At 32.9% G+C, this 144,179-nt stretch overlaps 4 protein-coding genes across 8 annotated transcripts; 2 read left to right on the top strand and 2 right to left on the bottom strand.

The window, feature by feature from the left end:
- Positions 1-25,853: 25,853 nt before the first annotated feature.
- Positions 25,854-36,054, top strand: LOC123258760 (UPF0047 protein YjbQ). Of its 2 annotated transcripts, none has more exons than XM_044718966.1 (3): positions 25,854-26,677; positions 26,754-26,890; positions 28,612-29,842. In XM_044718966.1, the coding sequence occupies exons 1-3, from the start codon at positions 26,518-26,520 to the stop codon at positions 28,759-28,761; spliced, it is 447 nt and encodes a 148-aa protein (XP_044574901.1). In that variant the 5' UTR covers positions 25,854-26,517; the 3' UTR covers positions 28,762-29,842. The 2 variants fall into 2 exon arrangements, with proteins under 2 accessions (XP_044574901.1, XP_044574900.1); XM_044718965.1 differs by lacking the exon at positions 28,612-29,842 and adding an exon at positions 35,001-36,054 and having other exon boundaries at positions 25,917-26,677.
- A 13,840-nt stretch (positions 36,055-49,894) lies between these two features.
- Positions 49,895-120,559, bottom strand: LOC123259782 (bromodomain and WD repeat-containing protein 3). 2 transcript variants are annotated; one of them, XM_044720468.1, is made up of 23 exons: positions 120,116-120,559; positions 119,987-120,045; positions 119,877-119,906; positions 114,992-115,051; positions 87,607-87,757; positions 85,470-85,568; positions 85,046-85,383; positions 83,089-83,243; positions 79,178-79,495; positions 78,673-79,090; positions 78,162-78,387; positions 77,770-78,094; positions 77,089-77,281; positions 75,894-76,142; positions 75,213-75,434; positions 74,755-75,133; positions 54,567-54,966; positions 54,247-54,480; positions 53,981-54,161; positions 52,926-53,085; positions 52,270-52,347; positions 51,943-52,209; positions 49,895-50,882 (listed from the first exon to the last, which is right to left on the bottom strand). In XM_044720468.1, exons 1-23 carry the CDS (start codon positions 120,153-120,155, stop codon positions 49,996-49,998), a joined length of 5,469 nt encoding a protein of 1,822 aa, XP_044576403.1. In that variant the 5' UTR covers positions 120,156-120,559; the 3' UTR covers positions 49,895-49,995. The 2 variants fall into 2 exon arrangements, with proteins under 2 accessions (XP_044576403.1, XP_044576404.1); XM_044720469.1 differs by having other exon boundaries at positions 51,943-52,182; positions 52,273-52,347.
- Positions 120,560-123,859: 3,300 nt separating this feature from the next.
- LOC123259783 (ribonucleoside-diphosphate reductase large subunit-like) lies at positions 123,860-126,754 on the top strand. Its single transcript, XM_044720470.1, has 2 exons — positions 123,860-124,048; positions 124,175-126,754. The coding sequence occupies exons 1-2, from the start codon at positions 124,006-124,008 to the stop codon at positions 126,538-126,540; spliced, it is 2,409 nt and encodes an 802-aa protein (XP_044576405.1). The 5' UTR covers positions 123,860-124,005; the 3' UTR covers positions 126,541-126,754.
- Positions 126,604-143,185, bottom strand: LOC123259784 (protein EFR3 homolog cmp44E). Of its 3 annotated transcripts, XM_044720471.1 has the most exons (10): positions 142,939-143,183; positions 132,711-132,787; positions 132,344-132,622; positions 131,913-132,172; positions 129,550-129,772; positions 129,073-129,480; positions 128,370-128,903; positions 127,829-128,128; positions 127,604-127,759; positions 126,604-127,537 (listed from the first exon to the last, which is right to left on the bottom strand). In XM_044720471.1, the coding sequence occupies exons 1-10, from the start codon at positions 142,943-142,945 to the stop codon at positions 127,385-127,387; spliced, it is 2,397 nt and encodes a 798-aa protein (XP_044576406.1). In that variant the 5' UTR covers positions 142,946-143,183; the 3' UTR covers positions 126,604-127,384. The 3 variants fall into 3 exon arrangements, with proteins under 3 accessions (XP_044576406.1, XP_044576408.1, XP_044576407.1); XM_044720472.1 differs by lacking the exon at positions 126,604-127,537 and having other exon boundaries at positions 127,672-127,759; positions 127,825-128,128; positions 142,939-143,185; XM_044720473.1 differs by lacking the exons at positions 132,711-132,787; positions 142,939-143,183 and having other exon boundaries at positions 131,913-132,198; positions 132,344-132,475.
- Between the last annotated feature and the right edge of the window lie 994 nt (positions 143,186-144,179).

Here is a 144,179-nt window from a genome sequence, read left to right as displayed (position 1 = left end):
CAGGAGTTTTTGTTCTTATTAATTTTCAGTAAACACCGAAAAATGAATTTTAAACGTCAAATTTGTGATGAATTACAACAAATTCATAGCAAATATAAAATTTTTAATTTTATGCTACTAAATACTCCTACAACATCCCCAGACGTGCTAACAGAGCACTAGGGAGGGGTAAGGTAAGATAGGCCGAGAAGCACCGCTGTCCATCTTACAGCAACAAAGAAAGTTTATTTCTATTGTATATATAACTCAAGAATTTTTCAAAATCAAATTTCTGTCAAATAATTTAAAAAACGCCCTTTATGGGGCCGTTACTCGATGTCCATGGGGTTGATTTATCGATTATGGGTCTGTAAATCTTCTGTATAGTCTACTCTATGAGTTTCATGAGTTTCCTTTGTTAATCTCTATTGGACACCAAGAATTGAATTTTTCAAAGTCAAATTTTTATGAATTTAGTCAAAAAACGCCGTTAATGGGACTGTTACTCGGTGTCCATGGGGTTGATTTATCGATTATGGGTCTGAAAGTCTTCTGTATAGTCTACTCTATAATTTCCATGAGTTTCCTTCCTCAATCTCTAGTGGACACCGAGGATTGAATTTTCCAAATTCATATTTCGGTCAATTTAGTCAAAAAACACCTTTTTTGGGGCTGTTACTCGGTGTCCATGGGGTTGAGTTATTGATTACGGGTCTGGTAATCTTTTGTATAGTCTACTCTATGATTTCCATGAGTTTCCTTTCTTAATCTCGAGTGGACGCCGAGAATTGAATTTTTTAAGGTCAAATTTCTGTCAATTTTGTCAAAAAACGCCTTCTATGGGGCTGTTACTCGGTGTCCATGGGGTTGATGTATTTATTATGGGTCTGGAAATCTTCTATATAGTGAACTCTATGATTTCCATGAGATTTCTTTCTAAATCTCCAGTGGACACCGAGAATTGAATTTGTCAAAGTCAAATTTCTATCAATTTAGTCAAAAAACGCCCTTTATGGGGCCGTTACTCGGTGTCCATGGGGTTGATTTATCGATTATGGGTCTGGAAATCTTCTGTATAGTCTACTCTATGATTTCCATGAGTTTCGTTCCTCAATCTCTAGTGGACACCGAGGATTGAATTTTTCAAATTCATATTTCGGTCAATTTAGTAAAAAAACGCCTTTTATGGGGCTGTTACTCGTTGTCCATGGGGTTGAGTTATTGATTACGGGTCTGGTAATCTTTTGTATAGTGTACCCTATGATTTCCATGAGTTTCTTTTCTTAATCTCGAGTGGACACCTAGAATTGAATTTTTTAAAGTGAAATTTTTGTAAATTTAGTCAAAAAACGCCTTTTATGGGGCTGTTACTCGGTGTCCATGGGGTTGATCGATTAATTATAGTTCTAGAATTCTTCGGTAGAGTCTACTCTATGATTTTCATGAGTTTTCTTCCTTAATCTCCAGTGGACACCGAGAATGGAATTTTTTAAAGTCAAATTTCTGTCAAATTGTAATTAATATTCCTCACTTAGAATAATTATTCTTTTGCTTATTGTTCATGCGATAGATACTAGATTTTAAAAATACATCTATTGAATTTTTATTATTATAAAAAAAATAATTTCTGGCATTAAATAAAAATCTATTTGTAACTCAGCTTTTGGCCTCTAACATTTCCACATTGCATTACATTTAACTGTTTGTTGATTACGGTCTAAATATATGTTATTTATACTACGAATATATGTACATATTTTCTTTGCATGTAAAAAAATTTTTTACGTAGGACATTGAAAACAAGAATTTTAATTTAATTTTTTTGACTCAATTAAGGTAAAAGACCCAGTTATTGACACTGGTCTAGTTGATTGACACTTGCAATTTTATTCTAATCAAACAAATAAAATATTCATGAAAATCAATTATCTAAAAATTTATAAGTCAATAATTATATTTATTAATTTATTAGAGTCAATTTGTTTTATTTAATTAAAATAAAATCGCAAGTGTCAATAACTAGTTCAGTGTCAATAACTGGGTCTTTTACCTTATGAAATAGATATTAAAAGAGTGTGATTTATTCTTAATCTATGAAATAAAACCGCAAATGTTGGCGTCATACTTATTAATTAATTAATAAATTAATTAATTTATTGTTAATATAAATTACAAGTAATGTTTAAAGGATCGATAAACGCAGGTCTCCTTGTCTAGACGCTTTGGAAATATTGTGAATAGGTATTTAAATACGTTTGATGTCGTTTTTATTGTTTATTTTGTTTTAAGATTTTTATTTATTAAAAAAAAAAAAAATTTCAACTCTTGATTGATTTTATATTAATTTTCTGAATGTGAAATTTCAAAATTTGTATTGAAATAAATAAACATCTGACAATAATAATTTTTTTTAAACTGATTGAAAATAATATAAATAATATTGAAAGAAAGTTAAAATAATTTTGATGTAATGAAAGTGCCACGCACATAAATCACGCACACAAAATTGTTAGAATTAAATTCACCAACTCAAATGCCAAAGAAACAGTAATGTCCACCAAAGCAAGAGTCTTAAAAAATGATCTTATGTCAATTAATCATGATGTAACGGGTAAAATGAGGGGAAAAGGGGTTTGGCTCCTTTTATTACGTAATAGCTTAAATTAAACCCGAATCCAGTTTCTAGGATCCGAAAATCCTTGAGTGGACCACTACTAAACAATATCAATAAATCCCCGGCTCGAATTTAGAGCTCGCCGATGTCCAGGGTTGGAAAGGGGATTGTCTAAGTAAACGTCAAAAATAGAAGACACAAAGAAATTGTTTATTTTAATAGTAATCATTTACACATCGAGGCGTAGTACCAACTTTTATCACCTTTACAAAATGGCAGACACACTCATTCGTCCTCTCCGTGTTTTTTTTAGAAAATTTTCAGGAAGCTGTTTTATCGGTTTTTATTGCGATCAATTTCTACTTTATATGCTGTTGAAAAGTAGCAATCTATTTTACCATCACTCAATGCGGATAATTTCTGCTTTGCCGGTCGTTCGGTATTTCCAAAAATCGCCCCTGATAGCACCGCAATTAAGTTAGCGTGAAAATTCAATAAAATTTGCTTGATTTCCCATACTAAATCTCGCTTGGGACTTATAAAATCTTCGCTTACCTAAATTATTTCTTACAAAATAATAATCGTCATTTCTTTCATTATCCATCCATTCGTTTTGTCAAATTGACAATTCTTTATTATTTTAATCGCAATTTTTTTCATTATATATCCATTCGTTGATTTTCCATACTAAATTGTCCTCGGGACTTAGAAAATTTTTCACCGAGTAATAATTGTTATTCTTTTAATTTCTTTTACAATTCATTTCTTTTGCTCGCTAAATTCATTCCATACTAATTTTATAAAAAGACTTAGAAAATATTCGCTCGTATAAATACTTTTAGGATTAATATTTATTTCAACGTAGTTGATTTAATTAAATTATAAACATAAGCTTTAAACGAATAAATAAAAATAGAAAACGGTTCTCAATTTTAAGAACAAGAATAAATACAAGATTTAACAAAAATCAATCCTAGTTTTAATTATGAACTAACACTAATAAACACAATAATTTCTAATTATTGTTTGAGACTTTGATAAATACATATTAATAAACAAAACGTCAAAATGATTAAATAATACCAATATCTTAGAAATTATTGTTATATTCAATAATAATAATCAATATAAATAAACAAAAGATAATAAATTATATTTCTTTGGAGATAATACTCAAATAAATTATTAAACACTCACAAAATTAATTAATACTCGGGTTAAACCAATGTTAATAACAATAATGATAATAACAACAATAGTAGTAGTAATACTGAACACGTTAGGAACAATTTAAGTAAAAAAAGAATTATAAAAAAATTGCCTCAGTCCCTTTTCCCACTAGCTGGGTCATAATGACCTCACCAAACGAGCTTTATACTGCACCAAAAAAATTAAAGAAGCAGCAAAGGATATACGTGATTCAGGAAAGATTGCCAAAGTTAGAGGAAGTCGTCTGTATCCGGGAAAAAATGATCAGATCTGATCAGATATGAACAGGCATGAGTCTTCAGGTCTGATCAGATATGAAAAATGACCGGGTCTGATCAGAACTGGCCAGGCATGTTCATATCTGATCAGATCTGTTCATGTCTGACTCGATCAGGTCCATAAAAGAAAAAAAAAAAGATTGGTGCCGACGGGGATTCGAACCATGTACGTTGCGCTCTTCAGACTGATACTTTACCTGTTGACCCAATGACTTATCTTAACCCTAATGTACCTTTCAAACTACTTTAAGTAATTTAAATTTTATACATGACTTATCCTTATAGTTAACGGAGTTCTATACTTAATTTATCAATTATTAATAATTAATTATACACAGTAAAAAATTTCGCGTCATTGCGTCAAAAAGTTTTGTGTTAAATATTTAACATTTTTATGTGTAAATTTAACATTTATTCTGTTAAATCAACACAAAAATGTGTTAAATATTTAACATAAAAATTTTTAACACTAAGGTTTTTGACGCAATGACGCAAAATTTTTTACTGTGTATATGAGAGTGATTTATTTGGGACGGCTATGTATTTTTTTCGCTCCATTAACATATGGTTCTATGTAAAGTAAAAAAAAATTTTCTTCAAGGTTTATTCCGTAATTATAATTTTATTGTTTTCTTTTAAAATTGAAGTTTTTTTTAATTAAAACTTATAGAAAATGAAGAATTATTTGTGTGTTTTACAATTTAGCAGCCTTTGACACTACTGCAATGGACCAAGGCGTATAGCTTAAGATAATAACAGACACCTTGAAAGGACTTATCGCCTATCGATATCAACTGATATATTTTGGTATTTTCACGCTATCAAACTCAAAATTTTACTAAATAATCTTATTTTTCGCGTATTCAATGGAACACAGTAAAAAATTTTATGTCATTGCGTCAAAATTCATCGTTAAAAATCATCGTTTTGGCATGGAAAAATAAAAAGTACATGCTTATATAAGCCGAAATTTTTGATGAAAGTTGTACATTTAAAATTTATAAGGGGATAGAAACTGATACGTCATACGGAACAAATTAATTTTAAAAATAGAACTGCAGCCTATAGTTCGATAAAATTTTTCTTCCAGACTTAAAATATCATTTAAGAGGGCAAATCATGCATGAACAGTTCTTGTCAGCTGATATATGGAATTTTAATCCTTATCTATTTTACACTGATAGAAGGATTTCTTAACATTTAAGAAGATTTCTTTGTATTTAAGAAATCATTTCTTAAACATAATTTCTTAGTATTTAAAAAATATTTCTTTGTATTTAAGAAATATTTCTTAAATACTAAGAAATATATATATTTTTTGAACACTACGAAATATTTCTTAAATATTAAGAAATATTTTTTCAATACTAAAAAATGATGTTTAAGAAATGATTTCTTAAATACAAAGAAATCTTCTTAAATACTAAGAAATCCTTCTATCAGTGTAGGCTAGATCAGACATGGACAGGTCTGATCAGGTTTGAGCGTATTTAATGCTTCAGATCTGAATAGGCTTGATCAGGTCTGAGCGTATTTAATGCTTCAGACATGAACAGACATGAACAGGCTTGATCAGGTCTAAGCGTATTTAACACTTCAGACATGAACAGGCATGGACAGGTCTGAGCGTATTCAACGGTTCAGACATGAATAAGCTTGATCAGGTCTGAGCGTATTTAATACTTCAGACATGAACAGGCATGAACAGGCTTGATCAGGTCTGAGCGTATTTAACACTTCAGACATGAACAGGCATGGACAGGTCTGATCAGGTCTGAGCGTATTTAACAGTTCAGACATGAACAGGCATGGACAGGTCTGATCAGGCCTGATCATATATGAACAGGCCTAATCAGGTCGGATTTCAGGCCTGATCAGATATGAACAGGTCTGATCAGTCCTGATCATTTTTTTCCGGGTATACTGAAAATAAATGCTATACTTGGGACCTAGGAAAGGATTAATTGAGACTGATGGACAACGTTACCAATAATGCTTCGAGGCTCCAGCCGCAAAGATCTATTAGATCCCAAAAAACTAAACATCTTGTCTTGGAATGTTAGAGGCTTACAAAACTTGTTCAATAATTATTGCCATAAAAAAATCGACATTTTTTGCATCTGCGAAACCTGGGCGACCAATGATATCCTCCTTCCACCAGAATGGAATGAATACACCGTCTTCTCATCTCCAGCAATTAGAGAAAAAAGCATGGGGCGGGCAAGTGATGGAATTGCAATTATTGCCAGACACAATTTGAATTTAAAGGTAATTAACTCCTCTGACAGTTGGCTATTTGTCCAGGTTTCTGCTGGTGTGTTTTCTTTTATTCTAGCCTGTATTTATATAAGACCATCACGTAACATGGGAGTTTCACTTGATCTTTTCCAACAAACTACCGAGGAAATTAATGATACTTTTGGCCATTTACCTCTTATCTTCACCGGGGATTTCAACGCCCATGTCGGGAACCTAGACAGCATGCCAGAAGATCTCGTCCTCGTCACTAACCTCTCAAAACTGAGGAGTTCAGGTGATCAGAAAGTCGATGCCAGGGGGCAAAAACTGCTCGCCTTTTTACAAGACAATTCAATGCATTTTATCAATGGTAGAACTCCAAGTGACACTCCAGGTAAAATTACATTTATCGGCAAAAGTAACAGCATCATTGACTTTGTAATTGCTAATATCCAATCCTTGAAGCTGATTGTTGACTTAGAAGTACTGCACTACGAAAACAATTCAGACCACTTTCCGCTCTTTTTACAAATCTACTCGCCATTTATAGATGACATCGCTACAATACCTAATAATAGTGAATCACAGGGTAAAACAATTTTTACATGGTCTCTCGATCAAAAGGATGCCTACAAAGATCTTATACGCAACTCTACCAGAACCTGCGTCGATTTCGAGTATCAATCTGTTACAGAACTCAGTCAAAATCTTCAAAAAGCTATTAAACACGCTGCTACTCTTTTAAGGCTCTCTAGAGAAGTAAAACCCGCAAGATTTGTGAAGAAATCACTGCCCTGGTATGACGATACTTGTAAAACTGCCAAAAGCGACCTCAAACGCCTCTTCAATCAACTCAGAAACGACAACTTTCAGGGTAACTCCAAAAAACAATATTTCCACGCAAAGAAAAATTATAAACCTCTTGTCAAGTCTAAGAAGCGTCGGTTCAATGACGTAACCTTGGATAGCTTAGCCAATATAAAAAATTCCGCCGAATTCTGGGGTGCTGCGAGACGCTTCAGGAAAAAAGCCACACCACATGCTAATCCAATCGACATTAATACATGGGAGAACTTCTATGCCAAACACACGCCACCGAAAGTCTGGGAATATGAGACGTTCTTCGGTGTATTTGATCCACTGCTGGATATAGAATTCACCATGAAAGAGCTCGACGTGGTTATCAATCAGTGCAAATTAAAAAAATCACCTGGTCCAGATAGTATTCAGAACGAATTTTACAAACCAATACCCCAAAACTGGAAACTGTACACTCTCTGTCTTTTTAATAAAGTGCTCAAGACTGAAAAAATACCCGAAGGCTGGTTTACATCGACAATCTCGATGATCCATAAGAAAGGTAGCAAGTCAGACCCTTCTAATTACCGTGGAATCGCGCTTATAAACGATCTGACCAAATTATTCACCTCTATGCTCAACAAAAGATTGGTGAACTGGGCTAAAATGACTAACATCATACCGGAATCACAAGCAGGCTTTCAAAAGAAAAATAGTTGCATGGATAATCTCTTTAGTCTTTTAGCAGCTACCCAATGTCGACTGCGTCAAAATAAAGCCCGGTTCTTTGTCTTATTCGTGGACTTTAAAAGAGCATTTGACTCGCTGAATCACAAACTGCTGTGGTTGAAGCTACTCAAGCTGGGAGTTAGCGCTAAAGCCATAAGGATTCTCAGAAATATTTACAATACGGCCATTTTCTCTGTTAAAAGTAATAACGAACTCACGCGTAAGTTTCAGTCATCAAAAGGTGTGCTACAAGGAGAAATTCTAAGCCCTTTGCTCTTTGTAATTTTTATTGCAGACCTGGAAGACTTTCTAAGAGAAAATGGCTGCGTGGGAATAAACATCGATGGTTCAACTGATTTACTTCTAATGTCATATGCAGATGACCTCGCTATACTAAGCAGCTCCAAAAAAGATTTAAATAAAAAACTGGACCTTCTTCATCGATACTGTCTAGCCAATAATCTAATAGTAAACGTGCCCAAAACCAAAATTGTATGCCGTAAAGCCGGTCGACTGCCAAGAAACCAAAGCTTCATCTTCATGGACCAAGTGGTTGACATCGTAGATACCTACGACTATTTAGGCCTCACCTTCTCTTCCTCCGGATTTAGTCGGCCTTCAGCTCTAAATGCCATTAAAAAAGCCCAGGCAGCTCTAAGAATGGTAACCTCACTTATTTTTGCAGCCAAGGTAGACTCGGTTGATGGTATTTTCAAGCTCTTTGACAGCATTGTCTCTGCAACTCTCTTGTATGCAGCACCTATTTGGGCGTTATCCTATCGTGAGCTCATTGAAAAGGTACAATGTGACTTCATCAAGCAAATCTTTGGCCTGACTAGAACTACATCAGGCGCTTTATTCAGGGCAGAATTTAACAGGCCTTACCTCGCATATTATATAGTTAAGGATACCTGCAACTGGCTGAAAAAATTCCTCCAGATAATCTCAGAAGTCTCGCCCGAAATCGCACATAGCCTGACAGATCTGAATCTTTATGCGTGGTGCTAAAAAAAAGAGGAGTTCCTGAGTATATACAAAAAATCTATGTGCCAACAAGACCTCAGAATTGCCAGCAACTCCCATTATCTCCAATCAGGTTACGTTCTGGTAAAGGAAGACGACAGTTATCTGCGGAACAGAACAAATTTTCATGCTTTGAGAGTTTTTGTCCAACTCAGGTTAGCCAGCAGCTTTTATTGCTCAATAAAGGTTAGCAGCTGTAAATATGCATTTGTCTGCTTAAAAAAATGCCCAATTTGCAATCGAGATAAGAAAGATACTATCGAACACTTTCTGCTGAGGTATCCAATTCTCAAAGAACCCCGAGAGCACTATATTATTCCCAATTTTCGTACAGCCTCGACCATCCAAGATATCCTCAACCCTAAGTGCAAATACCTGAAGTCAATATATCGTTTGTCCGTAATGCCTGTCTAATCAGAGCATTTATTTTATTCAAATAAATTCAAGCCTCTAAATTTTAAATATGTTAATTTGTTAATGATAATGCTTCTGTTGTTAATTTATATTGTCAATCGAATTTTTTAAACATTGATTGTATGTGATATTTGACTTTACTTATTATAATATTATTAATTATGTTGATATTTGTGATTATCCCCTTGCTATGGGAATGTATACTCCTAAGAAGCAATAAACTAATAATAATAATAAGGTAAAAGCCCCAATATATGATCATGTACCAGTATATGATCACTCCATGTATTTGTATACCTATATTTGTGAGTATAGATATACAAATATATGGAGTGATCATATACTGGTACATGATCATATATTGGGGCTTTTACCTTATATTAAAAAAAAAAAAAAAATTTCAACTCTTGATTGATTTTATATTAATTTTCTGAATGTGAAATTTCAAAATTTGTATTGAAATAAATAAACATCTGATAATTATGATTTTTTTTAAACTGTTTAAAAATAATATAAATAATATTGAAAGAAAGTTAAAATAATTTTAATGTAATGTATTTAATAAATTGCATTTGATAAAAAAAAAAAATTGGTTGTCTGTAAGGTAAAAGCCCCAATATATGATCATGTACCAGTATATGATCACTCCATGTATTTATATACCTATATTTGTGAATATAGATATACAAATACATGAAGTGATCATATACTGGTACATGATCATATATTGGGGCTTTTACCTTAAAGTTGGTTTACGGACGATAGTTTTACGTGATGACGTCATAAAGAAACATTGATGAAAAATTGCATACTTTTATGAATTGAATTGAATTAATATCACTGAATTATCATTATTTTGTATTTAAAAATTTAAAAATTTTGAATTTTTAAAAATTATTTTAACAAAAAAAAGGACTTATTGATACATTGTTAATCAAAAATTGATACAATAATTTGATAATTGATATGATTATTATTATTTTTAATTAATATTAATTATTTTATTAATTTATTATTTTTTATTATTAATTATTTTATTAATTTATCGTTTATAATTATTATTAATTTATTTATTTATAATTGATATTATTTATTAACAATTATTAATATTATCAACAATAATAACCTGATATAATTGATATAATTTGTTTAAATACAATCACGAACAATTAGTTATAAAACAATATTCTGACTGCTAGCTCTGACGTTACGCGAAAAGAGAGATATATGTGTCACAAGCCAACGCTTGGGCCTTTCTATCGTTTGTTTGATCGTGCCTCTCTATTGCTTGTTGCGCGCTCTCGCTTGCACACACATGCTCAGGCGGAACGCTCAGGCGGAACGCGACATTATTTCGTGAGCGCTGTCGGTATTTATCAATTTATAAGACGTTATCACGTCAAAAAAACACCTTATTAAGTCGAATATTAAAAAATTTATAGCTATTAAAAAAAAAATTAAAGTTTTTCTTTGATTTAATAAGAAAAATTTTTAAAAAGTCTTTTATAGGGCAGGAAAGAATAAAAAAAAACTCCTAGCGAATTCGAAAGGGGACGACGAAGTCACAAGTGGTCAAAATAATTAAATAAAGTTGATTATTTATTACAATAATATTTATCAGGTACTAGTGAATACAAATATTAAATAAAATAATATATAAATTAAATAAACTGATCTCTCCTTACTCTTTATCATCAGATCCGCCGTTACTACAGACGTCGTTTATAAAATCCCGGATGGTTAACTAAGTGGGGGCAAAATTGAGGAAGTGGGGGAAAAAACCCGAAAGTACCCGGCGGCGACTTACTGGACATCATAATGATTAATTATCAAAAACAATCTATTTGCAAAACTTACTCGAATTCCCTGGGATGATCTAGAAATGCTGTTAAAAAGTACACTAAAAATAATAGTTATAGTAATCAAAGTTGTCAATTTCGCAGTTTACATTTTAATATTAAGGAATTAATTTTATTTATGTATCTTCATCATGAATCGAAATTTTCTTATTGTATCTCTGACTGTATTCAAAAATTCCATTTATTCATTAATCTCTCCCTCTCTCTTTCTAGCAAAACCAATAAAAAGTTCACTAATGGGGTCCCTGCCACTAATGAAGAGAGGGAGAGAGAGAGAGAGAAAGACAGTTTACAAAGATTTCTTTGTTATTTCTTGAAAATGTCCGAAGTTAAAAATTGATGGACATTTTGATTTATTTTTTAATATTCTGAGACAAAGAGAAAAAAATTAGGAAAACGGTTGACCCTGAAGGCCATCCCTGCAACTTCCCGCTAATTCCATACTTAGGCGCATAAAATTGCACCAATGACGTTTTTGAGCTCTTCGAGCTCAAAAATACAATTTATGGGTTATTTTGAGCTCTCCAAGCTCAAAGAGATTGTTTTCCTATGCTTGTGAGCTCTTCGAGCTCAAAAGTCTGACAGGGATTTGATGACACTATTTTTTGAATTTTTAAACCGCAATAACTTTTGAATGAATAAACCGATTTTCACGCGGTTGGCAGCATTCGACGCAGTTTTTCAAGCCTCATAAAGAATCTTAAATTTTGAATTGATTGCGCTAGAAATTTCGGAGTTATTCCGAAAAAACACTTTTTTCGGTTTTCTTTCGTTCACGATATCTCTCGAACGAATCAACCGATTTTGACCGGACTGGTGGCGATCAACGTGGTTTTTTGAGGTTAAGAGCTGATTAGTTTTTGGAATTGAACCATCAAGCCGTTGAAAAGTTATTCCAAAAAAACCACATTTGAAAAAAATTTTTTTTTTTCAGTTTTTTGAAGATTTCTCAAAATCTATTGATCTGAATCGGTCCAAATAGTTTTCAAAATCTAAATTTGGTCAAGCCCTTTCGAATGGCACCAACCGCGATGAAATCGGTCAAGCCGTTCAAAAGTTATAAGCGGTTCACATACTTTCACACACACACAAGCACACATACATACACTCGGGGCAGAAGAGATACTGCTACCGGGCGCGTCTCCCCGAGCGGATGGGAGAACGCTCGCTGTCCTTGGATGACACTTAATCTCTTAGTTGATGAGGTACAGCGGGTAGGAGCCAAGCAAAATAACCAAACAAAATACGCTCCCGTGGACAAAACTCCCCTTTAATGGGTTGGTCACACTAACTGACCTAACAAGACGATCGTTCTCTGCTGTGACCCACTGGGAGTGACCGGAACCTGTATCGTAGTTTCCGACGATGCAGGCCACGGCTGATGTGAGCTTGCTCTACCGAGGTGTAAGTTGCAGCAGTGGATCAGGAGCCAGCCACTTCGGGCATTGATCAGGAAGTACGCAGTGAGTGTTAGAGATCGGAATCTTCACCGCTCCGAGCGAGTCTAGTCCGTCCGTGTATTCCGGGACTAGCTAAGTATCGGCTAGGCCTCAGGGAACTGGGGTAGGAGTACTATCTCCGAGGGTACACCCGTTCCTAGTTATGGCAACCCGCTCCACTCCGTACGATGCGCTGGTAAATTAAAAAGTATGAGTAATGCACAGGAAACAAACAAAAGTGAAAACGGGCCTCATGCCCAGCAAGACGCTGGCACATCTGGAGAAGCTCGTCAGTGGACTGCAGGACTTTCTCCAAACCAAGCAAAATGTCCACAAGGAGATCAAGTCGAAGTCGACGAACATCTGCAGTGCCCTGAGAAGGTTCAAAAAACTGGACCAAGAATGGCAGGAGATCCAACAACAACACGGTAATATCGTGATGAAGACGAGTGTGACAGCGGTTTCACCAGCAGAAGCCGACACGTTTGTCGAGGAGATGGACACAGGTGGCGAGGGTGACGTCGAGTCAGTTATTGAAGACGGAGAGGAAACTGGAACTGATATCAGGCCCGGGAAAAGGAAAGAACGAAATTCCCCAGACTCAATGACCAGCCGTACAAAGAAGAAGAAGGACCTTAAACCAAGTCCCCCGAAAAACGCAGTTACACAGAACGGCGGAAAAAAGGAGGTGAATGAATGGCAAAAAGTCCAGTCAAGGAAGTCCAAGAGAGAGCAAGCAGTAGAAAAGCTCCAGAAGCAACCGCCGAAGGAGTCCAGGCCAGAGCCTAATCGGAAAGAACCACGCAAACGGATCAGGCCGGACGCACTGATCATCCACCCCGCAGAGACAGCAAAGTATGCTGAAATTCTGAAGCGAATAAAGCAGGACGTCCCTGACGAACAGGTCCGTACTACAGTGGATAAGATCCAAAGAACTAGGACCGGGACCTTGCTGATTACGCTTTCGAGGAAGAGCGCTGACCGAGGCCAAGCCTTACAGAAGACCATCGCGGACATCCTCCAAGAAGACGCAAAGGTAATCTGCAAAGGGCCACAGGAAGACGTCGAAATCCGAGATCTTGACGGTACCACAACCAAGGAGGATATTCAGGCTGCCTTGCAAACGCAAATCGGAGAAACCTGCGAGATACCACTAGGGACAATTAAGATTCATAAGGCCTACAGAGGTACTCAGACAGCTGTTGTGACACTACCAGCAGCTGCAGCGCGGAAGATATTGACAGGAAGCGGTAAAGTCCGGATCGGCTGGGCCAACTGCCGAATCAGAGCTACGAGGAGACCAATCCAATGTTTCAAGTGCTGGCACTTTGGACATCTTGGATCCCAGTGCAAGAGCAATGTGGATCGGTCTAAGCTATGTATTAGGTGCGGACAAGAGGGACACAAGATTGCTGAATACAAGAACCCAGCGAAATGTGTATTATGCGCGGATCAAAGTGCGGAGAACTCGGCTCATCATGCCGGCGCATCCAGGTGCCTAGTATTTAAAGAGGCACTCCAGAAGATAACAAACAAACAGACATGAAGATATTGCAGCTAAACCTAAACCATTGCGAAGCTGCACATGATCTGCTTATGCAAACAGCAAGAGAACTAGAATTAGACTTAGTAATGATAGCAGAGCCATACAGATACCTGAATACCCAGCCTTAGGAATCTGACAGCACCACCAAGGCTGTCATCTGGTCTTGTGATAAGCATCCCTTCCAGAGTGTAGTTAACAATGATAATGCCGGCTTTGTAGCAGCAACAGTTAACGGCATCCGTTTTTACAGCTGTTATGCACCACCTAGCCTATCCATTGTTGAATTCACTGAATTCTTGGACAAACTGACCGAGGATGCCAAGCAGCATTATCCGGTCGCGATTGCCGGTGACTTCAACTCCTGGGCAGTAGACTGGGGCAGCAAGCAGACAAATGCGCGAGGAAAAGCACTCCTAGAAGCTTTCTCTACACTAGATGTAGTCCAGCTCAACAGTGGTGATACGCCAACCTATACTAAAGGAGAAGCAAGCTCTATCGTAGATCTCACTTTCGTCAGCAGCAGCCTCATCAGTGGGAAATACGACTGGAAGGTGATGGATATCTACACAGCCAGTGACCACAAGGCATTTCTCTGGGAAATATCACATGACCGGAATACAAGAAGACCAATCAAGTCATTCAATACCATTGGATGGAAAGTGAAGCCTTTTGACACAAGCACATTGGTAATAGCCCTTAATAGTGAACCGATTACTACTGGATCCGCAGAAGAAATGACCAAGGACCTGATGAAAAGAGTTGTCCAGGCCTGTGACGCCAGTATGGTCCGGAAACACAGCATAAGCCAACGCCCGGCAGTGCACTGGTGGAACGACCACATCAGTGTTCTTCGGAAAGAGTGTCTAAAGAAAAGAAGAATATCCCAGCGTGGCTATCGACGACCTAACTCTGCGGAGCTGGTCGCAGAATAAAAAAAAGCCCGTCGATCATTGAAAAAAGCCATCAAGGATAGTAAGAGACAATGCTGGAAAGAGCTCATCAACGAGGTGGATAAAGACGTGTGGGGTAGGCCTTATAAGGTGGTTATGACCCACCTAAAAAAACAACAAATGCCATCACCTACGTGTCCTTAACTACTCCAGAAAATCGTCACTGCACTATTCCCACAGCAACGCAACTTCGATTACCAGTTGGCGCCAGGCGAACTGGATGACACTCCACCTGTCACTGAAGAAGAACTGCTGGAGGCCTGTAACCGTGTAGGGAATAATAAAGCGCCGGGATTGGACGAAATCCCTAATATAGCCTTGAAAACCATCATAAAGGCAGCTCCAACATTATTTCTAGACGTTTATAATTCATGCCTTAAGGAGGGGACTTTCCCGCATAAGTGGAAACAGCAACGATTGGTATTGTTACCTAAAGGGAAGAAACCACCGGATGAACCGTCATCTTACCGCCCACTTTGCATACTAGATACAGCGGGTAAGATATTTGAACGCATAATTCACCAGAGAATTGAAGCAGTAGTCGACCCACTCCTGGCAGACAATCAGTATGGATTCCGGAAAAGACGATCAACCCTGGACGCAATCAAACTGGTTGTTGATACGGCCAAGGAAGCAATCGCAGGAACCAGATGGAAGGGTGGAACGAAAGAGTATTGCCTGGTGGCGACCCTAGACATCAGAAACGCATTCAACTCGGCCAATTGGGAATGCATCATGCAGGCCCTCCAAGAGAAGAATGTACCAGAATACCTTCTTAAGATCGTAACAAGCTACTTTGAAAATAGGGTCCAAAATAGGAAAGTATGACACGAAGAACGGTCCGAGGGAGTATGATATTACTGGAGGTGTACCACAAGGTTCAGTCCTAGGCCCGCTCCTGTGGAATATTATGTATGACGGTCTATTAAGACTAACTCTGCCAAGAAACGTCAAACTCGTAGCATATGCAGAAGACGTAGCCGTAGTGATTGTTGCCAAACACCTTGACGAGATAAACCATATGTTCGATCTCACTTTTGAGCGCGTTAACCGGTGGATGGACGCAGTGAACCTGCAACTGGCGCAACACAAGACTGAGGCAGTGCTTATTACCAGCAGAAAAGTGGTAGAGACCATTAAGCTAAAAATCGGCGAACAAGAAATCACATCACAACCTTATATCCGATATTTGGGAGTGATGCTTGATGCCCGACTCAACTTCAAGCAGCAAGTGGAGCATATCAGTTCCAAAGCGTCAGTAGTGCGGGCCAGTCTCGCACGACTGATGCCGAACGTCGGAGGCCCAAAGCAGAGCAGGAGGCTATTACTGTCATCAGTAGTCACATCGGTGCTCACTTACGGAATATCCATTTGGGCCGACGCATTAAAAACGCAAGAATCATTGAGAAAGGTTGGACCAGTATATCGACTGAGTGCCCTACGAGTAGCTAGCGCTTTTCGCACAATATCAGAGGAAGCAGTGTGTGTTATTTCCGGTACTCTGCCTCTCAGAGTCCTAGCTGAGGAAAGACGGAACCTATATCAACGAAAAAGGTCGACCACACTGAGCCCTGAAGAACTTAGAAGCGAAGAACGGCAACACAGCATCGCAAGATGGCAACAAGAGTGGAATGCTTCAGATAAGGGTCGGTGGACGTACCGTCTCATACCTCGGGTTGATGTGTGGTTCAACCGGAGTCACGGTGAGATCAACTATTATTTAACGCAGATGTTATCAGGACACAGATGTTACCGGAAGTATCTCCACCGCTTTAAGCACGATGATACCCCAGAGTGCCCCGTCCTGTCCAGGGGTCAATGAAGATGCGGAGCATGTCTTCTTTGTGTGTCCACGTTTCAACCAACAGCGCAATGAGTTAGAGAAGATTCTGAAGAAGAGAACCCAACCAGAGTCAATAGTAGAGGCAATGTTGTCGTCAGAAGCTGCCTGGAACGCCACAAGCATTTTTGCTACAAAAGTGCTTACCGAGTTGCGATCCATTGAGAGGAAAAGAGCGAAAGACCGAATCTAGAATGAAGAAATAACATCTTAGCCACCAGAAGAAGAGCGGCAGCTTATTCCTCCCCCCGCGAAGAAATGCCTTACGGCGGTACCATGGGGGATCAGAGGATAGAAGAGAAAGGGGTTTAGGGTTTAGTGGGTAGGGGCGTCAGCGTCGAGTTTTAGTATGACGCTGCGTCGAGTCGCCACATATCCAGGCCAACAGCTATGCCTAGAATCCGTAAAAAAGATTCCCCCCCCCCAAAAAAAAAAAAAAACACACACACACACACACACACATACATACAGACACCGTGACAACCTCGCGGGGATAGTCAGTTAAGCTTCCTGTGACCTTCAAACGTCGAGATCTGATGAAAACTCGGTTTTTGCAAAACGGGGTGAAAATAATAACTTCCCGATTTTTGAAAATCTTTGATTTTCATAGCGGGAAGTTAAAAAATGACCATCAAGTTAGCCGACATTTAAAAATTTTTTAAATTTCTAATTTTCTGCTAAGAAAATTGAAAATTTTCAAATATCGGGAAGTTATTGGTTTTACCCCGTTTTTCGAAAATTGAGTTCTCATCAGATCTTGACGTTTTGAGGCCATAGGAAGCTTCCCTGAATGTTTTCGCGATGATGTCAGTATGTCTGTGTTTTTTTTTTTTTTTTTTTTTTTTTTTTATAGAGGAGGTAAAATACGTTTACGTATGCCAGGACTTGGTGTTGTTGCCAGGACTAGGTGTTGGTGCCTGGGTATATCGGACTCAGAAGACAATATTATTTTGCAACAATACCGACTAAACATCCTCCTCTCTCGTTTCCCTATAGATGTTACAGGGAAGACTGGATCAGGACCGCGTTAGCATTACTTCAATCCAGTCCATGTTGTGCCTCACGACACCTACTTCTTGTTATTACTGGTTTCTAATCCCTTTCTGCGATTTTTTCTTTCAAGAGACGCTGCGCGTAGGCTACTACAGCTGTCCAGTTTTCTTCTTTTTTGATCATGCAGGTTACCAAGCTCTCAGGGGAGAGCGCGGTGCCCATTGTTTCTTCGGTGCAGATTCTATCGTCCTTCCATCGATCACACTCGAAAAACGTGTGCTCGGCGTTGTCAATTTTGTCTGGACAGTATTTGCACGTTGGTGTGCTGTGCAAACCCATCTTGAATAGATAGGCATTGAACTGCCCATGTCCCGTCAATAGCTGGGTCAGGAAGAAGTCCGTATCCCCGTGCTTCCGAGAGAGCCAGACGTTGATGTTTGGGATCAGGCGCGCCGTCCATCTGCCCGTCTCTCCCGATGTCCATCGGTCCTGCCACTCTGGCTGCGTTTCCGCCTTTATCCTTGTTCTTGCGTCCTTCATGTTATCATCACTGTCTTTAGCGTCATAGAGTTTTGCTCTTTCGAACGCTAATAGGTCGATGGGCGCGGCTCCTGCAATGACCAATACAGCCGCTTCGGAAACTGTGCGGTAGGGGCAGGCAACCCTGAGAGCGCCTCGCCGCTGTACTGCTGCGATCTTTCGCCGGTAGATCTTCTGCTTTAATATGTCTGCCCATATCTCCGCTCCATAAAGCAGTACCGAGTGGACTGCTTCTAGAAGAACTCTTCTCTTTTTTGTTCTTGGTCCCATGGTGTTGGTCATAATTCGTGCTAGGCTAGACACAGTCTTGCTGGCTTTCTTGCATGCACTGTCGAGGTGTTCACGGAAAGATAGTTTCTCGTCTATCATTACCCCTAGATACCGCAGGGCCCTTGTTGACGTCAGCGTTGTTCCTCCCATGTCCATAGCGAATGGTTTTGGAAACCATTTTTGACGGGTCAAAACGACCATCTCGGTTTTCTGTTCGGCGAGTTTCAGGTGATGCTTATCGAGCCAAGTCTCGACGGTGTCGATGGTTTCCCGAACTAGCAGTTCGGCCTCTTCCACGCTGTCCGCCACTATAGTAGCTGCAACGTCGTCTGAAAAAGCCTGTTAGCTCTACTTGCTCTGGCAACGGGATTTCAAGAAGCTCGTCGTAGTCTGCGTTCCATAGATCAGGCCCCATTATTGAGCCTTGCGGCACGCCAGCCGTTATGGCGTATTCTTGTGGGCCTTCAGTAGTTTCCACTATTAGCTTTCTATCGTCAAGCTAGTTGTCGACTAGTGCCAGATTTTCTGGCTCCGCGTCAAACTTGTGCTCCAGAGCGTCTAAAATGTCTCCCCAATTCGCACTGTTAAATGCGTTTTTGACATCTAGCGTGAGGAGAAGACATACTTTACGAGCTTTGAGGCTACCAGTCCATGCTTCTCTCGCTGTCTTTATGACTTTCTTGATCGCTCCGACTGTCGAACGTCCTTTCCGGAAGCCGTGTTGGTTTGCGGCAAAACCTCCAGCACGGTCTATGTCGTTGCGAAGTCTCCCTTGTATGAGCTTCTCGAGCAGTTTTCCAGCAATGTCCAGCATACAGAGTGGTCTAAACGACGAAGGTGTTATGGGGGTTCCCTTACCTTTGTCTAAGAGAACCAATCTCTGCCGTTTCCAGACCACGGGAAACGTGCCAGTTGCCAAGCACGCGTTGTAGGTGTTCAGGAGTATGTCTGGGTATTCCAGGGCTACAGTTTTGATCACCGATGCTGGGATGCCATCAGGTCCAGGTGCCTTTCCTGTTTTGAGTGACTTGGCCGCGTCTTGTAATTCCTTAGTTGTGAAGGGTGTTACTTCGCTGTTCTTAGTGTAGTGTTTCTTCTCCCGCCGTGGGTGTTTGGGGAAAAGCTCCGTTACAATGCTCTCCATCAAGGCAGGAGATTTCGGCGCCTCTGGTGAAGCCTTTCCAAGTCGTTTGGCGACAATTTGGTAGGCTTTACCCCAGAGGTCATTGTCGAGATCGTTGCAGATCTCTTTCCACAGTTTCGCTTTACTTACTTTAATGGCTCGGTTTAGCGTCTTTTTGGCCTGCTTGTACTCTTTTGAATACAAGTCCTGGCTTGGGGAGCGTTTCGTAGCTCTCGTTGCTCGGCGACGTAGCTGATGGCATATTTTGCGAAGTTCTGCTATGTCCGCTGACCACCATTACGCCGGCCTGTGGAAGCTCTGGTTTTTCAGCCGCGGCATAGAGGCGTCACATGCGGCAGTAATTTCTTTCATCGTGTTTAGCACTGCCTTTTCCGTCTCGCTGCAGGTATCCGGTGTCGGGTTGTTCTGGAGGATAGACCAGCTTCGTGCGAGTGAAGCTTGCAATGCCTCTGGATCAAGCCTTTTGGCATTCCACTTCCGCTTAGAAACGTCGCGTTGTGAAACCGGAGCAAATGCCAATCCAACGCTGAATGTCACAAACTGGTGATCACTGCCACTGTATTCTTCGGATACTGTCCAGTCTTCAATCATGTTGGCAGTCCTTGGAGTCGCCAATGAGATGTCGAGGATGGATTCTTGGTACTCTGGTCTTCTAAAGGTCGTGGTGCTCCCGGTGTTCAGCACTATGAGGTCAAGTCTAGCCACGACGTCAGCGACTTCGTTTCCTCTGGTGTCGGAGAAAGCAGCGCCCCACTCAGCCGATTTAGCGTTGAAGTCTCCAGCTACGATAACTTCGCCGTCGAACTTAGTGACCGCATCTTCTATATTTGCGAGTTTCTGTCGGAACACACTAATCCCTTCGTTAGGTGAGAGATAGACGCTCATGAAGTAGGTTGTGGGGGTTTGAATCCAGACAAAGCCTGCTCCACCTCCGCTGTTGTTGACGGTAACGTTCTTTGTGTTCACAATCCAAATTGCTGCCGTGCCCGTTTCGTCTGCGAACCATGTTTTACCTTCGATGTTTAGATATTGCTCGCAGATAAAGCAGACGTCAATTTTATCTTCGAAAACACGCTGGCGCAGCAGGTTTTGCGCCAAGGCGCACCTATTCAGGTTGCCTTGTAGTATGCGTGTCATTTCTGACCTTTCGTGGCTTCTGCAAGTGCTTTGCGGAATGCCTTACACGCTCCAGTGCCAGAAATATGGCATATACTATCCTGGGCATCTTTGTCCGAAGCACAAAGGAAGCATTTTAACTTCTCAGCACCTGCTTCTGTCTGGTCCCGCACACTGACGTGTTTGGTGTCCATAACCAAGACATTTAAAACAACGTGTTACTTTTACTACTGGGCGTATACGACAGTTCACCAAACCGATCCATATACGGGCTTTGTCAAGGGCCTTAATCGCACTGGGCTCGTCTAGTTCGCAGAAGGCTGCCCGATTACCTCGTGGTGTGGGTTTTGTCAAATTTACCCGTTTGACCTCCAGGTTGTCAGTGAATTCACGTTTGAGTGCTTCACGGACTTCGCTCTCGGTAGAGATTTCATCTAAGTCGAGGATCTCGATCGTTGTTGTTGGTGTTAGCGTCTTGACTGTGCCGATGTTTGCAGTGACTGCCCTTACTGCATCGGTGAATGCCTTGCTGTCTTCGGTCTTTCGAGCCATTTCAAGGAGAACGCCTCCGTGTTTCGTCTTTTTAATAGACCTTATGTCTACGCCCGTCTCGACAGGGCTTACCTTGGCCTTGATTTCCTTCAGGAGATCGGCGTATGTTCGCCCTTCAGCTGGTTGGACTAGGACAGCTTTAGTTCTTGTCTTCTTTCTCCTTGGCTTCTTGGAGCCACCGCTGTTCGGCTGGTCTTGGGCTGTAGCAGCTTGAGTCACTGGCTCCTGTTCTTTCTTTTTCTTGTTTTGCCGAGTCACTTTGGTCCAGGTATCATCCCGGGCTGTATTTTTCTGTGCTGGCTTGTCAATATCTGAGGAAGGGCTGGGCGTGGACAGCGGCCTCTTCTTGTTGCCATCTCCTTGCTGTGGTAATTTCTTAGGAGTGGTCAGAGGTGGCTGTGATTTTTTGTTCAGACTCGGAGATGTTTGAGTCGTTGACGCCGACTTCGTTGGTGATTTGTTGGCCAGCCTATATGCCGTACTAATAGACGAAACCAATTTTCTGATCTCATGGTGGAGATTCTTTTTGTCTTTTATGAAGTCGGCTAACTCATCAATCTTGTTGCCGAGCCTCTCCATTGTTGACTGTTGGCCGGTGACGGTCGGTAGAGAGTTCATTCTTCCTCGGTGGGTTTGATTAGTGGCAGGAGCAAAAGGTCCTCCACTTTTTGAAGGAATGTTGCTCAGCTGTCCGTTCTCTGCCATCTGGGCTGATTTCGTACTCCCTGTAACCTTGCTAGCATTGCTAGACAGCATAGCCATGGGGTCTACTCCACTGTTCAAACGGTCGCTTGATAACGACGAGTTTAGGCCCGTTTGCACGCCTTCCCTCGCTGGCACTGAGGTATCCATCCTCTGTACTGTAAACGATGTTTGAAAATCTTCTGACATTTCCATATCGTTGTTTGGTGTTGTTCATTTGGCACTACCCGGAGAGCACGTGTAGGGTGTAAAAGCAGAACCTACGGACGCGAACAACGCTACCCTCCGTGTGTGTGTGTGTGTGTGTGTGTGTGTGTGTGTGTGTGTGTGTGTGTGTGTAAACCTCTTATAACTTTTGAACGGCTTGACCGATTTCATCGCGGTTGACGCCATTCGAAAGGGCTTAATCAAACTTAGATTTTGAATACCATTTAGACCGATTCGAATCTGTAGATTTTGAGAAATCTCAAAAAAACTACAAAAAAAAATTTTTTGAAATGTGATTTTTTTAGAATTACTTTTAAATGGCTTTACCGATCAATTTCAAAATCTAATCAGATTTTAAGATTTAAAAACCACGTCGATCACTGCAAGCTCGGTCAAAATCGGTTGATTCGTTCGTGAGTTATCGGTGTCGAAAGAAAACCGAAAAAAGTGTTTTTTCGGAATTACTTCGAAATTCCTGGCTCGATCGATTTAAACTTAATTATCAGTTATGAGGTTTCGAAAACTGCGTAGAATGCTACCAACCGCGTAAAAATCGGTTCATTCATTCAAAAGTTATTGCGGTTTGAAAATTCAAAAAATTGTGTTTTATCAAACTTCTATCAAACTTCTCGGCTGCCCAATTTCAAAACACAGTAACTAACATTTAAAAATTTTTTTCAATTTTTCTTATTAAAAAAAAATTTGCCCGCCAAATTGATGAAAAATTTGATTTGTGAATAGAAAATACTTGAATATAAATATTTTTAAGAAAAAATACTTGAAGTTAAGGTCTAAAAGTTATACAAAATGCAGCAATACTAGAAAAAATCAGGTATAAAAATTTTGCAGTTACTGTGTTTTAAATTGGGCAGCTGTTCTGAGCTCGAAGAGCTCAAAAGCATAAAAAAGCTATCTCTTTAAGCTCGAAGAGCTCAAAATAACACAGAAATTGTACTTTTGAGCTCGAAGAGCTCAAAAACAAAATAAGTGAAATGTTGAGCGTTTAGGTATGGAGTTAGCGGGAAGTTGCAGGGATGGCCTTATGGGTCAACCGTTTTCCTAATTTTTTTTATTGAAAAAATGATTACAAAAAAAATTTTTTTTAAGTTTATTTGTAAAAAATTTGAAAAACTGTAAGTGCAATTAAAAAAAAATTTTTTTAGGTCTAATTTAATAAATTAAACAAAGTCAAAAAATAAAAAATCTCGGTTAACTTCGTTGTTATAAAAAAAAAACACACATTAAAGTTTTTTCAAAATCATCAAATTGAAAGAATTCAAAAAATTAGAAAAAAAAAAAAATTTTTTTAAATCAAATTTACTAACACGGAAGCGTCAGCGCCACACTCCTGCTCAAATATTTCTCCTAACAATACGGTATGAAATTTTACAATTTGCAGTGTGATGCACCTAGTGCATCCAGCAGGTGACGCTACCTGTTATTAGAGCGCTATCTATTATGAGAGCGCGAATTCAAATGAAATATTCAAATTAATAAATATTAAATGATTAAAATTAGTTAAATTTTATATTCGAAGTAAATATTCAAATAATTTATTTAATGCTTTTACTCTTACCAGTTGTAATAAACATCTTTTAATTAACTCTGTTTTATTTACAAAATAAAATAAAAAAACATATTTCGGTACAAAAGTACATTGTAACCGAATTCTCAGAACCCATAAAAAGTACTTGAATAATTCAAGGATTATTTCTCGCCACATGGAACTTAAAACCCTATGAGGAAAAGTCGTAAAAGACACATGTGAAATTCAATAGACCCTTGTTCTAAAGCAACAAAGAATAATATAAGACCATATGTAACTAAACAAAAATAAGATTGTTAAATAACATTTACTGTTAAAATCTAACTTTATATAATATTGTAGTTAAGCAAAATTAACTTAAAATAATTAATAATTATTATCTTGTATTTAATTTATAATTAATAATTATTATTTAATTAATTTACTATTAATTTATTATTAAATCATTATTTAATTTATAATTAAACGATAATGTCTATTGTTTTATACATGATAATAATTAAACTGACTTATAATTTTATTAGAAAATCCGATTGTAAAATGATAGAAATAATATTTAATTCAAGTTATTAATTAGTCAAACTCAAACATTAATCCAACATGTTATAAATAATATAATATATATATTTTCATGTTATAGTTTATTATAATTTTATTGTAATTTAATTTCAAGTTAATTATAAGTTCATTTTTATTATAAATAGATTTTAAAAGGGTCTGTTAAATTAATAAAAATAGTTAAATAAACATAATGACTGTACTGCTAAAAGTGTATATTAGTGAAGTCCAACTTTCAGGCCGATAAGCTGAAATAAATATATATAGATATAGAGAAAATACATGTTAGTGTATAAGGATCATTTATATGTAGTAGAAAATGTGTGTGCTTATGTATTCTTTAGAGTGGATGTATGTATGGAAGTTACGGTGGGAGAAGAACGGAGTTTGAAGCTCTTCGGAAAAACTATGTAACGACACTTCTCACCGAGAGCTTAGATTGCTAAGATCACGTCATTGTAAACCTCAATTTTATATTTTGAAGCTTTTTAATATTTTGTCAACTTGAATAATAAATTGAAACCAACTAAATAATTTTGATCAAAATTAAATAACGTATAAATAGAATTCTTTTATTTAAAATGATTCCTTTCCCGCGCTGAAACCGAGTATTTTAATACTCCCGGGCGAAAGAACTACAGTAAGTAAAGTTTTCAATAAATAAAAATAACATCCACTAGATGGAAGCATAACAGCAGATACTATAGTAATTTTACACTGACTTATTTTTACATAGAGATGTGAAAGCATGGATTTATTTTAACATAGAAATATTTTTTCATAGATTTATTTGCGGATAGAATTAATATACATAGAGTTATTCTTGCATGGATATATTTTTAAATAGACAAATTTTTTATTTATAAATATTCCCTAGAAATATATTACATAGAAATATCTGACATAGAGCTATTTACATAGAGATATTTTGTGCACGTTTGTTACTGTATACGGGAGAAATACTTATCGCCGACTGTACCTTAATGTAGACAAATTTATTAAAAACGTGTTTTGATTATTTCAAATTGTCCGTCTGTATTTAAAATATGAAATTTTAGAGTTAGAAAATATTTTTTCCTGTGTTGCGGACGGTAAATTGACAGTTTTGTAGTCGTCCTATTGACCGTAAAAAATGAAAAAATGCCACTAACGGATCCGCTGGAATATCTCTACTGAAGAGCTTTCATAAAGAGTTTTCATATTCATGGTTGGTTACGTGGATGCGTAGTCAGCTATAACGGATCAAGATATTTTACAAGAAAAGAGACGGTTAACTTCTAAGACTGAAAAATAAAAGAAATATTGTGGTTGGGATAAGTTTCGTTCCTCCAACAAAAATGAAAATTAGGGGACAGGTCCTAATTCGTTGCAGTCGGTGAGACATCTTATGGAATATTGCAATAATATTTTTTTCTAAAATGAGCTGATTACTTTTTTTACAATGAGTATATAAGTATTTATGACGACGAGCATATACACAATAAAAATTTTACTGTATGAAACCCTAAAAAACTTATTTATGTTACTAGTCATTTCATTTATCTTAGATTTGTAAATTCATGGTCTATGATTATGTATTTAATATTGTAAGTTGCCGTCAGTCTTAACCTTTTTGAATAGTTCTTTGTGATCAGGTTATATTTTATTATTCATTGCTAGATTAAAATTTTCAAATTTAGCTTAATAAATATTATCTTGAAAAAATGAATTATTACGTTCACAACTGATTAATTTTATCGTTGACGAATAATATTTTTGTTGCGGTTTAATGGAGTGTTTTTATATTATCACTGTGTTTATAATTTTTATTGCCGCCCTTGTTACTTTTAAGTAACATAAACTTGTTATACTAAAAAATACTATATTGTTATTTTATTCTACCGAATAAATAAGTCGATCGTTTTATAAATACTTCAGTGAGTTTTCGTCATCAGGATAATTGACGTTATAAATTTTCGAGCCATTTGTTTATAATGGCCTCATCGAATATAGGTATACAAACAGGCTCCGCTTGGTTCCAAAGAAAAATAAATCTTCGGCCTCAGCATCGAGGTGTTCATCTTGTAACAGAAGAAATATTAAGGCAAATTCCAGAACTTAGCCAATTTTCAATTGGTCTATGTCATATTCAAAGTAATTCAATAAAAAAATTTAAATAATATATATAGTTAAAACCATATAATTTACAATTTATCTGTTTTAATTGTAGTTCTTCATACTTCGGCAAGTCTTGCACTTAACGAAAGTTGGGATCCTGATGTGAGGGATGACATGGAAATGATGTTAAATAAAATCATTCCTGAAGAAATGCCATACAGGCATAGTTGTGAAGGTCCTGATGATATGGTAAGCTCTTAGACATTTATATGAGTATTACATTTGGTTAATATACTTTTAAGCTACACAGAAAAAAAAAAGGTTTACTTGAACCAAAAAACCTTGCAGATAAGGTTGATGTAGCTGTGTCCAAAGTATATTTATTTTTTAGACAAGAACATTTTATTTTATTCAAAATACTAATTCTCTTTTCTATTCTGTTCTTGTGTCAAGAATATTTATTCTAAAGCCACAAATTTTTTTTCTGTGTACAAATAGAGTTGGATTAGCAAATCTTTGCGCTTCGGGTATTTTCGGTTTTTGCCCTCACCATCTAATTTTTATAGCTAACACATGGGTTTCGATAGCAAAAACAAATTAAATGTATCCTTACGCTAACCATATGCACTAAATATTTTTCAAGCACATATTTGAGATCGTAGGGGCAAAACCAAAAATACCCGAAGCGCAAAGACTCGCTAATCCAACTATAGACACATTTATAATTATTATTTGAATGTGTATTGTTTTTTTCTGTGTAAACTTCGTATCAATAATTTAATTGTACTGCAGCCATAAGGTTAACGCAGAAAAATAACGAAAATTTTTGCAGAATAAACATACTGAAAGGCATGATTGAATGAAAGTAGTAAAAATTCAATAGAAATAAATTGAAAAACAGTTTTTAATAGAATTTTTTTTTGTGCCTAATTGGAATTTTAAATCAAAACATTAATCATTAAAAATTGTGTGCTGCTGTTGAGTAAACAATTCATGATAACTTAAAGTAAAAAAGAATTTTATTATAATTCTACAGAGAAATTAGTCCTATAGAAGTCTCTATATCTATAACATTACATATATCGTTTCTAGAGTATTTAAAGAAAAGTCATTTCTTGTTTAGGCATGTCCCACGTTAAAAGAAATTAATAAAAAAATCGATATATGGATCAAAATCTTAATTTTGATCACTCTCCTGTGACGTAAATTTATAAAAAAGTTCTATTTTTCTAATAATATGATATAACTTCAATATTTTTATTCAAGTACAATACAATGAACTTATTTTTGATTAAAATTATAAGAAAGAAGTATAATTGAAGATAAAAAAAAATATATTCCAAAATCCCCTCGTTATTTAAGTGATTTGTCTACACGGAGAAAATAAAACTTATAGTTAAGGAATGTGAACTCGGTTACCAAAATTTCAAAAAATCTATCATACATTAAATTTTTTATTTAATTTTATTTTTTACTCTGATTTAATTACGAGTAATTAATTATTTTAAAATTTAAACATAAGTTATTTAATAAAAATGATTAATAATTAAGTAATTGATTGACATTTGATCTATAAATCGCTATCATTATCGTAAGGTTTTGAATACATTTTATTGTAAGGAAAAAGCATATAATTGATATGTATCTTATCAACAAACATTTTTCCATTTCTTGTAATTTTTATTAAAACGTAAGTATCAACCAGTTTTTCTTAAATAAAGTTCATCTTCTCAAATATCAGTTAGGGTCATATCGATTAATTTAATCAATTGTTTTTCAACCGACAATTGACGTGTTTATTAAATGGAACTAAATAATATTTTTTATTATTAATTATAAAATTCATAATAATTAATTTATTGAGGTAAGTTTTCTTAAAATTTCAAATTCAAAATTAAAAACATTCACATAATATAATTTTCAATATTTCTATTTTTATAAATAAATTTAATTAAATAAATAAATTATAGATATCTCGTAAACGAATCTGGAAAACTGAAAGAGAAAACCGGACGACCGAAACTCTCGTTACTGGTATTAAGGCTATAAAATATGATATGCCAATCCAAAAACATCTGAATTATACAAGATCCCGATTCGCACGTTACAAGATCGTCTAAAAAACCTAATTTGTCACGACCAGATATTGGAGGCAAAACAACCTTTACTGCTACCCAAGAAAAGGCTGTGGCAGAGCAGTTGAAAGAAATGACGAAGCTACATAATGGTCTTACACCATCAAAATAATTACGTATCGTTTACCAGTATGTTAAAAATATATGCAGAAAAGGAATGCTTCTATAAGTTCATTAGAGATCGTAAAATTTCCATTTGTAAGCCTAAATCTATCAGTATGAACTGCGTCCCAGCTTTTAACGAAGAAGATTTCAGTCACATTGAAAGAACTTGTTAACATGAAGAATAATTTGTTAATAGAAAGTTTAACTCTCAACATTTGTAACATTTCAAATTTACAAGCCAGCAATGTAAAAACAATTGAAATTTAAAATATTCCTATTTTAACAGTGCCACCCGAAGAAATCGACAATTTTAAAAACGAACTCTTCTGTTTCCATAAAATTGATGGAGACATTCTTGATTTTGCTACTCCAGTTAAACTGGTACAAAGTTTCTTAGAACTGGACAATGAAAATCTAACATCTTTTCACTGAGTCTAATAAAAAAATGTTGACTGAAGATTTTATAAATTGTTATGATAGGAACAAAGCTTAAACATTACTGTTTCTAAAAAAATCTAATAAACGTAAACAAAAATCTATCATCTTAACTAACTCTCCTATGAAACAAAAATTGGAAGATGGAAAAAATTAAATTGATAGTGAAAAAAAAATCCAAACAAAGTCGACTAAAAATATAAAAAACATTGAATCGTCTGATAACGTTGAAGAATAAATTCTAAAAACTAATGAATCTGTTGAAAAACTCAAATGAAATGTAAAAAATAGAGTACCCCCAACTGACGATACGCCTAATAACATAAAAAACCTATAGAAAAAAAAAAAGTCAAATGTTACTAACTGTTAATTTTTCATTTTTCTTTACTTCTACGATTTTTGTTTAACAACAAAGTTCAAATTGTTATCAAGTTCCAACAATACAATTTTTTTTTTATTTTTCAAAATATAATTAATTATGACCGGCATGACCCGACACATTGAGTCACTCCGGTTAAACTCATAATTTTATTAGTTATTCTTAAAATAATTTTATTCCGTTTTTTCTTTCGATTTTTGAATTTGTAAATTCAGATTTCGATGTATAAGATAATTTCCTTTCCGTTATTCCATAGAAGTAATTTTAATAAATTTTAAGGCTTATTTCTTAGGTGGTAAGTGTGACTCCACTCTTCCCTAGTAGATTTACGATAAATTGAAAGATTAAACATCATTGGTTGATATTTTGAACAGTAGCAGAGTGACGACTGAACACTAATTTCAAAATTCCCTGACTTTTCCATGACTTTTCCCTGACCAAAAATAAAATTCCAGAACCTACAAAAAAATAATGGTTATTCAAATATTCGTTATAATTGCAAATTATTTTAAAAATAATTTTTGTATGCTAGAATTCATATCTAATATCCAGAATTGAGTAAAAATTTGGAACTATAAAATTATGTTATACTTTTTTGCAGATTTTCAACTATTGAAAAAAAAAAAAATTTCTTTCGATTAAATGTTTATAACTTTTGAAAATACAATAATTGATATTATTATTATCATTAATCATTGAGAAGTTATACTTCTTTTTTATTATTAATTACACCGGCCCACAAAAAAAAAAGTGGTCTGTATTTTTGATCTGACCTACCTATCTTTATGTATTTTGACGCGCTGAATCCGAATCTGAAGTCAGTTTTGTCCATACACCCTCAAAATTTTGAGTAAAATGCAAAAAATTGCGAAAAACTGCAGTCACAGCAATGAAAAAATTTTTTTGGACCTAGATCACGTAAGATTTTTATGTATTACAATTCACGGAATCTGAATCTAAACGTTAAATAGCCCCTTGAGTCGTCAAAATTTGAAAAAATTGCAAAAAACCCCAAAAAAAAATTGCAAGAAATCATGAAAAATCGAAATTATCGAGATTAAAAAAAATTTTTGGATTCAGATTGAGTATGATTTTTATGTACTTTGTTTCACTGAATTTTAATCTGAAGTTTTCTTGTCCCATTGACATTTTAAAATTAAAAAAATTCTCAAAAAGTAAAAAAAATCGAGAAAATTGCAGTTATAAATATGAGAAAAAAATCTATTAAACACGATCGTTAATGACTTAGGTGTATTTTCATGGAGAGAATATGATCTTAGAATTAAAAAACTGACAAAATTTTAAAATCTCTAAGAAATAGCATGTAAGGAAAAAGTACGGAACCAAGTTTTCCTTCTAAATATCTACTACCACCATTTTATATTAAGCTTGGTCTTATGAAGCAGTTCGTCAAAGCTCTAGAAAAAGATGGCAATTGTTTTACATATTTCGGAGAAAATTTTCCGGCTATAAGTGATGCCAAATTAAAAGAAGGAATATTCGATGGGCCTCAAATTCGGACTTTGTTTCTAGACGATAACTTCGTTTATGAAATGAACGACATTGAAAGAGCAGCATGGTCGAGTTTTAAAGATGTGTCACAAAATTTTTTGGGAAATAGTAAGAGTGAAAATTACGAAAATTTAGTTGAAGAGTTGTGGGAAAATTACAATACTATGGGTTGCTTAATGAATCTTAAATTGAATTTCTTACATTCTCACCTTCAACACCTTTCTGCAAATCTTGGCGACTACAGTGAAGAGCAACGCAAAAGACTCCGCCAAGACAAAAGTGAAATGAAGAGTCGATATCAAGGAAAGTGGAATGTTAATATGATGGCAGATCATTGCTAGAGACACTGAAGAGAGATGTACCGATGAAAACAGGAAGCGAAAAAGAAACCCTTTGCGTAGGTCATTCGAAGACAAAAGGGTTCGATACACGCGAAGAACAGCTTAAAATCAGAAAGATCGTTTCTTATCTTCGCATGATTTTTAAAAAGATTTTTTCATAGAAATAAAGCTAATCAAGTTCAATCAATTTTTTGCTGGATGCTAAAAAAAGAAATACCAGAAGAAAACAGAAAACGTAAGAGGAATCCTCTGCGTAACTCATGTAAAGATAAAAAAGTTCGATACAAACGACGGGCAGTCCAAAATTCGAAAACATGGTTCCGTACTTTCTCCTTACATGCTATTTCTTAGAGATTTTAAAATTTTGTCAGTTTTTCAATTCTAAGATCATATTCCATCCATGAAAATACACCTAAGTCATTAACGATCGTGTTTACTAGATTTTTTTCTCATATTTATAACTGCAATTTTCTCGATTTTTTCGAATTTTTAAGATTTTTTCTAATTTTAAAACGTCAATGGGACAAGAAAACTTCAAATTAAAATTCAGTGGTACAAAGTACATAAAAATCATACTCAATCTGAATCCAAAAAATTTTTTTAATCTCGATAATTTCGATTTTTCATGATTTCTTGCAATTTTTTTTTTTGGGTTTTTTGCAATTTTTTCAAATTTTGACGGCTCAAGGGGCTAATTAACGTTTAGATTCAGATTCCGTGAATTGTAATACATAAAAATCATACGTGATCCGGGTCCAAAAAATTTTTTTCATTGCTGTGACTGCAGTTTTTCGCAATTTTTTGCCTTATTTTTGAGTTTTTTGCATTTTACTCAAAATTTTGAGGGTGTATGGACAAAACTGACTTCAAATTCGGATTCAGCGCGTTAAAATACATAAGGATGGGTAGGTCCGCTCATAAGTACAGACCACTTTTTTTTTTTGTGGGCCGGTGTTATTCATACATTTAGTTTTTTTAATATTATTGATCACAAAAAAGAAGAAATATAAATTAAGAAATTAAATAACATCAATTAATATTAAACATTATCTAAAGTACGATTTTTAGAATGCTATAGAAATCATTTATTATTTCTACAGCATTCTAGTTTATTTTTTGAAATAAACTAGAAATTTCCCTGACCCAAGTCAAAACTCCCTTACTTTTCACTGACTATTCCAGAAATTTCAAATTCCCTGACATTTCCAGGTTTTCCAGGTCAATCGCCACTCTGAGTAGTCAGTAATGTATTGATGGCGTTAAAGGTTAGGTGTTTCTAAAAAACAGCGAACATTACGCAGCAAACGACTGGTTACTCTACACACGACTGAGCAGTGTGCAGAGATAAGAGTAACTCAGTCATGTGCTGGTGTCGACGTCGTCACAATTAAGATTTCTCGGCACAGTACTGAGTTCTTTTCGGATAGTATTGCACTTATCTGAAGATTGGCCCATTAAACTAGAATTAAGGGTGTTTGGGAAGGCTTTTTGGTCCTATGAAGTTTAATTTACACTATCTGGATTAATTTTCTAATAATTTTTCCTTATCATTCCACAGCTTTTAAAATTCGTTAAAATATGGAAAATAATTTTTACGGCTTTATCTATAAATAATTTTTAGATAACACATGGTATTTTATTTCCATTAAATGTATGTTACATATTATGAAATGATTTCATATTTTATACACTATTATATACACCAATAATGTAATTTAACTCTTTAGCGTCTGGGAGTCTTAAAATATCTCCGTGTGTGATAAGTCGAGAGAGCGCGAATCACAACGCACCGCGAGTTAGTGTTATGTAAGTAAAACGCAAAAATAATAGTGTTACCGTCAATACCTTTTCACTGATTGTAATCCCATTTATTGATAGACATTGACAGTGTTGTAGCTGAAAAATGGGTCGATATCGAATTTCTGTTAATTTTTATATTTTTATGTACGTTCCTACCGCACTTGTTTCGATAAAGAATTTGATTTCAAGACTAAGCGCTAAAGGGTTAAGTGTAATTTTATATGGTACTTCCAAGATTTACGTGTAATACTTGAAAATACATGTTTTTCTTTTATAATTGTAACATGAACATTGCATTAAAATGTGCACATTCTAATATCCCATAAGACTATTTCTTAAGAACTATATTTATTTTAAATATCTTTAAATATCCCATAAGACTATTTCATAAGAACCATATTTCTTTTAAATATCTTTATCGATATAATAAGAAATTTTTTTGGTATGTCCCACTCTTAGATTTGTAATATTTATATTAATTTTTTTTGTCGATATTATTGAAGCTTTATTTTAGAGATTGCAGAACTCCCTGGTAGCCTGTGAAAATAGACATTACTTCTATTTTTTATTTTAATCCATACAAGAATATAAATTTATGATCCTTATACGGTTATTTAATTTTCCCGAATAGTGATCTGCATGTATCTGCAGACATTATCAATTTAAGGTATTAATCAATGGATAATTAATACTATTTCAAATCGTAAATTTAATAATTAATTTGTGATATTTATTATTGGAATGCTAGGATTCATCAACCAGTCAAAATATCCAAGGGAATAATGTCAATGGCGAAAATCTCCATAAAATATATCCAATGAGTTTAATATCCATATTAGGGATAATATAGAGCCCAGAGGCGAAATCCGGAAGGGGTTTGTGGGTGAAGCCCCCCCCCCCTCCGCCACTTTAACTTATTGTTTCTAATTACTTAATTTTATAATTCATTATATTTTTTCCCAAAATTTATGAAAGTTAAAACTTCTTTGAGAAATTTATGGTATTGCACGTCTCTATCCGGCAACAAAAAAATCCTACAAATAAGATATTTTTTGATATTATATCTTATGGTTATTAAAATTGTCAACCAGTGATGATGATGATTACGAGAATAATAATTCAAATCGATATGAATAACAAAATTCAGGTCTTTTGAAAGAGCAAGATATTCAAACAATTAAAATACTATTACCGATAGTTTCACAATAATTTACGTAAAATCTAAAAACCTAAATATTAATTGTTTTTTTAACTCAAAGATATTCATAACATATGAATAAATCGATGTTTTCTGTTGTATTTGACGCAGTTTTTGATACTCAAAGAGTGAAAAGATTCTTTAAATCGGTCGTTCGAAAAATTTTAAAAAGTTACGTCAAGATATCACCCCCTTTCGAAAAATTCCCACGCTTAAAAAACGAAAATGATAGAAGGCTTTAGAGTATCAGAGTGGAAGGTTGTATGATCTATTGCTTAGTAAAAGAAATAATTATTACCTAGACTTATCAAGTTATTTTTCTTTATTCTATCTAATGTTACATGATACTGTGAATATATTCGGTTTGATACGAGAATAATAAATAATTCTAATTGTTTCATAACATACACGTATATAATTTGTAGTTTTATTAAGCAATAATTTTATTTTCTAGCCAGCACATGTAAAAGCTTGCTTTCTGGGTTCTTCATTAAGTATTCCTATCACTGATGGAAAATTGGCTTTGGGTACGTGGCAAGGCATATGGTTTTGTGAACATAGAAATAACGCTGGCAGTAGAAAATTAATAGTAACATTGACTGGCTGCCTCGGAGATTCAACACGAAGTCCTTTAAGTCCTGTTAGCCCCATTGCCTCGACAAGCAGCTAGGACTATTCTCATCCCAAACAACATGGTAAACATCGACGATGCATTGTAACATCTAGCAAATCCAGCTAGCAGTTATTAAATTACCGTTTCATCGTAAGGTACATTTCTTAAAAGAATAATTGGATATTTCAAAAAAATTATTATAAAATCAATAGGAATTATATTTTTCGATTCATTTTTTTAATATCAAAGGGTTTATATTGTTTATTAAACAATGTACTGAGTTAATTGTAAAGTAGTAACACCGGCTTTGTGATACACATATCTATCTTTTACTTTGTTTAATAACTTTTTATAAGATATTGTATCAAGTTAAAATATATAGTGTCTTTTGTTAAGATAGTTATATCGTAGACCATAATTTTTTAGAATATTTTTCGGATTAGAAAATATTATTCTTTACAGCATTTTTAAGATAACGAAAAAAAAACATTCTTGGCTATTTTAAACCAAATAATTAATTTTACATCATCGATTTCGAAACATGTAAAATAGCAACAATCGGTTATGAATTATAAAAAAAAAAACTATCTTTAAAAATTTGTTAATAAACAATTAAAACATGATGCGATACCTCAGAAAATATTAGAATAGACTTTCACATCTGTCCACTATTCAGATTTAAGAGTATTAATTAATAAATGAAAAAATATAGCTGTGTCAAATAATGAAAAGAATGCATTTATAATGAGCTGATAACAGTGCATCGTTATAATGTGTTTTAAACGACGATAATGTGCAGGCGCAAAATTTTTAATACTGTTGAATGCATAGGATAAGGTGCGAATGTTAAGTTTTTGATTTTTTTGTTAATAATAAATTATGATTTTTTATTAGACTTTTTATGTACAACTGATTGATGCAGCGGAATAACTTTTACATCAGCAAGAATACAAGAATAATAGTATTAAAATAATCAATTATTCTAACAGTTCGTAATTAATTAAAATTCGTATTGTTACTATTTATTTAATTAATTATTAATATGAATTACTGATAATTGAACTTTTTTAATTTATCATGTCATTCATTTATTTATTTTTGTTTCTTATTTCAAATTGCCTGTTGAATTTAGTGAACTTTTATTACAATAACCGAATAATTCGGTCATGTTGTAATTATGCTAAACATTCCAAGTATCTAATAAAACTATTACAAGAACTACAATCATCAATTTAAATATTTTTGAAATAATGATTTGAATCTTGAAGTTAGTGAAGTGCATAATTAGAATACAATACAAAATTTATACTGATTCCATTCATTCATTAATGTTTTTTTTTTTTTTTGAGGTTATACAAAATATTTATATATAGCGCATATGAATGAACTGTAAAAATGTTTTGATTAAAGTTATTTAATTTATCAAAAAATTGATGTAAGCAATTGTTTTTTAGAATAAATTGATAATTGATTTCATTTTTCTATTACATTTCACTGTTGTATGATTAAAAATTATTATGCCTTAGCGCCAAGATAAAACTTGGATATCTACTATATGATATACTTTTAAAACTAAATGAGTAATCATGGAAAGGTAAAAATAATTTAAAAATTAGAATATCACAGATATAAGCTTCAAAAATGTACTCAATCTATTTTTCTTTATCTTAAACAAATTTTCAAAAGTTCCGTAAGTATGTGAACCGCTTATAACTTTTGAACGGTTTGACCGATTTTATCGTGGTTGGTACCATTCGAAAGAGCTTGACCAAACTTAGAAGTCCTGTAAATTTGAATCGATTCGGACCGATAGATTTTAAGAAATCTCAAAAAAACTAAGAAAAAAATCTTTTTTAGATGTAGTTTTTTTGCAATAACATTTAAAGGGCTTTATCGATCAATTCCAAAAACTAATTAGCTCTTAACCTCAAAAAACCACGTCGATCGCCACTGGTCTGATCATAATCGGTTGATTCATTCGAGAGATATCGTGAACGAAAGAAAACCAAAAAGTGTTTTTTCGGAATTACTTCGAAATTCTTAGCTCGATCAATTCAAACTTAGAGATTCTTTGTGAAGCTCAAAAAACTGCGTCGAATGCTACCAACAGCGTAAAAATCGGTTCATTCATTCAAAAGTTATTGCGGTTTGAAAATTCAAAAAATAGTGTTTTATCAAACTTCTATCAGGCTTTTGAGCTCGAAGAACTCAAAAGCACATAAACGTAATCTCTTTGAGCTCGGAGAGCTCAAAAGAACATAAATTGTATTGTTGAGCTCGAAGAGCTCAAAAACGTTATAAGTGCAATTTTAAGCACCTAAGTATGGAATTAGCGGGAAGTTGCAGGGATGGCCTTCAGAGTCACAACCGTTTTCCTAATTTTTTTTTATCCACATGGACGTAAAGAGATCATATTAAATCTTTTCGTTACATTCAGCTAAAGACCCACTCACACCTTCCTGCGCTTCCACCTACATCCTCCTACGCATTCACCTACACGCTCTCATTAAACGAGATTTTGATAATTATTTTCAAGTGAGGTCAACCCTATTTTGGGCCATATCATGTGTTAAGGATGACTTTAAGATAATGTCCAAAAAATAAAAAAAAAGTTGAAATTAATTTATTATTTAATATTTCCACGTCATGCATTTAATTTTTTAATGATCAAAATTACAATACTATGTATCTGCATAACTTTACCTTAATTAAAAGTTGCAAAAACAAAAAAAAATTTTTTTGGAAATTCAAAAATTCTTATTTTAGAAAAAAAATAAAAACACCCTTCTAAAAATTTCAGGATCTTTTAAGATCAGTCCAATGTATTAAACAAAAAAAAATTGAGCCAAAATTTAAACTGCGAACTTCATTTTTAACGATTTTCAAAAATTCAAAATTTGACAAATTTGGCATTTTTCAAAATGTTTTTCCAAAATATTTTTTTTTCAATAGCCCTAAGTGTCCCCTTTCAAACAAACAAAAGGCCATTCATATATCTATAATAGCGTTCGAGATATTACAAAAACAAAATTGAAAAACTGGAAAAATCTCAAAATTTTTTGCATATATTTTGAAAAAAATTTTTTTATTTTTTTTCCTTTGGCAGAACTTCGTTACATGATAAAAGAAAACTTCTGATCAAAATTTGTCCAAATCGAAAGGGGTCGATTCCAACTATTTGTCGATTTGACATAGAATGACCCACATACAAAACCCATGAAAAAAGGGCAACCTCGTTATCGTATTGTGCCCTTTTTTCATGGGTTTTGTGTATGTCTATTCGCAAATAGGCCAACAAATTTTTATGGGTTTTGTGTGTGTTTATCTGCAAAGTCGCCAACGAATAAGCTTGTTTTTTTATATATTCTATATTCATTGAATCACACAGTTCATCGTACGGCAGGATTTTCACAATTGAAATAATGCTGTGAAGCAGGAAAAGAGATATGGTCCAAAATATAATAATTATTTAGAGAAAAGGAAAAGGAGATAGAGGAGGTAGATGATAATTAATTGATATAAAATAACAATATTTCAAAAAATCGTTAAATGGCGCTCGGATACCATTAAATTCAAATACACAATTTAGGATAAATTTATTTTGGATTAATTTGGCGAGGGTTCGAACCCCGACGGTTGTTAGAATAGTTCCAACACCAACCGCCGGAGGTCGCGCCAGTAGCCGAACTATACTGGCATGGGTTTTTTCTGTGGTTTTTCCATGTCACTATTCCAACATGTTGACATCAAGGAATGAATTTTTAAATGTCAAATTTCAGTGAAATTAAACGAACATCGCTTCTTATGGGGCTGTTTCTTTGTGTCCATGGGGTGAATTGATCGATTGTTGTTCTATAAATCTTCTGTAGAGTCTCCTCTACGATTCTTATGAGTTCATTTTCTTAATCACTAGTCCACACCGAGCTTCTAATTTTTTTTCGTTTTTGTATTTTTTCTTTTTGCTTGTCAATTGTCGCTAGAGTTCATGGGATGCGTGCGCGTGACAGAGGGGTCCGACCGCTACTCGTCGTTTTTTGCGATATCTCCGAAAATGTCCATTTTATCAAAAAATTGATAACATTTTTTATCTGTTTTTTAATTTTAAAAATTTTTTTAAAAATAAACTTCCTCTACAAATCAGCCATTCGTGAGTTATAGCGGTTTAAACAATTTAATTGTTATGAACAATTGTTTGCATTATTTGTCAATATATAAGAATTCGATGGGTTTTTTCATGAACATAAAATGTACACGGGCTTCCATCTTTAGCCGATCGACTAATTTGTTTAAAAAAATAGTTAACAATTAGAAATTTGTTTTCACAACATAGGTACCAATTGATTCCAAATATTATGAATCGTCCAGAAAACCTACCGATGAAAGATCGATTTTCAAAATGTTAACTAACTATTTTTTTAAACAAATAGAAAAATAAAAAAAAAAAAAAAAACGTTCTCCACACGATAGGAAATCTTTACAATTCATAAAAATCTGAATCGTTTAATACCTACATTATAAAAACAAATTTTTAATTGTTAATTAACTATTTTCTTAAACAAATAGAAAAAATTTTTTTTAAAAAGTTCTTTACACGATAGGATGTCTTTTCGACTCATGAAATTCTGAATCTTTTGATACCTATATTGTGGAATCGATTTTTTAAAAGTTAATTAAGACAGAAAAAATGACAAAAAAGATGAAAAAACAAATTACTCTGAGTATCTGAGCGCCCGCTTACTATTGTTTTTATTTGCCTCTCATTATTATTACTTCCCCCATCATTTTCCGACAACGGTTTGAGGAGAATGGCGCAGGCGCTCTTTCTCGGATCCGGACATCGAACCCCCGTATACTCTATTGGTAACTGTAAATTTCAAGACACCACCTCGTGGTTGAAAAGAGCACTACTCAAACCAGGTCATATATTCTTATGGCGATGACGTACTTGCCATCTAGCGTTAAACAATGTAACTATTCAAACCAGGTTTTGGTAGTAGGCCTTTTTACACGGTGCCATTTACCAATAGAGCTCATATTTTTTAAAACTTGTTAACTATATATGGACACTGTTATGCATTAATGTGATAAGGAAATTTTTTCCATCCAGTTGAGTCACAACAACTGTAGTAGTCAATATTCGATAAATTAGAATAAAAAACCCATAAAAATTCCTAAAATTAAAAAATAAATAGTAAGGTAAATTCACAAATATAGGTATACAAATATATGGAGTGATCATATACTGGTACATGATAGTCTATTGGGGCTTTTACCTTATATGAGACATTAATCGTTGAAATTTTGAAAGTTAAAAAAAAAATAGTTAAATACAAAAATTAATTTGACTCTTATAAATCAGCTGTTAGTAACCTGTCCGTGATTTGACAACGCTTTATTTCGGTTGTTTACATTTTTATTTGTACAATATAACCTTAACCATGTTTAACTTTTTGCAGTCCGTGTAAATAAATAAATTAATTAAAAATGTTTAGTCACTAAACCATAACATTCTAATGTCTCATGGTAGGAATGCTAGTATTTTTTAATTATTGTTTTATTTTTCAATTATGAAATATGAAAATTTGTTAACAATAAATTAACTAATAAGAACATATGTATGAAAAACATAAGCGCGTTAAAGTTTAATTTTAATTTATTGAATGGTCTGAAGCTCGCGCGCTACTCAACGTTGCCAAATGTTCTGACGCCATTTAAATGTAGGTTACTTAAAAATTTTCTGTGATTTTATAATTATAATTTCACCATAAATTCCACGGCAACCTATATATTTTATTGCAAAAAATGAAACCTGAATATTTCAAAAACCTTATTTTAAGTTTTTTTTTACCCCATCTAATCGGTGGTTAATGCCATAATTCGAGAAAGTTGTTAGAGTCTGACTTTCTCGTAAGACTCGGAAATAATACTAACATTTTTCGAAATTTTTTTTTCAAAAATTTGCACGGTGAAGAATAAATTAAACTTCACTAGTAGATACATAATGACTTTAACTATTAGATAAAATTTATTTTATGCATAATCTAATATTTTTTATTTAACATTGATGGCGAAAGGACCTCCTCAAGTGCTATGGAAATCCTATGTACTTAACACACTATTGCATAACAGAGTCCATATTTGCACTAAAAAAAAAATAAGTCAAATTTAGAAATTTTTAACTTCCCGCTCAGAAAATCGAAGATTTTCGAAAAATCGGGAAGTTATTGGTTTTACCCCATATTGCAAAAATCGAGGTTTCAACAGATTTCGACGTTTTGAAGCCCTAAGAAGCTTTCCTGACTATTTTCATGATGACGTCCGTACGTCTGTATGTATATATATACATACATACATGTGTGTGTGTGTGTGTGGTGTGTGTGTGTGTGTAGTTTTTTTTAGGGGGAATCCTTGTTACGGATTCTAGGCATAGCTGTTTGGCCTGGATATGTGGCGACTCGACGCAGCGTCATACTAAAACTCGACACTAACGCCCCTACCCACTAAACCCTAAACCCCTTTTCCTTCTTTCCTCTAATCCCTCATGGAAACCGCCGTCAGGCATTACTTCGTGAAGGGAGGATCTAGCTACTGCTCTTCCTTCTGGTGGCTAAGGTGTTAACTACCTTCCTTCTATCTTCTGCTATTTGCTCTTTTTCTTTCGGTGGAACGCAAGTCTTTAAGGACTTCTGTTGCAAACGTGTTGGTAGCGTTCCAGGCAGCTTCTGATGACAACATTGCTTCTACTAGTGAATCTGGTTGCATTCTCTGGTTCAGGATCCTCTCCAGTTCTTCACGCTGTGGATCGAAACGAGGACATACAAAGAAGATGTGCTCCGCGTCTTCAGCAGCTCCTGGGCAGGACGGGCACTCCGAAGAGTCATCGTGCTTAAAGCGGTGTAGATACTCTCGAAAACACCCATGTCCCGACAACATCTGCGTAAGATAGTAATTGACCTCACCGTGATTCCGGTTAAGCCAAATGTCGATCCGAGGTATGAGACGGTGCGTCCACCTACCCTTCTCTGCAGCATCCCATTGTAGTTGCCATCGGCCTATGCTCTTCTGCCGTTCTTCAATTCTAAGTTCTTCAGGGATCAGTGCAGTTGACCTTTTTCGTTGGTAAAGGGCCCGTCTTTCCTCTGCTAGAACTCTAAGAGGTAGGGTTCCAGCAATGACGCACACTGCTTCTTCTGATATAGTGCGGAAGGCACTAGCTACTCGTAGGGCACTCAGTCGATATACTGGTCCAGCCTTTCTCCATGATTCTTGTGTCTTTAATGCGTCGGCCCAAATGGATATTCCGTAAGTGAGCACCGATATGACTACTGATGACAATAATAGCCTCCTGCTCTGTTTTGGGCCTCCGACGTTCGGCATCAGTCGTGCGAGACTAGCCCTCACTACTGACGCTTTGGCACTGACATGTTCCACTTGCTGCTTGAAGTTGAGTCGGGCATCAAGCATCACTCCCAAATATCGGATATAAGGTTGTGATGTGATTTCTTGTACGCCGACTTTCAGCTTAATGGTCTCTACCACTTTTCTGCTGGTAATAAGTACTGCCTCAGTCTTGTGTTGCGCCAGTTGCAAGTTCACTGCGTCCATCCACCGGTTAACGTGCTCAAAAGTGAGATCGAACATATGATTTATCTCGTCAAGGTGTTTGGCAACGATCACTACGGCTACGTCATCTGCATATGCTACGAGTTTGACGTTTCTTGGTAGAGTTAGTCTTAATAGACCGTCATACATAATGTTCCACAGGAGCGGGCCTAGAACTGAACCTTGTGGTACCCCTCCAGTAATATCATACTCCCTCGGACCGTTCTTCGTGTCATACTTCAGGACCCTGTTTTCAAAGTAGCTTGCTACGATCTTAAGAAGGTATTCTGGTACATTCTTCTCTTGGAGGGCCTGCATGATGCATTCCCAATTGGCCGAGTTGAATGCGTTTCTGATGTCTAGGGTCGTCACCAGGCAATACTCTTTCGTTCCACCCTTCCATATGGTTCCTGCGATTGCTTCCTTGGCCGTATCAACAACCAGTTTGATTGCGTCCAGGGTTGATCGTCTTTTCCGGAATCCATACTGATTGTCTGCCAGGAGTGGGTCGACTACTGCTTCAATTCTCTGGTGAATTATGCGTTCAAATATCTTACCCGCTGTATCTAGCATGCAAAGTGGGCGGTAAGATGACGGTTCATCCGGTGGTTTCTTCCCTTTAGGTAACAATACCAATCGTTGCTGTTTCCACTTATGCGGGAAAGTCCCCTCCTTAAGGCATGAATTATAAACGTCTAGGAATAATGTTGGAGCTGCCTTTATGATGGTTTTCAAGGCTATATTAGGGATTCCGTCCAATCCCGGCGCTTTATTATTCCCTACACGGTTACAGGCCTCCAGCAGTTCTTCTGCAGTGACAGGTGGAATGTCGTCCAGTTCGCCTGGCGCCAACTGGTAATCGAAGTTGCGTTGCTGTGGGAACATTGCAGTGACGATTTTCTGAAGAAGTTGAGGACACGTAGGTGATGGCATTTGTTTTTTTTTCAGGTGGGTCATAACCACCTTATAAGGCCTACCCCACACGTCTTTATCCACCTCGTATATAAGCTCTTTCCAGCATCTTCTTTTGCTCTCTTTGATGGCTTTATTCAGTTCACAACGCGCCTTTTTGTACTCTGCGATCAGCTCCACTAAGTTGAGCCGTTGATAGCCGCGCTGGGAGATTCTTCTCTTTCTATGACACTCGGAGGACGCTGATGTGGTCGTTCCACCAATGCACCGAAGGTCTCGAATTTATGCCACATTTACGAGGCATACTGGCATCACAAGCATGTGTTACTCTCCTCATCAGGTCCTTAGTATGTTGTTCTAGACATCCAGTGTTGATCGGATCACCATCGAGGGCTATTAGCAATGCTTCTGGGTCAAAAGATTTCACCTTCCAACCAACGATGTTAGACTGCTTGATTGGTCTCTTGAGGTTCTGGTCGTTTGATATTTCCCAGAATATCGCATGATGGTCGCTGGAAGTGTAGATGTCCAACACTTTCTAGTTGTAGTCACCTCTAGCAAGGCTATTACTGACAAAAGTGAGGTCTACAATTGAGCTTGCGTCACCTTTGGTGTAGGTCGGCGTATCACCACTGTTGAGCGAAACTACATCTAGTGTAGTAAAGGCCTCTAGTAGTGCTTTCCCTCGTGCGTTGGTATGTTTGCTGCCCCAGTCAACTGCCCAGGAGTTGAAGTCTCCGGCTATCGCTACTGGATGGTATTGCTTCGCATCTTCAGTTAGTCGATCCAAGAAATCAGTGAAGTCAACAATGGAGAGGCTAGGTGGTGCGTAGCAGCTATAGAAGCGGATGCCCTCTACTGATACTGCTACAAAGCCGGCATTGCTGTTGTCGACTGCATTTTGGAAAGGGAGCTTGCCACATGACCAGATGACAGCTTTGGATGTGCTATCAGATTCCCAGGGTTGGGTACTCAGGTGTTTATATGGCTCTGCTATTAGTACCAAGTCAAGCTCTAATTCTCGCACGGATTGCATGAGCAGGTCATGCGCTGCCTCACAATGGTTGAGATTGAGCTGTAGTATCCTCATGGTTGTTTGTTCGTCAACTTCTAGAGCGCCTCCTGAAATACCGGGCACCTGTGGGTGCTGGCATGGTGAGCCACGTCCGTTGCTCCTTGCTGCTCAGCACATATTGCACACTTGGCAGGATTTTTACAGTCAGAGATACGGTGCCCTTCTTGTCCACATCTGATGCAGAGTTTAGACCGGTCTACTTGGCTTTTACATTGGGACCCAACATGTCCGAAGTGCCAGCATTTAAAGCATTGGACTGGTCTTCTAGTTGCTCTTATTTGGCAATTGACCCAGCCAATCCTTATTTTGCCGCTTCCTTCCAGTAGCTGTTGTGCTCCAGCTGCTGGTAGTGTCACTGTAGCCGTTTGCGTACCTCTGTAGGCCTTACGGATCTTGATAGCCTCTAGTGGTATTTCGCAAGTTTCTCCGGTTTCCGTTTTCAGGGCAGTCTGAATGTGCTCCTTCGTCGTATCATCATCAATGTCTCGGATCTCGATGGTCTCCTGCGGTCCTTTGCAGATTACTTCGGCCTCTTTTTGAAGAATATCCATGATGGTCTTTTGCAAGGATTGGTCTTTGTCGATACTCAATTCTTTGCTGCCGGAAAATTTTTTATATGAAAAAAAATAATTTTTTTTTTCCAATTTTAACTATTTTTCAATACAGAAATTCGAAAAACTGAAAATAATTCAAATAAATTCAAAAAAATATTTTTGAGCTTAGCTGATTTTTTTGCTTATAGAAGACAACAATAATTAAAATTTAAAAAAAAAAAAAAGAAAATTGAATGATTTTTCGCGGAGTTACAGCTATTTGTTTATAAGTGCTTGAGCGAAACCGCGTTTTTTTTTTTTTTTTTTTTTTTCATTAAAAAATTAATATCTCGTAAACTATTGATCGTAGAGACATCGGGGTTGGCACATTTTGTTCTTTATTTAATTCTCTGAATTTCATACGTAACATGTCTCGACTACTTTTGCGTAGTTTCTGAGATATTTTAATTTAAGGAGGTATTACCCTACAACGGTTCTCAACTTTCAGAAAAATTTCCCCCCATATGCCCTAATGTAAAGCATTATAATTACAATATGTAGTTGAGATGCAGAAGTAGGTAAAAATAATCCCACTGCGTCTTTTTTTTTGACTTGACTACGTTGCATTCTCGCTCAGAATCGTTTGCCCCTTGAGACATGTGTTGTAGAAAAATTTAATGTTTTGAAATAATTTTGAGGTTACGTATAGTTGGAGACTGCAAATAATAAATAATGACTTCGCGGCTGAAGAATGGCAGATTTTACTATAGCAATATTTCGATCGGTCTTGAGTGATAGAAAAGGTCCTGGTAAATTTAAATTAGAGAGTCTCAGTAAAGATTTTTTAAATAATTCAGATGATGAACAACAATCATTTCATGACGCAGCTTATGACGTTCTAACTTTACAGAATTTAGTGGAAATATTAAATTTAAAAAATAATTTATTCACTTGTTATAAAAAATGTGACGTTTATTTGCAAGAACTATCTGATGCAAATAAAACAAAACATAATTTAAAAGTATTAACAGACTTGAAAGATATTATTTCGTTGAATATGTGTAAAAAATTAGCTATGAATGATATTTCAGTTGATTCTTTGAAACAAATATTTAAACAAGGAAGTAATGAAGCTATCGTGCAATTGTTTACTGAAAAAGTAAATAACAAAAAAGAAAGATCTTATAAAGAACGTCTAAGACTTTTTAAAAAAATTACCAAAAAACTCAGTTAAGAAACCAAAAAAAAAAATAATTTAAAAAAAGAAAGAGTTTCTAAAAAAGAATAAAATAATTAGTAGTATTAATGTTCTTCTAAAATTAAAAATAACTTATTTTAAATAAGTGTCTTTATAAAATATTTATTGAAAAATGTACTTTTAAATAAATAAATATTTATTATATTTATATTAAAGCTATATTTTTGATTTATACTATTTATTATTTTACATATTTATTTTTCCTATACAGTAAATTTGTGCTTAACCTATATCCGTTAAATTTTTATAGTTATTTGAATCTGTTAGGCTTCTACTGTATTTTGAACTTCCCGCGCAGTGCAGCGTTGCCAAGTCAATATCTCTCACTTATTAGGTTATAAGAGAACGCTTGAAAATCATTAAAAGTAACAAACTTTGAACATTGTTTATAAAAAAATTAATACCGCTCGTTTATGTTTTTTTTCAAAAAAAATACTTGTTATAACTTCAATGAAATATTCTCAGTTTTTAAAAAAAATCCTAAGAAAAGTATGGTTGTTATTCAATAAAATGTTCGCTCTAACTACGGTCAGGATAGGGAATACATGTTAAATGAACGATTTTTAATTGCTAATATTTCGAAAATTAACACCGCAAGGACTATCAAAAAAAATGTATTCGTATAGAGGACACTTAGAAGTTTTCAAAAATTGAGGAATATTGTAAGAAAAGTGATTTTTCACCATACCTCCTTAAAGCTCAACGCTAAAACGTTATTTTTTAAAGAAAAAAAAAAAAGCAACACTTTCCACATACACACAAATATTCAAAATATTTTTCTAAGTATTTAAAAAAAAAAAAATCCAAAATAGGATTATTTTGTCGAAAAGTGTTCAACAAACCGCTTTTTTCCAGGTCGGCTGGACTATTTTTCATATATTTCTACCTTGATTATAAATGGTAACCAATTCAGCTCTGTCGATAAATTCAACTTCTATCCACAGATTCGGTAGAATCTGGCGCCAAGTTCCGTTCAAATCCGTTGTAAACGGAGCGCCAGACTACCGAGTGTGTTTACTGTAAGCAGAACGGTATTTCGAGGTTGCAAAACTTTATTTAATTCTACGGTACTTCTCGTTCCTAAATTTTATATTATAACAGTAATTCATACTTTATTTTACTGGTATTGATTAATTATATTCAATTATAACAATTAATCTACTTGAAATTATTAAATTTTATCTGCACAAACTATAGCAAGCTCAAAAATTTCGATCCTGACTTTTTTTCGATGTAAAAAGTGACATGCCACAGACTAAATAATTCGAGAATGCATGATAATCCTCCAATAGATGGGAAACTACAGTTAAAAAAATACATTTTACAGCTTGCATCCACACCCGCCAAGGTGCGCTGGAATTATTTTTACATAAACTGTAGCTTCAAGGGGATCGTTTGCTATAAAAAATGCAGCCAACGCGAGATTTAAGTTGGTACCAATTGTAAATTTTTATTATAACTACAAAGAATCCGAACAACAGTTTCACTGTTCGCGCCAAGTCCACGTTCATGAGACAGAAATTTTTTTTTACAAAGATATTAAAAATCCAAGTAACCGGATATGATTGTATATGATTTTCGGAAATTAAAAAAAATTTTGTTGTAAATTTAAAAGTAAAAAAAAAAATTTTAGAACGTACTTGGTGTGCGTCATTGTGTATTTCAATTTTTTTAAAGTTCTAGTAAATAGATTTTACGAATTTCATTAAAAGTAAAATATTTGCAACCACGCACACTAAATACGTTCCAAAATTTTTTTTTTTAATTTTTAAATTTACAACAAAATTTTTTTTAATTTCCGAAAATCATATACAATCATATCGGTTACTTGGATTTTTTTATTTTTTTATTTTATATCTTTTTGTAAAGAAAAAAAAAATTTTTTTTTCCTTAATAGTCTCATGAACGTGGACTTGGCGCGATTTTTTTACAGTGAAACTGTTTTTGTTCGGATTTCTAATTTGCTCTATCCGATTCAATACTTTTCAATACGATTCAATCCGTTTCAAAAAACGTATTGAATCGGATTGGATCGCATTGAGCTCCAATCCACTTCCGTTTGTTGGGAAATTGAACTTATAGCAAAATTCGTCTGATTATTTTGCAATAAATCCACCGTTCTAAGAAAAGAGTTTCTTACACTTGATCCATTAATAAATGATCAATTTCAATAAATAAAATCTAGTTAATTCCTTTTCACACGTCAAAAATCAACCGAGATCAAGATTTCAACTGAAAAAGGAACATGACGCCGCCGACTTGAAAGATAAAGAGCGTGTAATTTTGAAATACATGCTGATATACGATAGTATGTTGGTAAATTAAAATTATGCTTACATGAGAAAGTAATGGACGTTAACCGATAAAGACGACAATAATTTCTGCATTTTTGTTATAGTCTAACCAAGTAAAACCCAAGTGGCAAGTTATTATATTATTATATTTTCGACAATTTTGAAGACCAGACCGGAGAAGACGCGTTATAAATAGTAGTAATTTATTGTTCAATAATTTCAAGATGATAGGCCACTAACTGGACAAAGTAATAGTATAATTTCACTTTGTTTCTACAAGTAACATAATTTATTTAGAACCGTAAGATGAATGGCGGAGTTGGAAGGTCCACTTTACAAGTGTACACTTAAGTTTACGCTTATATTATTAATCTATTAAACCAGTAATTTACAACTGATTCGAGTACAGATGTTGAAGTCAAAAATTAACGTAATAATTACTTACTGTTACTTATTGTAACATCGTATTGAATTGAGAGATTAAATATTATTCATAGTTTATTGACTAGCTAGATCGAGGACGGTTGCTGATTTGTACAGTACGTTGCCAACAAGAAGACATTGTAATGCTTTATTTTGTTGAGTTTAAAAAGAGTCATAATTTGTATTGTCATTTAGTTATTATTTGATAAATACGTTGACATGTGAGTGAGTAATGGACGATTGTAGTTCCAAAAGTAAGAGTAGAGATTAATACTAACGTTATAGTAACGATGAAAATGGAAATTCGAAGTACGAATAAACAAATTTGTTGAATTTAATGGATAACATCATAGTGTTGTTAAATATGTTGAGTTTCATTTTGTTGGTCGATTCCGGGTATTACTTTATGTCAACGAGTAGTTAGAATAACCTTTCCTTTTGATATATTGATCTCACTATGACCAGCCGTCTTCAAGAAGAATTAATATCTGAATAATCGGTTAGTCAAATAAACTGGATTGTTTTATGACTGGTGAAATCCTAGGTCAGAAAACTCCTATTACAGTATATATTTGTGTAGCGTAGAAAAGATGAAAAAAAGTTTCTTATACGACTACAATACTAAAAGCCAAAAACAATTAAAAAAAATTTTATTTTATTGATATTGACAAAACATATATAAAGTTTTGGCCTGCATATTTAAATATTGATAGATTAACTTTAAAATATAAGAAGGCCATTATGGTGACTCTAATAAAAAAGCACGTGCTTTTGCGGTCATTTTTCGTACACGACCTCTACTACTTATACTGATCCCAGGTTCAGGTGGGCTTTCATCACTTTGTTCAGTATAGTCAGGTTTTTTTACTTTCCGCCTATCTCTTGAAGGAATAGATTCAGTTTCGTCACTATCTTCACAGTATCGTACACGTTTCATCCCTCTTCGAGAACTTCCTATTGTCTCTTCGTTATCGGAATCATTTATAGATATTCTTTTTCTTCGCCGTCTTCTTCTTCTTCCCTTTTTCTGCAATTTTATTTGTTTATTTCTTGCTGCAGATTCATAACTTTCAGAATCTCTACTATTTGAAACATTATAATTTAATTTTTCTGTGCAACTGCTATCTGATGATGTTTCTTCACTTCTATTTTTCGGAGATAGACCACTGGTATAAGATATTTGATCGGGCACTGAATCTGTTTCTGGAATTGCATGGGCTTGTATCCTTTCATTTTCAATATTTTGTGAACTTTCACTGGCTGTAGATTCATGCTGTTCAATAATTTCTTGATTTTCATCATTTTCATCACCATTACTCTCTGCATAATTTTTTAATGCTGATCGATTCGTACGAATACCTTTTCTTCTCAACCCTCTTTTTATGATAGATCCTCTGCTTCTTACAGACTTGATGATGTCATTTAAATTCTTATTATTGCTTAGACTAACTTCGTTTTTTCTTCGTAGAATAGTATGATTATCATCAATGATGTTATTGGTAGACGAATCAGATTCACTGGAATCGTTTTTACTTTTCGGGATATTTTTTGATGAAGCTTTCCTATTTCTGATTGGTCTTGAATCAGTAGAATGGTTGATATGACCATTTGTAATTTGAGATGGACCTGCAATGAATGTAAATAAATACTGTAAATTAATTTCAACTAAATAATATACCATACACTGAAAAATATTAGTATTTTATCAAAACAACCCTCACATGTAGGAAATAATTAATTCAACACTTGATTCTATCATTTTTATACTATAATGTAAATTAGAAATTTTTTTTCTAAAATATAACATAAAATCTCAAAGAGCATCACGTTGAAGAATATATTGTATAATTTAAGAAAGAAAACTTAAGCTAATGATTAAGATAATTGATTTTTTGTATTGATATTATTTAAAAAACTAATTTACTCGGATAAAAGAAAAAAAAAAGTAATAGAAAAACTGAGTTAAAAAAACAATGTGCAAAATAACAACCGAGATTTACATGCTTCAATAGCATATAAAATAAAGGGAAAAATCAATTAAGATACTTGAAATTAAGAGCTAAAAATTTCAGGAAATTTTTATTTGTATATAAGTATACCCGAGGCGAAAATTTAAAGCTTGAATCGAAACTTAGAAAATCGATTTGATGTTTAGATTAACCCTTTAATGTTCTGGAAGCGCAAAGAATCTCAGTGTGAGCTGTTAGGGGAGAGAGCCAATCATGGTCCGTTATGCGGTTGTGTGAAAGACGATTTAGTTGTGGTAGTGTGTCCATCTGTTCCTTTCTACTACTTTTCTGGCCCCCTCTCTAGGAAAAAGACTATATCTCTCTCACTTAAAGAAAAAGACATATGACTCGAATTAAGAGTGGGGATTCAAGGCCGAACATTAATGGGTTAAACTATTAAAATTGAATTGAATTTTTGGTTAAATACTTAAATAAAACTGTTCAGCTTGCTAGAGACGCCAGAGACTATCAGGATCAGTTCAGTTTCATCTTTAAATACATTTTCTATGGTAATTCTAAAATTACAAAACTCATAATCGACAGCTTTTTCCAGTTTCATTTTAGTTTCAAAATTTTCACCTTAGATACTTGATAATTTTTCTTCTCAAGACTTCAACAGCACAATAAAGACACAATATGAAATACGCCCATCTTACAGGTAATTTAAAATTGCTTACCTGACTCATTGCAGTACGATGTTTGTTTATTATGAACAGTTACTTTATTTTGTTTCTTATTTTTTTTCAAATTCACTTTTCTTTTATGTCCACTGTCATTATCATCATCATAATCATCATCATCGTCACCATCATCAGCATTATCGTCGTTATTATTATCATTATGCTCATTGTCGTCTTCATCATCAACGACAACATCATTATCATCATCATCGTCGTCGTCGTCATCATCATCATCATCTTCATCCTCATCCTCATCATCATCATTTGAATCATCATCATCATCATCATTATTTTTACGAACACCAACATCGCGGTCATTATCGTCATCATCATCATCATCATCATCATCATCCTCATCATCATCATCATCGCTTGTTGTTTCACATCTTCTTCTAGATGGACCTAAAATATACAAAATTGAATGAATGAAAGAATAGTATTTAGAAGGTATATCAGTTTAAAAACAAGAATAAACAATCTGGAAAACGGTTCACCCTGCGAACTATAATAGACATTCCGCTACTTTCAGCTCAAAGAGTACGAAAGCCTACTTTCATTCAATTTTGGAGCTCTTCATGCTTAGGAATACGTTTCGTATTGATTCTTACCTCTATGAGTATAAGACATAAATTTAATGATTAATTACTCAGAAAATGTGTAGTGAAACGATCTAAAATTATAGTGGTGAGCAATTAACGTAAATACCTTACGATGATAAAAATGAAAAAACTCTGGTATTGTGTGAAAATTAGTACCGAATCTCGTTATCTATGACATCAATCAAAATTTTCTCAAAAACCAATTCAGCTAAAAATTTAAGTATTTTACGGCCTTTTTTTATTTTTATGGGTGGCTATACACTTTCTAAATACTAGTTAAATATTGGACTAGGGCCAATCCACTATACTCTCAATTCACCAGATTCTCACACTCTCATGAAGTTTATCAAAATATATGATAGTTAATAATAGATACTTTACCAGCATTAGTCGTTAGAGAAGTCTTCAACTCTTTTGATGCGCGCTGGCGAGTTTTCATCTGGCAATTTTTACTCCGCCGTTTGTTTGAATTCCACAGGTAAATGATTCTCCGCATATGTTCTTCAAACATAGCTGATAACCTTACTGTCATCGAATATATCTAGAATGACGTTATTTGGTATATAAAATTATAAATTGGTTAAAAGATTACAAAGTAAACAAATTAGAAAAACGGTTGACCCAAAAGGGCATCCTTGCAACTTCCCGCTAATTCCCTACTTATGTGCTTAAAATTGCACTTATGACGTTTTTTAAGCTCAAAAATACAATTTATGTGTTATTTTGAGCACTCCGAGCTTAAAGAGTTAGCTGTTCTATGCTTTTGAGCTCTTCGAGCTCAAAAGTCTGATAAAAGTTTAATACAACACTATTTTTCAAATTTTCAACCTGCAATTACTTTTGACTGAATAAACCAATTTTTACGCGGTTGGCAGCATTCGATGTAGTTTTTCAAATCCTATGATTTACTTTTAAACACAAATTGATCAGATAGAAAATTTTAGAGAAATTTAAAAAACTCACTTTTTCCGAATTTTTTCGCCAACGATATCTCACGAACGAATTAATCGATTTTGACCGGCCCGACGGCGATCAACGTGATTTTTTTATGTTAAGACCTGATTAGTTTTTGGAATCGATCGGTATAGCCGTTTAAAAGTTATTCTAAAAAAACCACATTTAAAAAAAATTTGTTTTGTAGTTTTTTTGAGATTTCTCAAAATCTACCAGTTTGAATCGGTCTAAATTGTATTCAAAATCTAAGTTTGGTCAAACCCCACACACACACGCACACTATCGCGAGAATAGTCAGGAAAACTTCCTAGGACCTCAAAACGCCTAGATCTGATAAAAACTTAATTTTCGAAAAACGGAGTTCTTAACTTCCCGATTTTCGAAAATTTTCAATTTTTTTTAGCGAGAAATTAAAAAAAGTAGTGAATCGTATTTAATTAAGAAATAGTTTCACATATATAGCAGTAGCGTACGTTACTTACTTTTGATCGTTTGTTAGTGTTGTAGTTTTTACTGTTTGTGAAAATTAGCTTCATATCTTTAGCAAACTCTAAAGGTGTTTCATAATTACCCCCCAGTAAATCTTCTTTCACTGTTCGAAGATCCATTGGTGTATCTATTAATTGATAGTAATCAGGGTGTTCTAACCGATCCACCGGTTCTCTGAAAATAAAAGTATACACTTTAGTTAATTATATTATATTATCAAAGTAACAAATATCAAAAATATATAATCTACAATGATTACCTAAAAGGAAGAGAATCCTCACATTGCCATAAGCTTTCTAACAATTGTCGGCATTCGAATTTCCAATCTACGGTGTTTTCATTATGAGAACGTAAGATCCGATTGCTTAATGATCTAGATCGACTAGTAGAAGGCATTATTTTTTTATCCGGTAATTCAACTTCTGAATCTGAAGACTGATAAGTATCGACCAATTGATGATAAACAACTGGTACATCGATCTCTGTAGTTTCTCTGTAATGAATATAAATACGGGTGATGTTTAAAAAAAAAAGTATTAATTAATGCAAGGTTTCGTACGTGAGAAAAAATTTATTTACCTTATTATACGTAAACATAAATCGGTAACGATTCTTGCGGCTTTTACGATTTGACTATGAGGTTCATTGAATTTTTCAGCATTAGAAGCCAAATATCTAACATCAAATTGTGCGGATATGATTCTACGATAAAAATGGTTCTCCAAACGTGTTTTAATGGTCGACAAATCGATAGGGTATTCAACAACAAATGCATAAGCCGGATAAATATTGAGATCAACTGGAGTTATAAATGGTTCAGCTATAGCAAGTGACATTACTTGATCAATTCCACGAACTATACGACGGCAAGTAGCTTCTCTATCTCCCATAGGCCATTCATCGGGTTGAGGTTGATACAGTGTATTTTGAATTTCTTCAGGTAGAACAGGAACGGCACCCCCAATTTCAATAGGAAGTCCTTTATTGTTTAAAAAATTGATTTTTTAGACAAAATAATTTTTAAGGTGATAAAATGATTACGAAATATATATATATATATATATATATATATATATATATATATATATATATATATATATATATATATATATATATATATATATATATATATTAGACTGATTCAAAAAAATCGACTATTTTTTTTTTCTTAAATATATCGAAAATATTGTTGGAAATGATGAAAAAAATCCTGTGAAAGTTACAGCCCTTAATATTAATATTAAGATGTCCCGCATGGTAAATTTCAATTTCCCGTATGATTAACATTGGAAAGTTTGTTTTTTTGAGTTTAGAATTTTATAACTCTTTAATCGTTTATCAAAAAAGCTAGACTAAATCATTTTCTTGTGTAAAATTGAACGCTCTACAAAAAAGCTATCTTAAAATTTTTCGATAAACCGACGCGTTTTGAAGTTATTCAACTTTAAAATATAATTTATAATATTTTCTCATTTTTTTCCAATTTTTTGACGAAACTATCAAGTTTATCAAAAAATTTTGTCAAATTTTACAAATTTTTTGTATTCTATATTTTTTTTTGGTTTAACAGATCCTTTTATTTAACCGTCAAATTTCTAATACTGTCTTATCTTAATTTTTCAATAAATTCAAATTAATTTTATTTTCAATTAAAAATTATTAAGTGTATTACGAAGCTAGTTTCACAGTTAAAATCATCGAAGCGCGAAACAGAGAAGACATCGGCTGTACTATTTGTTCTTAATTAACCACACTACTATTCATACCATCAAAAAAGCTTCAAGGACGCCCTCCCTCCCTTAGTATCTGACCACCTCGCACTACAACGCTCATTATTCCGCGACTCGACGCTTTAACCGAACTTTTTTGATTTGGGTAATAATAACCCATTGTTCAATTGATAACTGTGAGTGACGCGGTGTTCTAACCTCCAAATTCGGACTTTGATTGTTGCTACAGTCGACGCTCTCTGTATTGGACCTCTCTGTATTTGACCGCTCTCTGTATTTGACCACATTCTTCCTCTGTATTTGACGATTTTACACAGCTCTTATGGATAAGGACGAGTCAAATACAGAGAATGGTCCTGTACGGGCGAGTCAAATACAGAGAGCGTTGACTGTATAGTTTATTATTGTTTTTCGTGAATATTTTTGGCTTGTATTTTAAATTCATTTTTTTGCAATTAATTAATTCATATCCGAGAATTCCTTTTTTATGGGTTATTTGTCCAATTATTTGATGAACGATATTTATTCTTCTTTGAATTATTTCGTAACTGAGTCCTTTTTTAAATGGACAAAATCGATTATAAAAAATGGATAAAGAAATTTATTTAATTGGTTTTCCAATAACGTATTGTTGGACGTAAACTTCCAACTTTTAAGGACGTTTTAGCTTTATTTTTCTATAATCATAAAGTACAAAAGTGTGGTGTTAAACAAAGTGCTTTATTTACTGTGACCGAGGTTCAAGAACAATGGAAAAAGGCTCAAATTCCTACTTGTGAGACTTTAAATGCCATCAATAAGTTATTGAGAATGTTCAAAAAGTGGCAAAGTTTGCAGCGTAGTTATAAACGGAGATAATCATTCACGCAAATCAAAAATGAAACTGTTTTTAAGAATAAGTTGAAGGAGTTATTTGATATTGCTCACACGAAAACAGCCAAAACCTTAAGTAAAGAGGGAAATGAATTTTTGCTAGCCCAGAGATCATCAGGTCGGCGTGGATTTATTGATAATTTTCCACTAAAACCTCTAACATATGAAGAACTGATGGAGGTAGATGAAGAAAGTATGTATTAATTCAAGCTTTTCACAAATATTTCATGTTAGTTGCTGATTGATTAATTTATTGACTTTAAAATGATAGAAAAAGAATTGTAAAATATGGAGATTTTTTACTTTTCGCATTAATTAGACAAGCAAGCACACAAAATCTTTATATTATTTTTACTTCATTAATTTTTGCAAAAAGTGTGATTTTCAGTAAAGTTTGGTTAAAAGTTTTTAGATGCTGCGGTCAAAAAGCAGTATAAAAAAAAATCACGGGAAAAAAGCTTTGTGATTTTTATGTTTTTTTACTTCATGAGCTTTCAAGAATATATCGAGCTATGAACATTTTTAAAAGTACGATGTTTTAATAATTTACAGATTCAGATGAACTGGTTGACAATAGTACCACCACTCCAAGCCAAGATAGTAACACTACTTCAAGCCAAGGTACACTAACAACATCACAATCAACGATAAGTCATGTTTCAAATTTCGAAGATGAATTATCTCTGCCAAAAGTGACTTAAAAAATGTCTATAATAACACCTGAACTTGTTGCTGCATTAGATCGCGGAAATGTAAGGAGTAGAAATGCTACTTATATCATAGCTGCAACTTTAAAGATTGTTGGATATGATCTTAATGATGTTAATTTAAGCTACAGTACTATTCAACGGGCACGTATATCTCTAAGAGAAGGTATAGCTAGAGAACTAAAGGAACAATTGAAATTGGATGATAATTACGTTGTTCATTGGAACGGGAAACTTTTAAGTGATATAGTTGGGTCTGATACCGTTGATAGGCTGCCTATTGTTTTATCATCATTTGGTGAAGAACAATTATTAGGAGTTCCAAAAATAAATTCTGGGACTGGAATAGAACAAGCAACAGCTGTACATTCGATTCTAGATCAGTGGGGTGTTAGTCGATATGTTAAAGCAGTGTGCTTTGATACTGCAGTTACTAACACAGGTAACATTACAAAATTTTTCTCATGACGTTGAAATAAATTTGTAAGATTTATACAATTTCGCTTAAAATACTTTAAGATCATTAACAGCCGAGACCAGTGATTGCAGTTTCAATCGGCTTAGCGAAACGAATGGAAATTTTGAAAAAACGTTTTTAGAGATAATAGATAATTTAATAAACTATTTTACCACAAAGCGTTTTTTTCAAAAATTTCATTCGTTTCGTGAAACCAATTGAAACTGCAATTGCTCTGCTGTTGGGAGTGTGACAGAGATAGTTCCGTTGAACTCCGTGAGAGCAAAGCGAGAAAAAGATGGTCTCGCCTGTTAACATAAAACTGAAAATTTTTTTTGTTTCGTAAGTTTTTGTGAGCAACAACAAGTTTAAAATACAATTTGCATTATTCCAATATCTCACTTGAATTTTATTTTTTAGGTATTTATCACGGCGCAGGTGTTGAATTAGAGAAATCTTTAGGTCGGGAACTTTTTTGGTTACCATGTCGTCACCACATGTTTGAAATTATTTTAAAAAGCGTTTTTGAAGTATATGGCCTAAACAAACAGGCCCGAACGTGCCAATCTTCAATCGATTCAAAGGTTTTTGGAACAAAATTTATAAATCAAAATTCAAAGCTGGTATAGAAGATACCGCTGTTGATCAAGCTTTGTCAGACATCACTGATGAAATTTTAGGATTCATTGGAGAATATTTGCAGGTAAGATCTGTGTTAAGTGATTAAGTTTTGTTGCATATCTTAAAAAATCGTTGAGAAGAAATAAAGCTTATCAACTTTATCGGTTCAAAAATTATTTGTATTTTGGTTCAAATTCATTCATTATTTATTTTCTTTTCGACGAATGGAAAATAATAGTTTATGAATCAATATTTTGAATTTTAACTTCTTTGCAGAAATATCATCCAAGGAGTGACTACAGAGAATTTTTGGAGCTGTTATCAGTTTTCTTAGGAGTTGTTCTAAAAGAAAATTTTTCGTTTAAAAGTCCAGGAGCTATGAGTCATGCTCGTTGGATGTCCAAAGCAATATATTGTTTAAAAATATTCATTTTTCGGGAAGAATTCAAACTCACAACTTATGAGATAAATAGCCTCCGAGAAATATGGAAGTTTATCATCACAAATTATATAACAGCTTGGTTTACAAGAAGACATTGAAGGATTTTTGCAGAAAGATATGAGTGATTTTGTATCAAAAGATTCTATGTTCATTTTTACAGCGTTTGATTTACCGTATGATTTTATGGAAAGAGATGTGAATTTTTGGCCTCTTGATGAAAGTTATAATGAATGTGTGAAGTTTTTTGATAAATTGACTGTGGTTAACGATCTAGCGGAACGTGGGGTAGCGTTGATCGAACATTACAATAAGTGTTTTACAAAAAATGAAGAACAATTGCAATACTTATTACTTGTTATCAGTGAATATAGGAAAAAATTTCCGAATTGTAATAAAACTACTCTAATGTCACAAGATTAAGGAAAAAAAAAATAAAAATAATTTTTAATTGAAAGTAAAAATAATTTGAATTTATTGAAAAATTAAGATACGATAGTATTAGAAATTTGACAGTTAAATAAAAAGATCTGTTAAACCAAAAGAAATATAAAATACAAAAAATTTGTAAAATTTGACAAAATTTCTTGATAAACTTGATAGTTTCATCAAAAAATTAAAAAATATTATAAATTATATTTTAAAGTTGAATAACTTCAAAACGCGTCGGTTTATCGAAAAATTCTATGATAGCTTTTTTGTAGAGCGTTCAATTTTACACAAGAAAATGATTTAGTCTAGCTTTTTTGATAAACGATTAAAGAGTTATAAAATTCTAAACTCAAAAAAACAAGCTTTCCCATGTTAATCATACGGGAAATTGAAATTTACCATGCGGGACATCTTAATATTAATATTAAGGGCTGTAACTCACAGGATTTTTTTTTCATCATTTCCAACAATATTTTCGATATATTTAAGAAAAAAAAAAATTAGGAAAACGGTTGACCCTGAAGGCCATCTCTGCAACTTCCCGCTAATTCCATACTTAGGCGCTTAAAATTGCACCAATGACGTTTTTGAGCTCTTCGAGCTTAAAAATACAATTTATGGGTTATTTTGAGCTCTCCGAGCTCAAAGAGATTGCTTTCCTATGCTTTTGATAAGACACTATTTTTTGAATTTTTAAACCGCAATAACTTTTGAATGAATAAATCGATTTTCACACGGTTGGCAGCATTCGACGCAGTTTTTCAAGCCTCACAAAGAAACTCAAATTTTGAATTGATCGCGCTAGGAATTTCGGAGTTATTCCGAAAAAACACTTTTTTCGGTTTTCTTTCGTTCACGATATCTCTCGAACGAATGAACCGATTTTGACCGGACTGGTGGCGATCGACGTGGTTTTTTGAGGTTAAGAGCTGATTATTTTTTGGAATTGAACCATAAAGCCGTTTAAAAGTTATTCCAAAAAAACCATATTTGAAAAAATTTTTTTTTCAGTTTCTTTAAGATTTCTCAAAATCTATTGATCTGAATCGGTCCAAATAGTTTTCAAAATCTAAGTTTGGTCAAGCCCTTTCGAATGGCACCAACCGCGATGAAATCGGTCAAGCCGTTCAAAACTTATAAGCGGTTCACATACTTTCACACACACACACACACACGCTCGGGGCAGAAGAGATACTGCTACCGGGCGCGTCTCCCCGAGCGGATGGGAAAATGAATGCTCGCTGTTCTTGGATGACACTTAACCTCTTAGTTGATGAGGTACAGCGGGTAGGAGCCAAGCAAAATAACCAAACAAAATAAGCTCCCGTGGACAAAACTCCCCTTTAATGGGTTGGTCACACTAACTGACCTAGCAAGACGATTGGTTCCTGCTCTAACTCACTGGGAGTGTCCGGAACCTGTATCGTAGTTTCCGACGATGCAGGCCACGGCTGATGTGAGCTTGCTCTGCCGAGGTGAAAGTTGCAGCAGTGGATCAGGAGCCAGCCACTTCGGGCCTTGATCAGGAAGTACGCAGTGAGTGTTAGAGATCGGAATCTTCACCGCTCCGAGCGAGTCTAGTCCGTCCGTGTATTCCGGGACTGACTAAGTGTCGGCTAGGCCTCAGGGAACTGGGGTAGGAGTACTATCTCCGAGGGTACACCCGTTCCTAGTTATGGCAACCCGCTCCACTCCGTACGATGCGCTGGTAAATCAAAAAAGTATGAGTAACCCACAGGAAACAAACAAGAGGGGAAACGGGCTACATGCCCAACAAGCAGCGATTGACGCAAGCGCTGAAATGAAGCGTTCGCAAGCGCTCAAACGCCTTGAAAAGCTGATCAGTGAGCTGAATGATTTCGTCCAACCAAAGGTCAACATTCACAAAGAGATAAAATCCAAGATGACTGGTGTAACTAACGCCCTTCAAAGATTTGAGAAGCTGGATGAGGAGTGGCGCTCATCATTACAGCGCATTTCTCATGCTACACCGGAGAAAGCCTGTCAGGCTGTCGTCGTGACTGATGAAGCAATGGACACCGGAGCTGAAGGTGATGGTGAATCAGTCGCTGAAGACAAGGGTGAAACTGACACAAGGCCTGGAAAGAGAAAGGACCGAAACTCGCCAGAGCCAACCGATAGTCACAAAGAAGAAGGACTTGAAAAAAAGCCCTCCCCAACGACTGGCAGGGCAGGTCGACGAACCTAAGAAGACGACTGACTGGGAAAAAGTACAGTCTAAGAAGGAGAAGAGAAGGCTAGCTAGAGAGCAACTCCCAAAGCAACCGCCGAAAGAGCCCCGGCCGGAACCTAAGCGGAAGAAACCGCGAAAATGGACCAGGCCTGACGCTCTGATCATCCGTCCGGTCGAGAAGGAGAAGTACACCGAAATATTGCGTCGTATAAAGCAGGCCGTCCCTGACGAACAGGTCCGCACAACCGTGGAAAAGATCCACAAAACCAAAACTAGGGACATGCTGATTACGCTCTCAAAGAAGAGTATCGACAAAGGCCAAGCCTTGCAAAAGACCATCATGGATATTCTTCAAAAAGAGGCCGAAGTAATCTGCAAAGGACCGCAGGAGACCATCGAGATCCGAGACATTGATGATGATACGACGAAGGAGCATATTCAGACTGCCCTGAAAACGGAAACCGGAGAAACTTGCGAAATACCACTAGAGGCCATCAAGATCCGTAAGGCCTACAGAGGTACGCAAACGGCTACAGTGACACTACCAGCAGCTGGAGCACAACAGCTACTGGAAGGAAGCGGCAAAATAAGGATTGGCTGGGTCAATTGCCGAATAAGAGCAACTAGAAGACCAGTCCAATGCTTTAAATGCTGGCACTTCGGACATGTTGGGTCCCAATGTAAAAGCTAAGTAGACCGGTTTAAACTCTGCATCAGATGTGGACAAGAAGGGCACCGTATCTCTGACTGTAAAAATCCTGCCAAGTGTGCAATATGTGCTGAGCAGCAAGGAGCAAAGGACGTGGCTCACCATGCCGGCACCCACAGGTGCCCGGTATTTCAGGAGGCGCTCCAGAAGTTGACGAACAAACAACCATGAGGATACTACAGCTCAATCTCAACCATTGTGAGGCAGCGCATGACCTGCTCATGCAATCCGTGCGAGAATTAGAGCTTGACTTGGTACTAATAGCAGAGCCATATAAACACCTGAGTACCCAACCCTGGGAATCTGATAGCGCATCCAAAGCTGTCATCTGGTCATGTGGCAAGCTCCCTTTCCAAAATGCAGTCGACAACAGCAATGCCGGCTTTGTAGCAGTATCAGTAGAGGGCATCCGCTTCTATAGCTGCTACGCACCACCTAGCCTCTCCATTGTTGACTTCACTGATTTTTTGGATCGACTAACTGAAGATGCGAAGCAATACCATCCAGTAGCGATAGCCGGAGACTTCAACTCCTGGGCAGTTGACTGGGGCAGCAAACATACCAACGCACGAGGGAAAGCACTACTAGAGGCCTTTACTACACTAGATGTAGTTTCGCTCAACAGTGGTGATACGCCGACCTACACCAAAGGTGACGCAAGCTCAATTGTAGACCTCACTTTTGTCAGTAATAGCCTTGCTAGAGGTGACTACAACTAGAAAGTGTTGGACATCTACACTTCCAGCGACCATCATGCGATATTCTGGGAAATATCAAACGACCAGAACCTCAAGAGACCAATCAAGCAGTCTAACATCGTTGGTTGGAAGGTGAAATCTTTTGACCCAGAAGCATTGCTAATAGCCCTCGATGGTGATCCGATCAACACCGGATGTGCAGAACAACATACTAAGGACCTGATGAGGAGAGTAACACATGCTTGTGATGCCAGTATGCCTCGTAAATGTGGCATAAATTCGAGACCTTCGGTGCATTGGTGGAACGACCACATCAGCGTCCTCCGAGTGTCATAGAAAGAGAAGAATCTCCCAGCGCGGCTATCAACGGCTCAACTTAGTGGAGCTGATCGCAGAGTACAAAAAGGCGCGTTGTGAACTGAATAAAGCCATCAAAGAGAGCAAAAGAAGATGCTGGAAAGAGCTTATATACGAGGTGGATAAAGACGTGTGGGGTAGGCCTTATAAGGTGGTTATGACCCACCTGAAAAAACAACAAATGCCATCACCTACGTGTCCTCAACTTCTTCAGAAAATCGTCACTGCACTGTTCTCACAGCAACGCAACTTCGATTACCAGTTGGCGCCAGGCGAACTGGACGACATTCCACCTGTCACTGAAGAAGAACTGCTGGAGGCCTGTAACCGTGTAGGGAATAATAAAGCGCCGGGATTGGACGGAATCCCTAATATAGCCTTGAAAACCATCATAAAGGCAGCTCCAACATTACTCCTCGACGCTTATAATGCATGTGCCCTACGAGTAGCTGGTGCCTTCCGCACTATATCAGAAGAAGCAGTGTGCGTCATTGCTGGAACCCTACCTCTTAGAGTTCTAGCAGAGGAAAGACGGGCCCTTTACCAACGAAAAAGGTCAACTGCACTGATCCCTGAAGAACTTAGAATTGAAGAACGGCAGAAGAGCATAGGCCGATGGCAACTATAATGGGATGCTGCAGAGAAGGGTAGGTGGACGCACCGTCTCATACCTCGGATCGACATTTGGCTTAACCGGAATCACGGTGAGGTCAATTACTATCTTACGCAGATGTTGTCGGGACATGGGTGTTTTCGAGAGTATCTACACCGCTTTAAGCACGATGACTCTTCGGAGTGCCCGTCCTGCCCAGGAGCTGCTGAAGACGCGGAGCACGTCTTCTTTGTATGTCCTCGTTTCGATCCACAGCGTGAAGAACTGGAGAGGATCCTGAACCAGAGAATGCAACCAGATTCACTAGTGGAAGCAATGTTGTCATCAGAAGCTGCCTGGAACGCTACCAACACGTTTGCAACAGAAGTCCTTAAAGACATGCGTTCCACCGAAAGAAAAAGAGCAAATAGCAGAAGATAGAAGGAAGGTAGTTAACACCTTAGCCACCAGAAGGAAGAGCAGTAGCTAGATCCTACCTTCACGAAGTAATGCCTAACGGCGATTTCCATGAGGGATTAGAGGAAAGAAGGAAAAGGGGTTTAGGGTTTAGTGAGTAGGGGCGTTAGTGTCGAGTTTTAGTAGGACGCTGCGTCGAGTCGCCACATATCCAGGCCAAACAGCTATGCCTAGAATCCGTAAAAAGGATTCCCCCCCCCCTAAGGAAAAAAAAAAAAAAAAACACACATACACACATACAGACATAGTGACAACCTCGCGGAGATAGTCAGGGAAGCTTCCTGTGACCTTCAAACCTCGAGATCTGATGAAAACTCGATTTTTGCAAAACGGGGTGAAAACAATAACTTCCCGATTTTTGAAAATCTTCGATTTTCTTAGCGGGAAGTTAAAAATAGTCGTTTTTTTTTAATCAGTCTAATATATATATATATATATATATATATATATATATATATATATATATATATATATATATATATATATATATTAGGGTGGTTCATTTCCGCAAAAATTTTTTTTTTTTCGGTGCTCATGCAAAATATTAATCTACATATAGAAAAAAAAATTCTTACCAAGTTTGAGCTCTTAATAATAATTTTAAGTACTTACAATAAAAATTTAAAGTTTTACCATTTAAAATGCATGTGAAAAAAAAATTTTTTTTTTTTTTCAAATTTCTAATGCTTACCCGGCTTTTACAATATTGCAAATCGGTTTGATGGACCTTGTGGGGAATTTCACACTCTTCAAAATAGCTGTAGAGTTTTTTTGTGTAACTCGCACTGGTTCACCGGTAGGAGTCGTCAAAGTACAGTTTTTGAAAAAAATATATTTTTTTTTAATTTTTCGAGCAAACCGCCAAAACTAGGAAGAAAAAAAGTACTGACTCATAAAAAAAAAGTTATCCAACCAATATTTAATGAATTTACAGCCATTTTTATACCGGAAAACGTAAGAAATTGATAAATACTAACTCATAATGTTATTTAGATTCATTTTTTTTATTTATTACCATTATATTTCCCTACACTAAGAATTTTTTTTAAATCATTATGATTTCTCACTCATAATAAATATTAAAACGCACAAATTAATAAAAAAACTACAAGAATAAAATTGTAACATAAATCTTGCAATTTTTCAACATTTCTGTCGTTTATCAAAAAAATAAAAATAAAGATTATTTAATTTTTTGTAACAAAATTCCAAAATTAGCAAAAAATTTAATTTTTTTCATTGTCAACTTTATTCACGCCAACTTTGTATAAGTAGAAATCATTCTTTGAAAAATTGCACCAAGCAGTCCCGAGATGGCATATTCTAATATTGCTCTAGTTAATTAGCATGATATTACTGTCTCTATTGTCTTTGTTGACAAATTTGATCCTTTATGACATACCTAACCTCAAAATAATTTTTTCATTGTTTTTTGTATTAAGTGATTAATCCGAGAATAAATTGACGCTGATACTAAGACAGAATAAGCCAATTTTTTAATAAACTATATTCAAATTACTGTTTTAATATCAATTTTTTGCTGTCACTTATGTTTAATGGTATATATCGTATTTAAATTAGTTCTTGATATTCTTCAGTATTTATTTGATTACATTTCGTTAACTTTCTAACCTAACTATTGCTCATTATGACTGAAGTAATTGGTAATAGGACATATAGCTATTTAGTTGGCTTTCAAATTAAAGAATTTAATTGTTATAAATTACCTACTTATTGTGACGTTATTAATTTATTTATGTATAAACATTTGACGTTAAAATTGACTATACGTATCAGTACTACCGAAGCTATCGATGAATTAGAGGCTATGTGGGATAAAATTGGAATTCCCACGACACTGAAACGAAATAGTATTCGGAAATTTGAAAAGTTTTATGACGATTACAAAGACATTAAGAAACGCAAATCTCTTAACAATCTCTCAGACAGTCAAAAGCACAAAGTGGAAAATTTCGTTAATCAAGTGAACAAATTATTCGATATTGCTGATAATAGTGAAGTTGAGAATCTTCCAAGTGATTTACAATTATTTTTAGAGGAAAGTCGACAAAATGATGGCAATAAATGTTAACCATTAATATCTAAGTTAAACGAAAATGCAATAGTACTTTCTGATCAATCAGTTTTGCAAGATATACAGGATGAAATACAAGTTGAAGATAACAACATTGAATTTAGTAAGTATAGAATTCTATTCACACTGATGATTGAATTGTCATTTCTGCATTCATAATAATGAATTTATCCTATTGTCATATTAAATTTCACACTTTTTGGCATTGATTTTTGCGATTTTTAGTAAATTCTGTCGTCATATCCTTAGAATATTGAAAAAGTTTAGAATTTTATTTTTGTTAAATAGACAAGTTAAAATATGACATCGGTACTGAAGATGTTATAATTAAAGATATCCTGGACGAAAAAAAAAAATACTCTACTACCCTTCATCGAAGATCATCTACAGGTAAAAATATTGTACAGTTTTTTACTAATGGAAAAAATTATTGCTAAGTTGTCCTTTGTTTCTCTCACTGAGTAAACAATTTTCATATTTTAATATTAACTACATTTCATTTTTTACAGAATCGGACTTCAAGAGATGACTATCATGAACTTTTGACGTTGAGCTACATTTTTTTAGGAGGTGTACCAAACAAAGGTATAAAATTTAGAGCTCCTGGTGCTATGCACCATGCTCGTTGGCTATCGAAAGCTATCTATAGTTTATAAATATATATGTTCAGAGAAAAATTTCACGTCAACCATTCAGAATTGTTAGCTTTACAAGAAATTTGCTTATTTATTGTTTTTTTTTATGTTGAAGCATGGTTCGTAGCAACAAGTGCTATTGAAGCTCCGTATCATGACTTAAAACTATTTCAAAATTTATTAGAGTATAAAAAAGATCACCCAAAAGTTGCAGAAGCTGCTTCAGAGAAACTTTCCAAGCATTTCTGGTACTTAAACGAGAATCTTACAGGTTTGGCGCTTTTTGATCAAAAACTATCCCGAGAAGAAAAATTAAAAATAGTTGATTCTATTAAAAACAAAAAATCGAGCAATAGTAAATATCCTCGATTTACTTTAGACAGGAAAAAGCTTGAAATAATGTCGTCTAAAAGTATAAGTGATTTTGTGACTCAAGAATCTCTGACTATTTTTGATAAGTTTAATTTGACGTGTGAATTTCTAGACATCGACCCTGATTTGTGGGAAACAGATCAAGAATACATTACTTGCTGCGAAACTTTCAAAAAACTTCGTGTTCTTAATGATACTGCCGAACGATGTGTTGCACTCATTGAAAAATTTAACGAGTTTGGTACATATGATGAAGATCAGAAACAATATTTATTATTAATGGTTCAACAATGTAGAAAAGACTTTCCAACGTGCGCCAAAAAACTATATTCAGCTTTAAAATCTTGATGTGTTTTAAATAACATTAGTAATTATTTGAAATTTATTAACTTGTTTTTTATAACTATTTAGATGTTTATCACATTTCAAGCATTTTACTCAATAACGTAACCTTCTGTATATTTTGATTAAATTTTTATTGCTTTTTTATGAATCCATGTGTTGTTTTTGTATTCATTATGAGTAAAAAATCATACTAATTTTAAAAAAGTTCTTAAAGTAGGGAAATATAATGGTAATAAATAGAAAAAATGAATCTAAATAACATTATGAGTTAGTATTTATCAATTTCTTACGTTTTCCGGTATAAAAATGGCTGTAAATTCATTAAATATTGGTTGGATAACTTTTTTTTATGAGTCAGTCCTTTTTTTCTTCCTACTTTTGGCGGTTTGCTCGAAAAATTAAAAGAAAATATATTTTTTTCAAAAATGATACTTTGACGACTCCTACCGGTGAACCAGTGCGAGTTACACAAAAAAACACGATGGCTATTTTGAAGAGCGTGAAATTCCCCACAAGGTCCATCAAACCGATTTGCAATATTGTAAAAGCCGGGTAAGCATTAGAAATTTGAAAAAAAAAAATTTTTTTTACAGGCATTTTAAATGATAAAACTTTAAATTTTTATTGTAAGTACTTGAAATTATTATTAAGAGCTTAAACTTGGTAAGAATTTTTTTTTCTATATGTAGATTAATATTTTGCATGAGCACCGAAAAAAAAAAATTTTTTTGCGGAAATGAACCATCCTAATATATATACTAGCTGTTACCCGCCGGCTCCGCTGGGCACTTAGCATTGTATTTAGAATTTAAGGGAATTGTATTTTTAGATCTAGACTTGAAATTAAATTCGAGTATTGTTTTGACTTGCACAGATTCCAAATTTCATCGGATTGGGCTGTACCTTTTATTCATGTGATTATTCTAGCTAATACTCATTGTAACTTTCAATGTGCAATCACTATAACATTCTCGTGGCTTTCTTCCAAAAATGAATAATAATTAACATAAAGAAAAAAATTTGAAATAAGCATTGAAAGTTTCAGTTAAAGTGATCGCAGGTCTCATAAGTGAAGTTGAAATCGGCCTAGCTTAAAGTGCGACGAATTTTGCTGTTATCTATGATTTTATCAAATTTTATATCTGTAGGAACAGTATTTGAAGAATGTAAATTTTTTTACAGCTATTACTCCCGCACTCCTATGTTGGGGAGGAATTTTGTAAGATCCTATTTGAGATGATTTCTACATTATAAATAAACGGTTCCAACAAAACTTTGAGTCCATAGAAACTATTGTTTGAAAATGAGAGATTTACATTGTTCACGCCCCCGCAATCCCTTTTGGAGTTAGAATTCTATAAATTCTATTCTCAGCTGAACTTGACATTATATACGAAAATTCCTACTGAATTTTGAGTCTGTAGAAATTACAGTTTGGAAATTAAAATTTTAGATTTTAACATCCACCCCCGCAATCCCTATCGGAAGTAGAATTTTTTGAAATCCGTTTTGAGATGATCTCCTCATGACAAATAAAAGATTCCTACCAAATTTACAGCTTTTAGAAGCTATGTTTTGGAACTTATGATTTTTTATTGTTAACACCCATCCCTGCAGTCCTTGTTGGGGGTGGTTTCTCGTAAAATCCGCTCGTAGATTATTTCTATGTCACATATAGAAGGTTTCTACCAAATTTGGAGTCTATAAGAGCTATGTATTACAAACGGGAATTTTTCATTGTGAACGCCCTCACAATCTTTTTTAGGGTGGGATATAGTAAAATTCGTTCATGAATTATTTCTACATCACATATAGAAGGTTCCTACCAAATTTAGAGCATGTAGGCCCTATAGCTTGGAAATTTAAAGTTTTCATTGTTAACACCCACCTCCGCAATTCATATTGGGAGTAGGTTGTCATAAAATCCGCTCTTAGATCATTTTCACATCACATACAGAAGATTTTTACTAAATTTGGAGCTTATAAGAGCTACAGCTCAGAAATTTAAAATTTTTATTGTTAACACCCACCCCCGCAGCCCCCTGTGGGGATGAAATGTTGTAAAATTCGTTCATAAATTATTTTTACATCACTTACAGAAGATTCCTACCAAATTTGAAGTCGATGGGAGCTATAGCTTGAAAATTAAAAATTTTCAATGCTAATAGCCACCCCAGCAACCCCCTGTGGGGGTGAGATATCGTAAAATTTGTTCATAGATTATTTCTACATCTCTTACAGAAGATTCCTACCAAATTTGGAGTCGATAGGACCTATAGTTTAAAAACGGGAATTTTTCATTGTTAACGCCTCCGCAAACCCCTTTGGGGGAGGAATTTCTTAAAATCCGTTCTTAGCTGACCTCTACATGGTGAAAGTAATATTCCTACCAAATTTCAAGCCTCTAGGTCTTATAGTTCCAGAGATATCGTAATGAGTGAGTATATACGTGAAAATCTCTTGTATATATATATAAGATAAGAGATTTCCACGTATATAGTCACTCATCACGATATCTCTGGAACCATAAGATCTAGAGACTTGAAATTTGGTAAGAATATTTTTGTTACCGAGTAGAGGTCAGCTAAGAACGGATTTAATGAAATTCCACCCACAAGGGGGGTTGCGGGGGCGTTAACAATGAAAAATTCCCATTTTTAAACTATACCTCTTATCGACTCCAAATTTAGCAGGAATCTTCTGTAAGAGATGTAGAAATAATCTATGAACGAACTTTACGATATTTCACCCCACAGAGAGTTGCGGGGGTGGGTATTAACAATGAAAATTTTTAATTTTCTCGCTATAGCTCCTACAGACTCCAAATTTGGTAGGAATTTTCTATAAATAATGTAAAAATAATTTATAAACGAATTTTACGATATCCTACCCCACAGGGGGTTGCGGGGCTGGGTATTAACAATGAAAATTTTTAATTTTCAAGCTATAGCTCCTACAGATTCCAAATTTTGTAGGAAATTTCTGTACGTGATGTAAAAATAATTTATAAACAAATTTTATGATATCCTACCCCAAAGAGGATTGCGGGGGCAATAATATTTTTTCCCGCTTCACAGCATTACCCGGGGGAAAAAAATTATATATAAATCATTATATATAATTATGTATGAGTTTTGGCCATATAAAATTATATATAATTATATAAAAAATATTTTATATTTTTTTTAAATTTTATAAAAATTTTTTTTTTTAATTTTTAAATAAAAAATAAGTAGGAATTGGGCCTCACAGAATATTTGCGATCAAATATCTGATGAAAAATTCTGAGTGTCGACGGGATTTGAACTCGAGTCCTTCTAGTTGCCAGTCCTGCGCGCTACCACTGGTCCGCATTACACGATACAGCTGCGGGATATTTTTTATTTTATTTCAATTGAAACACAAGATAGGCTAGATTTTTATTAAAATTCCATAAAATTCTTCAATATTTCATGGAGCTTCACAGAAGTAGTAGTTTTAATTTTTGATTGTTGATTTTATCTGTTATTTATGGTTAACCTTTATTTTTTATTATAATTATCCCCTGGTGAAAAAAATTATATATAATTTTATATGATTATATATAAATCGTCCTATGTAAGAAGTGAGCTGTTAAAATTTCAAGGCGATCCGAATATTTTCCCGAGATTTAAATCATTTCTTTATAAAACTAGGCTGAAATTTGAATTGTTTATAATTTTTGTGCTATTGGTCAGACGTGGATGCTTTAAAATAGATGAAAGTCTTTGAAGTTCGCCGTTAGTCAAAACTTGCAAATAAATAGCTATTATTCCTGATTGGTCAAACAAGAAACTTTACTCACTTACTATTGTTCAAGCCTAAGAATGTCGACATATATCACTATATATCAAATCGATATGTATCAAATAAGAAAATCAATAAACAATGTATTACATTAATGCATATTTATATTTGTAAAAAATGCTTGCCGTAAGATGGACGGTGTGGCTTAATGTATATAGAATAAGCGAAAGGAAATTTAGTATAGACCGGATAGCTCAAATGGTAGAGTAGCCGACATGTCTTCGGAAGGTTCTGGGTTCGAATCCCAGTCCGAGCTATCTAATAATTTTTTCTCGCATATTCTATAAACTCACATTAAGATGATCCTCTCCACAATCCTCTGTCAATCCCTTCCTACCAATTATCCTGTTACGTGAATGTGGAACGCTTCACGTAATAATTACCATAACTCCTATTCTTTCTCGCTTCACAGCATTATTTATATTTGTTAACAATAAAAAGTTCCCGTTTTCAAACTATAGCTCCAATAGACTCCAAATCGGGTAGGAATTTTCTGTAAGAGATATAGAAATAATATAGGAACGAATTTTACGATAGCTCACCTCACAGGGGTTTGCGGGGGTGGGTATTAACAATTAAATTTTTTAATTTCCAAGGTATAGCTCCTATAGACTTCAAATTTAGTAGGAGTCTTTTATATGTGATATAGAAATGATCTAAGAACAGATTTTACAACGAATCACCTTCAATGAGGATCGCGGGAGTGGGTGTTGACAATAAAAAATTTTACAAGGGAATGTTAACAATGAAAATTTCTCATTTCCAAACAAAAGTTTCTATGGACTCGAAGTTTTGTTGAAACCTTTTGTTTATAATGTAGAAATTATCTCGAATAGGATCTTACGAAATTTTTCCCCCACATAGGAGTGCGGGAGTGATAATTGTCAAAAAATTCATATTCTTCAAATACAGTTCCTACAGATATAGAATTTGATAGAATCTCAAGAAAAACAGGAAATTACAGGGATGACCTCCAAGGTCAACGGATTTAAATATTTTTCTTTCTTAATAATTATACTTTCTCAAAACAATTTTTAGGTTGGCAATAGCCTAATCGGCTCGGTAACTGCATTTCGAAAGAGTGGGACCAAGGTTCGATTCCGGCGCGTACCAATATTTTTCAATGATTATAAACTAAGAATATGTGTGTTTCATTGCCAGCCTCTGTACCGGTCGGGTTTTCTTTGGTTTTCCCATATAGTTATGGAGGAAAATGTCATTATAGAAGTACCTCCATACTATTTAAGACCGTAATGCAAATGCAGGTACTGATTATAACGCGTAAGTCGGCTACAGTCGCAGCACATGTGTGTCGGGCATGAAAGAAAAAATCCCGACATGCAGGGGGTGGGGACGAAAAAGTGGTTGAGAGATTACATTGCGGAGAAAAAAAAAGTGGAGAGACAATAATTCCCCACCCTCCCTTGTAAAACACTCTACAGTGATACAAGTAAAACCATCCTCAATACTTTCTCAAAACAATCGTCTCTTTGACAGCGGCGAAAAAGTCATTGTAAGGTTTCCAAAATTTAACTTTACCTGTAGCTATTTAGTCAATGAACTAAGAATTTTACATACATTTTATTTTTGCTGATCATATAGCCGATGAATTGTTTTTATTACCGGATTGCGGGAATGTAACAGACTAAAATAAATGCATTTTCTAAGCACTTGAAATGTGGAAAAGAAATTTGGCTACTTATTCTAAGAGAATTCGTTAAAAACATGTACAAATAATTTTCTGTGAATAATTTATGTCACCGAATTTGTCGCACTTTAAGAGCGGTTTATAGTTGATTTTCAAACGTGTTTTTCTCATGTATGTGATAAAATTTCGAACAAAAAAACGCTTCGCTCTTCGATAGATAATTAAATTATCTATCGAAGAGCGAAGCGCTTTTTTGGAAAATTTTCATTTATTTATGCATAAAATGCGTTTTAAGATTCCATTTGTTGTACAAGTATGACAGAGATACTTTCGTTTGTCCAATAGAGGGCGAGAGAGAGGAAAAATGTAAACCCTTCTTAAGCTAGGCAGATTTCAACTTCACTTACGAGACCTGCTATTACTTTAACTGAAACTTTCAATGATCATTTCTAATTTTTTTCTTCGTGTCAATTATTATTCATTTTGGGAAGAAAGCCACTAGAATATTATAGTGATTGCACATTGAAAGGTACAATGAATATTATCTAGAATAATCACAGGGATAAAAGGTACGGGCCAATCTAATGGAATTTGGAATCTGTGCAAATCAAAACAATACTCCCATTAAATTTTAAGTCTAGATCTAAAAATACAATTCTATAAAGTGCCCAGCGGAGCGGGCGGGTAACAGCTAGTATATATATATAATAGCTTACTGGTAGAGCCCTTGGCGCGTAACCGAGAGATCTGGGTTCGATTCCCAGTCTGGGCTGTCTGATTATTTTTTCAATTACGGAAAAATTCCCACTGAGTAGGTCCCTTTGATATGGCTTAATTTTAGCCATATTAAAGCAAATTTTTTTTTTTTTTAAGGGAGTTGGGAAAGAACGGATAGGGGAAAGGGGGGACCTACTCAGTGGGAATTTTTTTCCGTAATTGAAAAAATAATCAGACAGCCCAGACTGGGAATCGAACCCAGATCTCTCGGTTACGCGCCAAGGGCTCTACCAGTTAAGCTATATATATATATATATATATATATATATATATATATATATATATATATATATATATATATATTCTGTAACTTTTGGAGTTTCTATGGCTGTCTACTTCGAATCATATGTTAGAAATTAAATAAGTAAATTTTATTACTTAACATTATTAAATACCTAAAAAATAATTTTTTTTTCAACGAAGCTCTTCGTATATAAATATGTGTCTATTTTAAAATAATTGTAAGATTTCATTATCAATTGATTTTATGAATGCAAATTTTTTTCGCTATCAAAAAACTGTTTCCGCAAGTCTTGTTTATTTGTTCAAAAAATATCTTTGAAGATATACTTAAAAAGCAATAATTTCTTAATTTTCTCAAAATATTTTGGCTACACTAATAAATCTCGTCATTAAAACGAAAGAATAACCTTTGTGAGATTTTAATTAAATTAAATAGTTTCATTAATATTTTTTATAAGGACAGTCGTCGAGAATATCATTTAACATGTTTTATAATCAAAAACTAACTTTATCAGTATAAATTTGAATAATTATTACTTACTTTCTTCATCTATAGGTTCTAAATCCCATGGACTCATTTTTTCATACTCTCCATTGTCCCATCTCACACGAAAACACATAAAATATGATTCGGGAAACTCTTCATCAAGTGGCTCCATTGATTCGATTTCTCCCATCCACCAACCATCATCAATCATACATCTGAAACGATCTCCTTCTGACCAATTTCGATTTAATGCCGTTTCAAAAGTTTGTCGTAGTACTAGAAAATCTAATACATCCGCCATATCGTGATATTTTATTGTAAAAGTATTTCCTGTTAAATGGCCTTCTTCATCCATCAATGCTAATTTCAAACAACAAAGTCGAGGTGGACGAATTTCATACTTAATGCCTACAACTTTTACAAATTCGTGAGCCTAAAAAATCAAGAAATTATATTATTAATATGATAGTAAAAATAAATTTTTTTTATCAGTAACCGTAAAAACGCTATACTTTGATCTCCATTTTAGACCATGGTTCACAGCGTGTGCTCAAAGAGTAAACTTTTTTGTTCTTGACTGCATCAAAATATAAATTATAACCTTGTCGAAAATATACCACCTCATCACCTATTTGTGGGTAATATGGTGCTTTACGAGGTATTACTTCAGTAAGCCATTCTGAAGGACGAAAAACGTCAGGTACTTCCGCTGTTCCATTTGGTACTGTCATTAACTAAAATAATATTTTATAATTAAGCATTATTATTCATAAAGAAAAAATTTTTTGTTGAAGAAATAATTTTTTTGACTCAAGAAAATACTAAGAAAGTTAAATTAAACCTTTTCTCGATCATTTTTTAACTACAATATCTATTTAACGAATTAACTGATTTTGATAGGGGTTGCTACATTTAGCGAAATTATCATCGATAACAAAGCTGATTAGATTTCGAATTTTATCGGTACTATATCCTTAAAATTATTTTTAAAAAACTTTCAACGTTAAAACGTTGAGATTTTATGAAAACTCAATTTTCGAAAATCGATTTGAAAACAATTACTTTCTGAATTTGAAAAAAAAAAAATTAATTTTTTTAGTCTTTTTAGTGGTAAGTTAAAAATCCAAAGAACTTTTTTTGTAGATTAGAAAAGTATAAGTATGTCAGCCAAATCAAATAGAGTCGGGTATTACCTTTTTCTTCAGACGTTGGTTTCTCTGCTTATTCAGATCAGTAGATGGTGTGACCGATCTTTTATTCATTGGTTTTCTTTTACTCCGAGTTGGTGGTTCTAAGTGTAATCCATGATCTGCAATCCAATCGGAATATTCACTACTTGTATCTGACGTAGTAGTGTCAGAACACAAATCTTCTTCATGAGCCGAAGAGTCATTGCTATGACTGCTTGCCGAAGTTCCTGAAAGCTCTCTATTTTCCGAATTCTAAAAAAAATATAGAAAATAATATAAGCAAAAAAATTATTACCTAATAAGTAAAAAAATATTGTGAAATATACAAAATCATTAAAGATGTACAATAATGAAATGGTTGAGTGATAGTTAATAAATTAAAGTGATAAATATAAATAAAAAAAAAAAATTATTTTTTACAAGAAACTTTATGCAATCATGTTTTAAAAACAAAAAACGCATTTCGTGACGCGATTGTGAAAAACAACCAGTTCCAAAATAAAAAATATTTATCGCCTTAACTTCATATAATTCTTATTTTTAAGAAGAAGACTTCTAGAAGACGTGCAATAAATTTTAAATCTTAATATAGTCTAGGAAGAATCGGCGCATGAGTACCGAAAACTACTCCACCTCAATTTTTATATACGATCCTCTTTAAATTGCCCTACTGATGATATAAATGCACGTTGCCATGGGGCAACCCCGTGCCATATTGTTTAAGCCAAAATTGTTTAAACAATTTCAAGAAATTGTTATTTTCCAACCGGACAAATTCATTTTATGTCAATAAACTTTTTCATGAAATTAATTTTACCAAAGTAATTGAAGCTGGAAGCGGAACATGTTATTAAAACTAATTCTAAATATTATAACTATAATAACTATCATTGTTGTCTATAACAATGCACACATTTTTATAAGCAATAAATAGACCCTTTTTTTTTTAGTTCGATTAATTTTGTTTTTTCCTCAACTCACATTAGTTAAATTAGCTCCCGGAAAATTGATCTGTACCAAATAGTAAACAGAAATAGTTTTCTTTGTTAAAAAAGGAGTTTAACGTAGGTTTATGAGTTTTAATTTAAGAGCGACTAATTATAATATAATCACGTCACAAAACACGTTTTTTTTAAGAAGAAATAAACTTGTTTACTTGAAAATTTAATTCATAACTATTAAAATAAATTATCTTTACATTTTCGTCATCATTTTGTTCTTCATCTCTTGCGGCTCTGGTTCGGTAACCATGTCTTACTCCATTTTTCCGTTTTCGATTCGTTAAATAGTTATTAGCATGATCTGAAGCTTCAACAAGTTTCACAGGAGGTAACGGGCGTTTCTTCATTTCTCTTTTCCAAATTTCTATTTCCATATCGACCATTGAATACCTTGTAAATTATAAATAACAAATAATAATAATCTGAATGTCATAAAATAACTAATTTAAAGAACGCATTCAATCTCTAAATGAATCTGCTGCATCATAAATTGATTATAATTGAATTTATAAAACTACGTATGCCTAGATGGATTTAAGTGTAATTAATAGTATAGTACTTTTTTCTTGAAAACCTTTTGAGTTGAAAATCTGATATTTTCAGAATCTTACTACTTTATTAGAATCTACATATTATTTGAATATCCTTCTAGGACCAATTCAGTATGTTTATACCCATAAAGTCTTTTTTGTTCAATGCATCGTAGACTACTTATGAAATTAAAAGAATAAAATTTTTTTAATGTATTATTCTGATGGAAAATAGAAAAAGTATGATTATAAACTTCTAAATATATAAATATTTTTAATCATTTTGGAAAAAAATTAAAAAAAAAAAAAACAAGAAAAAACAATTTTTTCTAATACTTTGATACTTACAATTTTTCTAGCTGCGTTTGTTGTATTGCTTCATGAATCGGTGGTACAAGGATTGGTTTATTCCAAGGTGTAGTATTATCTCGTTGCCAGTTTCCACTACTTTGTCTCACTCCTTCAACATCTCCAACTCTTCGTAATCCTAAACGATTACCACGTGGACTAGTTATTTGACGGATTTGAGATTCATTAAAATTTTCTTCGCGATCGTCAATATTTTCATTATCTCCGGTGTTCAAATTTTGTCTTTGTGCAAGAGCTTCAATAAGACGGTCGATATTTGAGCGTGGTTCAGGATCTGGTATTCCTTCGATAACTTCTTGTAATCCTTTTTAAATATAATTCTTGTTTTATTAATCCAGAAACATAAACTTCAGCCTAGAATAGTAACCTACCTCCAACACCTACTGCAATATTGGGAACCAATTGTTCTCCCCGACAATTTTCTCTACCAGGGACTAATCGTTGAAGCGATGGTGGATACGGGTTTCCATCGACATCAACCAAAAATGGCGGAGGCATCAAGTGTGGTGCAGTTTGTGTTTGTTCATCTAATACATAATTATTGCTATCTCGAATGAGTGGTCGATAGTCTGTATGAAAGAACAATTCCTTGGGAATCTGCAAAAAAAAAAAAAAAAAAAAAAACTTTAACAAGTGCAGAGAATGATATAGTACCGAATAATTCTAAGATAAAATGTTGAGCAATTATAACAATATGTTGTCATAAATTATGTAATATAATGATCTAAAACTAAAAAATTTTAAAAATCGAAAACCGTACACGTAAAACTGACATATTCGGAAATTAATTTCTATACTAAATAAAAATTATATAAATGATTTCAAAATACCGAAGTCACCTGTAAATAATATTAAAGAATATTGTTAGGATATTCCACTCACAATTTTGAGTTTTTCAACTCCAGATCCAAATCCATACATCAATAAATGGCCATGAGAATCTGTAGCTGCAAGCATTGTACCGTCTGGTGACCACTTCGCATCAAATACAGCTCCGTTACCCTGTCCTTCAATGAAATTTTGAAAACATGCTATTGGTTCAGAATTAAGCACATCCCAAACAATTAACTGTCCGTCGTGTCCAGCACTTAATATTACTCGAGGATCAATAGGATGAGCTTCTAAAACAAAGACTTCATCTTTGTGACCTCTTAAAATCTTCATTAATTCTCCACTTTTAGCATTCCACACCTTTAACGAACTATCATTTACTGCTGTGATTACCCACTCATCGCTTACGTCCCAGCTTACCATTGTTACTTTTGCTTTTTTTACTGTATCTTCATCAACCTTAACATCACTGCAACATTAATAAAATTATTGTTGCATTCCAATCAAACCAATTAGTAATATTATTTAATAAGTATAGTATCATATATGCACATACTCAGATAATTTCGTGTTCATTGAAAGACGTTTGTGCACCCACTGTTGTTGTTCGAAATGCCAAACATTTGCTGTTCCATCTTTTGATCCAGAAATAAACTTTAATCCCATATGAGCCCATTGTATACTATCAACAGTATCTGTATGGGCTTCAACTTCAAGAACACGGCGAGGACCTTCTTCTTCTAACATGGCATACACACGCACATGGTGATCTGCAGAACCAGCTGCCATAAAGGTACCGCCTGGGCTAAATGATGCACAGATCATTTGTGCTTGTCCAGGTCTCATTTTTTCATGATATTGTATAGGCTTTGGTCTGAAAATTTATTCAAAATTTTAATTAATAATTTTAAAAATCGTGTACTAAAATATATAAAGAGATCATTTATATTATTGAAGCTATAACCGTTCTCTTGAATTTTATTTACAAACGATAATTGTGTAACAAGTTTAAAACATTAAAAATTTGAAATAACTTTATACCGAATAAACCTAATATGTGATTAGACTATTATTTACTGAAAATGTAAAAAAATAAAATTTTTTAAGTGTAATCTTCAACTGAAAACTACACATCCAGTGAAATTCTCATAATTTCGCACATTCACCTTTTATAATAGAATTTAAAAAAAAAAAAATTATACGTCAATATAGAATTGCTAGCCATACTACAAAATAAGATGAGTATTTTGTTAAACTTCTTCTTAAATTTTACGCGTTGTAAATAACGATTGTTGAGTATTATAAAATTTCGAAGGGGGGCGTCCACAAATTACGTGAGGCATTTTTGAGAATTTTTCGACCCCCCCCCTCCCCCCTCGGTGAGATTTCGTAAGATTTTCCTCAACTCCCTTCCCCCTTCCCTAATCTCACGCGAGATTCTTCAAAATTTATGTTTTGGTTATAAACGTGTTGGATTATTGAGAAAAAAAAGCGCCATTCGGCTACACCCGATATGGATAGGTAGATTTCTTGTTTGAATATTGAAAAAAACACGTTATTAAAAGGCAGTACTGTCCTGAAATTTATTTTTTATTACATTTTTGCAAATAACGATGTGAGACCGACTACAACAAATAGATATTCAAAGACATCTACCTAAAAAATAGGATTTGTTACAGATAAAAGTCATTTGATGATAAAAGCTAAAAATTAATTTATTATTGATTTTTTTTTAATTTTCCCAACTACGAAATAAATTTAAAAAAGTATCAAAAGTCGACGAATAATAACTTAAATTTAAGATAATCACGTGAACTTTAAAAAAAATTTACATGTTGTTAGTTCCAGTGATCTGGCAACGTTGCTCTTGAAAACCGTGAAAGATTTGAATTTCCCACTTTTTATTCTACACTATTTCAAGGAGCATTGCGCACAGCGTTACCAAATCACTATAAGTTGTTAAGTGAGCAGGTTAGAAATGGATCAAAAATTATTTTTTTTAATTCTTATATCTCGATAACAAAACGGTGAAGTGCAACTTTTATTTTTTTAACTTATTCTAAAAACATTTTTCAAAACTCTCCTACTTTTTTTTCCAATTCTGTCGAGAGAGTTTTTTAATATAATACAAAAAAGTTTGGAAAATCCAAAAGTGCACGCCTCATAATCTCATTTTTCATAATAAAATAGATTAAAATAAAATATCAAAAGCAAAATAGTAAAAAACAGAAAACTCTGCTATGGTTTAGTGGCGCCATAACTCTAAGGTGAGGAAAAAAATACTATAATAAAATGTATAGATAGATATACAAAAAAATCCACAGTCATATATTAGTTTTTTATAAATAATAATTTAACAACAGAGAATTAAACGCTCATATTAATTAAGAAAGTCCGTCGTGTGTTACTTCAGATAATAAAAAAAAAGTTATTCCGGTACGATCATTTTTTCGACCAATTTCCCTGCCACATACACCTATTCATACACGGACATCCAGAAAAGATTATGTTTAATATTATTATTTACTATGTTAAACAAAAAAATTGTTATTGAAATATATTTTGTGTCCCTGACAAATTATTTGACTTGATATAAGTGTACTCATATTAATCTGTAAGTGCGATATAAATAACAAAAAATCAATTTCAGTTTCGAAAAAACTGCTTTCTTTGAAATGTCGAGAGTAGAGCACAACCTCAACGCTTCGCTTATGAGGCGTGCAATAGTGGTAGAGACCGGATATTTCATATACTTTAAATGGAACATGACCGTCGAAATCGCGAACTTTATCTTTAAATATCTCGCGATCTAAACGGTCAAAAATTATAAAATTTTAGGAATTCATAAATAAAGTTATTCTAAACCCGTGAAAAAAATTTCAGCCGAATCTGTCGAAAAGTGGTTTCAGGCTGGAACTACCTTAAACAATCGAGCGCTACTTTGCAGCTCTGCGGGGTTCAGACGAATACGACAAACACTATTGTGTCAAATTTGGCCATATTTTATTATAGAAATACTTTTTCACGCAATTTCACGCCTCATAGTGCGAAGCGCGTGAGGTTGTGCTTTATACTCGACTCGTCAAGGTCAAGCAATTTTATGATCTTTAAATGCCTCTATCACAACCATATTACACTTATACAATGATATAAGTAGATGAGAACCGAAAAAACACTTAAATTAAACCATCTTTTACTTTCTAAAATCATTTCATGCTGCTATTTTGAAAAAAAAAAAAACGTTTTGAAAAAAATTTTACGTGGACGTCTGGATGTCACCCCATTTTGAATGTACCAACGATTACTACCGAACTAATTGATATTTCAAGACCGGACTTTTTTTATTAGTTTAAGGATTCGATTAACTGGATCCGTATTTCATATCAGTAGCCTAGTTTACGTATTTTTTTTTTTTTAATTGAAATTTTATTAAAATTCACTACGATACAACCGTACAAAGCCAAACGAACTTTTTTTATTTGTCACGTAAAAACTATGGCGCCACTTGATCAAGCTAGATTTTTTTAGACTGCGTGGGCATATGACAAGAAAAAAGGGCGCCGATATTTATAAAAAAAAATAAAAAATACTCTGTAAGAAATTACTTAATTATAATTTTTTTTTTTAAATCAATTACACAATTAATTTTTTTCTTAAAAAATGAATGAGCGTTATGAGGCGTGCACTTTTGGATTTTCCAAACTTTTTTACACTGTTTTCTGCTAGAGAAAAAATTACGTGATATTTTTTAAGACCTCCCCCCCTCCCCCCTAAGTGAGATTTGGTAAGATTTAGCTTGATCCACTTCCCCCCTAAAACATCTCATGTAATTAATGGACGCCCCCAAGGGCCTTAATTTAAAAATTTATCAAGTGTCTATTTTCATTTTTTAACTTATTCAAAGTAATTCTCCAAAAAAAGTATAAGTGTATTCATTTTATTCAAGATCCAACAATAATTTTAGGCATGATGTGTGATTTGATATAGTATAAGAATCTTTGCAGTTACATAAAATTTGTCTAACATCACTAGAAATTATTGAAATTATCTTAAAGTTACAGTTCTCTAGATCAAAATAAAGACAATCTCATCGAATATAACGTACACTTCTATTGTGTTATGGTTTAATCATTTGACAGCTATTGTGACATCGTAGACTGTTATTTGTGACAATAATATCCAATCATTTTGAAGATTTATGAAACCAAATATTTTAAGAAAAGCGATGCAATTTTTTTTTGTACCTATATTTGTAGCAATATTACTTTTGATAATAATTTTTAAGTTCTGTTATTAAGTCAAGTACAAATATTGCTTTCTCAAATTTTATATATATATTAGAAGAGAATAGGCTATCCATCTATACAAATTTTCTGACGAGTCTACGACACGTGAATATGAATTTTATATTCGCGCAGCGTGGATTTATCAGATTATTTTCATGTTTTGAAATCAAAGTTAACTTACTGAAAAACTGCTCTTTCATTGGACTTTTGAGTGTACGACCAAAATGCCACTGATCCATCCGTACTTGTTGATACCAGGTAATTAACACCATAGCAGGTGATAGGACAGAAATTAACAGAGGTAACCATCCCCGAGTGTCCACATAATACTGCTATCTGGAGAAAAAAAAACATCGGTTTTCTAACTTCTCATAGTACTTTATGAATGAAGACATATGGAGGTACGGCTAAGTTTCAAGACTGAAAACAATATGCTTGCTGAGAATAGCGCCTGTATCTCGCGGATGAAGCGTTTCAAAGATTCCCCGGCACGCAAGAAAGAAATTCCTCTCAGATATTAAAGAAGAGTAGGAAGATAAATGACTATATTAGCCAGTCTCTGTTTGAACATAGCCAATTCAATGTCTACACTGATAGAAAATTTATGTTGACTCAAGAGATATTTTCTTGATCTAAGAATTTATTTTGGAAGACAAATGATTATTTTGCTTTAAGAATTTCTTGTCTTAATTTAGATTTTCTTGGTTTAAGAGCTATATTATCTTCAATGGATACATTTAAGTTTTTCAATCAAAATAACATTATCATTTAAAAAACTTAAAATAATTCATCAAAGTATATTTCAAAAACTAAATAGTCTTTAATTGTTATACCAAAAAAAAATTATTTCTTGGAAATAAGTAAATTAATGACTCAAAAAAAAGCTATTCTTAACACAAGTCGGTAACATCTTGAATCAATGTTATCGCCTATCTTGAACCAAGAGACAAAAATTCTTGAAAGAAATATATCTATATCTAGTTTCAAGAATTCAAGTTTTGAAGAAAAAAAATTTCTTGAATCAAGATTGTTTTTCTATCAGTGTACGCAGAAAATAAAAATTGTTAACTCTAGAATCAATATTCTTAGCTCAAGAAAATAATAAAAAAGACTAAAACTTTCTTGAAAAAAATTAACTTTTCTTGAGTAAAGAAAATTTGTTCTTGCTCCAAAATAAATTTGTACTTTTCAACATTTTCTTGGCGCAAGAAATTCTTTCTTTCTGCATACTTTTATAGACTAATTTATTCAACAAAAATCATTATCTAAAAATTTTTAGATGAGGATTTTTTCTGAATACTAAGTCATTTAGAACGTATGATTTTCAAAATCAAATCACTTTAAAGGTTATAAAACAGAAGAAGATTTTCATTATTGAGCTTAAAACGCTTAAACATGGATGATATTTTTATTATTGAGAGGTATTCTGGTCTACAGATATTATTTTAAGGTTCGAAGAGCTTAACCCTTCAGTACCCTCGCTATAAGAATTTTTCTCACGCAACAACATTCAACTTATAGGATGTCGCTGCAGTGCAAGTGAGACACTAAAAAGAACGTGGGTACTGAAGGGTTAATAACAATTGGATAAGTACATTTTCAAACTCTACGAGCCCGAAAATAATGGGAAGTTTTTAGATGGCCTGTAGGATCACCTTTTTTTTTATTTTACAGATATTAATATAAATGAATTTCTGACCGTCTTCACTTCACTCAAATTTTAGTATCAAAAAATTTGGAAATTCTGTTATTGATTTTTCATCTTAATATTTTACAAGAATAATTCATTTTAAATGTTTCAAGAGGCGCGCGGTAGCCATATCGGATCCGACCCTTGCTTACCAAAGCATTGGACCGGGTTCGAGTCCGGCGCACACCAATGAATATTTTCAATATTTAAGTGTATTATTCTGCTCAGCCCAAAAAATAAAACGAGTTCCAATCTCAAAAGTTTACCCCCTACCGTAATCGCTCATGACCTTAGTAGTTTATGCGACTTTAAACAAATTTAAAAAAAAAAAAAAAAAAATGTTTCATAAAGAATTATCATATATCAATAGTAGTATTTTTGCAAAATACATTTAATATTTGATAAATTGAGTGTTTTTTAAATACAATCCATAAAAAAAAATACTTACTGGTGACATTGTTTGGAAGCACCAAATTCGTAAGATCCGATCCAAACTTCCCGCCGCCAAAAGCGTATTATTAAAATTTACTGCTATGTCCATTATTTCTGATGAAGCCCCTCGAAAAGTGGCAAACAATCGACCATCAATTGCACTCCATACTTTAACAAGTAAGTCATCAGCTCCTGTAATGATGTATTTTCCTGTTCGGTCATATAAAACACAGTAAACTGCTGACAAATGACCTAACGTATGACGATATAATTGTAGTTTGGAATAAAATTTAGGTGGGATTGCCTCTCTTCGATTTAAAGGTCCAGAATTTTCACGGCCTTGAATAATCCGAACTGTTTAACCAAAAAAAGTATAAGATAATTATACTATTACACGTGTATTGTAAGTTTTTAAATCAATACATTCGATAAAAACTCACCAATATTATCACATATTAAATTTCCATTTTGACCGAAGAACGGCCTTCTTCCTCGTCTTCCTGAGTATGTTACAATACTAAGACGGTGTTTTAAAATATCTATAAATAAAAAGTTAATTAATAATTTGAAAATAATTTTAAATTGTTTTCAGAATAGTGAAAACTAAGTATTTCTAAATAAAACCATTTTTTTAGATCCTAAACATTAGATTTCGAGGGAACTCACTAATATCATCTGTGATTGAAGTTCGATCAATTGCATTCGTAAAATAATAAATTATTAGTAATAAAAATATTAATGCCATATAAATTATTGATATCTATTATTTATAATCCATAATCTGAATATTTTTAAAATAGAGTGAAAAATTATAATTCTGATTATATTTGATATAAGCATCAAAAAACAAGTATATTTGAAAAAAGAAATAAAAAAATTTCTCAATCTACATATATCATAAAGTTTCGAAAATTCAAGAAATTATAGACCTAGGTTTGATTTATGTAAATCAAAAAGTTTCAGGGTCACCCTGCTGTTTCAACCGTTTTTTGTAATTTTTTTTATTTTTTCATATCAAAACGGCAAAAAAACTCATTTCATAGAACCATTAACCTGATCAAAATAATAGATGAGACATCCCATGTCAGATCAATCAATAGTTGGAATCGACCTCTTGCAATTTGGACGAAATTTGGTCAAAAATTTTCTTTTATCATAAAACAAAGATTTGCAAAAAAAAAAGAATTTTTTTCGAAAGTCGTTCAAAATTTTACTATTTTTTAACTTTATTTTTTTAATATTTCAAAAATTATTATACATACAGGAATGATCGTTTTTTTATTTTAAGAAGGACACGAAGCTATAGAAAAAAAAAAAAAAAAGGCCATTCGGCAGTCGAAATGTAAGTAGATTTTTCAAATAAAGAAAATTGATTTTTAATAAAAAAATATAATAACACTAATAATGTATAACTTGATTCATGAATTAAAAACAAAAGATTTTTTTTTTTTCGTTCAACATAATTAATTTTTGAATTTTAGCAAAAGAAATGAATTTTTTTGTTTTTTGAAATTTCCTTTGAAACGGAGAGGTGAAAAAAATCTATGTAATAAGCGTAGCCCTAGTTATTAATATTGCGAAAACTTTTTTTGATCCTTAAAGTTTTGTAACTCTCTAATGGCATATCAACGCATTGAGACCAAAGCATATTTCTGTATAAGTTGAACTTAGACTTCAAATCACTCTTGAAATATTCAATTTATCAAATAATCGTAAGTAATTTTATTGGTAGAACGTTCAATTCCCTACAAAATGTAATCTAATCTCACAGCAATGATGAGCCATTAGAATTGCAAAACTTCAAAGTTCAAAGTGGAAAAATACCAAAATTTTGAATTTTTAATAACTTTTGAAAAAAAATTTTAATTTTTTTTTCTTTCGCAAATCTTTATTTTATGATTACAGAAAAGTTTTGACCAAATTTCGTTAAAATTGAAAGGAGTCGATGCGTACTGTTAGTCGATTCGATATGGAATGACCTAGATTTTTATATCATTCAACGTTTATAGTGTGAATATGGGGAATTAGAGTAATTTAGAGACGAGGCTAAAAAAGTATCAGATCTTGAATTTCACAATATTCCTTAACAATAATAACCATAGCAACGGTATGGTTACCATGGTAACGACTACTACAGCAATGATCACCATGAATTTTCTAATTAATTACTCTCCATCATCATTAATTTGTTTCTTTCTACCTATTATTTAATTATTTAATACTTAATACATAATGAAAGGAATTTTGTGTCGACCGGATGCCACGACATCTCTCGTTTCTTTTTTTATTCAATTTGTGATCAGTTGTGTTTAGTTTAATCGAGATCATAGCAACATTATTAGAAACAGAAAAGGCGCGCGAAGCACGCATAATGGATCCAGTATGAGAAAAAACTTACCTAATATATTATTATTATTTCATAACTAAATGTGATTTCCCTGATTCAGAAAAATGATTTGAAATGATTATCATCATGTTAATTGAATATCTATATAACATTCAAATCAGATGCTTTTAAATCATTTAAAATTAGATTTCTTAATCAGGGTTACATATATGTGTATTTAGCTGACTTACCTTCTTTGGTTCGCAAGAGTGATTGTTTACCAGCTCCGAGTAAAGAAGGAGTAGTTGAAACACAAGAAGGTACATCTTTTTCAAGAGTAGAGTGTATTCGTTCACATATTTGCAACAAATAATTTGAATTGATGTATGGATACTTTTTTTTCTGTCAAAAATTAATAATAAAAAATGTTTTAATCCAGTATTCACATCGATAAAATGTAAAGCTACACTGTTAAAAATTTTTGTAAAATTTGTATAAACTAGGGGTGTGCGAATATTCGAGTTTACAAATTATTCGCCTCGAATTCGAATCGAATATTCGAATAGTTCGAATAATTCAAACAGTCGTTTTCTGTTGATAAATTAACTAATTTTTTTGTAAAAATTAATTCATTTTATTTTATATGACTAAATAAAGTCTTCATAATTTCATAATTATTTGATAGTAAAGTTTGCTTATTATTTGTAATAAATATTTCTTGGTGTATTCGGACCCCCCGCCTCGGGGCACCTCGCCATTTTGACATTTTTCCGGGAAAATTCGGTTTTTTTTTTTATGAGATCTACGACACGATGGATTAGAAATTGAAGAAGTGTAAATATCGACTAAATTTGGAAATTCTATAGCTTTATCTCTAGCTAGGATTATTTAAATTAATTTATTTTTCTCTAAACTTAAATAAATTAAATCTATATCTAAATTATATTATATTATAGATTATAGCTATATTTATATGGCCCACACGATATTTTTATATATTTTATATATTCCACAAATATGAGATATATGATATATATATATAAAATATATGAAAAAAATCGTGTGCATACTCAAATGAAAGGTCTCGATGACCGTAATATTAGGTTAAGCGTATATCTTGAAAAATGTCAATACCTAAGAAATTACGTTTGATTTTGTCTACTGATGATATTTTTAACGATATTACCTCATTCTAGAGAACACTTATCAAGACCTTTCATTTGAATACCCACTCGAATTTTTCATATATTTTATACATATGATACATCTCATATTTGTAAAATATATCAAATATATAAAAAATTCGTGTGCGTACTCAAATAAAAGGTCTCGATGAGCATAACATCAAGACGAGCTTATATCTCAAAAAATGTCAATAACTAAGAAATAGCGTTGTATTTTGTCTACGGATGATATTTTTAACGATATTACCTTATTCTAGAGTACACTTATAAGACCTTTCCTTTGAATACCCACACGAATTTTTCATATATTTTATATATTTCACAAATATGAGAAATATCATGATATAAAATATATGAAAAAAATCGTGCGCATAGTCAAATGAAAGGTCTCGGTTAGCTTAACTTTAATAAGATGAGCTCACACTTAAAAAATGTCAATAATTAATAAATGACGTTGTATTTTGTCCACTGATGATACTTTTAATTATGTATGCTCATCTTGATGTTATACTTATCGAAACTCTTCATTTGAAAACCCAAACGAATCTTTTATATATTTTACAAATATGAGAATTATCATACATATAAAATCTTTTATTAACAAACTTATGCGACGTTTTCATTGTTGTCGCTTTTCGTTGTTACATTTACACTCTTTCAATGTCTAATCCATCGTTCCGTAGATCTCATTTAAAAAAAAATCGAATTTTGCCGGAGAAATGTCAAAATGGCGAGGTGCCCCGAGGCGGGGGGTCCAAATACACCAAGAAACATTTATTAATAGATATATTAAGCAGACTTGATCAAATAATTATGAAGACTTCATTTAGTCATATAAAATAAAATGAATTAATTTTTACAAAAAAATTAGTTAATTTATCAACAGAAAACGACTGTTTGAATTATTCGAATTATTCGAACTATTCGAATATTCGATTCGAATTTCGATTCAATTCTAACACTATTCCCACACCCCTAGTATAAACCTAACACGCATTGTAATATTGCAGAACCGTTCGTCAATTTTTAAGAAAAAGCTTTTTAATTTTGCAAACATTATTTGTGATCTGATTCGGCATAATTGTATGTAAAATCACAAAAAAATATTGTAATTTATATTACAATAATCTCATAAAAAATTTAAAAAGCTTTTTTTTATTTTTACAATTTTCATTGTAAAATGACACAGTGCAATGTAATGTTACCAGAAAATTTTATTTATATTACACGAATTGTAATTCTACTTCACTGTTTTCCAATTTGAAAAACAATAATTTTCAGTTTTACAAAAATGAGACTGACGTATAAAAAAACAAAAATGTCCTTCATATTTATTTTTACTAATTTTTAGTCTATGGTTGTTTATTTGTAATAATAAATTCGAGGCATTATTTATCTTTTATAAATTTTAATATTATGCTCAAACGTTCATTTCGAAATCAATATATTTGAATGAGTATATGTTAGACTTTAATTTTTATAATATTCAATGAATTATAAATAATGTAAAAACTAGTTATTTTCCATCAATAAACAGCATCAAATAACACAAATAATGTAAATAATAAATAATAAGCCGTAATGCTCAATCACCACATTGGATTAGCTTATAAGAATAATAAGATGTTTTATTTAGGGGTTATATACAGGGGTTTTATATTAATGGGTTATATACAGAATTAATGGGCTTTTAATTCAAACACAAGGTTGCATATAGGTTCAAACACAAGGTTGTATATATAATTTTTAAAAATAAAAAAAATATATTTTTATACATGAATATGTACATAATTAAATAAAAATAAAAATAAAATCTTTTATTATTATACAATACACAAGCCTCCATGATTTATTCCTTACAAGAATTTTTTTTATCATTTTCAGCTCCGTAATATTCTTCGTAAGTAAAATTTCGGAAAATCAGTTCTCGGCTGACCTGTTGTTGAGAAAAGGCTTTTGTCTTTAAATTTTATAGCTTCAGAAATATCATAAATAAATATATAATAGATAAATTAAAAAACCTTAAAATTTAGAATTTACGATTTTTATAAGCCGCTGAGTTTACAAACGGCTATTTTAATTGTTAACAAAATTTAGCAATCACTTATTTCATGAATCGCAAAGTTTACTATTGGCTGAATTCGCGTGGCTAAGTTTTGAATTGGCAAAATTCACGATGCACTAATTTTAACAAATGTCAACATTACGTAAATATTTTATTTTAAAATTATTTTTATTCTAATGTCAAGATATGCATTTGTTTGTTTTTTTTTATTTCAGTTTTTTTTAACGACTTTTTTTTTACTTAGCCGTATTTAAAAATATATTATTCTATTAATGTCAATTTTTAAAATTCGCTCGCTTTACTATCGAGTTTATTAACGTTTTTCTTTTTTTTTTGATTGGTTGAATTTTATTTTATGACATTTTAAGGTTGTAACAAGTTTACATTTTGCATCTGTTACGTTCTCAATTTTTAGTATTTATTTTATTACGCCTTTAAATTGGTAGGGACGATTTTTAAATTGAAAGAAAAAAATTTAATTAAGAACTGTCGAATAAATTCAGGTTTGGCATCATTAGGTGATCTATTGACCCCCGGTGTGCCGTCACAGATGAGCTTACTTTACCTAACTAATATTTTAGGGACTCACCATTATTGGCCCCATGAGTCAGCCCAAATAATACCCCGTTTCTCTAACGACTTAGCCTCGAAAGGCGGGTATGTGTCGTGGCCGGTCTTCTGGAAATACTCCTCGGAGTAGTATCCGTATCGAGGGTCGACCACCAGGAGGAGTCATCCCGGTCGACGACCCTCGATACGGATACTACTCCGAGGAGTATTTCCAGAAGACCGGCCACGACACGTCCCCGCATTTCGAGGCTAAGTCGTTAGAGAAACGGGGTATTATTTGGGCTGACTTAATGGGGCCAATAATGGTGAGTCCCTAAAATATTAGTTAGGTAAAGTAAGCTCATCTGTGACGGCACACCGGGGGTCAATAGATCACCCAATGATGCCAAACCTGAATTTATTCGACAGTTCTTAATTAAATTTTTTTCTTTCAATTTAAAAATCGTCCCTACCAATTTAAAGGCGTAATAAAATAAATACTAAAAATTGAGAACGTAACAGTGGTGCTGAGACCAGGATGCTCTTGATACTCTTTTAAACTAATTGTGAAAATAAATGGATAATGACTTAAAGTGTTGCTACGGACCATAAATTTAAGAAGAAAATTAATTTTGAACTGTGCCGCGTGGAAATTTCTGCTATTAAAATATGTGAACTAGTTATCTCGCTACCTGACTGAAGCAGTGTAATGTTCAGTGTGAGTGCATCGATAAAATTGGAACTATTAATCCACTGGACCAATTAAAAGTAAGAATATTCGAATTTTATCAATATCCTAATGTTACGCGTGGCATTTTCCACGGACGGATTGAAAAATGTGATGACTTCATCTTTAATAATTTATTTCGACAATGAAATTCATAATTTTATTAAATGTATTACTACAGACTAAATTATTTTATCGCGTGTGAACATTACGATCAAAAATAATTTATTTTACAAAACAATGAAACGTATATGATTTTTATGAACTGAAAGTGTTGCTACGGACAATGATTTGGCGAAAATTTACAATGTTAATTACTACGCCTAAATTTTATAATTGAATTTATAAGCGCTAATGCTTTACGAATAGCTGTAAAAGTATTAGTTTAGCGAATAATTCTTCATTTTTTAAGGAATTATAATAAATTATGTGTATGAAATTAAAAATTTCATACGGAATAACTTTCAATTACTTTAATTAATAATTTTGCGATTGATTCGTGCCGCATAGATACCGCTGTATCAAATAATTGAATAATTTCTAACTATTATGCAGAAATTTATGTAATTCTACTGTCAAAACTCGAATGCGTAAATTCTACGATCATTTACAGGCGTAAAGATTTAATTTTTAATAATTGATTATTATTATTATGACAGTTGATAGTTTAGAAATTAATTAATTTATTATATTATCATTCAAACGGGAACGTATTAGTTTTCTATGCAAAATTTAATGAAAAATTTATGCTTCAATTTAATTATATATCTTTATAAGGTTCTAATTTACTTTAAAATTACTGTAATTCATTAATTATGAACCATCAAAATTAATCATGATAATGATTATCATACTATACAAGCATTGTGCGTTTCAAAATTTTTGTAATACTTATCTCACATTAATTTTAGCTCGAATTCAACCGTCTGGAATTTATTGACAATAGATTTCGTATTAAATTTTTCTCGATACAATAAATTATCAGAGATGATTTGAATGAAGTTGAAATATTTCGATCTAAAATTTGGCGACCGTATATATATATATATATATATAAAAATATATTAGAATGCTCTATTCTATACTTTATTAAGTTAATAATTGTAAATTGACAATTTTACTATCCCGAATGCTAGAGAAAATTCCGGGAAGCATAAGGTTTTATCCTGGTTTAATCTGGTTGTCTTATAATATTATTCAATTTTTGCAACTTAATTTTGTTCGCAATTAATTCTCTTAGGTGAGTAACTATTTAAGTTATTCGTCCTGAAGAATTTATATATTAAATCTTTGAGGCAGACTTTTGCCATTTTTCAAGAAGGTTGAGACATTGACCTCAAATTTTTTGGCTACAACATCGAGTACGGTAGGACCGGGCCACCATCTGCATAGATCCACAATCGCATAGAGGACAGCAGTATGGGAAAATTATGAGATATTTTCATGGTTGAAATGGAAAGTCGTAATGCATCCATTTCATCGGCTACTCGTATATCTCAGATTGTTGTATGTCTCTTATAATTTGAGGAAGATTCCAACTTTTGAGAAAAATGGTTAGAAGATTAACTTCAGTAACGAGCTGCAGTGTCAGTATTTATGGTAGGACTGGACCTCTACCTGCATAGATCCTCTCTTCTGAGGACAACGGGAAGGAAAAAAAATTAATCACCTCCTTGGGTGATAATTTTAGGTTTGAGATGGAAAGCCTGATAAATGCATCCATTTCTTCAGCTACCCAAATCGGGTTTTCATAATCTGCATGCTTATTTTTATTATTTTTTTTTTTTGTGGTAACGATATGTCGTTTGCCTACATAATAATATCAGATTTAGCCAGTAAAACATTATTATTCTGAATCATTTGAATTTTAAATAATCACAATTCTATGAGTTGCATAAATGAAAAAGGGTGCCAAACAATTGAATTTATGAAAAGAAATATATCCTATTGAATTGCAATCGAAGGTCTGTACTTGGACATCGATATTGTACTTAAATTTGTTCGAAAAATTTAATTGTTGTGGAACTAATATAAATTTTAACCTTAAAAATTACCGTTTAAATGAGTCGCTCATTTGATTTGTGCTATGCATGTTATTTACTGAGAGGCCTGATAAAACCTCTAATTTTGTAAATAATTTTAAGAAGCTTTGTAAGCGCCCTATCTCAGGTTTAGGTTACCTAAAAATTGTAATTATATGAATAGTATCAAAATTTGTTATCTCTTTTAGTTTATATCGAGCCATGAGTTGTTTTTGGAGTTGCACCGCTTTGCGTAGCGCTGCAACTCACTTAGGTGAGGAGGTGTAACGTTCTAGCGAATTTCGAAATTTATTTGACGGTTCTTAGAAATTATTTTTATTAAATAAAACCTCGATCATTCCGTTGCAAGAATTATTTAACGGAGTGACGAGGAGATAAAGAAATTCTGCGAACGCCATCGCGACTCGAATTCAAAACTCATGACGCTGCATGAGATTCGGGCCTCGATGGTGTTCACTAGGGTAACCTGAGATGCGGCGTTGCGACATTTAATTATTAAAATCTATTGTACTGGATGCAAATCCAGAGCAGTCTGCCCTGAGCAATCAGGCGACAATCATCTTGGGGCTCCGGACGTATGTCCGGTGCCATCTGGCCCAAATTATATAATTAATTAAACAATTTACTTTAATTTTATATAATCGTGTGTATTATTTTAAATATAATACCCTTAATAATTATTCTAAAAATTTATAGAGTATCTAAGAGCAGGGTGCGACTGGAGTCTATAGATCTCCTATAGACACCTGCCTGGTAAATTATAAAAATATGAGCTGAAAAATCCAGAACGTAACACATCATTTTCATTAATCATTATTTAGTATTTTCTTTTTTAATGATCAACTCATTTTATAAACGGAGTCATTTTCAGTTTTAAAAGTTTTTAGTTTACAAACGTTCAAGTTTACAAACGGCTATTTTCTAGTAAATTTAAAAACATACTTTAATTAATGTCCACGATTGTATAATAACATATAAGTATATATAATTATATATAAATTTTTTTACCCGGGTTTATTATTTTTCACCGAGCCTAAAAATTATTTAATATTTTAATGGGCCTTGTTCAAGTTTACTAAGTTCTTCGCTGGACTGAGCTTAGATTAGTATACTTTGCGTTGTTTTTTTTTATAGATATTCTTTAGAGAGAATGTAGTCACTTTTAGTTTTTAGTACATGACCTGCTAAGATCTCCCAAGAGCTTAGTAAACTTGTACGAGCCCAATGTAAACAATTATATTACATATTATATTACATATTACATATTATTAAGTCTCTATATTTTTCTATTGAACAAATGACACGAGGGGTTTATAGTAACTGAAATAGGAAACAAATGCTCTAGTTTTAATTTGATTTATATATCTTTGGGGTAATAATTTACAAGTACACGGAAAAAAGAAAACTCGAAAAATTACAATATATAATGTAATGTAGCGCTCCTTTATGAAAACTGGAAAAATTACAGTTTCAGATTATAATTATTACAGATTTTATAAGAATTACATTGTAGAGTGTAATATTTACATTGAAAGCTCTGAAAATTAACATTCAAAGTTTAAATTCAGAAAAATGTTATTTCGAACTGTAATTTTTCTATTTTTTAATACGGCGAGACACTTATTAGTAATAAATTAAATTAAGTTTTAATTAAATTAAATAAGTTATTACTATTTATAATGTAATTTTTCGAGTTTCTTTTTTCCGTGTAGGGTCAACTCCATTTTGGGGTTATATATATATATATTGATAAGACGATAAGTGGTGTCAACAACTTGAAATAAAGTAAAAGAAGGACAAATAACGAATTATATCATGTGTTAAGGATGACTTTAAGATAATGTCCAAAAAATAAAAAAAAAAAAACTTGAGAGGTGTCAAGGGACACCCGGATGGAACGAAGTTCCTTTCGATTAATTAGTGAAGAAATTGTAATAAAATTTTATTTTATTTAGAAAGAAGAAACGAAAATAACCCTGATAGCTATCCAATCGTAAAAGTTAACGTTAAAATGCAATCCAACTTATGCACAATCTAGTGCCGGAAATTCACTTTAACTTTTCTCAATATTTTGTAGTACAAGTCTTAATATGAACTTTTAGTGAAGTTGAACAAAACACTTATTGATATGGCAGATTATCAGAATTTGTTTCTTTTTTACATCGGTAGGTAATTTATCGGTAAAAAAACGAAGCACAGTAAAAATTTTTTACTACCCCGCACGGAAAAAGTATATATTCTGGAATATATTCTGAAATATATTCCAGAATATATCCGAGAATATATTCCGAATATAACCCGTTTTGCCCAAGGAATATATTCCGGAATATATGGGCATGCACTCACTTTTACTCCGTTTTACTCCAAATTTTTCTCTGGTCTATAGTCTGGTCTGTCGTCAGATCTATGGTCTGATCCATCGTATATATACTGAATATATTATATACTTTTGAAATATATTCCTTGGGCAAAACGGGCTATATCCGGAATATATTTAGAATATATTCTCGGATATATTCTAGTATATATTTCAGAATATATTCCAGAATATATACTAAAATTAAAATATATACTTTTTCCGTGGGGGACGTACATAACAAAAAAAACAATATTTTATAGTTCGACCGGGGAGTCGAACCCGGGTAGATTGGTTACGAGGCAAGCTCTCTAATTTTATTCTTTTGAAAACATCCAAAAATTTTATTCTTTTGAAAACATCCCTGAACTATAGCGAACATAACAAAAAGAAAATTTTTGAAATCGGTCCACCCGTTTTTGAGCTTTAGCGAGACTAACGCACAGCAATTTATTTTTATATTTTTTTATTATTTGATGATGATTAATGATAATGATTTTTTTAGCTGAACTGTCGATTTTTCGAAAAAAAATTTTTTATTGAATCATCTCTGAACTGTAGCGAACAAAACAAAAAAACAATTTTGAAAATCGGTCCAGCCGTTTTTAAGTTTTAGTGAGATGAACACACAGCAATTCATTTGTTTTTGTTTTTTTAGCTGAACTTTCGGGTTTTTCAAAAATTTTTATTTTTCTAAACCATCTCTGAACTATAGCGAACAAAAGGAAAAAAAAATTTTGAAAATCGGTCCAGCCGTTTTCGAGTTTTAGCGAGACTAACGCACAGCAATTTATTTTTATATATATAATATATAGATAAAATGTAAAATTGTATTTAGCTTACTATAGCAAAAAGTGTCGTGACAACTTTTCGTATGAATTTTTTCCGTCTAGCCCCCTTTCGCAACGCGCGATAAGGAACTTCGTTCCAAAAGTTGAAATTAGTTTATTATTTAATATTTTCCACGTCATGCATTTAATTTTTTAATGATGTTCAGTGAACAGGCCCAGCCGCGATGAAGTCGCCCCTGGGGGACTCCCAATTTCACGAGCCGCACCTGTCAACCGTTAGTTACCGCAAAAACTAACCGCCTGCACAAAGCTTAGCTTGACTGATCACGCCATGTCTCGGCGGTGTGATTGGTTGATCGCTCCGCTGACATGCGCAATCAGCCTTCTTTCCCAAGTCGACAAGGAAGAAGACGCATTATTATTATTATCTTTCACATCCACGCTTTCGTTGCAACAAGTCGCCATTAGTATTTCTTTACTTTCGCTTTTTGTTAATAAACCGCATTTCGCTTATTTAATAATTTAATTTGCTTAAATTAATTGTTATTAATTCGCTTTAGTTTGTTACAGATAAATTGTGTTATTTGTGCAATTAATTCTCCGCTTTTTAAGTGCCGGCAGTGAGTTCAACCACGTGTCAACCGGCTTCGCTTTATTAATCACGCAGTGCTTTATTTATCTGCTTTTATTTAAACAATCCGCTAACTAACCTATTAAATATAACTTGTATTTAGTGAAAATAAATTTATAGTGTTCATTTTAATGATAATTTTCGCGTTTTAATTGAGATATCCAGACAAAAACCTGATCCTCCGCTTTTCCGCATTTTCAGCATTTTACAAATGATCAAAATTATAATACTATGTATTTGCATAACTTTACCTTAATTGAAAGTTGCAAAAAACGGAAAAAATTTTTTTTGGAAATTCAAAAATTCATATTTTTGAAAAAAATAAAAACACCCTTCTAAAAATTTCAGGATCTTTTAAGATCAGTACAAGGTATTTAACAAAAAAATATTGAGCCAAAATTTTAACTGCGAACTTCATTTTTAACGATTTTCAAAAATTCAAAATTTGACAAATTTAGCATTTTTCAAAATTTTTTTTTTCAACAGCCCTAAGTGTCCCCTTTCAAACAAACAAAAGGCCATTCTTGTATTTATAATAGCGTTCGAGATATTACAAAAACAAAATTGAAAAACTGGAAAAATTACGAAATTTGAATTTGCATATCTTTTAAAAAAAATTTTTTTATTTTTTTTCCTTTGGCAGAACTTCGTTATATGATAAAAGAAAACTTCTGACCAAAATTTGTCCAAATTGAAAGGGGTCGATTCCAACTATTTGTCGATTTGACATGGAATGACCCATATATAAATCCATACATATAAAAACTTTTGAATCATATGCATTTTCTAAATGCGCTTGACGAGCTGAGTCGAAATATAGCAAAATTTTTCAAAAGTTCCATCATGAGGACCAATGCAATAGTTAGATTTCTATGAAATCTACTAAAAATGACAAAAAATTTCATTTTTATCATTTTTTATCAAATGGCATGGGCCAGACTTGAAAATCGATATTGACTCAATACTAATACTCAGTCTTGGAACAATACGTATTCTCAGTTTTGGCACAATACTACTATTCAGTACTGATATTCAGTCTTGGCAGGAAGTTATCATTTGTATGCTTAGACGGACTTGGGCCAATCTTGGATTTTAAACTTGCCCCAGAGTTAATGAACATTGCGCCAAGCATTAGCCAAGCTCGGGCCGATTGTCATTTCCTCTAAGAAAAAGTGACTCTAACAGTGAGTATGACAGTTATTGTGATTAATAGAACGACAGTTGTCATAACAAAAATTTTTATCATAATTATACATACAAATTAAGAAAATAAGAAATTTTTATTCAAGAGCGCCCAGAACGCCAATAACAAATTGTATAAAATTGCTGAGTGTATAAATTTTAATTTATTAAGACTCATAACTGCAAAAAATTTTTTGCATAAATACAAAATTTGTATTTACATTTAAAATAAACTAAAAAAAATTTCTATAAAAAATTGACTTTGTTGAAAATAAATTTATCCTGAACAGAAACTTTTCTAGAACTTATCTACTCGGTACAGAACTACACAAAGTAGTGAAAAATAAATTTCAGAAAGAAAGTTCAATTGTGTTTTTGCTTGTAGACGTCTATGAAAATCAAACAAAAAATTGTAAGTTCTGACCCACTCAGATAAGGCGTCCGAATTTTTATGAGTCGTAAGCTTTTTCACAATAAGAATGACAATAAAATATTATTGTAATTGCTTCGGTTTAACAGAGGCCATAAACACTTGTCTCTAATTCAAAAAATTAAATAAATCAGAAGATTTGATAGAGGCAAATTTAAAAATTCGCACGTAATTTCAATACTTTACCCTTTATAAACGCTAATTTGAAACAAATTTCTATCTCTGTGTGATCAAAAGATAGCGAATGACCATTGCGTTTAAGATTCAACTAATCAACAAAAAATGCAGCGTGAAAAAAAAATTAGAATTTATGATTTTGTAGAAGTCTACAAAACTACTTCTTTTTTGTAGAAGTTGATGCTTAATTTTAAACCCCAAAAAATCCTGTTTTAAATCTTTTATTGTTTATATTTCTTGTTAAAAATTTTTTATCAATTAACAATTTTGAATAGAGCTACATGAAACTTTGACTCATCGATCTATATATGTCATGTTTCAATGTCATTTCTTTAAATATAAGTTACTCACATTTTAAAAAAGTAGTCTTCTTTTTCTGTTCATATAGTAATTGATCATATATGAAAAAGGATGGATATCATGACATGAAATGATGTAATTGTGACTGATATATATTTTTAACTTCCCGCTAAGAAAATCGAAGATTTTCGAAAATCGGGAAGTTATTGTTTTCACCCCGTTTTGCAAAAATCGAGTTTTCATCAGATCTCGACGTTTGAAGGTCACAGGAAGCTTCCCTGACTATCCCCGTGAGGTTGTCACGGTGTCTGTATGTGTGTGTGTGTGTGTGTGTGTGTGTGTGTGTGTGTGTGTGTGTGTGTGTGCGTGTGTGTGCGTGTGCGTGTGTGTGTGTGCGCGCGTGTGTGTGTGTGTGTGTGTGTGTGTGAAAGTATGTGAACCGCTTATAACTTTGGAACGGCTTGACCGATTTCATCGTGGTTGGTGCCATTCGAAAGGGCTTGACCAAACTTAGATTTTGAAAACTATTTGGACCGATTCAGATCAATAGATTTTGAGAAATCTTCAAAAAACTGAAAAAAAAAATTTTTTCAAATATGGTTTTTTTGGAATAACTTTTAAACGGCTTTATGGTTCAATTCCAAAAAATAATCAGCTCTTAACCTCAAAAAACCACGTCGATCGCCACCAGTCCGGTCAAAATCGGTTGATTCGTTCGAGAGATATCGTGAACGAAAGAAAACCGAAAAAAGTGTTTTTTCGGGATAACTCCGAAATTCCTAGCGCGATCAATTCAAAATTTAAAATTCTTTGTGAGGCTTGAAAAACTGCGTCGAATGCTGCCGCGTGAAAATCGGTTTATTCATTCAAAAGTTATTGCGGTTTAAAAATTCAAAAAATAGTGTCTTATCAAATCTCTATCAGACTTTTGAGCTCGAAGAGCTCAAAAGCACAGGAAAGCAATCTCTTTGAGCTCGGAGAGCTCAAAATAACCCATAAATTGTATTTTTAAGCTCGAAGAGCTCAAAAACATCATTGGTGCAATTTTAAGCGCCTAAGTATGGAATTAGCGGGAAGTTGCAGGGATGGCCTTCAGGGTCAACCGTTTTCCTAATTTTTTTATCAAATTACATGTTATATTGCCATATATATTAGCCTATATCAAAATAACTTTTTTTTTTTTTGTCGATTAAACATATCTTTAACATATTAAAAGTTTCTTCAATATAAAAAGACAATTCTCCTAAAGTTTGAGCTCAAGATCTCAAAAATTGAGCTGGCGCAAGGGGGGGGGGGATCTCCTTTCCCATTTAAATAAGATTGTAAAAATTATTTTTTTTTCATTTCCCGCTAAGAAAATCAAAAATTTTCGAAAATCGGGAAGTTTTGTTGTCATCCCGTTTTGCAAAAATCGAGTTTTCATCAGATCTCGACGTTTTAAGGTCACAGGAAGCTTCCCTGATATGAGTACCCCCGTGATGTTTTCACTATGTCTGTATGTATGTATATATTAGGGTAGGCCAAAAAAATCAAATATTATTTTTTTTAACTTGATACTATGAAAAATAGGTTGGTAGACACCTCAAAAAAATTATCTCCAAGTATGAACTCTTAATTTTGATAGGAAAGTCTTCCGTTCCTCAGTTATTTATTTTTTTCTTATTATTAGAGAGAAAATTTATATCTCGGTATTTACTATTTGAAAAAGAAATCTCGTCTCATATATTTATAGGAAATTGAATATCCTACAAAAAAGGTCTCTTACAATTTTTTTGTCAACCTCACCGTTCAAAAGTTATTGAAGGTTGATTATTTTCAGACAGATTTCTCTTTTCTTAAGAATTATGTAACTCGTTAAAAAAAAATTATTATGATATGCGCACCTCACCATTTCATAGGAAATTTTCTGCTCTACAAAAATGGTCTCTTATGATTAGTTGCTTCAATTAACCGTTTTAAAGATATTCATCGTCAAACTTCAATGCACACTAATTTTAACAATTTTTGATTAATAATTCGAACAATTTCAATTTAATTTATAAGTTTTGAGGAAATTCGTGCAAACTTGAGTTTCTATGAATGGAGAAATGTTTTAAACTTTATTTCTAGTTTTTTTTTTTAATCCTAAGCATGTTTGGGTACAGTAGAACAAAAAATTATTGCATTTTTTCTAATTTAGACTCTGTGATTTATCAAATTTCGAGTAAATAATGTTTTTGGGACGAATTTAATATAAAAAGTATCGATCTAGAAGAAAAAATTATATTTAATTTGTTTTCAAAAAGTTTTTTTACTTCCCGCTAAAAAAATTTGCTTATATCCATTTTTTTCCTAAACTCAACAGAAACGAAGTTACAGAGGGCCGAATAGGAGGAAAAAAATAATTAATGAATTAATAACAGAAGAAAATTTATTAATTTAACTTATTAACGATTTAACTCAATATACTTCATTATTCATCGAAAATTTTTGAATTTGACATTATTTCGAAATTATAAAAAAATCAAAGTTTGCAATAAAACAGAAATTAATTACAATTATTATATTTATACATTTTTTTCTTCATCACTGTTGACTAGTTAGATTTATATAATATTATTCATTGCACGGATATAATTTGCGATGATACTGTACAATTTTCCACAAATACTGTTTTTGCTCTTCGTCTTTAGTACCAAACTTAATAAGTTCTTCAATTAAAGCAACTGCTCTTTAAGCAAAATCATTCACTACTTTTACATTTTTTAATAATGATAAGCAAGTTGTATAATTTTGATCACTCGGCCACTGTGAAAAAGGTAAGTTAAGGAAATCACTTGAACGCTCAAACTGTTCGAATAAAGTCATAGACTTATACGTTATAGAATCACCAATATTTTTAATACACAATGAATCTAAATCTAAATTGTATAATTCTGTGTCACTGGAAGTAAAATAAAAAATAGTTGAAGCAATAAAAACGAAGGAAAGTCAAACTGACAAATAACGTATTGACGTTGATCTATCGATTTAGATTTTGTAGAGAATTAAATTTCCTATAAGATAGTTGAGAGCAAAATTGAAAAAAAAGTTTGATTCGTGTAGTTATTTTAAGAATAAAAAAAAAGAAATTTTACAACGTTATTTAAATGGGAAAGGAGACCCCCCCTTGCGCCAGCTCAATTTTTGAGATATTGAGCTCAAATTTTAGGAAAATTTTCTTTTTATATTGAAGAAACTTTTAAGATATTTTTAATCGAAAAAAAAAAAAAAAAAAAAAAAAAGTTATCTATTTGATAAAATTAAGAAAAAGGAAACAAGGTGCGGTCTATCCCGCAGTCTAACTCTGAAAACTCCCCACTACTTTCAAGCTCAAATCACCTGAATACAAACTTAGCAATACGTTATTAAGATTTTTTAGTTCAAGAATATGGGTTCTAAGGCTTTTTTGACTTTTACAAGCGTAATAATAAAACTTTACAAGCATTTTAATCTCAAAAATCTAAACTATTCTAAGAAAACATTTTTGTGAAAATTTTCAAGAATCGATCCGTTGAACACTAGGGTAAATATCCCAATAGATGGACACCCCCCAATGGATGGACAAATATTATTTCCAGAAGCAATTACATTAGTTTTAAGAACAAAAATTTTAAGTCATTAATTTTTTTTGTCTACATATAGTTCTGAGAGTGAAAAGTAATTTTTTTTAACTTTGTATTTAAAATAACAGTTTAAAAAAATTATTTAAATTTGACGTCTCGAAGTTTTGCTCCGAGAGCGCCACCATTAGTAAGCACATGACAGATAGTTGGTGGAAGTTATTTGTTATTATTATTAAAAATAATAAAAAAAGTAAGATATGTACATTTAATTACGCTTATATTTCACTCACAATGCTAGAAATATATTTTAATAATGAAATCGAAAAAAAAATAAGAAAATTTAGTGTCTATCTATTAGTGACACTTTTCTTACCTCTATCCAATAGATGAACATTGAGTTTATATGATGAATTTTCTTATTTTTTTTTAATTTTATTGGTGGATCAATGTGAGAATAAGAGTAAAGATTATAGTAAACAGACATGTACTGAAAATTAAAGTATTATTATGATTATTGAAGAAATTGAAGAGGAAAAAAAAAACGCTAAATAAAAGAGAAAATTGAGAGAAGGAAATTCAAAAACAAAATAGAACAGATCTATTAAAAGGAAGAAGAAAACAACATAAAATGTTTTTAACGTTGTGTTTTATGAATTTATATTGATTATTTATTAATTATTAGTATTCTCTATATTAATATGTTTTATATGTTACTTTGCATAAGAAAGCATTACGTGTTCAAAAATAATAAAATCACTTTATGATATATTTTGAAAATTACCATCCGATTTATAACCTTTTCTTTTTAATTTTATCAAGCTGTATTTTTTAGTGGAAAAAATTAATAAATTATTTATTTATGATATAAATAATGAATTGAAAATATCACTTATAAGTAGTGTTCATCTATTGGTATTGACTGTCCATCTACTGGAGATTTTGTCCACCTACTGGGGTTTTGGTTTTTTTCTTACATTTTTCTTTTTTATTAATTACTACAACGTTTTACGAAGTTTTACTTCTGTTGTCCTGGTTAATTATATATTTTTACATAAATATAATTTACTTTATTCCAACTTATCTGTATATTACTATATTGTTTTTTTAATAGAACACGAGAGTTTGCTTGACCGTCCATTTATTGGGGTATTTACCCTATCAAAGTTGTAAGTTATAATAACATAAGAAAACATTTTTTTTTTTATTCTTAATAACTTCACAACCACATAATTCGTAGGCTACGAAATATGACTAGATTCGAATCAAAATTGGTCAACGCTCGTTCGTCCACCTCTTTCTGACAACTGTACACTGAGAAAAAAGTATTTTGATAATCAGCAAATCAAGTATTTTGATAATAAAAATACAACGTATTGTGATTATCAAAATATGTCAGTTCAAGACCTATACTCTGCGAAGTAATACTATAATATATGCGCTGTTACTGCCATCGACGTTTTAAGACTGTCAGTCAGTTTATTTGATTTATGCACTGGTGAAAATAGAATTCAACTAATATTTATTATATTGGCTTGAAAAAAATTTATTATTACACTTTTAATTTTTATTTTTATTTGTTTTGTTAGTTTTATAAGTCAATTTATTTGTGCCAGTAAAGTGAGGTTATAAACATCTAATAGTCTGTTATATTGGTATACTAATAATCAGTATACCTAGGAATTGTGATAATCAGTAAACTTATTATGATTATCAAAATACCACGTATTTTGATAATCCAGAACAACTTTCTAGAACTTCAAAAGGTTCAGATCTGATGAAAATTAGATTTTTAGAAACCGAAATAGAACCCAATACTTTCCAAATTTACAAAATTAAGATATTATAATAGTTAGAAGTTAGCCAGAAGGGGGATAGCCACTGTGAAATTTAAAAAAAAAAAAATTTTTTTTTTTATTAAATCAAAGTTTATATATTCAAAAATATGTATCTATGTATCTATAGTTCTATATGAAAATTCTGAATATTTTTCGAGTTATAGTCATTTTTGTGACAGTGCGTCAACTGACCGTTGCACGCGCGGCGCTCCGACGAAAACGCGTTTTTCTCGAAACTACTTTCTTTGAACTGGTCGCATCTGTAATTTGTATAAATATGAAGCGACTCGCAACTTTTTTTCTCCGTATTCGTCTATTCAGTAGCTAAAATTGCACGAAGGGGATTTCGAAAATTTTGATTTTTAAGATTTTTTAGGGCTGTTTGAATCCAAAAAAAAAGCTATTCGGCATCCGAAATGGAAGTAGATTTCATTTTATTTCATTTCTGTGGACAATACAACTGCAAAAGTAAAATTTCTCAAAAATGATCCTAAGATGTATATTTTTTGATTTAGAAGAACATGTAAATTAAGATTCCACGTGTTTTCATCCCCCGACAAAACATCCTACGGACAAAATATCTCTTGACAAAATAACCCTTTCCCGCGTGATTCTTATGAATAATTATTTTTTACTACGAACATTATTTCATTATTTATTTAAGCGTGATTTTGTGTGTGTTTATCTAAAAATACGCCAAAACATATGCTTGTTACCGTGTTGTGCCCTTTCATCATGGATTTTGTGTGTGTTAATTCGATAGTAGACCAATACATAAGCTTGTTACCGTGTTGTGCCCTTTTATCATGAATTTTGTGTGTGTTTATTCGACGGTAGACCAACACATAAGCTTTTTATCGTGCTGTGTCTTTTTTTAACGTATTTTGTCTGCGGTGGGTACTTTAAATAATATTATGATGATTCTAAGTTTCTCACTATACTGGGGAATATTTTGTCAGAGGATATTATGTCGAGTGATATTTTTTCCTTGGGATATTTTGTCGGAGGATGTTTTGTCGGGAGTGAAAACGCGCATTACCGTAAATTAAAGCTTAATGTCTCAGCTTTCAGATTCATTTTACAGAAATTAAATATCTCGATGCTTTCAAAAGTTATTTGAAGGAGAAGTAGTGAGAGTATGAAATTTTCACAGTTTAAAAATGCTATAATTTCCAAACTAATTGACCGATTGAGCTCGTATTTAAACTTGACCTTCGTAATCGCCTATAAAAAAAAGTATTGTAAGTTTCATTAGGATCCCTTAAAAATTGTAGACGCTACCGTCGTGACAAGCCACGTTATCTATATATATATATATATATATATATATATATATATATATATATATATATATATATATATATATATATATATATATATATATATATATATATATATATATATATATATATATAAGCAACTTTTGTTTTTTTCCACCGCGGTAAACTTGAAAACTACTGGACCTACCCGACTAGAAATTTCAGTGAGGCAGTGATTTGGCGCAAGTAAGGCATGCCGAATTCCAAACGCAGTAAGTGAGGCATCCAAACCAAGGCGAAGTTTGGGATATAACGCAGTTGCGAGGCTCAGCCTCACTTGGCTTCCTGATTAGGTTGCAGTTTGGAAACCAAATTCGAAACGAAGAATCCAAATCTAATTCTTTCTTGATTTTTAGCTTTTTTATTATCAAGCGAAAATTAATAAAAACAAATGCTTATTTTTTTATCTTTTTTTACTATTTTAAGTATAAATATTAAATTTAGGACTAAATTTTTTTAATATTTCATGAATAAAAAAAAAAAAACAAATTCTTTGTTGCTTTTAATTAATATTATTTTTATTATTTAATTTTATTTTTTCTGTAATTTTTTTTTGTTTTTTTGAGCGTTTTTTAATGTGAAGAGATTTTTTTGATTGGTAGATTTGATAAGTCAAAGGGGAGATGATGGAGGACTTAGCTACACTAATCACACATAACACTTAACTTTACTTCACACTCGCCTTAATAGTAATTATAATTAGTAATTATTAATTATTAAAAATCGTACATGTCGAACGCGAGACTCGAACACGGTACCCGACGCACGAGGGCCCTATACCATACCGCGACGCTACGCCGATAATGAGCGACCTCGTACTTCAAGATACTTATAAGCACAACCAATGTTCGGCTTGCCTAATTTAAAACAAATAAAATTCGAATTGGGCTAGACTAAGTTCGGAAAGCCAAGTTCGCTCCAAACTAGCAAAACTCAGGTTATCGTTACTTAAAACCAGTTCGGCGTTCCCATGATATATCAGACTTAAGGAATCCATGAAACTTTCCTAGTTACGTTCAAATATGGCAAGCCAAACATTTCGTTCTGCCTACCTTGGTTTTTATGAGGTACAACCTAGGCAACCCTAAGTTAGGCAAGCCAAACTTGCCCCGAATTGGTTCTTCGGCATATGCCTCACTGAAATTTCTAGTCGGGTACATGAGACACCATGTTTATATGTACAATACACAAATACTCTCATAAATACACACTTTTATATGTATAGAACTAAAAGGCTTAACCTTGGAAAGACTTAAGGGGGTATTCTAGTGTAGAATTTCCAAAAAATCGATTTTTTTTTTTTATATTTTCAAAGTTTAACTATTTAAGAATATGTCTACGAGAGGATTTTTGAAAATTTAAATTATTTTCGGAGATATAGACATTTTACTGACCCGGCCTCCAAACTGGTTCGGTTGGGTCTAGTCGAACAAAAGACATTAGGGATTCTCCGTCTACCTGAATCTATATTTCTCAGTTAAACCTTTTGTCCTTTATATATATGTATATAAAGGATATATATATATATATATATATATATATATATATATATATATATATATATATATATATATATATGTGTGTATATAATAATGTGTAATAATGAGTCTCTAAACTCGTTGATTTGGACTTTCGCGCCGAAACATATTCATTCTGGACCTAAGATAATTGAAATAGCAACATTTCTCGCTGTTTGCATTTTTAATGAAGGTTTCATTCCAATTTTAAAAATGATGACCCTTATGGGAATGAAAATTGGGCCGGAAGCTCATTCATTTGCTGTGAGACGAGACAACGCCCGGATTGAACGCTCCGAAATACGTACATCCAACGCTTCAAAGGAGGCCAGAACTGCTCGATTGGAAGAGAGAAACGCAGAAAATAGTTTTTTTGAAGTAGAAGAAGGTCTGATGTATGAAGCAGGAATGGCAGATTGAATAAAAGTAAGTATAATATATCATTTCATGACTTTGACAGCGAAAAACTTTACGCAAAACTTTAAATGCGTTTTTCTCAGAACAGACTTTTTCAATATATTTGTCACGATTTCTTGAGTTCTACTGGACCGATTCACTTGAAATTTTCAGAGAATCTTCTTTATAGACCTCTCAAGAATTGGAACTAGCCTCATCCCCAAATTTCAATTTTGACTATTTTTAAAAAATTCGAGAAACTCAAAAAAATGGTAAAAAAAATCGTCTTTTTTTCAAACAGTCGCCATTTTGTCAAAAAATTTTTTTTTCACTCATCGCTAGTTCTGATTCTTGCGACATCATTGCAGATTAATAATCTTTTTTATTTTTTCATTTCAGATGACTAGGAGGGTTGAAATCATGTCAAAACTCATCTGCCAATTTTTTGACGCCCCCCACTTCATCGGCTGCCAGTTTTTTACATTTTTGACTTTTTTTTTTTTTTTATTTTTTTTCTGTAATCTTGAAACATTAATTAATAACTGATAAAAAAATGTATGGTAAAAATATTGATTGCTTTTTTTTTACGACACTTTAAAAATTACCTAAAATTCATGTCTCTACACTAGAATACCCCCTTAAAGCCAAATATCTTCTTCCACTCCGTTTTAGAGTACTTTGGCAAAAAACGCCGAAGTTCGTCAAACGTTTGGAATGCCTAACTTGCAGGAAATTATAAAATCCAAAGGTCTACGGAAGTTAGGTTTGCCAAACTTGAAAGTAATTGGGGCCATCTATGGCAAGCCTAACTACGGCAAATCTTTGGTTATCGTTATTTCCAGCTAGTCAGGCATTCCAAAGGTTCGCCGAAGTTCGGCTTGCCATAGATGTCCCAAATTACATGCAAATTTGGCATGCCAATCTTCGTTTTGCCTAACGTGGATTTAAGAAGGCGCAAATTAGGCTTGCCTAAGTTAGGCAAGCCAAACTTGCCCCTCACTAATTCTTCGGCATTCCTCACTACAATTTCTAGTCAGGTATCGGCATGAGACCATGACCATTCGACGCGGAATTGATTGTAAAAGGTTTTAGGCTATTCATTTTTTGAATTCCATCAACCCTTTACCATTTTTTTCAAATTTATGTGGATAGTCATTTATTTCTGCTACTAAAACAAATAAACATCACTTCTTCTTCATATTCGAGTGCATAAAGACCGGCAAAATGTCTAACGTCACTTCAATGCTTATAAACGCGTTTCCACACACCCTCCCACGCATCTACTCACGCACTCCCACACATCCACCCACGCACTCCCACGCATCTACCCACGCATCCACAAGGTTGTGACATGAATTATTGTCTATAGCAACGGTTTTGTTAATTCATTTCTAGGTTATGTAAATATGGCATTTATTTACGCTACTATCTTTTGTTTAAAAATTATTCATCTTTCATAGGTTATGTAAAGATGTCATTTATTTACGCTATCTTTTGTTTAAAAACAAAAAAGAATCTGTCTGTCATTTAATCGATTGTGTTTTGTTTCGTATTTATTGGTTATGATACGTTTAGTATTCGTTAGTTAGTTGAATGAAGAAGAGGGCCTCCAACTTATAAAAATTAGTATAATTAATATATTCACGTTGATTATACATTTTATTTCAATATATATATATATATATATATATATATATATATATATATATATATATATATATATATATATATATATATATATATATATATATATATATATATATATATATATATTAGGGTGGTTCATTTCCGCAAAATTTTTTTTTTTTCGGTGCTCATGCAAAATATTAATCTACATATAGAAAAAAAAATTCTTATCAAGTTTGAGCTTTTAATAATAATTTCAAGTACTTACAATAAAAATTTAAAGTTTTACCGTTAAAAATGCATGTAAAAAAATTTTTTTTTTTTTTTCAAATTTCCAATGCTTACCCGGCTTTTACAATATTGCAAATCGGTTTGATGGACCTTGTGGGGAATTTCACGCTCTTCAAAATAGCTTTAGAGTTTTTTTGTGTAACTCGCACTGGTTCACCGGTAGGAGTCGTCAAAGTACAGTTTTTGAAAAAAGTATATTTTTTTTTAATTTTTCGAGCAAACCGCAAAAAGTAGGAAGACCGAATCGGTTCAAATTCACAGGAAATCTAAGTTTGAGGGAACTCTTTAGAACGCCGTTTAGTAGATTTCGATCGGTTTAGTCGTTCTGCGCACGCACGCACGCACGCACACACACACACACACACACACACACACACACACACACACACAGGGCACCGTATCTCTGACTGTAAAAATCCTGCCAAGTGTGCAATATGTGCTGAGCAGCAAGGAGCAAAGGACGTGGCTCACCATGCCGGCACCCACAGGTGCCCGGTATTTCAGGAGGCGCTCCAGAAGTTGACGAACAAACAACCATGAGGATACTACAGCTCAATCTCAACTATTGTGAGGCAGCGCATGACCTGCTCATGCAATCCGTGCGAGAATTAGAGCTTGACTTGGTACTAATAGCAGAGCCATATAAACACCTGAGTACCCAACCCTGGGAATCTGATAGCACATCCAAAGCTGTCATCTGGTCATGTGGCAAGCTCCCTTTCCAAAATGCGGTCGACAACAGCAATGCCGGCTTTGTAGCAGTATCAGTAGAGGGCATCCGCTTCTATAGCTGCTACGCACCACCTAGCCTCTCCATTGTTGACTTCACTGATTTCTTGAATCGACTAACTGAAGATGCGAAGCAATACCATCCAGTAGCGATAGCCGGAGACTTCAACTCCTGGGCAGTTGACTGGGGCAGCAAACATACCAACGCACGAGGGAAAGCACTACTAGAGGCCTTTACTACACTAGATGTAGTTTCGCTCAACCGTGGTGATACGCCGACCTACACCAAAGGTGACGCAAGCTCAATTGTAGACCTCACTTTTGTCAGTAATAGCCTTGCTAGAGGTGACTACAACTGGAAAGTGTTGGACATCTACACTTCCAGCGACCATCATGCGATATTCTGGGAAATATCAAACGACCAGAACCTCAAGAGACCAATCAAGCAGTCTAACATCGTTGGTTGGAAGGTGAAATCTTTTGACCCAGAAGCATTGCTAATAGCCCTCGATGGTGATCCGATCAACACTGGATGTGCAGAACAACATACTAAGGACCTGATGAGGAGAGTAACACATGCTTGTGATGCCAGTATGCCTCGTAAATGTGGCATAAATTCGAGACCTTCGGTGCATTGGTGAAACGACCACATCAGCGTCCTCCGAGTGTCATAGAAAGAGAAGAATCTCCCAGCGCGGCTATCAACGGCTCAACTTAGTGGAGCTGATCGCAGAGTACAAAAAAGGCGCGTTGTGAACTGAATAAAGCCATCAAAGAGAGCAAAAGAAGATGCTGGAAAGAGCTTATATACGAGGTGGATAAAGACGTGTGGGGTAGGCCTTATAAGGTGGTTATGACCCACCTGAAAAAAAAACAAATGCCATCACCTACGTGTCCTCAACTTCTTCAGAAAATCGTCACTGCACTGTTCCCACAGCAACGCAACTTCGATTACCAGTTGGCGCCAGGCGAACTGGACGACATTCCACCTGTCACTGAAGAAGAACTGCTGGAGGCCTGTAACCGTGTAGGGAATAATAAAGCGCCGGGATTGGACGGAATCCCTAATATAGCCTTGAAAACCATCATAAAGGGAGCTCCAACATTATTCCTCGACGCTTATAATGCATGCCTCAAGGAGGGGACTTTTCCTCAAAAAAAATTTGCTTTGCCATATCAAAGCAAATTTTTTTTTTTTTAGAAGTGGAAACAGCAACGATTGGTACTGTTACCTAAAGGGAAGAAACCACCAGAAGAACCGTCATCTTACCGACCACTTTGCATGCTAGATACGGCGGGTAAGATATTTGAGCGCATAATTCACCAGAGAATTGAAGCAGTAGTCGACCCACTCCTGGCAGACAATCAGTATGGATTCCGGAAAGGACGATCAACCCTGGACGCAATCAAACAGGTTGTTGATACGGCCAAGGAAGCAATCGCAGGAACCAGATGGAAAGGTGGAACGAAGAAGTATTGCCTGGTGGCGACACTAGACATCAGAAACGCCTTCAACTCCGCCAATTGAAAATTCATCATGCAGGCCCTCCAAGAGAAGAATGTACCAGAATACCTGCTTAAGATCGTAGCAAGCTACTTTGAAAACAGGGTCCTGAAGTATGACACGAAGAACGGTCCGAGGGAGTATGATATTACTGGAGGGGTACCACAAGGTTCAGTTCTAGGCCCGCTCCTGTGGAACATTATGTATGACGGTCTATTAAGACTAACTCTGCCAAGAAACGTCAAACTCGTAGCATATGCAGATGACGTAGCCGTAGTGATCGTTGCCAAACACCTTGACCAGATAAATCATATGTTCGATCTCACTTTTGAGCACGTTAACCGGTGGATGGACGCAGTGAACCTGCAGCTGGCGCAACACAAGACTGAGGCAGTACTTATTACCAGCAGAAAAGTGGTAGAGACCATTAAGCTGAAAGTCAGCGAACAAGAAATCACATCACAACCTTATATCCGATATTTCGGAGTGATGCTTGATGCCCGACTCAACTTCAAGCAGCAAGTGGAACATGTCAGTGCCAAAGCGTCAGTAGTGAGGGCTAGTCTCGCACGACTGATGCCGAACGTCGGAGGCCCAAAACAGAGCAGGAGGCTATTATTGTCATCAGTAGTCACATCGGTGTTCACTTACGGAATATCCATTTGGGCCGACGCATTAAAGACGCAAGCATCATGGAGAAAGGCTGGACCAGTATATCGACTGAGTGCCCTACGAGTAGCTAGCGCCTTCCGCACAATATCAGAGGAAGCAGTGTGTGTTATTTCCGGTACTCTGCCTCTCAGAGTCCTAGCTGAGGAAAGACGGAACCTATATCAACGAAAAAGGTCAACCACACTGAGCCCTGAAGAACTTAGAAGGGAAGAACGGCAACACAGCATCGCAAGATGGCAACAAGACTGGAATGCTTCAGAGAAAGGTCGGTGGACGTACCGTCTCATACCTCGGATTGATGTGTGGTTCAGCCGGAGTCACGGTGAGATCAATTATTATTTAACGCAGATGTTATCAGGACACGGATGTTACCGGAAGTATCTTCACCGCTTTAAGCACAATGATACCCCAGAGTGCCCGTCCTGTCCAGGGGTCAATGAAGATGCGGAGCATATTTTCTTTGTGTGTCCACGTTTCAACCAACAGCGCGATGAGTTGGGGAAGATTCTGAAAAAGAGAACCCAACCAGAGTCAATAGTAGAAGCAATGTTGTCGTCAGAAGCTGCCTGGAACGCCACAAGCACTTTTGCTACAAAAGTGCTTACCGAGTTGCGATCCACTGAGAGGAAAAGAGCGAAAGACAGAATCTAGAAGGAAGAAATAACATCTTAGCCACCAGAAGGAAGAGCGGCAGCTAATTCCTCCCCCCACGAAGAAATGCCTTACGGCGGTACCATGGGGGATCAGAGGATAGAAGAGAAAGGGCTTTAGGGTATAGTGGGTAGGGGCGTCAGCGTCGAGTTTTAGTATGACACTGCGTCGAGTCGCCACATATCCAGGCCAAACAGCTATGCCTAGAATCCGTAAAAAGGATTCCCCCCCCCCTAAAAAAAACACACACACACACACACACACACACACACACACACAGACATAGTGACAACCTCGCGGGAGTAGTCAGGGAAGCTTCCTGTAACCTTCAAACGCCAAGATCTGATGAAAATTTGATTTTTGCAAGACGGAGTGAAAACAATAACTTCCCGATTTTCTTAGCGTTCCACATGGAATGACCCATATAAATCTAACTGGTCAACAGTGAACAAAAAAATGTATAAATATATCAATTGTAATTCATTTCTGTTTTATTTTAAACTTTTTTTTTTATTATTTCGAAATATAATGTTAATAATGTTAAATTCAAAAATTTTTGATGAATAATGAAGTATATTGAGTTAAATCATGGATAAGTTATAATAATAAATTATTTTTTATTATTAATTCATTAATTATTTTTTTCCTCTTATTCGGCCCTCTGTAACTTCGTTTCTGTTGAGTTTAGGAAAAAAATGGACATAAACAATTTTGTAAAGAATTGAATTTCCTATAAGATAGTTGAAAGCAAAGTTGAAAAAAAAATTTTATTCGTATATTTATTTTAAAAATAAAAAAAAAAATAAATTTTACAATGTTATTTAAACGGGAAAGGGGACCTCCCCCTTGCGCCAGCTCAATTTTTGAGACATTGAGCTCCAACTTTAGGAGAATTTTTTTTTATATATTGAAGAAACTTCTAAGATACGCTTAATCGAAAAAAAAAAAATAAAAAGTTATTTCGACCCAGTTTAATATATATACTTTTTTTTATCGAAATAAATAAAATAAAATATTGTAAATTATGAGGAACATTTCAATAAAAAAATTTTTGTTAAATCATTACAAATATTCTTACCCATTCTTCAAAATTTTGATCATGTGGAATACCTTTCCAATCAAGTCGCTGTGGTAAAACCTACAAAACCGTTAAAGAAAAGAAAAAACATTAAATAAAATAAACAATTTTAGTGTAGTACTTAATTAATAAATTAAAAAGTACTAGATGATATCAGCTTTTATAGTATTAGAGATAAAAAGACGAATAAAATTTATATGTGTACCTCGCAAAAGTTTCTTCGATAAAAATTAAAAATTTGCCCAAAATGCCCTAACGGTACAAATATTATGATTTTAAGATAAATTTTCTGATGACTACTTCAGGTATAGAATTGAGAATATACATTTTCGGTACTCAACGATTAAAGAAATTAGTGCAATGAAAGTGCAAAAAAAAGTGACTTCAGATGTGATATAGATATAGATATAGATATTTATTACTAGTCTATCATTAATTAAAAATATTCCAAAGAAAAATATAAATAATATATATATATATACAGGATGTCCCAGAAGTAACGGACGCCATCGTAGCATCTGATGAAAAAAATAATTCTGAGACGAAAAGTCCTTAGCCATTTTTTAATTAGACGCATAGATAATTAATTATTAATTAAAGTAACGTCGCTTTATGTGTTAGAGAGAGAGCGTCAGTGTCCAGTAAAGTATGTGGCAAACAAAGACACAATTAACTGTATGACTAACTAGCTACTATAGCTAACGTAGTCACACACATTTACTTACACATTCACACGTGCAAGCGTCTTCGTTTGGAACGCACTTGACTGGACACTGGTGCTCTCTCTCTAACGCATAAAAGGACATTATTTTAATTAATAATTAATTATCTATGCGTCTTATTAAAAAATGGCTAAGGACTTTTCGTCTCAGAATTATTTTTTTTATCAGATGCTACAATGGCGTCCGCTACTTCTGGGACACTCTGTATATATATAATGGACGTTCTGTTGGGCCGCTCCAATAGCAAAATTATAAAACGGATAGATATGAAAATTATTTCATTAAATGGAGCGTGTTTCGGTGAAGGCTTTAACATATAATATATTGCTGACTACTGATCTGGAGCCTACAGTTTTTATCGATGATTCGTTTTATTCGATTGTCATTTATTGAAATAAAATATTATTTTATTGTTTATTATCTGATTTGACATTTAGTAAAGCAAGTATTTTTAATAAACGGAAAGTTAAGTAATTCATTAACCGTTATGCATTTGAGAGAAATTAAAGAGAATTGCAGGTGTGTTAGTTATAAAAATATCCATATTTTAAAAATATCGTATCTAAAGACTTAAAATATAGTAGGGAGTTTTTTTTTTTACTACGTCGACACCGGCTAAAAATGGATTTTACAAAATTCTACTACCAGATTTTGTGGGCGTTAATTAAAAAAAAAAAATACTACTCTTGGATTGTAACTCTCACAGATTTGAAAGTTTTTAGACATATTTTTTTTAAGAAATTGCAGGGGTATTAATTATGATATATTTTTAAGCCTTAGCTTCTATAAATTCTATCCTTTGCAGGAGTTTTTCCTTAATCACACAGCCCTGATAGAAAAAAGTATTGAGACAAAAAAAAAGTATTGAAAAGTATTAGTTTTCTAGTCAATCCAATACTTTTTTCTTTGTCTCAATACTTTTTTTTATTCAGGGAGGTACAATGCCTTTCAATGATTCGCACCGGTCAAGAATTTTACGGAAAATGGAAACATCAAAATTTGGCCAACTCTAAATAAAAAAATCACTAAGTAAAAAATTTATATAAATATTATATTAGAAATAATAAAAAAATTATTTGTCTAAATAAGGATAATTCAAAATTTCGATAATAATAAAGGTAGTAATGTAAAAATTTAGTTACCAAAAAAATTGGAATTATTTTAAAAAAGATAAGCATAAAATTATAAAATTTAAAAATAAGATATCTATGAAATTAGACAAATCATAAAACAAACAAGTGAAATGACAGATATTTAAAAAAATGGCGAAGAATAAATTTAGACAAGTTAATAAAAAGACAATTGAAAATTTAGAAATATAAAAAAATTGACAGTTTTAATTATTCGTAAACTTAAAAAATATCCATCTCTAAATATAGACCAGTAAATTTAGATATCTTTAATTTTGGACATCTCTAAATATTTACAAATATAAATTTTTACAGTTCATAACAAAGACGATTAAAAACATAGTAATCATACAAAATAAGTACTAAGAAATTTAAAATACAAAAGATAGCTAAAAATTAATTAATTTTCCTGTGACCGCTGCTCCAGGAAGTTGTAGGTTATTTTTGATCGATTGTCTTTCAATTTTTAAAACACACCAATATTTTGCTTTTAATCTTAGTAAAAAATATTTTCGAGGACCCGGAACTACCAACAGCTCCTGTGACCGCTGCTCCAGGAAGTTGTAAAGTTATTTGCGTTCGATTGTCCTGTAATCTAAAAAATACACCAAGATTTTGCTTTTAATTTTGGTAAAAAATATTTATGTAGACCCGAAACTACCAACAGCTCCTGTGAACGCTGCCCCAGGAAGTTGTAAAGTTATTTGCGATCGATTGTCCTGTAATTCTAAAAACCGACAGAGATTTTACTCTGTCTAAAAGAGATTGTCTAAAAGACAATCGATCAAAAATAACCTACAACTTCCTGGAGCAGCGGTCACAGGAGCTGTTGGTAGTTCCGGGTCCTCGAAAATATTTTTTACTAAGATTAAAAGCAAAATATTGGTGTGTTTTAAAAATTGAAAGACAATCGATCAAAAATAACCTACAACTTCCTGGAGCAGCGGTCACAGGAAAATTAATTAATTTTTAGCTATCTTTTGTATTTTAAATTTCTTAGTACTTATTTTGTATGATTACTATGTTTTTAATCGTCTTTGTTAAGAATTGTAAAAATTTATATTTGTAAATATTTAGAGATGTCCAAAATTAAAGATATCTAAATTTACTGGTCTATATTTAGAGATGGATATTTTTTAAGTTTACGAATAATTAAAACTGTCAATTTTTTTATATTTCTAAATTTTCAATTGTCTTTTTATTGACTTGTCTAAATTTATTCTTCTCCATTTTTTTAAATATCTGTCATTTCACTTGTTTGTTTTATGATTTGTCTAATTTCATAGATATCTTATTTTTAAATTTTATAATTTTATGCTTATCTTTTTTAAAATAATTCCAATTTTTTTGGTAACTAAATTTTTACATTACTACCTTTATTATTATCGAAATTTTGAATTATCCTTATTTAGACAAATAATTTTTTTATTATTTCTAATATAATATTTATATAAATTTTTTACTTAGTGATTTCTTTATTTAGAGTTGGCCAAATTTTGATGTTTCCATTTTCCGTAAAATTCTTGACCGGTGCGAATCATTGAAAGGCATTGTACTAACTGAACAAAGGTTTTTACGAAATTGAAGATTTAAATCAAGAGAGTTAAAAGTTATTTTTTTTTTAATAATTAGGAATCCGCTAAGATCGGATTCCGCGTAATTCGACTCCAAATGCAAGTTGTGTGAGAGTGATGATATATGAAATGGAAATTTTGCTCATTTTTTCATCAGAATCCGTAGAAGATATAAAATATATTTTTTTTAGAAAATGTGTGTCACTAACTAAATTAAAATTTGACAAAATATTAGTCGTATTTAAGGCTATGCTTATTTCAACTACACTTATAAGACCTTTACTCGATTTAGAATTCTTTTTTTTTCTAAATTATTACTCATTTTTTTTTTTTTAGAAAGCTTACTAAAATATCATAACACTAACGCGTTGAAAGTTATTAAAAATATTAGCTACAATAATTACATGAATAAAAAGTAAATGCGAATTTTATCGAATTTCGAATCCGTGCAAAGCAGTGAAGAAAGTATTCCACTTATATCTTAAGTTAAAATTTAAAAATGTAAATTCATAATATACTCGGTGAAGCAAACGGGAAACAACTAGTGATTTAATAAAAGATATTCGTAATATTAGTAACTCGATTTTTACAGGTAATTAAACTTAATCATTATTTTTTATTATTTGATAATATGGACATTTGATACAATCAGTTTTCTTTCTTTTAACTTTCAATAAAACCAAGAAATTTAAGTTTATTTACCATCACACTGATAAATAAACATCTCAGTTTTTTTTGGAAAGATTAAAGATGATTTATTTTTATTCATAGCCTAACAAATTCTTTTTAATATTATTCCAAGAAAATGAAGCAGCAAAAAAAAACATTGTAAAAATAAAATTATTTTTACTGCTACTTCACATTACGTCTATATAGCAAGTCTTCTCATAATCTACAATTATCATCAGTTTTTCGGAAAATAATCAAGCAATAAAATCCTGAATAAAACAACTAACTAGCAACAAAAAAGCATCTGTGAGTAGAATAAAGCATTTAATATGAATAAAAACGATTTGAAAAAATTAAAAAAGTTTTGAAGTGGATACTATATAAGTATAAATTTTACATAGGGTTAGTCTTTTATAAAATCTTTCTTTCAAATTAACGATTACAAATAAATCTTGTTGCTTGAATAATGTTCGAAACACTGATACCAATGCCAGCTTTACATACGTCTTCTTATTAATAACAGCAAAGAAAAATTAACTCAAGTATTTAAGAAAACTTAACATCACTGTTACAAATAAATAAACAAATACTTGATTACTATTTATTAATTATTTGACGAACTCATCAACCCTGTCGTTGTAATATAGCATTATGATAACTCCATAATAAATTCTAAAGGTGACAGTTTAGACGGTGATAAAAAATAAAGCGTTTGATACAAAATAATAGATTTGACTCAAGTATAAAAACAACAAACTCTTAAAAAATACTCAAGATAAAATTATCTTACCTTAAGCGCCTCTAATTCACTCTTAAAAATCTGTAACGCAAAAAATAAAACAATTGTTATATTTGAAATAGAGAAATTTAATCTCAACGATATGTTCGTAAAATACTTACTTTAGCAGTTTCTGTACAAGGACTATTTTCGAGGAATTTTGCTATCAGGAAATACAATTCTAAAAAAAAAAAAATATCTCAGTTAATAAAAAATTATTAGATAAACATTGATTTTTTAAGAATAATTACCCCGTTCAGTTGCAGACTTCTTTAGAATATTCCTCTCCATTATAATAACTTCGGTAAGCTTGTAACAATAATTTCTCAAAAAACAATAATGTTTTCTTTTGTCACATCGTGTATTTACTTATGATGCAATTTATTGTCTTGCTTCTTTATATCATTGAACGATAATTTTAATTTGTTATTGTTAACTGAAATAGTTCTTTTATTTTTTTGTACTGTTTCCACCTTTTCAGTCTGAGTATCTAAAAATTTCGTTGATAATATTAAATACAAACTCCACTCAAGTATATGCAATGTACATACTCCATGTGCCACTTTAAAGAATAGAATTATACACATGTACAACATACGCGTGCACGCATACACACATGTACGTACATATGTTTGTGCATATATACATGTATAAAGGAATAATTGGATAGATTTAGGTTTATCAAAATATATAACCTGTAAACTAATAATATTAACCTAAATTTACTATAGATTTAAAAGAATATGTACAATCAAAGACATTTTTGACTAAAATAAACAACAATCAAAACGATAGTATTGTGAAATATTTTTAAAATGTCAATCATCTGTGCTGATATAATAATTATTGATTTACAGGTTTTTATATAAAAACAAGCTAGTTGATTAGGTTGAAAATTTATTTTAATAATAATAAGCTTTCAGTCTGTCAACGGGTTGGTGTGACACAGAATCAATTTTTTTACAATTCTCAAACTGTATTTTCATAGTATTTATGCAGTTGGTAACTAATAATGATATACTCTGAAACTGTGTGGTGTTATGCTTCCATCTAGTGGATGTTATTCTTATTTATTGAAAACTTTAACTTTACTTTTGTAATGCCTCTAGATGCATCCAGAAGGTGACGCTACCAGCCAGTGCAAATTTAAATGTAATTTAGATTATATTAAATTATTTTATTAATTCATAATTTAAATAGTGAACCCTATCCAAATTAGAAAGTTTAGGTTCTGTATCGTAGAATATTTATTATATAGAGTATATTTTGTTTCAAATAAATATAAGCTATTATCGAGTACAAAGGGACATTGTAGTTGAGTTCTGAAAAACCTTAGGTACTTGAGATTCTGAGGAAAAGCCATAAAAGACACGTGTGAGAAAAATTCTATGATCCCTTGTTTCAACGGCTAAATAATGTAACAAATATGTAACAAAAAAATAAGATCGTTAAATAACATATTTTTGTTAAACTTGCTTTAATATAATATTGCAACGAAATATATAAAAATTAAATTAAAAATTTATATCCTATATCCAACTTATAAATAATTATTAATTAATGTTAAAAGAATAAGATTGTATAAAATAATATTATTAAATGATATTTATCTCTTACATTAACAATTAAACTATTTCATAGTCTTAATAGATTATAGATTGATAGAAATAGTAATAAGCTTAATCTAATTTGCAAAATACGAATATTAATGCACTGCAATATATATAATTTATAAATAAATATATGTGAATATAATATAAAATATTATATATTAGGGTGTGAAAATCATTTATATGTAGTAGAAAATGTGTGTGCTTATGTATTCCTTAGAGTGGATGTATGTATGGAAGTTATGGTGGGAGAAGAACGGAGTTTGAAGCTCTTCGGAAAAACTATGTAACGTCACTTCTCATTGATAGCTTAGATTGCTAAGATCACGTCGTTGTAAACCTCAATTTTATATTTTGAAGCTTTTTAATATTTTGTCAACTTGAATAATAAATTGAAACCAACTAAATAATTTTGATCAAAATTAAATAACGTATAAATAGAATTCTTTTATTCAAAATGATTTCTTTCCCGCGCTGAAACCGAGTATTTTAATACTCCCGGGCGAAAGAACTACAGTAAGATACTACAGTAAAGAACTACAGTAAACTACTGTTTATTACAGTAAACTACAGTAAACTACTATAAATAAAAATAACATCCACTAGATGGAAGCATAACACTTTACTGTAGTTCTTTCACCTGGGAGTATTAAAATACTCGGTTTCAGCGCGGGAAAGGAATCATTTTAAATAAAAGAATTCTATTTAGACGTTATTTAATTTTGATCAAAATTATTTAATTGGTTTCAATTTATTATTCAAGTTGACAAAATATTAAAAAGCTTCAAAATATAAAATTGAGATTTACAATGACGTGATCTTAGCAATCTAAGCTCTAAATGATAAGTGTCGTTACATAGTTTTTCCGATGAGCTTCAGGCTCCGTTCTTCTCCCACCATAGCTCCCATACATTTATCCGCTCTTGTACATATATAAGTACACATATAAATGATTTTCACACACTAATATATAATATTTTCTATTATATTCACATATATTTATTTATAAATTATATATATTGCAGTGCATTAATATTTGTATTTTGCAAATTAGATTAAGCTTATTACTATTTCTATCAATCTATAATCTGTTAAAACTATGAAATAGTTTAATTGTTAATGTAAGAGATAAATATCATTTAATAATATTATTTTATAAAATCTTATTTTTTTAACATTAATTAATAATTATTTATAAGTTGGATACAGGATATAAATTGTTAATTTAATTTTTATATATTTCATCGCAATATTATATTAAAGCAATTTTAACAAAAGTATGTTATTTAACGATCTTATTTTTAGGCACATATTGGTTACGTTATAATTTAGCCGTTGAAACAAGGAATTCAGGATAGTCTTTAGATTGATTGTGCTGTTACCTACTGAAAAAAATAATAAGTTATTTTTACGCAGGATCAATTTAAATATTGTTGTTTACTTACGTTATTGTTCAAGAGTGGGCAATAGTATACTATACCTCAAAAAACCGTTCTACCGTTCTGCTTACGGTATATACACACTCGGTAGTCTGGCTTGAGAACGGAACTTGGCGCCAGACTCTATCGAGTCTGTTGATTTATAAATATATTTCCAGAGATTTTATTTTTGTCATTGTCTTTTGTAGAAATCTCAAGATGGACTAGAGTAAAGCCTCCACAATAATCATTCATATATTTTTTATGGAAACTTTATTTTATTTGATTCCGAAATTTATTTAAGACGTAATTGAAAAAATAAATTTTCTAAAAATATATTTATCACTGCCCGCCCATAAATATGACTGTTCTATCAGGAGAGGAATGATTTAAATTAATAAAAAATCATTTATTTAATAACTTAGTTTTATTAGAACATATTAAAACTCGAGAAGTGATTGACAATAGCTGTGCTTATTCTTCATGGGAGAAATTTTCAAGAAAATGTATATTCTCACTTGAAAACAGCGGCACACCAGGACTATTAGTATTCTGAACGGCGATCCATTATTGGCAGGATGCGAAGTATATGGTGGGGAGGGCTGGCGTTGATTACCACTTTTTACGTGTAAATCTAGTAAATCTTATGGGAACAGCATGATTTAACGCTAATGGCGACCGCTGGAACTAAATTACTCTGTTTGATTTAACATAGGAAAAGCATGAAAAATGAGGACAGCACTATCGTGCACCTAGACAATAAACGGTAACCAGTAGGTATATCAGTAGTTTGTTATGAAGGAACCTTAAAATATTTTATCGTGGTCACAGTGCATATTGTGAAATACGCCCTATAACCTTGAAATTATAATAACTAACACCGAATATACAAACTTTTTGTACCAGTTGGCCGTGTATTATCAGCACGTCTGTTATTGGCGCGTCGCACAGAGCCACCAGTGTGTAGGTTGAAACCAAGTTCTTTCCGGTTCCCGCCAAATAAGTGTGTTTTATGGTGACTCTCTCAATCTTGTCATACGTGAATATTTAAGTAAAGTTTTTACTAAAATTAAATATTTTTTTACATGAAAATTTTGTAATTGATAAAAAAAAATGACTCTCAAAGGCACTGGCAAGCTGCATGTTATCAAAAGAGGTGAATGTTATTGAATTATAATTTTATATATAGTGTCTATGTGAACACTCTTATAACTCAATCATGCAATTTTAGTTCATTTAATTAATTTTACGCATAAATATTTATAATTACTATCTATTTCAGATGGACGTGAAGAAAAAGTTCACTATGATAAAATTTCGGCACGTGTGAAAAAGCTTTGTTACGGCTTGGATATGGATTACATCGATCCACCGGCAATAACATACAAAGTCATGCATGGTATATATCCTGGTGTAACAACTGTAGAGCTTGATAATTTAGCAGCTGAAACAGCAGCAACCATGACTACTCAACATGCTGATTATGCTATTTTAGCTGCAAGAATAGCTGTTTCTAATCTACACAAAGAAACTAAAAAGAATTTCAGTGAGGTAATTAATGATTTATACAATGCAGTAAATCCTGTAACAAATGAAAAAATATCTTTGATCAGTCAACATCATCATGATATAATTCAGAAGCACTCTCGAGCCTTAGATTCTGCCATTATTTATGATAGAGATTACAATTACAATTATTTTGGCTTTAAAACTTTGGAAAGAAGTTATTTGCTGAAAATAAATGGCAAGATCGTAGAAAGACCTCAACACATGGTGATGCGCGTCGCTGTTGGTATTCATGAAGACAACATCGATCGAGTGATTGAAACATACAATTATATGTCTGAAAAATATTTCACTCATGCATCACCGACGCTTTTTTCTGCATGTACTAAGAGACAACAAATGTCGAGTTGTTTTTTGCTCACAATGATTGAAGACAGTATTCAAGGAATTTATGATACGATGAAGAGATGTGCTTTAATCAGTAAAACGGCTGGTGGAATTGGGTTGAGTGCGCATAATATCAGAGCTGCAGGAACTAGAATAAAAAGTAACAATGGAATTTCAAATGGTCTTATTCCGATTCTTCGAGTTTTCAATAATACAGCAAGATATGTCGATCAAGGTGGTAATAAAAGACCTGGAGCATTTGCAATCTACTTAGAACCTTGGCATGCAGATATATTTGAATTTCTAGATCTGAGAAAAAATACAGGCAAAGATGAACATCGCGCTCGTGATTTATTCTATGCACTATGGATTCCGGATTTATTTATGAGTCGCTCAAAAAATGATGATGTATGGAGTTTAATGTGTCCGAATTTATCACCTGGGCTAGACGAATGCTGGGGTGAAGAATTTGAAGCATTATATACTAAATATGAGAATGAAGGTCGTTATGTACGTCAAATTCCAGCTCGAGAGTTGTGGACTGCTATTTTGAAATCACAAGTTGAAACTGGTACACCATATATGGTTTATAAAGACCACTGCAATCGTAAATCCAATCAACAAAATTTGGGCACCATCAAAAGTAGTAATCTTTGTACTGAAATAGTCCAGTATACAAGTCCTGATGAAATAGCAGTTTGTAATTTGGCTTCAATTGCAGTTAACATGTTTGTTAATACTGAAACTAAAACTTATGACTTTGAAAAACTTAAATTAGTTACCAATATTGTAACAAAAAACTTAGATAAAGTTATTGATGTTAATTATTACCCAGTTCCCGAAGCAGAAAAATCAAATTTGAAACATCGACCTATGGGCATTGGTGTTCAAGGTCTTGCTGATGCTTTTTTGTTATTGAGGTATCCATTTGAAAGCGAAGAAGCTCAAAAACTCAACATTCAAATTTTTGAAACTCTATACTATGGAGCTTTAGAAGCAAGTTGTGAATTGGCTCAGGAGAAAGGAGTTTATGAAACTTATCATGGTTCGCCTGTAAGCAAAGGTATCCTTCAGTACGACATGTGGAATGTTACACCAACTGATCTTTGGGATTGGGAGAAATTGAAGAAAAAAATTTCTGAATTTGGTATCAGAAATTCACTTCTTATAGCACCGATGCCAACAGCTTCAACAGCACAAATTTTAGGAAATAATGAATCTACAGAGCCGTATACCACCAATGTTTATGCCCGAAGAGTATTATCTGGTGAATTTCAGATTGTTAATCCTCATTTGTTGAAAGATTTAAGTGAACGTGATCTTTGGGATGAAAAAATGAAAAATGAAATTATCGCCAATAATGGTTCTGTACAAAATATCAAAAGTTTTCCAGATGAACTAAAACCTTTATATAAAACTGTTTGGGAAATATCACAGAAGACTATCTTAAAAATGGCGGCAGATCGAGGACCATTCATTGATCAATCACAATCACTTAATGTTCATATTGCTCAACCGTCTGTTGGCGTATTAACTTCAATGCACTTTTACGGATGGAGTATTGGTTTGAAAACCGGAATGTATTACTTGAGAACCAAACCAGCTGCTAATGCTATTCAATTTACTGTTGATAAACGAAAATTATCCACTTGGGAAGAGAAAAAATATACAAACGGTGTTATTAAAAATAATATTGATGAAACTAATGTCATTTCTTGTTCTCGAGGAGCTGATTGTACGAGTTGCAGCGGATAAAATTGTGAATATTTAAAAAAAAAAAAAAGTTATATGAATGTTATTCTGAATTTAACAACCAACTTTTCATTAAAATTCATTTTTATATGTAATTTTTACTACAATATTCAATATACATCCATTCATTTTATATGCGAATGTTAAGGTCACATAGTAATATCTAAAATTCTTTTCTTTTCTTTTCACAATTAAAATAAAATACATTTCACATCTATTATCACTGTTTTTTATTAGTTCCCGCAAAGAAAATTTTTATTTATAATAAAATAAAAAAATTTTTATTTTGAGATATCAGTGATATTGTTTTGAAATCAGTTCTTAAAAGTTTAATACTTGTGTCATAAACAGTTCAATCTAATTTTCTATTTAAAAAATTAAATTATAAAGAAATGAGCAATTGTATGAATTTTGTTTTTAGAAAAAAATTATTCAACAACAGCATTGATATAAACTTTTAGAATTTTTTATTTTATATTGACTATTTTATTTTTACGACTTCAAATGTGCATTATACATCTATAAAAGGACTAAAAAAAGCAATAATATGTGAATTTATACTAAATCAAATTTTAAGGTTGTTTTACTAAGTAATTCTTCGTAACGTTTACTTTTATGAATATTTCAATTTCAGATCATCAGGTTTGTATTTATTTTTTTTAACATTATCAAGTGAAAAATAATTTATTAAAGGAACGTTGTCAGAAACGATTCGGTCTTCAAAAGTCTTAAATTTTTTAAAAGTTACATATATGTTCATTAACACATTACTTATCTACGTCTAAACTTTGATTAATCTGATCAAAAATATAATATAATAAATTAATAAATTGTAAAATATAAAATTTTAATAAACAAATAACTCTGGAAAATGAATTTCGTATGCTGGTGTTGGAGTTGACTTAGGGTCAATTGCTTGAATATTTTGTTGAGATAAATTTCTTGGCTCCACCGTAAGTGAATTAAATATATCAGATAGTTTACTCTGCAATACATCGTGCTGTAAAAAGAATAATTAACTTAAAAATTAATAATAAAAATAACAAATAAATTTTTATGTCAATACCTGTGGTTGAGTTTTAAGTATGAGATCTTGAAATGAGGCATTTCTAAAGTATTCTGATAATTGTATTCTTTTCTCTTCATCCTCATTCTGGATGTTACTAGATTCAGTTAATATTTTTTTCATACTTTCAAATGTTAACTCTTCGACCATCAGTTTCTAAAGAAAAAAAAAATATAAATTTAAAACGTTATTACATTTTTAAAATAATTAAAATCTAGAACTTACTTTTTGTGTTCCTGGAGATGAACCTCCGCTATCTAGTTCTACACTTCCAGAATTGATATCCGTAATAGAAGTACGTCCAGCAGTATCAACCCAAGAATGACGATGTTGTAAAGAATTACTATTGTATTTAGAACCTTGCTGTAATTTTCCAGCATCAAAACCGGCCATTTTTAGACACTCGGTCACTATGCTTTGATCAACTAGCATAGAACTAGAAAATTTGGTGGGCAAATCATCATCATAGTCAGATTCTAGTGGTGGCAACAGATGAATTCCTTCTTTTTCACGAGCACTAATAATCTATTTGAATGTTATAAAATGTTACTTAATAGTGAATTAATAACACAAAAAATAAATTTCAGCGAAAGCAATAACAAGCGAGGTTCAATTTATCACAAAATGGTATAAAGTATGCAAACTTTAATGGAGGTTTCCAACGTGCAATAAATTGAATTGTACTTGCTGTTGCTCTCACTCCAATTTATTTTCCGTGAATGTTGACATTATAAAAAACTTAATATAAATTTGTTTTAAATCATACCTTTTCAACATAATCAATAAGATAAGTCAAACTACAGACGTGAGAGATAAGAATCAATAAGCTTACAACAATTGCATGTAAATTTAACTTCAACGTTGTACTAAGTTGACTATTAACAATAGCAAGATCTTGAAGGCTCAAAATAAGTCTTAATTGTTCTAGAACCGTTTCTTCAGAAGCCAATTCTACAATAAGAAGAGCCAATGTGGTATATATCGCTTCTATATTTTCAACGGTATTACTCGGAAGTTCAATCGATTCATAAAGTGCCAAATATATTTCTGGACCATGTTTACGGATAAATATTACATCTGGACGAGATGATTTGTTAACCACAAGATCAAGTTCTAATATATTAAGCGTGGGTTTTGTAAGCTTATTAATATTGTGATGTCTGTCAATTAATGTATGGAAAATTTTTTGAACTAAAAGTCTCATCTCAGCATCAGCTACGAGAGACATTCGTAATAAAGGCTCCAAAAAACTTGGCGGGAATGTCGTGTTCAAGTGAATTGTTTGATATTTTGTGCCAACCTAAAAGCAAATTTTATATTAGACAAAATTACCCCAGTTAGAAAATAGTTTTAAATTTGAAAGTAAGCATAAGAGAATTGTACATTAAATTAATAAAGTAAATAACTATTATTTTCTTGGAAGGAATATAAAACGGACTATAACTTTAATAATTTTTTTTAAATATTACCTTTAACAAAGATTTTAATAGTATACTTTGTAATAAGACGTCTCCTTTTCCAACAGTAATAAAACGATCTGGTTGACTACATGGAACTTTACTCATTATAAACATCATTATTTCAATTTTTTGATAATCTGGAAGATGGTTTGCGAATTCTCCAAGAGCGTTAATGAGAGCTTCTTGATAAAGCTGCTCATCATTACTAGAATACTGATTTCTTGTTACACTTATACGCAAATGAGAAAGAAGAGAATTTATTATCTCTAGTACAGATGGCCCCACACTTTCTCCTGCAGCGATGGCAATAATTTTTGACAATGTATCTGCAATACTTGTTCGAATTTTCGGTGAAGATTTTGAGTTATCATCGAGATGAGTCATTAAAGCTTCAACGACTGTATAGGAATATTGTGACTAGAAAATAAAAAAAAAAATATTAGTGCAAATAATAAAACTAAGTATTACAGATGAATCAAAACATACTTGAATAGAAAACATAATTATTCGGAATGTGTGGATTGCAAAACAATTAGGAACCCATAATTGATGGTTATCCAAGTGTCTCAATACAGGTCGAATGACACAACGGATATGACCAAAAGACGCACGACCGACAAGTTCCCGCATACATGTTTCAGCAAACTGGGGAGGATTTGACCTCTCTTCTGTGGGACTATCTGGTGTTGAATTTTCTTTCTCCACATACCTTATAATTTATAGAAAAAAATTAACTCAGTGATGATTTTTTAAATCAAAATATTTAGTTTTTTTAAACTAATATGAAGCAGCTTTCCATTAAATAATGATTCAGAAGTGGGATTTAACGTTTTTACGGCAAAAAAATATCGAAAAACAATACAATATTTGAAATATGATTTTTTTTTTTTTTTTTTTTAATTAATTTAATTTTTTTAAATCCTTTACATCTAATGTAAAAAACTTGTTGCTACTTTATTAGTCTGTGCAATAATTATTTATATTCAAGTACATGCATAAAAATGATGCTATTTAATCATTTAATTTTGTAATAAAAACTTTATATGTATATAGCCGATCGGTGTTTATTCTATCGAAATATATAAATAAATAAATAAAATTAAAGTAGTCAACAATAAATTTTTCTATTAGATTTATAGCATTTGATGTTCACAAAAATTTTTACATAAATCGAGTAATTTCTAGTATTTTAATTTCTTTTTTTTTACGTTTAAAAACAAGCAGTTTAAAAAGAACAAATTTTAAAATATCAATTCTTTTTATTTTCTAAAAAAATTTTTTAAATCGCAAGAATAACAAGAATTTCAAAATAGTGAAAATCACGTTTTCAGTCATTTCATTGATGTATAACTTTTGATTGAAAAGAGATAGCTAATTTTTGATTTGTGTGATAGCCCGTGAAATTGCCTTTAATTTGACGTGTATAACATTGATTTTTCGTCAATTTTTAGTTATTTTATGAAAGTTAAGAGATCTATTGAATCATTTTCAGGCAATGTGTAGTTCAATCGACTTACGAATGGTATTTTATCAAGAATTCTCAACGGATCCTAATGAAATTTGGTACACGGATTCCTTGGACAATCAGCTCGCATGAGTCCTAAGAATTCCAAGTAGCTTTTCAAAATTATCAAAATAATGAAAATCATGTTTTTTGTGGCTTTATTGATGAATAACTTTCAATTAAAAAAAGATAGCTAATTTTCAAAAAATCCATGTGGAAGCTCATCAAATTGCCTTTGATTTAATGTACATAACATCGACTTTTTAGACAGATTTTACTCATTTTCGAACTAGTCCAAGATAATTATCCAAACAGTAAATACACCAAGAAAACTTTTGCAGAACTTTTTAATAGTAATTAAGTTAGTACTTCCACGAAAAGCATATTTCAAGAAACTTATGGAATTTTTTTTATCGAAAGATGAATATGTTAATAATTCACCACCAAAATTTCAGATCAATTCACCGCACCGTTTTTGAGTAATTAATTTTCGAAATTGCATCTTTTACACGTAGAAGTATAGAGATGATAAACTTAGTATGAAATCTTCCGTTCCACTCGAGTGATGCAAATAGATTTCATACTAACTTTACCATCTCTCTATACCTCTACGTATAAAAGATGCAATTTCGAAAAGTAATTACTCAAAAACGGTAAGGTGAATTGATCTGAAATTTTGGTGGTGAATTATTAATATATTTATCTTTCGATAAGAAAAATTCCATAAGTTTCTTGAAATATGCTTTTCGTGGAGATACTACCTTAACTTAAAAATTTGATTTTTAACAAATTAAAATAGCGAAAATAAAGAGAATGTTATATCAAATGAAATCTACCTTCCGTTTTGGGTGAGGCCCAATGGCATTATTTTTACAATAAACATTAATATTATTTTTTTAATTTGCCCATGAATAAGAAGCCATAAAATAGCTAAAAAGAAAATTAGCCTTTTAGCCGGTTAGCCGTTAGCTAATTTAGTTAACAGGTTAAATTAGCTAAGCTGATCCGTTAGTCAGCTAATTAACTTAGCCAACTTTTCTAGCCGGCTTAATCGGCTAAATTGTACAGCCTTAAAAGAAAGTTTTGTCTTCAATTATGTGCTCTTGGTAGAAAATTGCTCTGTTTTTTGGTTTAAAAAAAAATTACTCTTAGATTAATATAAAATTTCTTGCACGAAGAATCGGGAACTAGAGAAAAATTTTTAGAGCCAAACAACATTTCTCGAGTTAAGATATTCACTTTTTCTGTGTAGTTGTTTAGATTCTACAATGGCCGTATTAATCTGATCATTATTTGTTGGATCAAATGCTTTTTAAGTATAAAATTAATAAAAAAATTAATTTACCTTGCAGTTTGCATATTATATAAGAGTGATGGAACAATTTTATCCATGTGCACTGATTCCCAAATATTTTCTACTAAATCATCAGAAAGGGTTTTCCTCACGACACCTTGCAACCCTTGAATACCGGCAAGTCGAATCTGTTTACGAGTTTCCAGATTGTCGTTGTTGGCGTGACACATGGCAGAGTACTTTGATACAAAGAAATCGTAACGTGTGTGATAAGATGGCGTGTCCTCCTCGATGTTGGCAAAGCGGACAAACTGGCGGAGGAAAGCATTTTGTTCAACTAAATTGAATAATTTAATAGTTTAGGTTTTTACATGATCAGTTAACTCTTGAATAACATAACGTTGAATAATAATTTCAAGTAAGGAACTACTAATGTATTGACATCAATAAGTATCAAATAAAAAGAAAAAACAAAAATTTACCGATTGTGTAGCCAAAATTTGTAGTTGAGGATCTGTGGATTCTAAAAGTTTTTGAATCATTTTCAAAAAGCTTTCAACAAAAAGATTCAAAGTTTGTGCATGACAAGCAAGTAGAAGCTGATCCATTGCTTCCATAGCAATAATAACGAATCCATTTCGTCGTCTATAAATATCTCTTGAAGCTCGTTGAAATAAATACTCTCCGATTCTATCCAATTTTTCTGGGCTACTCAATGAGTAGAATGTTAATTTCTCCATATTATTTTTGACAAGCCCCTCCTAACAAAAAAGAAATATTGAAAAAACAACGAAAAATAATTTTTAATTAAGCTTAAGGACAAGTTGTATGAATTAGCTTGCTGCTTACCTGCGGATTTATTGGAAAAATGTTATCAACTAGTCTTTTGTACCTTGGTCGTAAAGCTGAACAACACCAACAACAACCTAATAAGTATAAAAAAATTTTTTTTAATTTTTTGATGTGACTGTAACTAAACGTACACAAGATTTTGAAAGCAGTTCGTCTAAATTTTTAAATCATACGTGAAGTAAGATAATACAATACGTTTTTAATTTAAATGAGCCATTTTTTCAATGATGGCAACGCAAATGTATTTAGATGAAACGACTCACAAATAAAAAAAGCGTGTAAAAACGATTTATCGCATCAAATAATCTAAACTTTTGTTTTAAAAGAGAAGAATTATGGAAATTGTGTGCTTCGTCTTAGTCATAAATAATTAAAACTCCTTACCCTGATTAACACATGTATATATCAATCAGGTCAAATCATTTTAAATTGTTTTTAGTTATTTCAAATTAGATTTCTTAATCAGGGTAAGTTGTAAACTGTTAAAATAAAAACCATAAATTGATAAATAATGAGCGATAACCATAACAATCATTAATATAGTAGTATCAAGGATTTATAATGTGCAGGCAATTCAAGCCCTTTTACACTCTGAGCTAGCCTACTCTTTTTGCTTAGTTACTATCTTTTTGTTGCGGCTGTGGGACTGGCTTGTGCTTTCTGTACCACATCAACTCTGTTTCTTCACCTCTTCCTAGGCCCTTAAGACAGTGGCATGGGGAAACTACAGAGAAAACCCATATCAATACAGTCGGAGCAGGGCTAAGCTCACGGTAATCGATAAGAATCTTCTTTATCGATTATCGGAACGTTAGTCCCCTCTCCTAGTGCACAGAGATCTACGCGCTAGCCAACGCTGACCCGGCGGTCACCCATCCAAGTACTGACCACAGTAAATGCTGCTTAGCTTGGGTGATCGCCAGACGCGTGACTATCTCTACCGCTTAGCAACCATTAATATTTTTGTTTAACTGAGTATAATTCTTAATGAGAATAAAAAAGCACTTCTTTGAATTTATGTGAAAAAATAATTGTAGTAATTATTATTAATAATAAAATGAATATAAAGTTATAACATATATATGTTATATCACTAAATTCAGATTGTAATGCTGAAACACGTTTGGAATATTGGAAAGATTCATATTGACAAAAGTATATTTTACAATGATTTCAAAAATTTTTCAAAATGATATTGTTCTATAAGGTAAAAGCCCCAATAGATGATCACATACCAGTATATGATCACTCCATGTATTTGTATATCTATATTCACAAATATAGGTATACAAATACACGGAGTGATCATATACTGGTACATGATCATCTATTGGGGCTTTTACCTTAATATATAGCAAATTGTACGAACTGCCCTGAATAAAAAAAAGTATTGAGACAAAGAAAAAAGTATTGAAAAGTATTAGATTGATTAGAAAACTAATACTTTTCAATACTTCTTTCTTTGTCTCAATACTTTTTTTTTTATCAGGGTGTAATATGAAATATTGAAAGATGGAAAAATAATAATTATAAATATTAATTTATGTGGCCATAGATTTATGATATAACTGTATAATTGAACGAATGAAGAGGTGTTCATGTAAAAAAAATCAAATATATAAGATTTTTATTAAAACTAGAATATATTAACAGAAAAATTAAATTGATTCAAAAATAAATTTTCAATAAAGGAACTTATTTTGAAGATCGTGTACTTGAATTAAGTATAAACAGTCTTGAACTAAGAAATAAAATTATGTAAGAAATAAAACTATAACAATACTGTATTGTAAAACAAGAATTTGTCATACAAATAAAGAACCTATACTATTTTAATTATCGCTTCTTCGTGTCATATTTCAGAACCCTATTCGTGACGTAGCTCGCTACCATTCTGCTAAGGTATCCTGGTACGTTTTTTTCTTCTAGAGCCCGCAAAATGCAGTCCCAGTTAGCGGAGTTGAAGGCATTCTTGATGTCCAAAGCAGCCACCAAACAGTATTTCTTCTTTCCAACCATCCATCTCGTTCCGGCGATTGCATCCTTGGCTGTATCAACAACCAATTTGATCGCATCCAGAGTTGACCGTCCTTTTCGGAAACCAAACTGGTTCTCTGCCAGGAGTGGATCGACTACAGCCTCTATTCTCTGATGAATTATGCGCTCGAATATCTTGCCGGCCGTGTCTAACATCAAAGTGGTCGGTAGGATGACGGTTCTTCGGCGGCTTTTTCCCCTTCGGAAGTAGCACTAGCCATTGCTGTTTCCACTTCTGGGGAAAAGTCCCTTCCTTCAGGCATGTATCGTAAACGTCCAGGAATAATGCCGGTGCTGCCCTAAGGATTGATTTCAGGGCAATACTAGGGATTCCGTCCAATCCCGGCACCTTATTATTCTCTACTCGATTGCCTGCCTCTATCAACTCGTCCAACGTGATAGTTGGGATGTCTTCAGGGTTGAGCTGCTCCAACTTGTAGGTGAATACCGGCTGTTGGGAAAACAGCACAGTAATAATCTTCTCTAGGAGCTGTAGACACGTAGGTGATGGCATTGGCTGGCATTTCAGGTGGGTCATAACCACCTTATACGGTCTGCCCCATGGATCTTTCTCTACTTCTGCGACCAGTTCCTTCCAGCAGCGTCTTTTGCTTTCTTTAATGGCTCTGTTTAGTTCTCGACGGGCCTTTTTATATTCTGCCAACAGCTCTGCGGAGTTAGGTCGTCTGTAGCCACGCTGAGACTTTCTTCTTTTTTTAATACACTCTGAACATAGAATGCTAATGTGATCGTTCTACCAGTGCACCGAAGGTTTTGTATTCATGCCACGTTTCCGAGACATACTGGCGTCGCAAGCCTGGGTGATTCTTCTCATTAGGTCCTTGGTCTTCTCTTCAGCAGTTTCTACGATGATCGGATCGCACTCTAGGGCTACTACTAAAGCAGTGAGGTCGAGAGATTTAACTTTCCACCCAACCGCGCTGGCAATCCTGTTGACTCTTGTTAGATTCTGGCCAGTTGATATTTCCCATAGTATCGCACTATGGTCACTGGCTGTGTAGATGTTCAATACTTTCCAAGAAAAACCTCTTCGAGCTAAGCAACTGCTGACAAATGTAAGGTCGACAATTGAGTTTGCCTCTCCCTTAGTATACGATGGCGTGCCACCGGTGTTAAGAAGGATCAAGTCCAGTGTGGCAATTGCCTCGAGAAGTGCTTTTCCACGTGTATAAGTGAACTTGCTGCCCCAGTCTGCTGCCCAGGAATTAAAGTCACCAGCTATTGCCACGGGAAAGTGTTTTCTTGCGGCCTCAGTTAGCCGATCAAGGAGGTCTTCAAACTGTTCATTAGAGAGACTAGGTGGTGCATAGCAACTGTAGAAGCGGAGGCCATCTACCCATGCTGCTACAAAGCCGGCTTCTTTGTTGTTGACTGTTCTCTGAAAAGGACATTTACCGCAGAACCAGATGACGGCTTTGTTAGTGCTGTCGGATTCCCAGGGTTGGTTACTCAAATGTCTATAAGGCTCACTTATAAGTGCTACGTCTGCCTCTAATTCGCGCACAGTTTGCATGAACAGGTCGTGCGTAGCCTCACAATGATTGAAGTTGAGCTGCGATATCTTCATGTTCGTGGCTTCGTCATCTTCTGGAGTGCTTCTTGGAAGACGGGGCATTTGTTCGTGCCTGCATGGTGAGCCGCCTTTTCTACGCCGTGCCGTTCAACGCACAGTGCACATTTAGCTGGATTTTTACAATCAGCAATTTTGTGTCCTTCTTTTCCGCACCTTATGCAGTGCTTAGACCGGTCGACTTCGCTTTTGCACTGAGATCTGAAGTGCCCAAAGTGCCAGCATTTGAAGCATTGTATGGGTCTCTTCGTTGCTCTCATTCGGCAATTGACCCAGCCGATCCTTATTTTGCAGTTTCCTTCCAGTAACTTTTGTGCTGCAGCTGCTGGTAGTGACACTGTGGCTGTCTGCGTACCCCTAAAGGCTTTACGGATCTTGATTGCCTCTAGTGGGATTTCACAACTTTCTCCAGCCTCCCTCTTTAGAGCGGTCTGAATATGCTCTTTCGTCGTGTCGTCATCGACATCTCGGATCTCGATGGTCTCCTGTGGCCCTTTGCAGATCACTTTGACCTCCTCCTTAAGGATGTCCGCGATCGTCTTTTGCAGGGCTTGCCCTTTGTCAGTGCTCTTCCTCGAAATCTTAATCAACAAGTCGCCACTTCTGGTCTTGCTGATCTTATCCACAGTTGAACGAACCTGCTCATCTGGGACGTCCTGTTTTATGTGACGCAGAATCTCGGCATACTTTGTTTTCTCGGCCGGGCGGATGATCAGTGCGTCAGGTCTAATCCATTTGCGTGGTTTTTTTCGCTTAGGCTCTGGCCTGGGCTCCTTCGGCGGCTGCTTTGAGACTTGCTCTCTAGCTAGCTTCCTCTTCTCCTTCTTAGACTGTACTTTTTCCCAATTAGACGCCTTCTTAGGTTCGTCACTCTGCTCTGCTATTCGTTGCGGAGGGCTTTTTTTCAAGTCCTTCTTTTTTGTGACTGTCGATTAGTTCTGGCGAATTTCGGTCCTTTCTCTTTCCAGGCCTTGTGTCAGTTTCACCTTTGTCCTCAGCAGCAGATTCGCCGTCACTATCGGCTCCAGTGTCCATTGCTTCTTTATTCTCAACTTCACTTTGAATGCGTCGTCGTGATGACTGCCATTCCTCGTCCAGTTTCTTGAATCTTCCAAGAGCATTGACTACACCGGTTGTTTTGGTCTTTATCTCCTTGTGGATATTGACCTTTGTTTGGACAAACTCTTGCAGCTCAATGGTCAGCTTTTCAAGGCGATCTAGCGCTTGCGTTCTCTTCATTTCAGCGCTTGCTTCAATCGCTGCTTGTTGGGCATGAAGCCCGTTTTCACTTTTGTTCATTTCCTGTAAATTACTCATACTTTTTGATTTACCAGCGCATCGTACGGAGTAGAGCGGGTTGTCATAACTAGGCACGGGTGTACCCTCGGAGATAGTACTCCTACCCCAGTTCCCTGAGGCCTAGTCGACACTTAGTCAGTCCCGGAATACACGAACGGACTAGACTCGCTCGGGGCGGTGAAGATTACGATCTCTAACACTCACTGCGTACTTCCTGATCAAGACCCGAAGTGACTGGCTCCTGATCCACTGCTGCAACTTACACTTCAGCAGAGCAAGCTCACATCAGCCGTGGCCCGCATCGTCGGAAATAATCGACACGGGTTCCGGACACTCCCAGTGAGTTACAACAGGGAACGATCGTCTTGCTAGGTCAGTTAGTGTGACCAACCCATTAAAGGGGTGGAGTTTTGTCCACGGGAGCATATTTTATTTGGATCCTACCCTCTGTACCTCATCAACTAAGAGACCTAGTGTCATTCAAGGACAGCGAGCGTTCTCCCATCCGCTACGGGGAGACGCGCCTGGTAGCAGTTTCTCCTCTGCCGCAGGTGTGTGTGTGTGTGTGTAAACCTCTCATAACTTTTGAACGGCTTGACCGATTTCATCGCGGTTGCTGCCATTCGAAAGGGCTGGACTGAACTTGGATTTGGAATACAGTTTGGACCGATTCGGACCGGTAGATTTTAAGAAATCTCGAAAAAACTTCGAAGAAAAATTTTTTTAAATGTGGTTTTTTTTAATATCTCTTAAATGGCTTAACCGATAAATTCTTAAGACTCATCAGATCTTAACATCGAAAAACCACGTCGATCGCCACCAACCCGGTCAAAATCGGTTGACTCGTTCGTGAGTTATCGTTGACGAAAAAAATCGAAAAAAAGTTTTTTTTTTTAATTACATCAAAATTTCCGGTCTCATCAATTTGTGTATGGAAGTATATTCTAGAATTTAAAAAACTGCGTCGAATGCCGCCAACCGCGTGAAAATCGGTTCATTTATTCAAAAGTTATTGCGGTTTGAAAATTCAAGAAATAGTGTTTTGGTCAACTTCTATCAGATTTTTGAGCTTGGAGAGCTCAAACAACACAAAAATTATATTTTGAGCTCGAAGAGCTCAAAAACGTAATAAGTGAAATTTTGAGCGCTTAAGTATGGAATGAGCGGGAAGTTGCAGGGATGGCCTTCAGGGTCCACCGTTTTTCTAATTTTTTTTTATTTGTAATATTTTATGATTAGAGTTGAATTTAGTCTTTGCATTATTTCAAATTCTTATATTTTAAGGGCGGTATTTTTTTAATTTAGATAATTTTACAAATATCATAATTTACGATTTTCGAAATTAAGAGTTTGGAAACGGCCAAATTCAGAAGTGGCCAAAAAACTCTGAACATAGAAACCTACTCGAATTAATGCACGCGACTGTAATTAGGTTTTCAAGTTTAGGGATGAATCTTCATCTGTGAATTTGTTGGCGGTTTTTAAACTCTAAATTAGGAAAATCCTAAATGTTTCCGTTTGTAAAATTAACTAAACATAAATATCAACATCACTAAAATGAGAAAAATAATTGATGCTTGTAGTAAAGAGAATAAATTAACATTATTTCAAATCAAATTTTAGACAAAGGAAAATCTTAACAATCAAAAGGAACGTTGTATTTAAAATAAGATTAGTATAAATATTAATAATCATAAAATTAGTGACTTCCGAATTTGGTCTGAAATGAATGCCCTACGTTCTTGGCTCTCGTCATCTAATGGTTATCAAACAAAAATATGTCTAGACCATAATATGTCTTTAAGGTAACATATATATATATAACCCAAAAACATTATTTACTCGAAATTTGATAAATCACAGAGTCTAAATTGGGAAAAATGCAATTATTTTTTGTTCTACTGTACCCAAACATGCTTAGGACTAAAAAAAACTGGAAATAAAGTTTAAAACATTTCTCCATTCATAAAAACTCAAGTTTGCACGAATTTCCTCAAAACTTATAAATTAAATTGAAAGTGTTCGAATCATTAATCAAAAACTGTTAAAATTAGTGTGCATTGAAGTTTGACGATGAATATGGCTGATTCTCTGTAAGGGCGTCCTAAATCTGTACAAAATTGTCCGACCAAATTATTTTTGACTTTATTAGAAAAAAAATTAATAAGAGCTACAAAACTATCAGCTTAATTACCCTGAATAAAAAAAAGTAACCTGATAAAAAAAAAGTATTGAGACAAAGAAAAAAGTATTGAAAAGTATTGGTTTTCTAGTCAATTCAATACTTTTCAATACTTTTTTCTTTGTCTCAATACTTTTTTTTATTCAGGGTATTGAGACAAAGAAAAAAGTATTGTAAAGTATTGGATTGACTAGAAAACCAATATTTTCAATACTTTTTTCTTTGTCTCAATACTTTTTTTTTTATCAGGGTATAATAAATAAACAGCCGAATTAATTTTTGCTCTTTTCGATATTTGTGTATCTTTTGCCATATAACATGACAGGGGACTGATTGCCAGGGGACTGATTTTTTTTTATCAAATTGAGAAAAATCAAGCAAACTATTTCAATGCATTCAACTTTTAGAAGTTCTCAATGAATGTTTACATTAATTAGAATAATATTAAGACTTATGGATCCAATTTTATAAATAAATTATAAATAAAAATAGCTGCCAGGGGACTGAGTTTTGAAGTGGCCCAGACAAATATTTCCAGCACAAACGGTGCTTTGACACTAAATAAAATGCCGATAAAACGCTAACAGCCCTATGGTTATTAACTCAAGGCTAGTTAGATCCTTATAAACCTTACAAAAGGTAAAATAACACGCTGGATTTTTTTTTGGCTTTGACTTCTGGCAGGGGACTGATTTTAAAATGCCCGGGACAAACTTTGGTTTAATGAATTTAATGGAACAAATTAATTTTCGGTACTTTTTATTGAAGAAGATTGTTAGTTAACTAATTAAGTTTATAAACATTATGAACCAAATTATATATTATTGACGAATAACTTAAAATTTAATCTTAAAGTTCTAATTTTGGGAATGGGACAGCCCAGGGGACTGACATTTCGGTGGTTTAAGAATTTATAGCAAAAAAACCAAAATTTATTCCATTTTAGTTTTCAATGCTCCAAATAGAAATGTTTTTTTACTTTCGTAATAAATTTTTTTTAGTAACAAAATAACAATTTTACTAATAAAAAGATGCCTGGGACAGCAAAAAACATCCTTACAGAGAATCACCCATATCTTTAAAACGGTTAATTCAAGCAACTAACTAAAGAGACCATTTTTGTAGAGCAGTAAATTTCCTATGAAATGATGAGATGCGCGCATATCATAATAATTTTTTTTTAACGAGTTACAAAATTCATAAGAAAAACGAAAACTGTCTGAAAAAATAATCAAACTTCAACCTTCAATAACTTTTGAACGGTGAGGTTGACGAAAAAATTGTAAGAGACCTTTTTTGTTGGAAATTCAATTTCCTACAAATATATGACGAGATTTTTTTTTTTCAAATAGTAAATACCAAGATATAAATTTTCTCTCTAATAATAAAAAAAAAATAAATAACTGAGGGACGGAAAACTTTCCTATTAAAATTAAGAGCTCATACTTGGAGAGAATTTTTTTGAGGTGTCTACCAACCTATTTTTAGAGGATAAAGTTAAAAAAAAAAAATAGTCGATTTTTTTAGCCCACCCTAGTATGTATATAATATTGTAATGGCAACATATCAGTCTGCTGTGGGTAAAATTTAGTCAGCTGGCTTATTCTAAAAATGTACAAGTATATTATTTTATTAGGAAAAAAAAATTACTGCTCCCTAGCAAAAAACAAGAAGAAATGTTATAGAAATCAGCAGAAATCTGACAATTATTTGCAACTATTTAAACATAGATTAGAATTAGAAGATACTTTTAAATGTACAATCACTTTTCTGAATTTCCTACTTATAGATTGTTTTTTTTTTTTTAATATTTTTATGATAATTTATTTATTTAAAAAATTCGAAAATCTGTGAAATGTCTGATAATTTCATTACTACGATCAAGAGCCTATTAATATTTTAATATTTCAGGTTTAAATATTAAATAAGTACTATTTTGTAAATTTATATTTTATTTTCCAAATAACATGGACCGTATTCTTCCTAAATTTTCAACTTTGTAATTTGTCATGATATTGACGTCAGTAGATATATCTAAATATTTTTTCGGTTTATTAAAAAAGTGATTATAACTAAGAAAACATTAGCATTAAACAATACTGATGGGTTTTTATAATTTACACATGTGAAATTAAAAAAGAATATTTTTTATAACAATTTATGTATTTATCAAATCTTAAAAATTCTCAAATATTTATTAATTTCGGTATCACAACGTGGGAAAAGATTCATGTACATAAATGTCTAATCATATTTTTGTATCGATTTATTTAGGGTGGCGATTGACCTGAAAAACCTGAAAATAATGTCAGGGAATTTGAAATTTCTGGAATAGTCAGTGAAAAGTCAGGGAGTTTTAACTTGGGTCAGGGAAATTTCTAGTTTATTTTTAAAAATAAATTAGAATGCTGTAGAAATAATAAATTATTTCTATAGCATTCTAAAAATCGTACTGTTGATAATGTTTAATATTCATTGATGTTATTTAATTTCTTAATTTATATTTCTTCTTTTTTGTGACCAATAATATTAAAAACACTAAATGTATGGATAATTAATAATAAAAAAGAAGTATAACTTCTCAATGATTAATGATAATATTAATATTAATTATTGTATTTTCAAAAGTTATAAACATTTAATCGAAAGAAACTGATCTTTTTTAAATAGTTGAAAATCTGCAAAAAAGTATAACATCATTTATAGTTCCAAATTTTTACTCAATTCTGGAAATTAGATATGAATTCTAGCATACAAAAATGATTTTTAAAATAATTTGCAATTATAACGAATATTTGAATAACCATTATTTCTTTGTGGGTTCTGGAATTTTATTTTTGGTCAGGGAAAAGTCATGGAAAAGTCAGGGAATTTTGAAATTAGTGTTCAGTCATCACCCTGAACGGTTTATTAGTGAATTTTTTATTATTCATTAGACATTCATTCATTCAAGTTAAAAATTATAATTATATCAAATTTTATGATTTAATTACGCCCACAGTCAAGTTGATATTTAAAACATGTAATCCCACCCAAGTGACAAGCATTATTAATAACTGATGCGCAAAAAGATAATTATTACTTATTCATAATTAAAATGATTGTCACCCAATTACCTAACATATTTTGGATGTGTGATACAAATGTAGAAAGCTGAAATCTATTATCAACTTAAATTTTATTGTATTAGTATATAATTATTGAAGGTAATTGCACTTATTCAAATAAAACTCGATCTTAATACTGGTAATTAAATAAAGCGATTATGTTACATAACATGTATCAGTTGTAACACATTTTATTAAACAGATACACTTATCAGATACACTTATTAACACAAACAAAAATAAGAATGCAGAAAAAAACTGAACTAATCTGAACTGACGTAAGGAAATACTGAAAACATTGGAGTAACCTGAATATCTGGGTATTATATCAAATACACGTTCCTATACTTAAAAACTAAAAATCTATAGATTTATATATAGATATAGAGACCTGTTATGCTTCCATCTAGTGGATGTTATTTTTATTTATTGATAACTTTACTTATTGTAGTTCTTTCGCCCGGGAGTATTAAAATACTCGGTTTCAGCGCGGGAAAGGAATCATTTTAAATAAAAGAATTCTATTTAGACGTCATTTAATTTTGATCAAAATTATTTAATAGGTTTCAATTTATTATTCAAGTTGACAAAATATTAAAAAGCTTAAAAATATAAAATTGAGGTTTACAACGACGTGATCTTAGCAATCTAAGCTATCAATGAGAAGTGACGTTACATAGTTTTTCCGATGAGCTTCAAGCTCCGTTCTTCTCCCACCATAACTCCCATACATTTATCCACTCTTGTACATATATAAATGATTTTCACACACTAATATATAATATTTTCTATTATATTCACATATATTTATTTATAAATTATATATATTGCAGTGCATTAACCCTTCAGTACCCACGTTCTTTTTAGTGTCTCACTTCCACTGCAGCGACATCCTATAAGCTGCATGTTGTTGCGTGAGAAAAATTCTTATAGCGAGGGTACTGAAGGGTTAATATTCGTATTTCGCAAATTAGATTAAGTTTATTACTATTTCTATCAATCTATAATCTGTTAAGATTATGAAATAGTTTAATTGTCAATGTAAGAGATAAATATCATTTAATAATATTATTTTATATAATCTTATTCTTTTAACATTAATTAATAATTATTTATAAGTTGGATACAGGATATAAATTGTTAATTTAATTTTTATATATTTCGTTGCAATATTATATTAAAGCAAGTTTAACAAAATATGTTATTTAATGATCTTATTTTTAGGCACATATTGGTTACGTTATTATTTA

This window comes from Cotesia glomerata, linkage group LG2 (assembly GCF_020080835.1).
Source record: "Cotesia glomerata isolate CgM1 linkage group LG2, MPM_Cglom_v2.3, whole genome shotgun sequence".
NCBI lineage: Eukaryota > Metazoa > Arthropoda > Insecta > Hymenoptera > Braconidae > Cotesia > Cotesia glomerata.
Note: the sequence above shows the minus strand (reverse complement) of the source record. Positions and strands in the feature narration are given on the sequence as shown.

Coding starts and splice junctions, on each gene's coding strand:
- LOC123258760 (XM_044718965.1), top strand. CDS start 26,518: ATGGCCTCATCGAATATAGGTATACAAACAGGCTCCGCTTGGTTCCAA. Junction 26,678..26,753: donor TGGTCTATGTCATATTCAAA/GTAATTCAATAA, acceptor TTTTAATTGTAG/TTCTTCATACTTCGGCAAGT. Junction 26,891..35,000: donor GTGAAGGTCCTGATGATATG/GTAAGCTCTTAG, acceptor TTTATTTTCTAG/CCAGCACATGTAAAAGCTTG.
- LOC123259782 (XM_044720468.1), bottom strand. CDS start 120,155: ATGGAGAGGAATATTCTAAAGAAGTCTGCAACTGAACGGG. Junction 76,143..77,088: donor AACAAAATGATGACGAAAAT/GTAAAGATAATT, acceptor TATTTTTTTTAG/AATTCGGAAAATAGAGAGCT. Junction 54,967..74,754: donor AGAACCTATAGATGAAGAAA/GTAAGTAATAAT, acceptor TAAACAATAAAG/GACTTCCTATTGAAATTGGG.
- LOC123259783 (XM_044720470.1), top strand. CDS start 124,006: ATGACTCTCAAAGGCACTGGCAAGCTGCATGTTATCAAAAGAG. Junction 124,049..124,174: donor GCTGCATGTTATCAAAAGAG/GTGAATGTTATT, acceptor TATCTATTTCAG/ATGGACGTGAAGAAAAAGTT.
- LOC123259784 (XM_044720471.1), bottom strand. Junction 132,173..132,343: donor AAATTTTGGCTACACAATCG/GTAAATTTTTGT, acceptor TTCCTCCGCCAG/TTTGTCCGCTTTGCCAACAT. Junction 128,129..128,369: donor TTATTGATTATGTTGAAAAG/GTATGATTTAAA, acceptor ACATTCAAATAG/ATTATTAGTGCTCGTGAAAA.